At 41.3% G+C, this 144,179-nt stretch overlaps 3 protein-coding genes across 3 annotated transcripts; 1 reads left to right on the top strand and 2 right to left on the bottom strand.

Moving 5' to 3' along the window:
• Positions 1-233: 233 nt before the first annotated feature.
• Positions 234-874, bottom strand: LOC135711324 (uncharacterized). Its single transcript, XM_065234114.1, has 3 exons — positions 815-874; positions 600-755; positions 234-536 (listed from the first exon to the last, which is right to left on the bottom strand). The coding sequence occupies exons 2-3, from the start codon at positions 753-755 to the stop codon at positions 234-236; spliced, it is 459 nt and encodes a 152-aa protein (XP_065090186.1). The 5' UTR covers positions 815-874.
• A 13,714-nt stretch (positions 875-14,588) lies between these two features.
• Positions 14,589-15,236, top strand: LOC135711323 (uncharacterized). Its single transcript, XM_065234112.1, has 3 exons — positions 14,589-14,660; positions 14,723-14,878; positions 14,940-15,236. The coding sequence occupies exons 1-3, from the start codon at positions 14,589-14,591 to the stop codon at positions 15,234-15,236; spliced, it is 525 nt and encodes a 174-aa protein (XP_065090184.1).
• Positions 15,237-55,264: 40,028 nt separating this feature from the next.
• On the bottom strand, positions 55,265-89,090 carry rumpel. The gene is made up of 7 exons (XM_065234111.1): positions 88,579-89,090; positions 73,436-73,595; positions 73,312-73,377; positions 72,346-73,076; positions 72,107-72,281; positions 71,843-72,045; positions 55,265-55,621 (listed from the first exon to the last, which is right to left on the bottom strand). The coding sequence occupies exons 1-7, from the start codon at positions 88,794-88,796 to the stop codon at positions 55,387-55,389; spliced, it is 1,788 nt and encodes a 595-aa protein (XP_065090183.1). The 5' UTR covers positions 88,797-89,090; the 3' UTR covers positions 55,265-55,386.
• Positions 89,091-144,179: the final 55,089 nt, after the last annotated feature.

The following is a 144,179-nucleotide window of genomic DNA, read 5'->3' as shown; positions in this document are numbered from 1 at the left end:
TTTTATGCAAATCGGAGAAGGTCGAACTTTTTCGATTCGCCAATTGGTGTGTAGTTGCTCTATATCAAATGCTTTCATGCCAAAAGGTACAGCACCGCCATATTGCATGTTTCCACAGTCATTTCTTTGCCATCATGGAATGTCAACTACTCTCAAATAAGTTTTCAATCTTGTCAATTAAATTTCCATCCACAGCTTTTATTTCAACAATATCACTGATCGCACTCTTCCAACTACTTAACAGTCGCATACACCTTGTACGCCATAACCTGCCTTCCCTCGACGTTATCCATTCTGGCATTCAGCACGTACTGACCCTTTGGCAGTATTGGCGGCAGCATATCCTCGGTGAGCTCGAAGTTTTCGATTTGGTACTTTCCTTTCGGCAACGGGCAGGTCCCCTTCGGTGGCAAATTAGAACCCACTCGGATCTCATCGATGATGGCATTGTCCATGTTTAAAAATTCGCAAAAATTCTTCTTACCAGCCATCAGCGGTGGTCCATTCTTGTTGGCAGGTTCAAGTGCGAAGGATACCTTTCGATAGCGGAAGACACATTTTTCTTCTAACATTGTAAAGCGTGCTTAACCTGTCCATACCATATTCTCATTGCCCCAGTTTTGCTGAAGCTCAAAGTCCCCGATTATGATGTAGGAATTGCGTTTTTTACGGGTGACTCGCAGCGTGCCCAGAGTTATATAGTCCTCTGCTATGTTGGGATCCGGTTGGAACGAGTCGATAGATGTCTCGTACATCTGAAATTTGTCAAATGAGCGCTTTGAATAGATTCAAAATGTAAAGTAAATTGACTAACCGCCACTCCCAATGCTAGTGAAACTTTAAACACTAAAAGGACGTATTTCAAAGTGATCTTCATGTTTGGCCGTACCTGATTGAACTGAACTGAAGTGAAACAAGGCCCATGGCTATCTTCTATTATAGCGCTATAATTTACCACCGATCAAACTTGCATGACTCGTTACATGGTGCAATGAGGAAATTACAAGATGATCAATTTGATGCATGTTATTGCTGTGATCAGTGATGTCTGCTGGAAACCATGTTAATTGGCAATTAGTGGTCTCTAAACGGCCATAAAACACATACAAATATCTGCGTTCTTCCTTGGCTACCAGGCCTGTCAATGTGGTTACTCGTAACCAGCTCCAAAAACCGATTATTAATAATAATATTATTTATAATAATACTATTATGCACTACAGCATGAGCAATGATATGTCTTCATCGAGATTCAAACTGAGCGGCACCGGTGGTTTAGTGGTAAGCGTTATTGTCTCTCACTCCGAAGGGTCTGGATTGAATGCCAGTCGGTGCCGTCGGAATTTTATGAGGCATACAATCTCTTATCATGCTTTCCTTCGGAAGGGAAGTAAAGCCGTTGGTCCCCGGTTCATGAGTTGATGGGTCGGTAGGGTAGGGTCGAGGTGTGGGAGCTGCCTCCCTGGCTTCGGTAGCATTGGTACTCAGTACGGAAAACAAGATAGACGGAAAACTAATCAAGGAAATCAACAGTCAAACTTTATCACTACCACCAACATGAACATAACAAAGATCTAATCGAAAAAACCAGTTCTCAGACGTAATTTTCAACGGTTTCCAGTTGCTGAAATCTGTCTATTTAGAGTTAACCTTTTTTTTCCATAGATTCTCATGAAAATCAACATGTTGCTTACATGTTGCAAATATCCGGATCAATGAACACTCAGTACCAGTATTTGAGAGATATAACTCACAATGTTCATTTTCCAATCAGGCTCTCACTACAAATAGGACAGAGGCAATAACAAACATATTCCGACTCAACTCAGCGTGAGAACAGACAAATTCTGAGAATGTGTTCATCTAACCAGACTCTCTCTCTCTCTCTCTCTCTCTCTCTCTCTCTCTCTCTCTCTGAATTTTTCTCAATGAATTTTACAGATGTACAAAGTCTTCCGGTGGGCCATCTGGTGACCACGCGGTATCAATGACCAGCTAATATATTAAAACCACAATTTTACTTCATTCCATATAGCTGCAGTGAAAAATCAAGCCCTACTTTGATCAAATTTACGAAGCAATAAATTTTACGAATGTTCCATATCTTCCGGTAGGTGGCCACTTAAAACCAATGACTGTCTAATATATCGAAAATAAACCATTTTATTACATTTCATATACTATCAGAACAAATCAAGGCCTACTTTGATCAAATTTGCACAGCAATAAATTTTACAGATGTTCCAAACTCACTATTCACTCGACTGTCGACAGAAGCAGGCCAGTCTCGATGAGTGCCACGCGATCGTCTGTTTTCTCGGCAGCAACCATTGTGTGGTCCTCCTCATTGTTCTTCATCAGCAGTTCTTTCGGTCGATGCGTCGTTGACTTTGGAAAGCAACCGTTTTGTGATGAGTGTGTGATGGATGGAAGCACTCTGCCGACCGCTGGTGATACTACCATACAATGAAACCACTGAAAATTGCTCCCATTCTGATGCAGGAGGCTTAAGGATAGCGGAAGATAAAATGTTTATTTTGTTGTACCTTTTGACTATAGTTTTAAGATGAATAGTATAGTCAATAAGAATCATCGGCTCTGTAAAGTAAATTCGATTGAGCCTTATCAAATAAATTAATGATCAACCAAGATGTTCCGAACTTTCTGGGCGACCATCTGGTGAACATTCGGAGTCAATGATTAGCAAATGCATCAAAAACCACAATTTTACTACATTTCATATAGTTGCACAAATCAAGGTATACTTTGATCAAATTTACAGAACAATCACTCTAACAGATGTTTGGGATCTTCCGATGGACCATTTGGTGACCACTTGGATCCGATGACCAGCTCATGTATCAGCAAACACCATTTTACCACATCGCATTCAATTGCAGAGAAAAATCAAGACCTAGTTTAATCAAATTTACGCAGCAATCAATTTTACGGATGTTCCGGACCTTCCGGCGGCCCATCCGATGAACCCTTAGATCCAATTACCAACTAATACATTAATATTCACCATTTTACTACATTTCATATAGTTGAAGATTAAAATCGTGGCCTATTTTGATCAAATTTACGAAGCATCATCAAACATCAGGTGACCATTCGGGGCCAATGACCAGCTAATCGATCAAAAATCTCCATTTAATAACATTTCATATAGTTGCAGACATGATCAAATTTACAAAGCAATACATTTTACTGATGTTCGTGATCTTCCGGTAGACCATCTGGTGACCCTTCGGAGCTAATGACCAGCTAATTTATAAAAAAAAAAAAAAACTACAAGGGACCGCCCTATAGGGTTGTACGCAATGGTGACGTAGGACTACGTGATCTTATATAATAAATCTTATTTATTATCTGCAGCAGGAGCTTGTGTTTTGTGTACGAATGAGCGGGGTTCTCTCTGTTTATACTCTTTAATATGACGCGCTTGACATAAATGGCCCACAGCAACTAACGAAGAGCTACTGATTCCGATCAATAGCTTTGCGGCTTTTTCCTCCTTCTATGGTTGCTCATGTGGGCTGCAACTCGCTGCTTGCAGGCAGCCTTTCGATGTGTACTGGAGAACACCTTCACTCACCACACGGTGATTGAATAAACACCGTTTGGTGAGACCGGATGGAATTCAACTTTGAAATCTGTGTTAGGGAAATCGCTTTTCGCAGGCAATCGGTGATAATTTTATTTATCATAGCAACAGTTAAACATTCGTGCAATTTTCAATAATGACACTTTGAAAAATGAAAAAGTCTTAAATTTAACAGATGCGTAAAAATATTTTTGATCGATTGGTGATAAAATCATTGAAATTGGTCCAGGGGAGCTGGGTTATTAATGTTAAAAATCTTTCATAATTTTGTTACATGTTCCATTTCGGTATTCATAAAGTGTACCCCCATATAGAAAGCACAGACGTAGCCCTACGTAAAAAAAATAAAACACACAATTTTACTATATTCCATATAAATGCAGAGAAAAATCAAGACCTACTTTGATGAAATTTTCGATAAAATACATTTTATAGATGTTCCAGTTCTTTCGGTGAGTCATGTAGTGGCCATTTAGAAGCAATAACTAATATATCAGAAATCACAATTTTACTATACATTCCATAAGGTATCAGAACAAATCAAGGCCTACTTTGATCAAATTTACCCACCAATAAATTTTACGGATGTTTCGAAACATTCGGCGGGTCATCTGAGTACCACTTGGAACCAATGACCAGCTAATTTTTAAAAAAATCACTGTTGTGAATGCGATAAATTAGCAATAATTGAAGAACGTTCTCGAATCACCCAAGACGATGCAAAGAAGTAAAAGTTCAAAGTCAAATATAAACAGCTGTTCTGTTTATCATCCCTTCTGCTTAGTCAGGTTCAATGAATACGAGTGCATCGAAAATGACACAAAGTTCCAGATCAATGCCATGTAATAAGAGAACGCATAAGCGGTACGCTCTCGTTTGCACCATAGGATTTACCCAACGGATGCTCGCAGCATAAAACAAAGCAATAAAACTCAGAAATAGGGAAACTATACGCTTGCACCAGTTTAGCTTAGGTATAAGCACTGCGTAGGAGTCAAGTGCATCCTAGACGTATGCATACATACGAGATTATTCTGGAAGGATTGCGTTGGTCCCGAAATGCCTCACATGATCTTGAAGGAGAACGATGTATAAATTTAGATTAGGAATACTTTCTGTCTCTTTCGTTCTAATCAACATTACGTTAGGAAAATCTTAGCAGGAGACAAATCTTTCTAGGCTTAAACCCCTATATAAGGCAAATTTTGTACTTAATAAATCGAATGTTTCCGTTAGTCTTAAAACGTCGGTCAATCTGTTAAGATCCAAATTCCTTCCAGCCAGTACCTTCATCAGGTTTTCAACTAAGATTACTGATGAGACCAGAATCTCTAGTTTAGTGAGAAGTTCAGTCCTCAGTCTACAATCAAAGTCCAAACACCTGATGCTAAAGGCATTCATTTTCTATCAAAATCTGAACCACGCTATTGTAACAGTCTCTTAATTTAGTAGAGTAACTGTCTTAGCGTCTTGAACAGTTGTTTGATAGAATCGAGAAAAAAAGGCACTCGTTCCAGCAGTCCCGGCAGGGCAACGGCGTACCATCCAAACCGTTCGGCGTGGTAAGTAAACCTTCGCGTGATTAAACAAAGCTCGTGACAGCTTGTTTTAACTCCTCTGCCATCCGTGCCGAACAATCACAATTTTACTTCATTTCCTATAGTTGCAGAGAATAATCAAGGCATACTTTGATCAAAAGTTAAAATATTAAGGTTAAAATATTAACCAGCTCTACCCATAGATGCCTGTTGCTGTGGATTTCCAGCACCATCTTGTTCTAAACTACTGGTACCTTTTCTTCCTATTGATGGCCTCTCGAAAACCCGGAATAAAACCGGAACCACTAGACCAATCTGTCCCTATTTTCAATAGACCATAATTTCGAACATTTTTCTAATTACTGTGAAAATTTCAGCAAATGTCATAGTGAAAAAAAAAGAAAAAGTCATGCAAACATTCGCATGCCTGTGTTTAAGTCGGATTCACATCCAGCACGAAGAAAATCGACCCACCACAGCGCCGCCTAGAGCAGCGAATGTGAAAGTTGCTCGTTCCCCCACACGTTTTGTCGATTGTTCCAATACAAACTTCGAGCCCCTTGAGCGAGGGGCTCCCGTGAACCAAATTATTTCTAATATTCGCAGGGTATTTCTGACCCCCCAAACTACCATTCCAGGGGGTAGCGTTTGAAATTCCACGAATGACCTAATTTGAAACACTCTACTGTGTGCGCCTGTTTGATTCAACTGCTGAACGAGAAATTCGAGAAGCTTGTGTAGGAGTTGAAATGAGTATTTCTTTGACTAGTCCTGCATCTTTTGCCTTTCCTTCGCTTCGCAAGTTCATTTCTGTCGTCAGTGCAGTGGTGTCGGTCTAGATTTACGCAACTCACTTACCTTCATTCGCTTGAAGCGGTTAGAACTAGAGATGGGCGATCCGCTCCAGAGCTGTTCGCAAGGCCCGATTCACTAAAGTGAGCTGATGACCCGTGGATCATTTTTTTAGGAACCGCAGCTCATCAGCTCACTGATATCCCAAGTCTAAACCAGTCAACTGACTTGAACGCGAATTGAAGGTGTAAATCATGCCATTCAACTGACTTGATCAAACTCACTTGAATTGAAAAAAGTTGAACCAGGCTCAACTTTTCAAGCCAATTGAATTCAAGTGAGTTGATCATTTGACTTGCCTAGTCTAAACCTAGCTTTACAGTGGGACTTTTCAAAAATGGACTGAGATAGTATCAAGTTTAAAAGCAAACTTCCAAGCTGTATGGGAGAAAGAGAGACATATGTGCATGTATATAACACGATGTTCTTCTCATTATTCTCGGGTGAGTGGAAGATCCACACAAAAGTGAAATGCCGCTTATCAGCTCAGCTTCGCATCCGAATCGTCGACCAGAATGATTCACTGGAAGCTGTTTAGGATGACAGCTTTCGGACGCGTCCAGCTTTTCGGATCTTGTTTACCTCGATTCTTCGTGATTCAGCTCCGAATCTGAGCTGATGATCTGGACCTGGAGCTGAAACCGAATCGTACCGGTCATCACTAATTTGCTTTTGCGTGGATCTTCACCACTTCCCAGAGAATTGTGCGGGCAATTCTGCCGGAGAAATAATATCAGCAATAAAATCTGCATGCAGACTGGAATGCATAGCATGAGAAAGTGTTATATCGCGTGAAATGATGTCAATAATATGGTGTAGCTCTTTCGCATACATTTTTTGCTTTTACTGAATAGGGGAAATGGATGTAATTTCGGCCTAATTTTTTGTAATTTGGGCCCATACTTAAATTCAGCAATCGACTAAATTTTAAATAGTTACCAAAAATATCCATTAGTACCGTCCCAATGACGCGTTCATCTAGAAAAAAATTATCAATAGCAGATTTATAGCGATGGGACCAATCTTAGATCCATCTCAAGTTACAATTTCGGTTTTATAAGGGTTCTGTAGACCATGATTTAGACTTGTAGCAAGCTTTAAAACCTCCATAAAACTTGCAATGTTACTTGGGATAGGCCAAGACTAGAGCGATTTCCCCTAAAAATTATTGGACAATTTTGTATTTCGGTTGTTGTTCTGTTTTGGCGTTTTCATTTGAAAAGTAGAGCCATTCTGCAAGCTACGGATTTAATGATTTACTGTTACAATTTGTATGAAGTGTTTAGCTAAAATACCTCTATTGGTTTAGATTCACAAAAACCTTAAGGGGGTTAGATTTTGATAAAGTCTTTAGTGGGAATGACACTGATGAAGACTGCACATTGTAGACGAAATACGTATCTGTCATGGATACCAAAATTAATTGAGTGGAATTAAATGGAAGATAACCTTTTTTTTGCTGTTTTATTGAACCATTCCGCTAACAACCCAATTTCATGACTTTACTTCACTTATTTCTTTTCCGATGTTTCATTTTGGATTTTGAATTTGTGTCAAAATATCTATTATTTTAATGTTCAAAATAATCGGCTCCCCTAAGTGAGCTGGACGGATCAGATTCGCTCAGCTAGATGAGCTGTTTTGCCCACCGCTAGTATTGACCCTCTCGACCGACCATGGTGTGGAAAAACGAAATCACGAGCCGCTGGAATTTTCACTACGAATCGAATGAGATAAACGTAGTTTCATGGTGCAGACAAGTGCAGGCAATACTAACAGCATTTTTTCATGGGATCCGAACCTAATGTGAAGCCCAATGCAGTAAAGAAAGAAGTCAACCTTAGAAACGATTGGCAAACCGTCAACTCTCGCCGTTTTATATTATGTTGATTGTATCCTTCTTGTCAACACTTGTCCTAAAGTGCCGAATAGTGTGCCATGCTGTGTTTCGGCACATTGCTCAAAGTTGATTACCCCTTAACATTAGTACTGATTTCCAGAAAATGTCCGGTTGTGGTAACATTGTGGTACAGATTAAATATGACAATCGAGGGATTAGTCAATGAATGCTGATGCGGGTTTTTTTTTATGATCAAGTGAAATTTTCCAAATGGTTTCAGAATATTATGAAGTTAGAATACGAACGACACAAAAAAAATCAAAAAATTTGAGCTGATATTTTTTCCGGTAAATTTTAGATAAAGTTTTCGGAAATGCCCGCACATACCATAGATTCATTTTGTTGTGGTGAAATTATAAGGTAATTACCTAAGAAATTCATTGTGCGTTAGACAAATGAACAAAGTACAGAAACTAGTGGCATTACGAACAGTGGATCTGGTGAAATCCGCAATGCTACTGCAAATGTTGAGGAATATTCTTACAATGCGGATGGGGGTACTCCAGGAATTAGTGGAGCAAAGAGCAATGGAAATTCTGCGACTTCCACCTTATGCTAGGAATCCAACTCCAGTTTGAATAAAGATGTTCGTCTTGGACATCGTCCACAATCTGAATAAAGGCAGTTAGAAATGCTCTTGATGACAATATTAGGAACGTATCAATCACTGGAACAAGCATTAAGCTTATTCAAGAAAACCTTCATCACGCGGTGAAAGGCAGCTTCAGCTATTCTAAGCTGTGGAATATTTCGAATTTGGATAGATGTGCTTCGATTTTTGGGCGAAAGAACGACACTTTATTTCTGAGCTCCACTGAGTATACTCGATGATATTCAGATGTGATGCAATAGGATGTTTATTGGCAACTTAACTTCAAACTCTACTGCTATCGGGTTTTATTGATCTGCGGGAAGATGGTCAAAGTAGTAATGTGCGATAACGATCGGCTCATAGATCGGAAACTGCGATGGTCTGATAAGGGATGCATATGAGCAAAAGCGAGATGACTACTGATAAGAAATTTGAGCAGTCTTAACCTTCCATAAATTACGCTACGCGGTAACATGCCAGCCACCATGAAAATGCAATTTTAACTCATTCAATTATTTCTAATTTACTTCAGACCTGATAAGTAAGCTAAGCTTTTATCAATCTACCCTAATCTATTAACTACGAATTCAATTCAGCTTCTTTCCAATTCTAACTATTTAATTTTCCGTTTCTTCGACTTCTGACGTCACAGTAGAGAGTCTTCCTTTTCTATGTGATTATCTTCTTACTTCTTCTTCTCTAGAAATCATATATGTGGGGTTCTCCGAACCTGGTACATAGGACCACATACCATTGACTGTAATTCGCTGTATTTCCGAACACCTGTTAGCAACGAAAGTTTTCCAGCGCGATGGGTTAGCAGCTATTTGGTATAGAGTGATCTCCGAATCTGTCCAGAAGAAGTTTTTGGCCTTGAGTTTCAAACTGGAATCGACCTTTTCGAACAGGTGGCTCAATAAAAGAGCACCACATAGTTCAAGACGAGGGAGACTGATGATTCCACCCTTTTTCGATTTCCCCTTCGGCGCAATCTTGGATTTGGCGGTAAGCAGGTTAACATGGATGCTACCAGTGGACGATACTGCACGGAGATATACGCAAGCTCCATACGCTCTTTCCAACGCGTCAGAAAACCCATGAACCTCAAGACACGCAACTCCCGACGTTTCTATGACCCATCGAGGAAATTTCAGGTCTGGTAAATGACACAAACCGTCTCGAAGTTCTATCCACAAACGTTGACGAGATTCGGTAAGTGGCTCCTTCCATTCACAACCTTCTCGCCATAGATCTTGAAGGAACAATTTTGCTTGAACCAACACCGGTCCGACCAAACCTAGAGGATCAAACAAGCGGGCGATGTCCGAGAGCACAGTTTGCTTGGTAATCGGTGCATGTGTGTTGAATTTTGGAACATGAAACTGTAATACATCCGTTGAGGCGTCCCATTGAAGCCCTAGTGTCTTTATGGGAGCAGTAGCCGAATCGAGTTCGAAAAGTGTACGCTCATCTCTTAGATGAGGCGGGACGCTTGCTAAAATAGCAGAATTGTTCGAGGCCCACTTGCGAAGAAGTAGACCAGCGGAATTAGTAAGCTCGATTAGTTCCTCGCAGAGGTTTTGACCTTCCTCAACACTATCGGTGCCGGTGAGCATGTCATCCATGTAAAAGTCACGACCAAGAACTAAAGCTGCAGCTGGATGACTCTCTGATCCATCTTCAGAAAGTTGCTTGAGACATCTTGTCGCGAGGTACGGAGCCGAAGATGTCCCGTATGTCACCGTTGTGAGTTGGAAAGTTTGCAGTGGAAGCGACGGAGAATCCCTCCATCGGATGCGGAGCAGTGGTTGCTCGGACTCTCGTACAAGGAATTGCCGATACATTTTTTCAAAGTCGGCTATGATGACGAACTGCGGTATTCGAAATCTAAGAACAATGCTTAAAAGATCGTCCTGGACAACCGGACCAACCAACAGTGCCTCGTTGAGAGAATGACCACTATCAGTTGGGCAAGAGGCATCAAAAACCACACGCAATTTAGTGGTCATACTATCCGGTTTAACGATGCAATGGTGAGGCAAGCAGTAGGTGGAATCTGAACTAGGAAGTGAGTCATCTATTAGCTTCATATGGCCTAACTGTTCGTACTCATGTATGAACGCAGAGTATGCCTCCTTTAGCGCTGGACTAGCGTTGAGCCAGCGTTCCAAGGAGTAGAACCGACGATCGGCAATGTCCCTTGAATTCCCAAGTATCGAGATTACTGCAGGTTTAGTTGGAAGGGCGACGATAAAACGACCAGATGAATCCCTTTTCGTCGTTTGTTTGAAATATTCCTCGCACTCCGCTTCTTCGATGGAATACGTACTCTTGATGTGGCAAGACTCTACTTCCCAGAACCGAGCCAGCTGATCCTCGATTGATGGTTTATTCGAAACGTGTGCGACATTAGCGACTAGTGTAGAAGGTACCTGCGTCTGACTCTTCCCTGAAACTACCCAACCCAGGGCGGTCTTCTGCAAAATTGGTGCTCCGGTACTGGGTTTGATCTGACCGTTACGAAGAAGGTCGTAGAAGATGTCAACGGCGAAAATCAAATCGATGGGACCTGGTTTGTTGAAAGTTGGATCCGCCAATACAATATCGGATGGCCAACTGGATCTGGAGACGGCAACATGTTGATTCGGCAATTCTAGTGTCAGTTTCGGAAGTACGTGGAATTTCCAATTCTCCTCAAAATCAGCACGATGAGACTGGATGCGAATGATGGTGGTGTGTTTAGATGAGGTAGTCGAAAGACCAACACCGCTAATTGGAACGAATTCTTTGCTGCGACGTAGTTTCAATCTTTGTGCGAGATGCTCCGAAACAAAGTTGAGCTGTGATCCGGAATCCAGCAGTGCGCGAGCCCATATGAGGAAACCAGACGAAGTGAAGACCTTCACAAGAGCTGTCGACAACAATACAGTTGCAGGAATGCTGAGTTGAGCTTCGGCGAAGGGTATCGAAAAGTGGCTTGTTTGGGGGGTAGGGACCGCGGTGGCTTGGGTTTGATTTTCTACTGGTCGAGACTGGTTCTTCGGTGGAGCAGACGGTGTATGGTGGTTTTGAGTTGAGGATGATGATGAGGGTGAATCCGATGACGAAGAATTGGTGGAGGATTGGACCGATTGAGTATTTGGGGCGAAAGTTCTTTGGTGCAGCATCGTATGGTGTCTCTGTTGGCATACCCGGCAGTTTCCACTCGTACAAGCTTTGACGAGATGCGAAGGCGACAGACAGTTGATGCAAAGAGTGTTCCTTTTGGTGGCATCAAACCGCTGCGTAGGAGTCATTTTTCGAAAGACTTCGCATTGGTATGGTGAATGAGCAGAGTGCTTGCAAAAAGAGCAGGATTTCTGAGCTGTCACTCCAGAATGCACCACATTTTGCTTGGAAGTTAACGAGGTGGGACGCTGTGAGGAGGATCGAGACGCATCTGACGATCGAGATTTAGACGTATCGACTGATTGCAGCACGAGACTATGACTACGTAGAAATTCAACGAGTTCAGTGTATGTAGGCACCACCGTTGACCTTCTGTGCGTCTCCCAGTGACGCAGTGTGGCTGGATCTAGCCGAGAGCTGAGCATGAAGACCAATAACGTACTCCAATTCTCCGGCTGTTCTTCCGCTTTCTCTAGCATCCTCAAATTACGTTCGAAAGCATCGATCAGACGATTCAAAGCTTCATGACATTCCCTTTTTATTTTGATCGATGATAAAGCTTCGACATCTGACCTGAATCTATCGTAACTTCTATCACTTCGACCACACGCTTTGCATCCTTCGACAGAGATGATAGAAGGTAAGAAAATTTGTCTACATCACTGAGTTGGGGGTTTGAGTCGATAAGTGACCGAAATGAATCACGGAACGATGGCCATTCTCTAATAGTCCCATCGAAAATAGGGAGTTTGATCTCAGGTAGCTTTATCCGACTCTGAGGGATATTCACAGGGGCAGGTTGCCTCATTTCAATGTCATGATCGCGAATCTTGGACATAATGAAACCCTTAATTCTCAAATACGTGAGCTCAAATGCCGCACGAGCACTTCTATTTGCTTGTTCCACAGACTGTGACTGAACTTCCTTCCCTTCCTTTGCTTGCTCTAGTGCGTCTGATTCCAGCTTTTGCTTCATTGAAGATTGGAAATCTTCAGATACTTCTTACTGCAACCTAGTCTCCTTGTAATCCTCAAAAATCTCGTGTAAGCGTTCCTGCCAGCCTTCAAGCATATTCCTATCTCTATGCTCTTGATAGTTATCCACCAGATATGCCAAATTTTTCAACGAATCTTGACAGAAACTCTCACTCTTCGTTAACTTCTTTACATTAGGTGGCATAATGACTCTTGCTTGCACTAGAACAAACCAGGAAACTCGTGTGAAACACGTGTGCACCAACTCCCGAATTCGAACCAAGTAGATCATGCAAAAGTGATGAAAAATTTGATGATGCAGAAAACCTCAGCTAAGTTGAAGTTCCTGACGATCGGTCTTATGTAGCATGCAGATAGTACTACTTACAGTGATCGGTGGTGAACCCAAGCCACGCCAAGCGGTGATACCTACGCCAATCTGCGGCAGTGGTACCCAAGCCACGCTATCGTAATCCAACGACAATAGCACTCGAGAACAATACTTCCTTGTCGTCAATAGCACCTCCTAGTAAAGCGACGATTCTTCGTTGGCGGGTTATTACACAATCAGCAACTGTTAGCACCAACCACTTTCTCACAGCAGCCACATCGATTTATTCTTCTCACTTTAGCCACGCAATGTTAGTGTTCGATTAAGGGTTTCTTTTCTCGATCAGTTCACAGTTTTTGTCAAAAACCGGTAGAAATCACCGAACCGACGACAACGAAATCGCAAGCACAAATTCCAAAAGCGAAGATCCGGTTCGAAGGACCAAATTTTATGTAGAATATTTCGAATTTGGATAGATGTGCTTCGATTTTTGGGCGAAAGAACGACACTTTATTTCTGAGCTCCCTGAGTATACTCGATGATATTCAGATGTGATGCAATAGGATGTTTATTGGCAACTTAACTTCAAACTCTACTGCTATCGGGTTTTATTGATCTGCGGGAAGATGGTCAAAGTAGTAATGTGCGATAACGATCGGCTCATAGATCGGAAACTGCGATGGTCTGATAAGGGATGCATATGAGCAAAAGCGAGATGACTACTGATAAGAAATTCGAGCATTCTTAACCTTCCATAAATTACGCTACGCGGTAACACTAAGCAAAACATTCATCAAAGGAAAACTGGAATGTAGTCTTACTTCAAGAACCATGAACTTATGAAAGTAGGATCTTAGGAATGGCAACTAGACTGATGCAAATTTTGAAATCTTAGCTCCACAGTGCTCAAGCGGTTCCAAATTGGGTCCTGATTAGCCTCCCAAAACTTAAACTCATTTATTAAGAAACTGACTTGGCACAAACATTATGAAGTCGAATAGAGCACAAAAATCATGGCTACTTTGTACTTTGCCTCTCGTTAAGTTAGTACTACATCGACATTTCCTTCCCTATCCCTAGTAACGGTAAAGATGGGTGTGGCCGGGAATAGTGACAGTCATGCTGTTCTTATTATTGTTGAATTAAGATTTGAATCGATATTTACTCCCCAGCATTATTGCTGAAAGCAGTCTGGCTGGAAATTTCTAAAGAGATGTGAATGTCGGTAGTATCCAATCTATGAAATATACCGTAACAATGCTAACGCTATAATTCAAAAACGAAAAGACATAAGAATCCCCCGAATATTCCTGTATTTTGCATCTATCATTTACTCGAAAATTTGGTGGATTTTCTTAACAGACTTCACACTTTTCCCTACATTCATGTTGTTTCAAGAACGGTGGAAAAACATGCTCGCGCAACGAATTCAAAGATGGGATTGGATTTGTGTATTTTTTAGCTTTTGACATGAATTGCTGACAACTAATTACCCAACAGTTTGCTATGTGTATTTAATTAATGAGAAATTTCCGCCTTGTTCACAGGTACATAAGTACCCGTAAACACGCAACCATATGAACAAAACCCACAACCATCATGACCTTCCCTCCATTGCCGTAACCATGGACCGACAAAATACAGCCTGCTTTGTCGTGGCGATTCTCGCATTGTCCGCTCAAACCATCGACTCTGCGGTAATAAATTGACATTTGCCTTTGCTTCTCTTCTATCAAACCACCTTTGTACCAACTTCCAGCTATATGACATCTCCATCGATTCCTTCGAGCCGTACTCGGGAACTGATCCGAGCTTCATAGACTACGGAACATTGCGGGTGTCCAAGAAAAGCCGAAATCTCTTCGTCATAGATGGGCAATTCGAGTTCTTTGAAAACATGGACGATGATACCCGGGTAAGTCTGCAGAATAATGGTAACAGAACACAAGATTTCTGATCATTTCCAACGGCGGCAGTGCGTCTTTCAAATCAACCTGGGAGACAACTCCCAACCCGTGATGTCGGGAAACTCGGGTTTTTGCGAAGCAATGGATGTCGATGGGAAGGTGATGGAGACACTGCGGCAGCTGTCCAACCTGCCCGGCAAAGGCGATTGTCCATTTCCAAAGGGAAAGTACCACATCGATAAGTATGAACTGAATCAGAGCCAACTGCCACCGATGGTTCCCCCGGGCAAGTACACCCTCGAAGTACAAATGGTGCAGAATGATAAGATCAAAGGAGGCTATAAATTGCGAGTTACTATTAAGTAGGATGTATTGTGGGTGTTTTGAAAATTGACCATAGTAGTAGTAGCAATAATAAAGTATAAATGCTACGGTAATGATTGCCGTGCGAGGTTTCATTCATTTCCAAAATCGCTTTCATATTGATGCTCATTATACGACACCCGCATTCACAAACAAGTGCTAATATTAACAACATGATCGCTGGAAGAGTTTTGCTGCTCCACGTTTGCTCCATTTTCGTAATCCACGTGATGGTAAGGTTTCAAATATATTGAGTTTCAATCAAACTAATGTGAGCCATATTTTAAGGCTGACAAAATTATCCAACTGCAATCCTTTATAGTGGACCCGAAGTGTGAGAAAACCCTCATTCTGCTCAATAACCTACAAATTCGACGACCAAAGCCGAATCAAACGCAGCTACTGGGTAATATCACTTTGCAGCAAACCATTGGACCGCAGCTAATTCTATCGGCAGTTCTATGGCGCTTGGATCCGAGGGGACCGAAAGAAATGGCAGACCTTTACGAGGCTGTTTGTGACCATATTAGGACTCCGCATATTTGGACTGTTTCAGCCCGTCCAGCACTCCAGAAATGTCCAATTCCCAAAGGGAAGTATTCCATTACAGGATTCACCATATCCCCGTCATACATGCAGTACCTTGGACCGATGAATTACAGCATCGAAAGTGCAGTTATGCGCAATGGGCAGAAACTTTGCGGTGCCGCGTTGAATTTTGCGGTTGTGGAAAAATAAATGACCAGTGCAGTTGTTTCCTGGGATGTGTTAAATATACGAATAATGGTATGCCCAGACAGATAGTATCGTACATTGCTACAATTTAAATCAATATCACATAAAATAATAGCATACGTCGCGTTATGTTTAAGCTAAATCGTATAGCATGTGAATCCTTTTTCCATTGTACTGTACCACAAGTTTAACTTGTTATTAAAGATTAAATCGTTAGTTAAATATAGTTAAATCAACTCGTTTAAAAATATTTAAATATTTGCACCTACGTGGCCTCCACATCTTTTTCATTCTATTCGATTTGTTTAGTTGTATATGTGTTTGAATATCACAAAAACTACTTTTTTATTATTATTATAGTCACTTTAACACTCTTGGGTCATTCGTGACTTGTCCGGGGGTGAGATTTGAACTCGTGACTTTGGCGTGAAAAACTACTTTGATTATACGTGCATTCTTGGCAGTGCCTTGAAATTCATTACACCTTCATTCAAAGTGTTTTTATGTTACTTCATATGCGAGGTTTGCGATTTTCAGAGTTGGTTGGAAATGCTAACATGAAGCTTTTAGTGTGATAATTTATCAGCTAGATAATGATCTTTATGTAGAAGAGGGTAGGTGGATAGTTCCGTTAGAGTACGGCAGTATGAAAATTGAATAGAAGTTGAAAATGACCGAAGGGCCATTAATGCGACAGTTTTTTTTTAAAGCTAGACGCACATCTTTTGCCTAACCCGTACGATGTACGCGGAGACTTGAAGTATGTCTCCAAGTCTACAGGCAAAAGATGTGCGTCCGCCTTCTGCTCATAACTGACTGTGGCTGTGGAATAGTTCTAGTGACGTTTCATCACTACCTAAAGCCCCACGTTTGCGAGAGCATTTCCAGTCGATGGTGTGTTATAATGCAATTCTTCTTTCCTAACTATTGTGTTGCTCCTCTCGTCATGACCAACGTGGTCATCTCAGAGATAAAGTAGTAGGGTGGTTGTTGCGTGCTGTACCATCATCAGCATTGTTGACGGCTACTCCCGCCTTGAGTTGTTACATTCAAAGTGTTGTTATGTTACTTCATACGCGAAATTAGCGATTTTCAGAGTTGGTTGGTTTAGCCTGTAGACTTGGAGACAAGTCTCCGCGTACATCGTACTGGTTAGGCAAAAGATGTGCGTCTAGCTTTAAAAAAACTGTCGCATTAATGGCCCTTCGCTCATTTTCAACTTCAATTCAATTTTCATACTGTCGTACTCTAACGGAACTATCCACCTACCCTCTTCTAAAGATCATTCTCTAGCTAATAAATTATCACACTAAAACTTCATGTTAGCATTTCCAACCAACTCTGAACGTTATGATGTTATACAGTCATTTATATGTTGGGGTCATATGTGATCCCAAGTAACATTGTAAGTTTTATTGAGAATTTAAAGCATTCAACTAGTCTGAATCATGGTCTACAGAACCTTCATAAAACCAAAATTGTTAGTTGGGAATTGATGATACATCTGACTCATATTCATACACTTCTCTACATTCCACGTGACTCATAATTAGGGTGTCAAAAAATTGCACTATGTCTGGAAATCAGGAGGCTCAACCTCCAAATGATAGCTAAGGGTGTAACAAACAAACTTTTGTATGGCAGTAACTCTGGGAAATGTTGTTTAGAGCTACGAAACGATACTGTCCGTCCAGAATTCTGGAGCCAGCAGGTGACAAACAAAGTTCCGGTTGAGTTTCCGAAAAGCTTCTCAAGCAGTGTACCATTGATATGCAAGCAGCTTCGGTAGCCACAACTTGAATGCTTTTTCCGATTGAAAGTTGTTGGGTTTCATGCTTGAATCGAAAGTACCTGATGACGGCCAACTCCGACGGCAAACGGTTTCTGGGCAAATGCTTCCTCGCAATACCGGTGATGAGATCCGACTTGAGCTTGGTTTTTGGTGACATCCCAAGTAACATTGCAAGTTTTATCACGGTTTTAAAGCATGCTACAAGTCTAATTCATAGTCTGCAGAACCCTCATAAAACCCTTATTGTTAATTGTGATGATTTTCTTTTTTGGTTCTGCTTGCTACGGCAATCAAATGGAAGCTAATAAATTGTGTGATCCCTCTCCGCTCATATATCCTCCTATTGAATTCTAGAAACTTCGAAACAAATGTTATCAAGTGATTTGCAACAAAGTAGGTGATTTGTATTTATCGATTTCAATAATAGTTTGATTTGCTGGTGGACATACTGCAAGTTTTGAAATTCTGAACTTTTCTTTCCACAGTAAATCACAAATAACTTTTTAACGGTTAAAAATGTTCGGCAAAGTTTTTGCTTATAAAATTTCTGCTGGATTTGATTGATAATAGCGCTATGTTTGATATCCACTTTTGATGATTGAATGCAGTGATGTTCAACAAAAACATTATTTTAGAGAATTTGAAAAAAATGGTAACTAACAAATTGGACACAGAACATGCCGTAGCAATTTTTTCTCTTAAAGTTTTGACCCTTGGAAATCTGCGAAAAATATTAAAGGGTGAGATTTCACTGAAATTTAAAGAACTAAAAATATTTATTGGATAATAGCTATGAAAAATGGATTTTTTTCAAGAATTTCGTCGGGGCGAACTCTACAACATTTCCCAGAGTTGCCGCCAAACAAAAGATTGTTCGTAACACCCTTAGCTATCATTTGGAGGTTGAGCCCCCTGATTTCCAGACATAGTGCAATTTTGGGACACCCTACTCATTAGGGACCTTCAATAAATGATGTAGCATAATTTTGACAAATTTTTGACCCACCCATCTTCCGTTCGTAGCGTATTTTGCTCTATATCTAATACATCGCAGGTCAAAATTTCTGAGACCCCCCTCAAATCAAACGTCATTTATGAATATTCCCATCACTCATTTTCAAAATATTATAGGCACTGTTTAATCCAGCTGTTGAATCTCATCCACCTTTATTGAGAGAGGCAGGTCTTCGAAATAAAAAAATCTTCCATGAATGGCCCTGATGGAATTCCATCGGTTGTGAATAAAAACTGCATAGGAGTCCTGAGCGCACCATTAGCATTCATCTTGCACTTCTCGTTAAATTCAGGAATCTTTCCTGATGGCTGGAAGAATTCTTTCATTTTCCCTGTCTTAAGGCGGTAAGCAGTCAATAATCAACTATCGAGGTATTGCGGCTTTGTGATGATAGTTTTGGATTATTTTATGGATTGGATGGATTTATCCAGAAAAGGTCCACTGCATCAAATCTCATGCAATACACATAATTATAAAAGATGGTGAGCAGCCCATAATTTTTTGCACGAGCCCTGTTCCCACTTGTTTGGCTGCCAAATTCAATTTACCGGATTCATCTCCTTGGGAACCACTGTGTCGCCATTTTTGCTGTATGTACCATTGTTTGGTGGAATTTGAGTAGTGGCAACTTTACCAAGTCTGGTCAGAATAGACAATTCATGTTGATAACATTTCATTGATAAAGGGAGGGCTCTTCTCCCCACTCATTGGGGCATCTTCCTGTTTGGGGGCTTGTCTTTTTGACCAATTGGCAGATCAAGTTGCTGGAAGGAGATTCTTTATTGTTCCGTGGATGCGTATAAGCGACTTTGCCTACCGATCTACCCAATCCGTTTTTGGCCCTTCGTACAGCGACGAGGACAATCAGAGGTTGTTAAGCTTGATCAAGACAAACAGAGAAGAGAGCCCACTGCTATTGGACTTAGTTTCCGTGCTACAATGGGTGGTAAACCACTATCATGCATCGTATCGTAGCAGCGAGTAGTGCTCCACATAGTTCAAGGCGAGGAATGCTCTGTTGTTACGGGTGCTACCTTTGATCTCGCTGTTAGAAGGGCTTCCTTGACTGCTCCAGAAGGGTCTGCCGATCGAATGTAACAGCACGCGCCCTGAGAAGCATCAGAGTAGAAGTGGTACTGCACGTTTGATGGATTTGAGTGCTTGCATGAAGAGTTTGGCGGAGATTACGACCAGACAGTAGACCAAGTGGGTCGAAGAGGCGAACACCTAGTGAAAGAGCTATTCGCTTGGTGGGAGGAGAATCAGACGAGTCCGTGATCCGAAGCGGGTTCCCAAACCAAAAGACCTGATTCATTGGCCACGACTCATGTCAATTGAAGCATCGAGAGCTCGGTTTTCCGGTGCGAGGCTTCTTAGTTAGATGCCCATTTTCTATGTTGAATTCCACCTTTGGTTAGGAGTGCTTCTTCGATGCTGCTTGCCCCCAGGAAAAGTCATCCACGTAGAAGTGCTTACGCAATACCTCAGCAGTCTGCGGATAACTGTAATGCTCGTTGTCTGTCAGTCTGTCGAGTATGGAGAAAAGGTGCGCTTGCAGTGCCGTAGGTAACTGTTAGGAGCTCGTAGATACCCAATGGCAGACGATTCAAAGGAGCGGAGTGTTGCGATCGTCTACTAGAACTTGATACATCTGCTTGGCGTCATCGATGACAGATTCTGGAACGCATGATGATTGAACGGATGTCTTGCTAGACGGTTGGGCCTACCATGAGTGCATGGTCCTTCTGGAGTCATGCACGATGCATCGAAGACCACTCGCAACTTTGGTGTAGTGCTCTCTTCTCGAACTACAGTGTGGTGAGGCATGTGATAGCAAGGAGACGGAGGTGATTGATAGTCAAAGACTTGCTTCATGTGACCCACAGCAAGGTACTCGTCTATGAAGTCACGATATTGCTAGGCAAGGTCGGAAGAGAATCGCCAAGTTGAATACGCCTAGAAACTTTTTTTTTTCTAACTAGTTCGTTTATTTGGTAGGCTCAATCACGTTAGCTTTACGGAGCCGATAGTTCATTGTTTTTTTGTTTGTAACAAAATTCACTTAATTCTATGTCTAGTAGGAGTTGGGCCGAATACTCGCGGCTTACTCGAGGTTAGAGAAGCACATTGTCGAAGGAGAGGATCAAGGGAGGAGTTTGGGGTTAAGGTTTCGTTGTCTCATCAGAGCGTTTTTGCCAGTATGAACGGTAGTGCGATTCTAGTTTCGTCTGGAGTTCGACCGGCTATGGTGACCAGTGGGCGACGATGAGACTCATTGAGACGGGGTGACAAGACAAACAAAAACTATTAAAGAGAGACAAGCCTAGAAACTTTGAACAGATCCAAGAACACCTCAGCGCCGATGATAATGTCGATGGGGTTCGCATCGTAGAAAGCCGGGTCGGCTAACTGAACACCAGGAGGAATTTGTAACGAAGAAGCGTCGAAAGAAGCAGTCGGTAGATCTACGGTACCTTAGGTTGGACCAGGAATTCGATCGAGGTGGAGTAGACTATCTTGTACCGTGCATATGTCGATGATTGTCCGATCCCCGAAATTGGAACAAAGACTTTGTAGCACTTTGCCTTGTCAAGCTGCGATCAAGATTCGGTGATCAAGCAGCATTCCAGAGTCGAGAAGTTCCCTTGCGATGTATTCAGCCCCAGTGTCGTCAATCAATTTGACGACTGCTGTTCGTTCTTTCGTGCTTGTCAAAAGAAGTTCACAAATTTAGTTTTATCTTCAACAGCAGTAATGAAATGATTTTCAAAAAAAAAAACTCTGTAGAGCTTTCCAAGCTTACGATGAAGAGTTTACCAACGGAATTTTTATGAATATCGCATGATATTTTTTTAATTCCTTTAAAAAATATGAATGATTACAGATTACATAGCTTGCCGGCGCCGGTGGTGTAGTGGTAAGCGTGACTGCTTTCTAACACCCCAATGGGTCTGGGTTCAATCCCAGCCGAGGTCGGTGGGATTTTTCTGAGGCATAAAAATCTCTGGTCACGTCTTCCTTCGGAAGGGAAGTAAAGCCGTTGGTCCCGGCCCACGTGTGTTGAATGGGTGCGATATCCTACGCAGGTGTGGAAAGCTGCCTTCCTGCACATTCGATTGCCGTCAATGGATGGCAATCGATGTTCGTCGGTGATTGGCACTAGATTGCGGAACAGAGACCCACGTTAAATAGAGGAATGAAGAAGAAGGTTTGTATTAAGCGAACCCCCACCTATTGATATATTGAAGCGAAGCGCAATTATTGACAATAATATTGTTGATGTGAATACAGATATGTTGTCAATATTGATGTATTGACGTCAATATAGAATGTATTGACAATACAATTATTGTAAATAAAAGCAATCGTGTAGAGTCCACTTCAGGTAGGTACTCTTCTCTTTTGTTTCTTGTCCCATATCTTCCTCTCTCCTCCACTTGCTCCGTAAATTTAAGAGTTCATTGAGAAAGTGGCCGTGTATTAAAGAATGGATGAGTTGAGTTTGATAAGAGCAATTCCCTACGAATTCGCAAATCGGTTTATTTTGTATATTTTTATTTGGTTGAAAATTTGCAGAAACGTTACTTATGACCAACAATGCCATTTTACATCTTTATATCGCCAATTTGAATCCAGCCTTATTTTCTAAAAGGGCATATAGAAAAATATCAAGCTTATCTTCAGATTTTTTTCTGGAAAACTGTTTGCCCGATCGGTTTGGTTTCTTGGGCAATATTGCAGATAATGGATTGGACTATTTGAAAAAAGTATGCACTCTTAAAAATTACCCAATTTTTTTTAATTTCTAATAAATTCTTAAAAACAATTTTTCGCAAAAACGTGTTTTTTGTATTTTTTAATTTAATGATATGTTTTAGGGGACAACAAATGCCATCTATTGCACTAAGGTCAAGATGGAGAAATAATGGACAAAAACGTTCTGATTAAAAAAAATTAACTAAAATTTTTGGAGAAATATCCAAAACTTGGTCCAATTACTTTTTTGACTTTATATAATGAAAGAACAACAAATCATGAATTCCGTTTTTGAGAAAAATGGTTTTTAAGATTTTATTTGAAATTAAAAAAAAAGTTGGGTTATTTTTTTTTATAGAGTGCCTATTTTTTCAAATAGTCATATTCATTATCTGCAATAATGCCGAAGACACCAAATCAATCGGGCAAACAGTTTTCGAGTAAAAATTTTCTGAAGATATGCTTGATATTTTTCTATATGCTTTTTTTAAAAATAATGCTGGATTCAAAATGGCGATATGAAGATGCAAAATGACATTGTCGGTCATAAGGAACGATTCTGCAAATTTTCAACCAAATCAAAAAATACAAAAATAACCCGATTGGCGAATTCGTAGGGAATTGCTCATAATACAAACACATACACACAAGAGTATTAAAAAGTATTATCAGCCAGCATAATTTACTAAATGAATCTTACGTCTATACCCACGACACTAACAAACTCCTAAACTCCTGTAACACTTATGAGAGGTCGTAGAGTTCTCTGTATCTTTCTCAAGTAAGTGTTCAACTAACAATCTTTCCCATCCTCAGTTGTTTCAAGGACATAGCTAGGGCAGTTCTAGATTATTGGAGGTGGTAAAATTTCCAACTAACAGGGCGAGATCAATCGCGGTCTTGTTCTAACGGTGCATTGTGCAACTTGCTCAATGCGCGAAGTTATTAACGAAAGAGAAAGTCAGCGATGAGAATCGATGCATGTTACTAAGGACCCAATCCATTGTTCGACTTGAATAGTCAAACTCGTCGCATCCGCTCGCACTGTGAAAAATGTAATTAAATTCCAATGATATAGTGATTTCCGTCGCTTCAATCACACCCCACAATTGCTTATAAATTGTTGATCAACATATGACAGCCCCATTCAACGGCGAGCATTAAAACGACAACATGGTCGCTGGAAGATTTTTGCTGATTCAAGTTTTCTCGATGTTCGTCATCCACGTGGTGGTAGGTTTTAAAATATATTGTACTTTAATAAAACTGACACTTGCAATCTTTAAAGTCCGAGAACATCATCGAATTGCAATCCTTCACAGTGGATCCGGAATGTCAGAAAAGCTTTCTTCTATTCAGAAACCTACAAATTAGACGTCCTAAGCCAGACCAGACGCGGCTAGTGGGCATTATCACCTTGCAGCAAACCATTGGACCACAGGTGTTCCTATCTACTATCCTACGGCGCTTGGATCCTAGGGGAGCGGACGATATGGCAGCTATTTACGATCCATTGTGTAACTTTATTGTGACAAATAATCTTTGGAGTGCTTCAGCCCGTCCTGCACTCGACAAATGCCCAATTCCCAAAAAAAACTATTTGATTACGGGATTTACTATATCGTCGTCATATATAGTGTATTTGAAACCAATGAATTACAGCATCGAGAGTGAAGTTTTGCGCAATGGGCAGAAACTTTGCGGTGCCACGTTGAATTTTGCGATTAAGGAAAAATAAATATACCAAATAGACATTCACAAAACGTTTGTTTACTTACTTTTTTTTTTCGTTGATTTGTTTTCCACTCCCACACCCGGACCTTACCTATTGACCCATCAACTTATGGACCGGGGACCAACGGTTTTACTTCCCTTCCGTTATCAGAGATTTTATGCCTCAGAAAATCACTACGGTGCCGACTGGGATTGAACCTAGGCCTCTTGGGGTGAGAGACAGTTACGCTTTCCACTACACCACCGGTGCCACAGTTTACATACTTTCATTTATATGTTATGCATGCTTTCCGTATTGGCTTTAAACTTGAGACATTCCTTCATATACGAACAGTGGTCGCTGCTGTTAGTCAACTGTAAGTGAAGAAACGGATGTTGATGATTCCTCATCCGTCTGTTGCGAAGCTTGATCCTATTTTCACTCAGTAATACTCTGTACCGCACTATGGCACTAAACAACGAATAATTTTCGGAATCATTAGCTTGATGACCCACCATTTATCAAGTAGTTGTCATGGTAGTGATAAAATCGAGGATTTATGGCAAAATCGGACTCGTTAAATTGTCCCCTTGGTATTAGAAAATCTTCAGGTTTAGATCTAGATTTGAAGGGATTGACGGCTTTGAGAATACTTACAGATTTTTTTCGAACGATCCTCGAAGCCGGTTAACAAAGTATTCAACCGAGTATTTAATCGAGTAGGCAACGATTGGCTTAATGTCAACACTCAACAGTGATGCCGTTTTATATTATATTGTTTGTGTCCTACTAGTCAAAGTGTGCCCTATCGTGCCGAACAGTGTTTCGGCACAGTGTGCAGAGTTGATTATCCCTTGCAAATAGTATATCTTAATATTTTTTTCAAAGAAAAGCTCAATAAATAAATACAAATTTTGGAATATCTTTAACCGTGGATACTTGAAAAATTACTAAATTACTAAAACAAGAACTTTTGGTCAAATATTAAAACTTTTTACTCATATGTTTTTCTGTAATTCCTAAGCAATATTTTAGAAATTCTTTATCCTTATCTAAGCTATATTACATGAGTTTTATCTTAAAAATTAGTTATAAATATTGAAGATATACTTTTAAAGAAATATCAGTTTTAACCACTTTTTTGAGTTATTACTCAAAATTACAAAATAAAACTACTGTGCATATTTTTCCCAGAAAAACTTCACTTTTCTAAAAAAAATTTCAGACGTCATTTCGATCAAAAATGACATATTAGTGCTACAATTTATTGAATAATTTCTTAAACGCCATTTTGAAAAACACTACAAGATCCAAAATTTAATTTATCAAAAATGTGAATGATTGCTCATAACATATAATTATGCCATTCGAGTAATCGGGATCGCGCGAGTCGCTCTACATTGAATCGGATTTCTAGTGTTCAAACATAAACCAAAAAACGACGTTCAGTGCTCACGTTGAAGCTGTTGTCGAAGTGATCTCCAACCAAGTTAAATTAACGCTTCCACTGCAAGAATGGTCTTGCGGTTACGTCGCTGGAGTATCCAAAATACAAAATGGAGGAAAAAAATAGTGCGCATCAAGGTTGACCAGGGAATTTCTTTTCCTGAAGCGAGACGAATCTTTGATGATGAAAATAAAAGACACCTTTGTCAAAGTAGTTCAAAGCTCCTGAAACCAAGAGCTCAAAGTCAGTCAGCTCCGCAAGTCAACAAACCATCTCCGTCTCCAAACCAAACACCAGCACAGAGCTCAAACACCACATCCACTAAACCAGCCTCTCCAAAAAACCGCCGATCCCGAAAAGACAAGTCACTCATATCTCTACCCGACAACTGGAGAAATAACCAGAACACGAACCAGAATAACACAAACAAGTACTACATTCGAACTAGAAGTAAGAGCAGTAAACGGCACATGGACATATTGCCAACCGATACCGATAACAATCGAGGTAAACGATTCGTGACACGCCGATGGAACACGATTCAGGAAAATGTATAAACACCACGCCAAATTTCAACAATCGGTTTGAAGTTGGGGAATGTGAAGTACCCCTTTCACTTCCAGAAGAAGAAGCGAGTCTGATTAGTGAGATGGGTCCGGGACGCCTCTCCCCAACCCGTTGATCATCAAACTTTCAGCTCGGTTGACACTATGCTGAACATCATTGTTTTACCAATTTCAACATTTCAACATGATTCGCCAAGCGCGACGCTTTCCATGTCGACCCTGACCAGGGATGTTCCGGATCTATCCGACGAGCCTCTGGTGGCAGTCGATGTGGACCTTACATCTTCCCGGGCAAGTACCATTCTATTTTCGCCGCACTCTAGCCAAAACCATTCTACTTGTGGACCACATTTTTCAGAACCCCAAGAGTTGACCAACGAATATGAAACTCCTCCAAGTGACATAACATCGCCGTACATAATCGGCCATCATCCCCTAAAGAATCTCCATCCACTGCAATCTACGAGCGTCATGCTAGATCTCAGCAATAGTGGAGAAGGTGAAGCACCCCACTCACAGAAGATTCGGGACTTCTTTCGCCAACCTATGGATCGTCAAACCCGCAGCCCCGCCGACAGTTTACGAAACACTTATGTTCTACTACATTCGGCAGTATCAAACTCCGATGCATATGACCGCTTTCGAAAGCTCAACATCCGAACATCGTCCAGTAAAACAGCAACTATCATAACTCCTGAATCGCCTAGTGCGAGGCCTTCCATGTCGACCCCGACCAAGGATGTTCCGGATCTCTCCGAAGAGCCTCTGGCGGCAGTCGATATGGATGCTACATCATCCCGGCAAGTACCATCCTATCTTCGTTTCCCATCAGCCAAAATCATCTTGCTTGTCGATCACAATTTTCAGAAATCCAAAGGCCCAGCAATCATGAAGCTTCCCCAAGTGACAGGACAACTACCAACGAAAGTACAAATAGGATCGACACAAAAAAAAAAGATCATTATATCTACAATGGAACATCCGAGGCGTCTGGTGTAATCATGCTGAACTGTCCCATCTAACGCTTCACGAACAACCAATAGCTATAGGACTCCAGGAAATGATGACGAAACGCTCCAGTAAAATTCTAAAATACCGATACGATTGGATGCTCGCCGACCGCCACTACTGTCAAGGAGCAGGTGCTGCTGGTATGGGGATCATCAAAGCAGTTCCTCACCAGTTTTACCAAGTTAACTCAGACATCCCTTTATGTGCTGCTCGATAGAGTGAGCCGTACAGTGTCACCGTAGCTTCTATATACATACCACCACACACCGAAGACCGAAGCATAATCGACGCGCTCAACAACCTCGTTGCAGAATGTGCGCCTCCTTTCATTATCGGAGGAGATTTTAATGCAGCTCATAAGGCTTAGGGAAGTTCCAATTCATCCCGGCGAGGATGGCTACTACTGGAATGGATGGTTAATCATCAACTCGTCGTCCTAAACAATGGAGATCCAACTTTCATCAGCTCTGCTCACGGAAGTTCCTCTGCTATAGACCTCACTGTTGTCTCTCAATGTATTGCCTGTAAATTATACTGGTCTATCGAGAAAGACACCTATGGAAGTGATCACTTTCCTATCCATGTTCGTTATCAGGCAGATTCTACGCAGCTCCAATGCCGCAAACGATGGTTGTATAAGGACGCGGATTGGCCTATGTTCGAACGCAAGATTTTAGAAACCATACCTTCAGGTGAAGCAGTTCCCATTGAACACATCGGAGATATTATCGTGAGCGCGCCGCCAAAACTTCAATCCCGAAAACATCAGGAAATTGCAAGGAAAAGTCTGAAATTTGGTGGACGGAAGAAGTCAAAAGAATGGTGAAATCTCGTCTGCCCACTGGTGACCCACAGAAGGAAACCGCCCGGAAAGTTTTTCAATAAGCACTCACCGCAACAAGGAAGTCTATTTCACGAGCAAAAGAGGAATCCTGGAATAAATTCTGCGAGTCATTTAATCCTAGCACTCCTGCGGATATTCTTTGGAGCAATTTCCATCGACTGAATGGGAAAAGAAAAACCGGACTACGTGGTCTAACAATCGACGGAAAACATATCCAGGAACCTACGCAAATTGGCGAGCTGTCTGACTATTTCCATACGGCATCTATAAACAACAGTGAATCGTCTAACCCAAAGGAACACAAGAAGAATCATCTCTTAATCAAGATTTTACCATACAAGAGCTCCTTCGAGCTATCGATGTCGCCAAAGGACATGCCACTGGTAACGATAATGTTGGCTACCCTATGATCAAGCATCTTCCAATTGCTGGTAAGATAGCGATGCTCCGAAGCTGCAATGTAATTTGGGCGGAAGAAAGATTCCCAAGCAGTTGGAAAGAAGGAATCGTAGTTCCCATCCCAAAACCTGGAGGTGACCATCAGCGCGCCGAAGGATACCGCCCCATAACGTTGCTTAGCTGTATTGGCAAAATTTATGAACGTATGGTTAATCGTAGGCTTATGACGTTCCTAGAGGAAAACGATGTATTACATCCTAATCAACATGCCTTTAGAGCTGGTCGTGGTACTTCCCCTTATTTTGCCAATCTCAAAGAAATTTTAAACCAGTGTTCACTCGGCTGTCGACAAAAGCAGGCCACTCTCGATGTGTGCTACGCGATCGTCTGTTTTCTCGGCAGCAACCATTGTGTGGTCCTCCTCATTGTTCTTCATCAGCAGTTCTTTCGGTCGATGCGTCGTCGACTTTGGAAAGCAACCATTTCGTGATGAGTGTGTGAGTGCTGACCACGTTTTGCGTCCATTGCTGCAATGGACGCGCTCTGACCCTCGTTGGCGTACAACAATTTGCCATACAATGAAACTACTGGATGCGGCTCCAGTTCTGATGGAAGAAGCTTTTTGGATAGCGGAAGATAAAGTGTTTATTGTGTTGTACCTTTTGACTATAGTTTTAAGATGTATTGTATAGTGACCAAGAATCCTCGGCTCTGTAAAGTTAATTCGGTTGAGCCTTATCAAATAAATTAATAAACAAAAAAAAAAAAAAAAATTTTAACGGAAGCTGAACGATCAGGAGCTCATACTGAATTGGCTATGCTCGACATCAAGAAGGCATATGATCAAACCTGGTGACCCAATATTCGGAACCAAGTTGACAACTTAAATATTGGACATCGAATGCGAAATTGTATAGCTGACTTTCTTCGAGCCCGGAGTTTTCGTGTCAACTACGGCGGAATCACCTCAGCCGAACGAACTGTGGATAATGGGGTCCCCCAAGGCTCAGTCCTCACAGTGACTTTGTTTCTACTTGCGATTAACCCAGTTTTCAATGTTATCCCTCGGAATGTTCGTGCACTTGTCTATGCAGATGATATAATACTGATAGCAACATCAAACACCTCCCAAAAGTTCGCAGAGCACTAAAAAACGCCGTGGAAGCCGTTGATACATGGGCTAAAAGTGATAAATTTTCATTATCGGCCCCCAAATCGTGCATTCTTCACATCTGTCAGAAAACTAGACACAGATGGCGTAATGCACGTCTAGATATCAAAATCGAAGATGAAAGCATCCCTAAAGTTAACACCGCTCGGCTGTTAGGTATATGGATTAACCGCAGAGGTCAGTTCTCTGTTCACGCCGCAAAAACTATCGAGGTACTGAAGAATCGTATCCAACACATCAAAGCTATAGCACCAAAGGCGAACAGAATAACGTTAAGGAGGATCGCGGAAGCTACATGTATAACCAAATTGTTATACGGCATTGAATTATTTGGCCTGGAATTATGTAATCCCTTCCAGACCACCTTCAATCAATTGATAAGAATTACCAGTGGAGCAATTCAATCATCACCAATAATTAGCCTAGTTGTAGAAGCAGGGGAACTTCCTTTCAATCTGCTAATGACGGAAACACTCATCCGTAGGTACTGCCGTATCGAGGAGAAATCATCGTCTAATCACCTGCACCTTCGGGAAGCAGCAAATGAAGCTCTCCATAATGCAACTGGTATAGGACTTCCTAACATCGCTAAACTACACCGCATTGGAAATCGACCGTGGCACAACCAACCTACCAAAGTTGACTGGTCGATTAAGAAAATCTCCAAGAAAGGCCAGAATCCCGGAAAGGCTAGAGTTATATTCCGTAACCTGTTAACCACCAAATACAGCGAGCATTCCAAGTATTACACCGACGGGTCGAAGTGCGACAACCCGGTCGGTCTAGGAGTAATAGGCTACAATCTTACTGTAGAAGGTAGCTTACCACAACAGTGTAGTGTTTTTTCAGCAGAGGCTGCTGCACTAGCTATTGCTACCCACTGCGCCACAAAAGCCCCCACAGTTATCTTTTCTGACTCCGCAAGTTGCATCGCTGCATTGGAGCAAGGAAAATCGAAGCATCCATTTATTCAAGAAATTAAACATGAAGCATCCACCAAAAACGTAACATTCTGTTGGATCCCTGGGCATGCCAATATTCGTGGAAATGAAGACGCCGACCATGCAGCTGATCGGGGAAGAACCTCTCCACAAGTGCAAGATATGATCCCTGCCTCCGACTTTCTTCATTGGGTTAAACATCTTCTCCAAGATCGCTTCCAATTTATATGGGAATCTCATCGCCCAACATTTCTTAAAAAGAGCAAAACGTCGATCGATAAATGGATAGACAGAAAGAATCGTCTTGAGCGAGTATTAACCAGATTCAGGATTGGTCATACCAAACTTACCAAAGCACACTTATTTTATAAAAATGTATCCCGAAATTGTGAAATTTGTAATTCAGAACTATCGGTAGAACATATATTATTCAACTGTATAAAATACGACCATGTGCGGGAAGAAATAGGAATCAATAGCAGCCATCAATTGACTTTAGGAAACAACGAAGAAGAAGAAGTAAAAATCATTAAATTTTTGAAAAAATGTAAATTGTTTGATAAGATTTAAAATAAGGACCAATAATTTCAAAGAGGCGAATGAACCGTATCGTTTAAAACCTCTATAATAATAATAATAATAATAATAATAATAAAAAAAATATAATTATGCAAAGTATCATGCAAATGGGAGAAGGTCTAGCCTCAAGTTTTTTTTTTATCCTATCCAGCTCCAGGCCGGTCACCTAATATCAGGCTAAAATGGGTTTTACAATATCAATTTCAAGCTTATTGCATATCGCATATAAGCTTATTGCGTGCTCTCAACTTAGTGTCCTAGATGCACTTTCACAGTTATTAATTGAGAGCTTTCGATGCCTGTACCATTTTTACATTAGCATGATTGTGTGACAAGTACAATCCTGTATGCCCAGGGAAGTCGAGAAATTTTCCAACCCGAAAAATTCCTATACCAGACCGGGAATCGAACCCAGCTGCCTCCAACATGGTCTTGCTTTGTAGCTGCGCCTTTACCGACTGAGGTAAGGGAGGCCCCTCGTCTAACATTTGTTCGTTTGAAATGACAAACCAATGCTTACAGCAATCGTCGGTAGAAGCATAGAAAATAAAGCGACCCTATTATTTTCACATTAAATCACATGCTCATCGCGCTAGCTTTATAAACGAACGACGATGCCCGGATCATTAGGCACACATTTTAAAAGATTAAAAACAGCTCATTAGAAATCCATTCACACCTTATAAAACTTTGAGTCCAATTGAACAAATCGTGCAGTACAACTGACTCGAACACGATGTATACTTCAAAGCTTTGTCCACCGACGCTAGTCATTGTGTTGATCATGACCCTTTTCCGTCAGGTTGGTTTAAAATTCATTCACGTCATTGTTAACACAAACTAATACATTTTCCATAGAGCTCTTCACATTCGGTAACCATCGAGTCGTGGAATCAGGCAGGCGAATGTGACTCTTCCGTGGGAAGTTTAGGTTCATTGGCCTTGATTGGCAGCGAACTGCCTGACCAGCCGCCAACAATCGGTGGAACATTCAAAGTACTCAAGGAACTGAACCACTACTACTTTCTAACTGCCAACTACACGCACCTTGGCTTGAACGGTAAACAGCAAATGGCCCGTGTGCGCATGGGAATGATATGTTTCTGGTTTCCCAGTGATGAACAACTGAAAAGGCTACCCGGATTCTCCATCGAGCCCGAATTCGAGGGCTGTACCGTTCAGCCTGGTGATTACACCGTCAAAAACTTCCGCTTCGACGATAATACCTTCGAATTCTACGATGCCGGAAAGTACGAAGTTAACATGGAGCTTACCCATAAACATCAGCGGGTTTGTGGGGCTAAAATGGTGATTTCAGTGGATTAAAACATGGAAACCTATTCCCACTGTATGTGGTTCGATTTGGCGAATAATACACTTCAATCTTATTGTCTTTTTCCGAAAATTCCCCGGCGGTGTGTTTTTCAAGCCATCCGAGGTGACTAAACATCTAATAAAATAAGGAAACCCATGTAGCGAAAACAATACTTCAAAAAGATTGGTAACTCTTCCAATTTTTCATACGATCAGTATGAGTATACAACGTGTGATCTATTGTAGTTTATGTGTACGGTGGATATTATGGAGCTACAGGGAATTTGTTTGGCTTTAGTAGCGTAAAAGACTTCCATCCTGGGCGGCTGCTCGCTTTTGCCTTGACCTGGGTCCAGGTCAGATTCCTATCGAATTGCTTAATTTCCTTATTGAGGCTCCGCCGCCATGAGGCCCTGGGTCTGCCTCTGCTGCGATGTCCTGCCGGATTCCAATCCAGCGCTTGCTTGCAGATTTCGTTTCCGCCCCGTCGAAGTATGTGGCCGACCCACCTCCACTTTCGCTCTCGAATTTCTGTTGCTATCGGCTTCTGATGACATCGACGATGGAGCTAGGCATTCGAGATCCAGTTGTGAGGCCACCAGGCACGAATTATATACCGCAGGCATCAGTTGATGAAGACCTGCAGCTTTTGAGTGTTCTCCGCTGATGCACACCACGTCTCGCTGGCGTATAACAACACAGATTTCACGTTCGAGTTGAAAATTCGGATTTTGGTGCGTTGACTTATCTGGTTGGATCTCCATACGTTTCGTAAACTCGCAAAGGCAGCCCTAGCCTTCTTGATTCGTGCACCTATGTCGCTCTTGGTCCCGCCGTCCGACGCTATTTGGCTGCCAAGGTATTGGAAACTTTCGACCTTCTCCATTGCTTGCCCCGCTACCGTAAAGTTGGAAGGGTTGCCCGTGTTGATATCCAACGATTTGGTCTTGTTGACGTTGATCGTGAGACCCGCCGCAGAGGAGTGTTCGGCTAGGTCATTGAGCTTACTCTGCAAATCAGAGCGCTGTTTTGCTAGTAGAGCAACATCATCAGCCAAATCGAAGTCGTTGAGATGCTCCATGGTTATAGGCTGCCAAAGCAGCCCACGGTTCGGTACACGGTCAATTGCACCTACCATGATCTCGTCGATTACGATGAGAAACAGTAGCGGTGATAGTATACATCCTTGTCTCACACCAGCGACTACCCGGATAGGGTCGGACAAGGCTCCGTTGTGCAGAACTCTGCACGTGAAAGCCCCATACTGCGCTTCGATGAGGTTGACGATTTTATCCGGGACTCCCTTGCGTCTCAGGGCGCCCCACAGATTCTCGTGATTGAGACGGTCGAAAGCTTTTTCGTAGTCAATGAATACCAAATAAAGGGACTCTTGGAATTCATTGACCTGCTCCAGGATGATACGGAGCGTGACAATATGGTCCACACAAGATCTTCCGGCACGAAATCCTGTGTCGGCCGGAAAAGTCGCGGTGTCCCAGATATTACAGAATAGTTGATGCAACATTTGTGCGGATGGCATGGGGTCAGCTTTGAGCATCTCCGCTGATATGCGATCGACCCCTGGAGCCTTGTTGGATTTCATGCTTCGGATAGCTGCTTCAATCTCCAGCAGTGATGGGGCCTCGGAATTGACGCGAGTGATGCGCCGCACCCTAGGCGGATCATGCCGAGATGTTGATGGCTGGTTGGCCGTCGAAACTTGAAGAAGTTGTTCGAAGTGCTCAAACCAGCGTTTCGGCTTGCTCCACTCAGGCGTCGTGAGATATCGTAGAGGAGGCGTATATCGCCAGTGTTTGCGGCTTTCTCCCCTTCGTAGGCCTGGGAGTTCACCCACGCTCGCTTGTCCCGTCTACAAGAGCGCTTGACTTCCTTCTCTAGAGCCGAGTACCGTTGACGGGCTTCGTTCTTGGCCGCTCTGGTTCTCGCCCGCTCTATCGCGGCTTTTGCCTCTACGCTCCTCAATCTTCCGCCAGGTTTCATCTGTGATCCACTCTTTCCTCTGGGTGCGCAGCTCACCCAATTTAATCTCGCTTGTTTCTATAAGGGCATTCTTGATGGCCGTCCATTGTTCTTCTACGCTGCCACCTTCTGGAACGTAGAAATCATCGGTCACCCAAGTAGAAAAGGCAATAGCAGATGAACTTGGAGCCGATGGTAAAATGCAATCCTTGTGTATCCAGTGAGCTGGCGGAATCAACAAAAAGATTTCCACTACACAACTGGTAAAGCTAGGAATATCGGAACCCGGTGGTAAAAATAAATTTGATGCCTCGGAAGTCTACACCGTTGAGAACTTGGGGCTACCAGAGCAATCGTTGGATTTTGCAAGCATGCTAAAGCAGTACAAGCATTTTCGAAAGTTGCCAGTCAAGAGTTTCCAGAGGGGCGTTCCTGGTTTGCTGATTGGGTTAAACAACGCGTCCAAAGTTTGAGAAGGAGAGGAACAAGAGCCAATCGCTACAAAAACTCGTATCGGATGGGTAGCCTGCGGTAGTCTGCGAGGAGGAGCTCATCAATTCCAACACCGGCAGATGCACATGTGCGTGGAACCAGCGGAGCTCGATCTGCACGAATACGTACGTGAATTTTTCTCTGTGGAAATTCTAGGGGTTTCCGGGGCGCCTAATTTGGAAGGAAGTGAAGATCAACGAGCTCGTCGAATCCTCGAAGAAAAGACGGTAAGAACAACTAGCGGGAAGTACGAGGCTGGACTCCTGTGGAAACAAGACTCCATCGAATTTCCCAATAGCAGACCGATGGCTGAACGTCGTATGAAATGTCTCGAGAAGCGTCTTGAGAAGGATCCGCAACTATACGACAGCGGAAAAGCGGAAAAACAGGCAAAAGGTTAAATCCATGCGGTAACGGAAGAAGAAATTACAGAATTCTACCCACACCGCACTTGGTACCTTTCCCTTGAAGTGGTTCTGAACTCTAATAAACCAGGAAAGGTGTAGCTGTATGTTACGTTTAAGTTCCGTGAACGGGAAGTAGCATTCTCTGACGATATCCAAGAATTGTTCCTGCAGGTCGGAATCAGAAGAAAGGACCGAAGTGCATTATTGTTCGTCTTCGGCAACTCGCCATCTCAACCTATGACTACTATGGTATCTGATGTGGCGATCTTCGGAGCGACTTGTTCTCCAGCTCAATCGCAGTATGTCAAAAATCTGAATGCAGCAGAAAACGAGCAAGACCATCCAAGAGCGGCGGCAGCAATCAAGAATAGATACTACGTCGACGATTACTTGGACAGTGTTAACACGGAGGATGAAGCGATTGAGCTGGCTCTGGAAGTGGTGGAGGTCCATCGGAAGGCAGGTTTCCACATTCGTAACTGGGTGTCAAATAGACCCAAAGTACTAGAGGCTATAGGAGAATTTAACCCAGCTACTGTCAAGAATCTCACGATGAACAATCAGAGTGGCTTTGAGCGACTACTTGGGATATCTTGGCTGCCGAGGGAAGATGTGTTCTGCTTTTCGCTTAGCCTGCAAGGAGATCTTGAAGAACTAGTGGAAGGTGTGATTGCACCAACCAAACTGGCTTCAGGCCCTGTAAGAATTGAACAACGTGAGAATTCCTCGTTGCTACTTCTCGGGGTATGATGTTAACTGTTATGATTCAGTGGAATTGCACATATTCGTCGATGGCAGTGCACAAGCACACTCCACCGTGGCTAACTTCCGTGTTGAGGATCATGGACAGATACGATGTGAAAAACGATATAAGAAGGTCTCAATCCTAGTCAAGCGCACACATTTTTGGAGTGACTCTAGTACGATTATCTCGTGGATCAGATCGGACACTCGTCGGTATCGACCATATGTTGCCTTCCGAGTCAACGGAATTTTAAACCATTCAAGGGTTGAGGAATGGTGATGGCCGGGAACGAAAATCAATGTTGCAGATGAAGCTACAAAATGGTGAACTGTACGCCAGATAGTAGGTGAATACGAGGTCCTGCGTTTCTTTACGAAAAGAAGAGTGAGTGGCCGACCAGTGGATTCAAGGTACCGAAAGACACAACGGAAGAATTACGATCAGCATATATTTGCAGTCACTTTCTAACAGTTCCGATCATTGAGGTGGAAAGATTTTCCAAATTCGAGCGTCTGTTGCGGAGCGTAGCATACGTTTACCGCTTCCAAGAGAAAAGTTTGCGACGAGCTGGAAATACACAGTGCGAAGGTGCAGAAGAGTCAAGCAGTGAAGAATTGCAGAAAGCAGAGCGGAGTCTGAGGCGACTTGCACAATTGGGGTGCTATCTGGACGAGGTAGCTACTCTAAAACATAACAGTCAATTGAAGCGAGAACAGCAGAAGGCGTTGGATAGAAGCAGTTCTACAGTGAAGCTACCTCCTCTACTCGACGAGCACGGTGTTCTACGCGTGGATAGCTGTATTGCAGCAGCAGACTACGTCCCGTACGATACCAGATACCCTATCATTCTACCGTGGGGTCATCGGATTACCAACCTATTACTGGATTGGTATAACCGTGAATTTCGTCATGCTAACAATGAATCGATTGTCAATGAAGTGCGTCAGAGACATTATATTGCAAAACTCAGAACTCAAGTACGCTCTGCAGTACTTCGGTGCCAGTGGTGCCGCGTTACTTACCTTACCTTACCAATCAGGCTAAGGCCTTGTTGTCCTCTGCTGTTCGAAGAAGTCGTCTCCACTCTACTCGATCCATGGCCACAGTTCTCCAGCCTCGTAGTCTGCAAAGGGTCCACAGGTCACCTTCTCAACCCGGGAAACCGAGTGATTTGCAGTTCCATGTTCCGAGTTTCCCATCGTAGTCCTTATTTCGTCGCATAGGTCTGTGCCGATTGTTCCGATCCGTATTTCTTTCTTCAGTATTTGTTTTTTTTTCAGGGCGGCTTGTTGGGCCTGCCCCAACCCCCTGTCTCGCCGGGGAACCATCGTGCACAGCTCTGTTTAGAGTCCCACGCTGGCACTAGGATGGTGATCAGCCGTTTTGAGCCGCACCTCCATGATGAACAGACGCTCACGTTTGGTGAAGCATTTCCTCTATCACCGTACTATGGTTACCGCGCCAGTGTTCGCGTCGCACCTCTTCACTTTGCTATTGCCGGACTGGCAACATTGCCCAGGCTACGCCACCCAGCTGTGTCCATGTTTCAGCTGGTAGTCTTTCGTTATCATATGACTCGAGGAGGCGTGAAGTAGGAACTTGTGAGGACCAGGGCTATGATTCCGCTCCTTCCAGGTTGTCAACTCACCATTTTGTAGCCCCAGTGGTGCCGCGTGTATAAAGCGAAACCCGTAGCACCAAAGATGGGTCAACTGCCTCGGATCCGAATAACGCCGTTCCTACGACCGTTCACGTTTGTAGGAATCGATTATTTCGGCCCCTACTTCGTTAAGGTCGGACGTAGGGTAGCGGTCTTTACGTGCCTTACCGTGCGTGCATTACATCTGGAGATAGTCTTCAGTTTGACAGCTGATTCATGCAAGAAAGCCATTCGACGGTTTATCGCCCGAAGAGGAGCACCGCAAAAAGTGTATACGGACAACGGCATCAATTTTGTTGGTGCTAGCAGGGAGCTGGAAATTGAGTTACGAGAAATCAACATCGCGACGAGCAGCACCTTTACGGACACGAACACCAAATGGCGTTTCAACCCTCCCATGGATGGTTGTTGGGAACGGATGGTACGATCTGCGCTGGGATCATTGCCAACGTTACGCAAGCTCGACGATGAATTTTTCATGACGCTGTTAGACGAAGCAGAACACATGATCAATTCACGACCGTTAACGTTCGTGCCGCTGAGCAATGAAGAACAGGAGTCGTTGACTCCGAATCACTTTTTGATGCTTAGTTCGAGCGGAGTTCGACAGCCGGTCGTGGACGGACAAATTTACCACCGTTTGAAAGCTCTTTTAATGTAGTCTTGGATGCAATTGACTTCATCTGCACCTTCTTGCACCTAAGAAAGATACGCAAGTCCAAAATATGAGGAAAATAGAAGAAAGTTTATCAATAAATCATCCTATTAAAATGATGCAGGTATAGTATGTTCTAGAAAGGTGTGTATTTTAGTATACCAATCAACTTTGTTGAACATAGTGAAGACCTAAAATTAAAGAAAATATGTGTTTTGATGAAAAACGTGTTTTTGGGGGTCTGTCCTCAAACAACGCTCTCTATCTCGATTTGAGTGGAATTTACGACTGTTATGTGTTCAGTAAAGTTGTTGGTATCTATTTTTGCTATAACTTTGCTCAAGACGTCAACCATTTATCTCGACATTGTGAAAAAATAATTTTTCCATTTCACTTTTAGGGGGATTAATCACAAAACCCATGCCTTCAAAAGATGAAGCATGTTATACTTATCAACTTTGCTCAAGCCGTCATTACTCTAAATCTACTCTCCATGGTGCTATTAATTAAGAGCGTCAAAATGGACTTTTCAACTACTGTGCGACGTAGAGACATCTAGCGGCGTATTGAGGAGACCGGTTTGTAAACTTGCGGTTTTGGATGTAGGTGACGCCTGATGGTGACGCCGAAACGGATTCCGGGCGTCATGAGGGGGAGAATGTTGCCACTGGACAGTCCTCGAATCGACATGAGAGTTTGTGTGTGGAAGAGTCATCATTGCTGTAGTGAACGATAATGATAAAATTTAAACTAAATAGTATATTGAATTTGTTGCTGAGAAATATTTTGTGAAATACTTAATAAGAGACTAATTCTTTGAGAATGTTGCGAGAATTTATTATGCTGATCTCATACACACTTAGGAAAACCTAATTTTACACGAGACGGAATCCATCATTGACACATGTCATGTAAAATTAAGTGTTCCGAGACTGAAAAGTTTGTTACTCGACGATAAGTACGTTTGATTGAGCAGAATTTCACGTCTATTATGACTCAATTCTATGTCAAAATTGACGCTCGTATATGTCACCTAAATTTACATGATTTTTTCTAATAGCGAATTCGTTTTTTATTCAGTTCCAACCTGGATCGGGTATCAAGATTGGGTCTGCTTGTTTTCTAGCAAACGTCAGTTTGATCGTTTGTTTTTAAAACCTGGCACGGGTCGAGGTTCGCACTGACAAAAAGTTCGGGTTCGCACGGGTTGGAACTGGTTCCAACCCCGATAATAAACGAATTCGCTATAAGTGTGTAGCAAAGACGAGTAGTTTCAACGAAATCCGACTAATAAATTCTCGCAGCACACTTGTAGAATCCGGAGTAGTTCGGTTCTAAGCTGGCTAAAGAGCTGATGATGCCGAAAACAACAGTTTGTCGAGTGCTCAAAACCTACAAAGAAACTCTGAGTGTGGAAAAGAATCAGCGGACTGGAACCAAGAATCGTTAATGCCAACCCCGGTCTTCCGATCGGAGATGTGACCAGAAGGTACAACGCCAACTTTCAAACGGCGTGGAACATACCTACCAAGGAAGGATAGAAGTCGTACAAAGCGTACAAGGCTCTTGTACGACCGTGTTTTGACGAAACACAAGGGCTGTACTTTGATCGAGGACGAAACGTACGTCAAACTTGATTTTAAGCAGCTTCCCGGTCCACAGTTTTACATCGCGACTGTACGTGAGGATTTGCCGGGAAGATTCAAGTTCGTATTTGCCGACATGCTCGTGAAAAAGGCCATGATTTGGCAAGCGATTTGAATTTGTGACCTGAAAACGGAACCATTCGTCACATCCTCGACGATAACATCCCAAGTTTACATCGAAGTATGCCTGAAAAAGCGTGTATTGCCGTTCATCCGAAAGCATAGGGACAAAGCCCTCTTTTGGCCCGATTTGGCCAGCTTCCACTACTCCAAGGTGGTTCTGGAGTGGTATGCTGCAAACAAGATAGATTTTGTCCCCAAGCTAATGAGCGGAAAGTTTTAAATTTTGCATCAGCCTAATCGATATCTGATGGATTGATCATTCAAAACAATTGATATTGTTACCCTTCCATGCTTTACTTTAACAACGGCAATATGGTTGGATTCAACTTTCCAACGTCGCAATTTTTTTTTTTCAGTCACCAAGCAACACACATTCCTCCGTCTGTTTTCGTCGCCATCATGCCGGGAGATAATACGCAATGTCATCATCATGAAGACGTCGAGCGGAGAGTGAGGACTTACCTACTTGGATGTTCAAAGATGAAACAGATTGATCCCGGTTGATATCCCGGCCCCATATATAATAAACCGCAAACGGCGGCCGTGCGGTGTTGAGTCGAAAATCGCTATTGGGGAGCGCTGAAGAAAAAGAAAAACGAATTTTCCGCGATTATGCCAGGTTACTTTGATGTGATTGAAAAGTGACGGGCTCAACCGGTGTCAACAGGCAAAATACGAGGGAGCCAATTTTTTGTTCCGATTCCTTTGAGGCTTTAGTTGTCGGAGATTTCCTTTTCTTTTTATGGGACTTTGGGCTAAATCTGGGGTTGATCTGCGTTATTATTAACCGTTTAATTTTTTTCCCATTATACGTAAAAGGGAAACACGTTGGTTGTCAGGAAGCCAATTTTCGATTTTTATTTTTTTCGGGGGGCAAACTTTATATGACTCAGCCCAGTCGAACGCGAATATGATTCAGTCAGACAACCGCATTGTCTAATGTAGAAACGAAGAGATTGCATGTCGGAAAAGTGGAAAGTGGAAACCGAGAAAATAAGGTAACAATGTAGAGGATATGCACGGAAAAAAGAGGTCAATTTCCGTTTTCCGTCTATTGGAGAAAAAGTTTTGCACTCGCTTGCACCCCATTTGGACGGCCGCCGCCAATAAATATTATTTTTCCACGCGGCTCTATTCGTTTGCCGCAAACGTTGGTTTCGGGCTAATTTAATTAGCCGTTTCCTGGTTCCATGCAGAGTGGATGTCGGATATGGTTTTTTTTTAGCCGGGACAATTTTTCATTTCATACGGAACAGGGTATCATTACGGACTGAAGTAGATATGTGAACTTCATGACAGTTCGATTTAGTGGCTGCGGCAATTTTGGATGTCGTCAAAGTTTTATTGTAGAGGTAATTGGCAATCACTGGAAAACACAATGAGGCTTTGTTTGCTACCATTGCATGATTAGCTACCAGTCATGTGAAAACACATTCATATGAAATGTCTTCTTCGTTACGGTGAAAATTTTTCCGGGACAAGATTCAAAACCTCCGTCGTGGTTTCAGGGGGTGTGCGCAGAATACCGGAAGTGACCCATGTTAGTCGTTTCTTTGTTATTTGTCTTTATATGCGACTGTCGGTGATCTACAGTTATACACTCAAAAACTGCAATGGTAGGAAGCCAAGGTAATCAACGAAAACTAATCTCACACTGAGCAGACGAATAAGATAGCCCATTTTGACCCATTTTCTACAGAATTCGTTATTTAAAGCGAATCGATAATAGTTCGCGGAAATTAGTTCATTTTGGTCCCTTTTTCCGCAAAATTCGTTATTTAAGAGGATTGATAACAAAAGTTCTCTGTCAACTGAATCAACGACTCAGCTCGACCACCACTGATTAGGATGAAACTTGCAGCATGTCTTTGGTAAAGGAAATTATATTTTTTTTTCACAGGTCACCACCTTTCGATTCAAGAATTTAACCGACTGTACTCGATCACGAACGTTGTGATTATCATATACGTGCTTTCTCCACTGATCTCTCCATCAGCGTTGCCAGAATACCGATTTTTGAGGTTTTATATTATTAACTTCAATGAAATCGTTGAAATTTTAAAGGAGTTCCGACAAACTCAGACGATTTCCAAAAACTTTAACAATATTCCGAGGGGCTCATGCAAATTTAAGAAACGTAAGGGAACATTGAACATTAGCACATTGTGAGAACATTTTATGGGAAGTTCCGTGATTATTAATGGCAGTGTTGATTACTTTTAAAAATTAGAAAAATCGGAAAGATCAGAGAAGTTCAATGGTGATGTTACAATGGAAAGAAATAAAATAGTGATAGTGCTTAAGACATTTTGTAATCTTCAAGAAAGTCTAGAGGCCTTCAATGTTGATAAGAGATATTCCGATAGTCTCATTATAATCAGGGAAGTTCCAAGTATTTAAAATATGATCAGAGTACTCCAAAACAGCCCTATCAACTTAAGAAAAATTACAATTCCGAGGAAATATGGAATATTCTTAAGCATATTTCAGGAATGTTTCAAAAATTTCAGGGGCATTGCAGGGTCTTCAGGGATGTTTTATGAACATTTGGAAAATTTCTTCCGGAGCTATGTCCTTGTTTCTTTCGATTGTTCCGTAAACACTCTGGCTTCCGACTTGCTCCAGAATTGTTTTTTTTTCAATCTTCGTTAGGAAGTTTCTGCCAGCGTCTCCAGGAAGATTCTTTTGTCTTCTCCAGGATGTTCAATTAATCTTCTCCCAGAAATTTCTTTCGTCTAGTTCCTGAATTTTGTCCGGTTGTTTTTTTTTCTTCAATTGGAAGGTTTTTCCGAGCTTTTTCTGGCTTCCTCTGGAAATGTCTACTTCTGGAATTTATTTCCGATTTCCGATTTCTGTGTTGGAAGTTCCGCGGATGTTTTTCCAACTTCTCTCAGAACTTTCCTCAAATTTCATACAGGAAACTGAACTTTCTTCTTTCTTTGGATGTTGTTTTCAGTTTCCTCCAGAAGCTAATGCAAACCTTCTTCGAAGTTTACTTCTGGATTTTTCCGATTATAGTCCAAAACTTTATACTTTCGCTTTCGAAAACGGCAAAAATTTTAAATTAATTAAAAAAGTAAATACCGACAGATACCGATTTTTTAAACCTTTGATACCGATAAGCTTTAAAACATTCTGGCAACGCTGCTGTCCATGCTTTGGAATGGATAGGCTGAAAGTGAATAAGAAGCGCTAATAGTACGATAATTTAATTTCATATGCTTTTTTTTCTGTTGAACGGGAATTGGAGAGAATCTAGGCAAGTGTGTGTGCTGTTCTACAATGCTATATATAAAAGGCTTGCTGGTATTGTCGAAATCTTATAGCCTGCAGGATCAAATATTAAGCCGTGAGTCTACCATAAAAGACGTCATACTTGATTCACAACTCACCTTCAAGGACCATTGGGCTTAAGTTTCCGCTCAACTTGGTTTCATTTTTCGTTCTGCCAAAGACTTCAGGGACATTTTCTGTTTAAAAACACTACATTGTTCGCTAGTTCGCTCCACATTAGAGCACTGTTCCGTAGTAGGGCTCCTTTTTACGTATTGAGGCCATTCACTGAAGATTTGTACGTTTCGCTCTTCGTTGGTTACCCGCCCTGGAGTGATCCTTTTAACCTCCCTGTAATTTTATGCCCCTACAATTATTTAGATCTCCTTCGATCGGACATTAATTGCGACTCACTTCTGCAGCAGTTGAATGACAATATCAGACGAGTCAATTTACGTTCTTATTATTTTTTCAACATCCCGGCTTCTTGCACAACCTACGGTGCAAAGGGCAAGTCTGCTGTACTCAGAGCAAATAGTTTCGCAGCGAGTGAATTTGAGCAACTCATAATGATTCAAAACCGATCAAAGCAGTCTCGCTTTTTGACGAAGGACTACGTATTTGATTTCTATATAGGGTTACACTTTGTGGAAACCAAAAATGGAACATGTAACAAAATTATGATAGATTTTGAACGTTAATAACGCAGCTGCCCTTGGACCAATTTCAACAACTTTGTCACCAATCGATCAGAAATATTTCGACGCATCAAAAACAATGCTTTTGACTGTTGATTTTCAACAAGAACTATTGAAAAAGTGTTAAATTTCAAGCATTGTTCGAGAGCGTTGACATAGCTAACAAATCCACCAATTACGTGAATGCATATGCTGCTTTCCCAACACTGTCATCAGAGAGACGACTCAAGTAGACGAAACAAGTTCAAAATGTCGAAACAAAAAAAACATGAAATTTAACTATTTTCTAGAGATGCTAAAAAGTTCAGTTATTCGATTAACGATTAATCGTAAAGATTTTCCCGGCTATTTGATTAAATGTTTATCGAAATTTCAATTATTCTAGCGCGTAACCGACATCCCTTCTTAGCTGGGTGGACCCTGATATTATTAAAAAAGGTCCTAGATCCTTGCCGGTTTATTCATATTGTTCAGAATCACGAAATCAAAGCGTGGAATAAGTATTTTGAAATATAGTGGCCATATCCTCGGATAATCTGGATTGACCGATAAAGTGGCCACATTATAAAAATGATTTTAGAACCTTGAGATTTTTTTTCTATGCTTGTTAAGAATCATGAGATCAAAGGGAATTTAATAAAGAATTCAAATTTTGGGGTAAAGTGGCCATGTCCTCCGGAAAATCTGGATTGACGTGGAAGTTGTCATAGCATGTAAATAGTCCTGCAAAACTGTGATCTTTTTTTTTAACAATCTTGATCATATTCAAATAATTAAAACTATTTACATTTTAAAAAAATCCCTAAGATCCCACTTCTAGAAGGTGCTTTAAAAAACTTGGTACTTTAAATTGAAAACTCTAACTCTTCAAAAAAGTACAATAATTTGTAACTTTTTTGGATGGACATTAAAATTTCTAAAACCTTGGCTGCTGGTACATCGACTATTCAAGTTATGGTTTTGAGTTTGGTTGGTTGAATTTGTATGAATTTTTAACAGTTCTAATGAAACACTTCTTATGTGACGTTCTATCCTTAAACTAATTTTATTGAAGCACAATGCCCTGAATCAGCTGATTTATTTTTCATGTGTATTCAAAACATTGACCTTTGAAACATCGTGAGCAGATTTAAGTCAAATCTCAAGCTTTTCTAAGAAAAAAAAAATTAACTACAAATTTATAAAACTTCAGGTAATTAGGTTTATTATACTTCAAGAAATAACACTTTGAAAAAGGGCAGACAAATAAAAAGCGTTTTACTAAAATTGCGCAAACTTCCTACAAACTCAGCCAATCAAGCGCAAAACCATACTGATACATGTTGAAAAGTTGATGTACCAGCAATCAACATTTCAGAAATGTTGAAGCCGTCCTGAAAAGTTACAGCTCATAGCTCATTAAATTTTTTGAAGAGAATAAAAATCACGAGGTCTTATTATTTTCTCCGTTACTGTAGTTGTATTTGTTAATTATCGATATGTTTCTCAAGAGCTGGAATGGGGCACTTGATTTCAGAGTAATACTGGATTTAAATGCGGTATATCTTTTCTATGTATGGTGGATCACAATAATTTCTAAAAAAAAGATGTTTGAATCGTCTCATACTAATTTTTTTTTTAAAATGCCAAAATTATCTGTTCAAATAGTATTGGGACCTCCGATCACCTCTTAGACCACTACCGGGTGTTTTGGAATACCAGGGACCAATTTTCGATCGGACAGGTCATGGACATGCGACACATCAAATCACGATGTTTTCGTTTTTATGTCCAGTACTAGGTAGCAAGGTTTTAGGTAAATTTTTATAATTTGGCCTCTTTATCGGTCATTTCACATTATCCGAAGAACCAGAATATGGCCACTATACCCCAAAATATAATTTCCATATTAAATACGCTTTGATCTCTTGATTCTGAACAACATAGAAAAAAATCACAAGGTTCTAGGACATTTGTATGATGTGGCCACTTTATTGGTCGTTCCGGATCCTTCTTTAGGTCAGTAAAGTTTCCCTGTTGGCGTATATGGTGTCTTTACACTACATATACCTTGTAATATCAATTTCCAGTAATATACATTAAGTAAAATGTAAAATTATGTCGATAGATAGTGGAATTTCCTACTTAAGCAGGAACTCGGATTGATCCCGGCCCTCTATCTCGGTACGCGAAAGTCTTCGGCCAATGAGACCACCACCAATCGATTCAGCAGAATTTTTCTTTTGAGAATATTTTTAACATGTTGAATAAAACCGTTTGGCGGCCGAAATATTCAATTTAGTCGCGGTTTTGTAAATGTTTGCCCAGTGTGCAGAGGTTGAGGTGTAAAATCGAGATTTTCCTTTTCTGTATGCACCCTCTATTTTTTCTTGTGCTTATGCAGTAATCGGCTGTATTTTCCACTTTTTCGGATTTGTTACATTTTATTTTGCATCACAAAGGAATACATTTGGCTGTTATTTTTTTTTTGTCTTGGTTAGATTGTTTTGACAACTATCGATATGACTGATACTGATCTTATGTACACATATACAGGGTGTTTGGTTCCGGGTTTTAAATATTTTCAGGGTAGATAGGGCTCCTAAAGTTATGAAAAAATCCCCATGAAACATAGGGTCGGAAATGACTGCTAAGTGAGTTATTCAACATTTTGTTTTTTTGTATTGCCAACTTTGGTTAGTTATATTTTTTTAATCTTAATGTGGTTTTCTGATTTCAACATACCAAATGAAAGATTAAAGTCTTAGCTATCAATGTTTTCTAGAAAAGAACTCGATTAAAGTTAATTATCATACATTTAAATTGAAAAGTATGTTGAAAGTACCGAAAAAACTGGTGAAATTTCATACATTTTAGTGTTTTTAAGTTGAAAATTTTCATTTCTGTTTATTTAGTTGTTCTACAAAACATTCTCCATGCAGTTCCCTAGATTTGTGCCTTTGGTAGTAACCTTGTAGGCTTTATGGTTTCTTCGTAATTATTGATTTAAAACAGCCATAAAAACTTGTGACGTTTTCTTAAAATGCGCTATAGTCACCCTATTCGTTCGTATGTTCGGATGTTGCAGTGGACTACGCACATGAAAATTTGGTAGAATGTTATTGTAAATGTTTAGCTACATTCTTAACTTTTAATTACCGCACATCTCCTGCGCCGAAAGAAAACATAACTGCGGAGATGTTTCGCGGTATCGAATATTGCTCAGTCTCAGCAGAAAACACAACGAGAGACACCGAATCGGCGAATTCTGAGAGCGGAAGGGAGAGAAGTAGGTAGTGGTAATAAGTCGATGTCCTTTTTATTTCATAGCACTCGCAGCTCAGCTGCGGTGCTGTTTCGATGGAGGAGTGTGGTGCTCCGCTGCTTCTGTATACACACTTAGATTTTTTTACAGGAGTTAGTATTTTTACTGGATTTTTGGATTACTGACTCGGTTAAAATTCAAATGACTGTTATTCATAAAGATTGGATAGCATCGATTTTTTTTATTTTTCATCATTACACAGTGTTAACAGATGTTAGTCTGTAAATTTTGGTAATACATTTCTCAACTTTGAATTTTTCACAGATTTCTTAAATTTTACCGAAGAGTTCCGCAATTCTAAAACTTCTAAGTGCTATGAAATAAAAAGGACATCGACTTATTACCACTACCTACTTCTCTCCCTTCCGCTCTCAGAATTCGCCGATTCGGTGTCTCTCGTTGTGTTTTCTGCTGAGACTGAGCAATATTCGATACCGCGAAACATCTCCGCAGTTATGTTTTCTTTCGGCGCAGGAGATGTGCGGTAATCAAAAGTTAAGAATGTAGCTAAACATTTACAATAACATTCTACCAAATTTTCATGTGCGTAGTCCACTGCAACATCCGAACATACGAACGAATAGGGTGACTATAGCGCATTTTAAGAAAACGTCACAAGTTTTTATGGCTGTTTTAAATCAATAATTACGAAGAAACCATAAAGCCTACAAGGTTACTACCAAAGGCACAAATCTAGGGAACTGCATGGAGAATGTTTTGTAGAACAACTAAATAAACAGAAATGAAAATTTTCAACTTAAAAACACTAAAATGTATGAAATTTCACCAGTTTTTTCGGTACTTTCAACATACTTTTCAATTTAAATGTATGATAATTAACTTTAATCGAGTTCTTTTCTAGAAAACATTGATAGCTAAGACTTTAATCTTTCATTTGGTATGTTGAAATCAGAAAACCACATTAAGATTAAAAAAATATAGCTAATCAAATTTGGCATTACAAAAAAACATAAAATGTTGAATAACTCACTTAGCAGTCATTTCCGACCCTATGTTTCATGGGGATTTTTTCATAACTTTAGGAGCCCTATCTACCCTGAAAATATGTAAAACCCGGAACCAAACACCCTGTATACGATTTTCAACATTTTTAAAATAGAACGCGTTAAATAATAACGCTGCTCCAGGTCTATGCGAGCCTGCGAGAGCAGCTCCTGCAGTCGTCTGATCTGGCGCTGAGGCCGCTGGGTCGGGGTAAGGTACTCCTCACCCGTCTGTCCGGCATGGCTCGAGCAATGTACTACGTATTTCATCTTACGGCCACTGAACGTGGTGCCATTGCGGGCTACGTACGGATGGTCGTGTTCTATTTATGTAGCCTTGCCACGGCGAGGAGACGATTTTTGCAAATCCGTCCACAGTCGCATTCAGAACGGCCGTCCCGGTTGCGTTCAAATTTCCAATTTTCCTTGAAAGTGGGTGATTTTCCCTTTACTACCTATAGGGGGTCTCCAAGATTCCAGGTTCGTCTCCTGGCTGGATCGTCAGAAATCACCCACGACGCAGCTAATAAATGTTCAACTTACCCATGCAGTAGCTTGAATCCAAATGACCTTTCACCAACTGTCAGGAAATGTTTTTGAAAAGTCATGACCTACCTAGTTATTATCCATCTCATAAGGTGCACAACCAGAGCTTAAAAGCCATGCGATATCTACCGAAATCTTTTATCGAAGGCTGGTTACCATTATTGATACGACAGGAAGGCGTATGCGGCGAAAAAGTTCCAGATATCTAGAAAAGGATAAGAGGGAAGGAATTTTATTTGATCGTTAAAATGATCAGTTGGGCGGTATGCGGTTCCGAAACTAGTCGCGATCATAGAAGAACGAGACCGGAGACGCCATCAAGAATGGGTTGGGAAGAAGTCGTCGAGAGGAGATTAAGACCAGAATGGGTTTGCGGCAACACTCAATTTTTTCGCTTAAAGTAAAAAAAAAAAACTATAGGCTCACTACACCATAATAGCGCCGGACTCTTCCACCCGCTTGAGCCAGTCTGACGTACTCTCCACCATATACATCTTCGTCAGCAACTTGGGAGACAACATCTCGTAGCCTGTGACCCATCAGGAGCTGAGTTCGGATCACTATCCGGGGGTGGCCGATGTGGGCTCATCCGTCAACCGATTCCAAGCTTCCCGACGCAACTACCATCGTGTTAGTTGGGAGCAGTTCCAACACTGTGTCGACTCCACTGTCGGCTACTGTATCCATCCGGAGACGCCCGAAGACGTTGACCGCTGTCTGTGTTCCATCAAGGAGGCGATATCCCGGGCCAGGGAACAACACATGCCAGTATCCAGCCAGGTGAGCAATACTCTGAACCTTGACAGATCTTCCAAAGACCTATAAGACTTCGTAACACCATCCGAAGGCAGTACCAACGTTCTGTTCTGCCTGTCTTTAAGACCCACTGTCGCCTAACAAAAACCATCCAAGCCAGGATGGTGGACCTCAGAAATCAGGACTTTGCTAACAAGATCCGCTTTCTCCCAGATTGTGCAAAGCCCTTTTTGAAAACTAACCAAAATTCTTAAAAATAAGCCAAGACCCATTCCACCACCGACCCCACTGGATCGTCCCGGCGACCCAGTGGATCATCTGATAACTCCTGAAGAGAAGGCTGCCGCGATAAGTCAACACTTCGTCAGCTCTCATAATCTCGGACAAAACATCGTTAGCCCTCGCGAAGCTGAAAACGCCTATATCAAATCATCTAAAAACATGAAGGCCTCAGGTTTCGACAACATCCTGAATCTGGAACTCAAACACTTGAGTTCCAGATTCTACAACCATCTGGCACTGATTTTTAATCAGTGCCTCATACTTGGCTACTTCCCTTCGTGTTAGAAGTCAGCTAAAGTCATACCCATCCGGAAACCTGGGAAGGATCCGTCCCCTCCTTCAAGTTATCGACCAATCAGCCTTCTCTCAGGGTTATCAAAACTGTTCGAAAGAGCAGTCTACCACCGGCTCCTAACATCTGCCGAAGAAAACAACTTGTTACTCGAGAAACAGTTTGGTTTTCGGAAAGGTCGTTCGATTGTCCACCAGCTGACTCGAGTAACAAACGGTCTTCCAATCCTCTTAGTGAAGATAATTAACAACTATCTATCGAACAGGACGTCCCGAGTCTCTCTGAATGGCATCACATCGGATGCTTTCAACATCGGTGCTGGGGTTCCACAAGGAAGCACGCTTGGCCCAATTCTATTCAACCTGTTCACCTCCAATATGCCGACTCTCGCTGATGGTGGATCGTTGAATCTGTTCGCAAATGACACATCCATCGTCTACAAGGGTAGGTTCATCGGAACTCTGACTGCCAAACTTCAGAGAGGCCTGGACGTCCTGCCTGAATATTTCAACAGCTGGAAGATTCGTATCAACGCGGCAAAGACCCAGGTCATCATATTTCCACACCCTTAATCTCCCAGATTTGTTCCGTCGGTGAATAATAAGATCTGTCTGAACGGCACAGTGGTGGAATGGTCGAAAGAGGTAGTCTACCTCGGCTTAGCACTAGACAGCAAGCTGATTTTCAGAGAGCACGTTGACAAAACCAAACCCAAGTATAACATCTTGATAAGATCACAGTATCCACTCATCGACAGGAGGTCTACTCTATCCCTGCAAAATAAGCTTGCTGTTTACAAACAAATCATCCTTCCCGTAATAGAATACGGGATGCCAATCTGGGAGAGTTGCGCCAAATGCCATCACCGTAAACTCCAAAGGATCTAGAACAAGATCCGTAGGATGATCCTTAACAGTCCCCCGCGGACTAGAAATTCTGAGATCCACCTCCTGGCTGGAATTCAGACATTGGAAGAACGGAGAGTATTCATCCTGGAAAGGTTTAGAGACACCTGTCTGAGATCAAATCATCAGATCATACGTTATCTATCACCTTAGGTTAAGTTATACTCGTAGTTAGGTAGCTTTTCATTTTTTTTCAATTCAAACAAAACACACCCCCAAAAGGGTTTTCTGTAAACTAGTTGAAAAACGCAAATATTAAATTAGAATATCAAATTAAACAAAGATGAAGAGCCAGGTAGGCTAATCAATTAAAATGTTAAATCAATGTACTACCATAATCAACAGAAATAAACATACTACTAAAGTCTCAACTCATTTTCGCCTTGAACGGCGTAGCAGCAGTAGCAAGGTGGTGGAAGGTTAGTCCACTCTTCTATCCAACAAGCAAAAATGACTGGTCTCGGCAAAGGAGGAAAAGGTCTTGGTAAAGAAGGCGCAAAGCGTCATCGTAAGGGTATTACCAAGCCCGTCATCCGTCGTCTGGCTCGCCGTGGTGGTGTCAAACGTATCTCCGGTCTGATCAACGAGGTGTGCTGAAAGTGTTCCTGGAAAATGTGATCCGTGATGCTGTCAACTACTCTGAACACGCCAAGCGTAAGCGGCCATGGTTGTCGTCTCCGCTTTAAAGCGAGAGACGCAATCTGTACGGTTTCGGAGGTTAAATCATTACCAACTTTGGCAACAAAACGGCCCTTTTCAGGGCCACCAAGCTTATAACAGTAAAGATTTGGAATATAATTTGTCTGTGCCTGTTTGTCCATATTCCGAACCACATGCCCTCAACGACCACACAAAATGCTCTCCAGAGTTGTAATCTTGTTACCAAATTTGGAAGCAGGGGTGCAAGTGATTTTGATCGATTATCTTTATCAACTTTCCTTTTGAAAAAAAAAAACTAACAACAACCTTTGCCTTATATGATCTTTGCAAACTAATGATGCTAACTCTGCGAGAAAATTATAAATCTTTTTGTTAGGTCTGTTTACATTAACTAATAAAATTTTATTATCTCTTATAGAAATTTACACCGAAATGGCTGATCTACTCAAGTGTCTGACTGCACCCAATTTAATATTATTTAATATTAGATTCTTTTCTTACAAGAATTACCAATCCTCTGTTCTTATTCGTTTTTAAAGCAACTGTCAAAACAAAGATATTTGTTTCAATCCTTTCATCTGCCGCATTTACTTCTTGAAGCGCCACCAAGTCCACGTTGTGAACTTTTAGAATTTCATCTATCTTATCTCTTTTTTCTCTCTTCATACATCCTCTTATATTGAACGAAGCTAACCTAAAAAATTTACCTCTCAACCTCGATCCTGTATCGCTATCTTTTCTTCAACACTCTTCCTAAGAAGGGTAGATACGATTCCACAGCCGCAGACAGTAATGAGCAACAGCGGACGCACACCTTTTTGTCTGTAGATTTGAAGACATACTTCAAATCTTCGCGTACATCAAAAAGGTGTGCGTTTGACTTTGTACTGTCGCATTAATGGCCCTTCGCTCATTTTCAACTTCTATTCAATTTTCATACAGCCGTACTCTAACGGAACTATCCACCTACCCTCTTCTAAAGATCATTATTTAGCCAATAAATTATCACACTAATGCTTCATGTTTTATAAATTTATGTTTTGCTCTTTATAAATAATTAGACTTTTCAATTATAGTCGATAAATGCAAGAATGATAACTGAAAAAAATCGAATACTTCATCAACTCTCAATAGTGTGTACTGGAGAACACCACCACTCACCACGCGGTGATTGAATAAACACCGTTTGGTGAGACCGGATGGATGTCAACTTTGAAATCTGTGTTAGGGAAATCGCTTTGTACAGGCAATCGGTGATAATTTAATTATCAAAGCAACAGTTGCACATGCGTGCACTTTTCTTTAGTGACATTTTGAAAAATGATATTGTCTTAAATTTAACAGATGCGTAGAAATATATGTGATCGATTGGTGATACAATTATTGAAATTGGTCCAGGGGCACCTGAGTTATTAACGTTGAAAATCTTTCATAATTTTGCTACATGAAAATGGAACGGTTTTCACAAAGTGTACTCCCATATAGAAATCACAGACGTAGTCCTACGTCAAAATTCCCTGAGGGTCCCTGATTTTCCAGGTTTTTCACGCTAGTCAACACCCTGTCAATCGATCTTTTCCAAGTACCCCCCAATGAATGCTATTCGAGCCGAACCATCCGAATCGCTCTGGAAGCTTCCACTCACTCAACCATTCTATGATTCAACTTTAACATCTCCGACTGATCTTTCCCACCATTGAGCGCTGAACACTCTCAATTACATTCAACCGCGATTACACAGGAGAGGAGAAAAAGTTATGAAAGGAAAAAAAGTCTCACCAACCAATTGCTGCCACCCTCGAACAATCGGAAAACATCTTGTAAGTTTTCGGTTTTTGGTTTTTATTGTCAAAGTTTTCCCGTGGCCTTCCCCGTCTTTCCTTGCACGGGATGAGAAGCCAGACGCTGGCACTGGTTCAGTTTAGCTGCACATGCCACATTTTGGCCCACAATCATCGGAGCGAGGGAGGCAAGTCAGGTCGGCCAGTGGCAGCGGAGCAGAGCAGTAGGTAAAAGGCACTGTTTATTAGGGCTTCCTATGTGTTAATGAAGAAAATCCTACTTCTTCGGGGTATTGTTTTTGCTACATTGCGATTTACTCTCTTAAAGGTTTGAGGGAGGTAAGTACAACTGTTTTCCTAATGAAAAGACGTTTTTGCCTCCGCAGCCGATGGCGGCTAGTGGCAATGGCAAAAAGCTAATTTCTTACTCGTTCCGTCGTCGTCGTCGTCGTCGGCTTCGGTCGTCTAGAAGGATCTTTCGCTTCGTGCAGGGGTAAAAGGATAACAGCTTCTTGGGCTGAGATCAATTGGTTTGTCGTATTGAAAATTAATGGCTTATAACGAGACGGTGGTGGCAGGGTAAAAAGTTGGAAAAACCCTGTATCTAATGGCTTTTATGAGTTGTTGATTGAGAATTTGCAAACTTGTTGTTGGGTGAAATATTTGGAACTTTTTGCTGTCTTAGGATGAGTAAGATAAAGCATCTCTCAGAGTCACGAAGAGCAAAAAAAAAATATACGACCCAACATAAACCGTATCAACCGCTTGGGATCATAATTTATGCTCTTCGATGGAAGCAGATGAAAGAGTGAAAGAAACGACCGACGGACCGTGGTAAGAAAGTACACCAGCACAAAAAATCGCACCAGAGATGGCATAAATTAATTAATGAAATTAACAATAAATCATGAAAATTTAATTTAAAAAATCCACAAATTTTCCGTTGGTTTTACCATTTTTTTTATAACTCTCAGTATCAAAGGAGGCAATGTTTTTCCTTGCACCCTTTCAGATCATCTTGACTAGCGACCGAGTCCATTGGCGTGGAGCAGTAGGCGATGTTTCTTGCCATGGTGACGAGGGACCTTTCCCTCGTTCCACTTTCCCTGCGTTTCTTCTAAATCGTCATTTTTGTTTCCTTTCTGCTCCTCCCGATAACTCGTTGCGCCTCCTTTCAGACCCGAAAACTTGTGCGGTTAAAGGAAATATCAAATATTTACTTTTAATTCTGATTTCTTGCTCGGCTTGTTATCCCTCGCACTTCATCTTGGTGGGGGAGATTTATGTTTTTTTGTGGCTTCGTGGAAGTTTGACGATAGATTTCCTTTTCAGTCCAATGGCAACAGCGTCATCTGGGTTGATCGAGAAAAAAACGGATTACAATACTCCCACGAACCACGTGCCCGAGTGGGTAGCGTAGAACTTTTTCCATTGAATGTAACGTAGCACCAGAGGCTATTGAATCCCTTTTTATTCATTGGATGTCGTCAGAAAAAAAAAACTGGGAACACAAGTCTTTGAATTTCATAGGCTTTTTTTATTGCTTCTTGTTTCGCCATAGAGGCTCCGAAAACTAATTGTCTTGGTTGGTATAAGTTGCCTTTTTTTCCTGCTACAGTTGATGTTCCTACAGATGATCTCTTCGATGAAGACTTAGAATCTACAGATGACACGATTCGAAGAATTCTATCCGCGGTTGACTGTGGGCCACTTTCCGGCGGCGTCGACGGTCCAGGATGCGGGCTACGAAGGGTGAGAACAGCTTGGAGTCCATTTCGTCCGGATTGTTCGGGCCTATCAGGAACGAAACGATCACGGCGATGACGATGGTGATCAGGGCCCCCAACAGCGTGTACCACAGGTAGGAGATGTGGTACAGGGCGAACTCGGGCTCACTGCAAAAGGGGAAGGGGAATGGTTAACTGATTTGTGATTTGTGATGCTATGTTGATGATGACTCCATCTGTCAAGGTAGGAAAAGGTAAATCTTTGAAACTTCATCGTCTTGTGGAAAGCGGGCAGTGGTGGGTACTAGAAAGGGTCTAGTATAAGAGAGGAGCGGATTCAAAACAATCTGCCTGGGTGGTTTTTAGCAACGCTGCTAATGCAATCAAGATAGGCGCTGCTCAATTGGCTCTGGCTTTGACAGTCCGTTTGGCTCAAACCAGCCAGTTCGTTCCTCTCTTATACTAGACCCTCTCTAGTGGGCACATTTTCGATAAATCGTTAACCGTTAATTAAGGGTGTTAATTTTATGTTATCTGAATATTCACCCTCCCACCACCAATTAATAGGTATGTAGCAATATGATGGGATCCAAAGCTGAGTTGAATGATGCAGATTTTATTAGATCATGTTTTCAACGACGTCTTTATAGAATTGAACACTTTGATCCAGTTATGTTTAGCTGTTGATCGACAAAATCAGTGCCGAATAGATAGGTTAATCCCCATTAAGTCAAACTATTTGTCAGATCGCAGTAGGCTCAGCCCACGGACGGTTGGGTTTTCATGAGCTGTCACGAATTTATCTGTTTTTCCCGCGGAGTGATTTTTCAAGTTCAATGTGTGATAAGTATTTGCACGATTGATTGGTATTGTAGTGAATCTTATGGGCGTGTGTTTTAATTAAAAAAATATCGTAATTTGTGTTATATCGATTTGGGAAAGGACCCGGTGTCGAAGCGCTAGCTAGTGAAAGATCGAGGTAGAAAAGGAAATGTGGTCGTTGCCAAGTTGAAGGGTGACTTGAACAGAAGCAGGAAGAATTTTATCATCAAGGAAGTGAGCGGCTGGTATTTTTTTTGTCTTTATTAGCCGTTGGCTACACGGTAAAAAATTTGTCATATCTAATCCAAATGCCCTTGAATTTGACTTAGTCTGTCATTGATTTTCAGGTAATTTGCGTTTCGAGACAAAGTGATTTGTCGTTGAAAGACATGTACTGTATAACACCTTTAAATCAAAATGATTATCATTTGAATTGACACCACTGTTTTCACCCATTGAATTTGATTAGTTTTGCTTTTGGAAGCAAATGTCAAAAACGCACATGTCAAACATTACTCGCGAAGAAGGCAACTCAACATCAAATGAAGTCAAATGAGAGAAGCAATAATTTTTCATTTCAACCCGAACTAATTTTCATTCTAGAGCGTGAGTATTATGAAATTGATACTGTATTCAATACCCAACAAACAATTTTAGCTGCAGCTTAGCTTATACAGGCAAAAATTAGCTGCATAAGGCAAATTTTGGCTGTATAAGCTAATCTGCAGCTAAAATTGTTTGTTGGGTAATAGTGTATAATAGAACTTCTATTACAAAACATTGTCAAACTTATCAAATTGATTGCTCAATGTAAGTTCTACTACAATCCTTGTAATTTTTTTTTTTTTTATTTTCCTTTATTTAACGTCGGTCTCTGTTCCGCAATCTAGTGCCAATCACCGACGGACATCGATTGCCATCAATTAACGGCAACCGAATGTGCAGGAAGGCAGCTTCCACACCTGCGTAGGATATCGCACCCATTCAACAACACACATGGGCCGGGACCAACGGCTTTACTTCCCTTCCGAAGGAAGACGTGACCAGAGATTTTTATGCCTCAGAAAAATCCGACCGACCTCGGCTGGTATTGAACCCAGACCCATTGGGGTGTTAGAAAGCAGTCACGCTTACCACTACACCACCGGCGCCGGTTCACAATCCTTGTAATGTTGTTCAATATAACTTGGACACATGTGATCTAGGTAGTAATATGATATATGTTCTATGGTCATTTTCTGAATAACATATGACAAGGATGGCAGTATGAACAAGGCAATATATTAATTTAAACCCATTTTCAGCAAAAATGAAATCCAAGGATTCATTAGTTAAACTTAAAGCGATAGATTGTTAATATCAGTATGGTTGACATTTTGAGTTCAAAGCACAGCACATTAACAACGCTGTGCAATACAATCTAAAATTAAGTGATTTGTTGTTGATTTCATCGTGCTTCGATATGATCTCTTCCAAAGGATTTGCACATCGAATTGCAATGTTTGGCAAATAGTGCAAATTCAACAGCAAATCACTTTACATCAACATGATGTTTTTTACCGTGTAGTTCATCTCTCTAAGAGTGGCTTATAAGAAAAAAGATAGGAGATGAAAAAGTTTGTGATGATCGATCACATTCATGCAAGCCATCCGTTTTGGTGAGACCGTTTCATTTTATATAATTTCGGGAGTTCAAAAATTCAAAAGCTTAGTTGGTTGTACCGCTACCTGTGCACAGTGGCGGGCCTCCATACAAAGCTCGGACAAAACCTCATATGTTATCTGAAATGGCTAAAACTCACAGGTTAAGATGATTTTGGTATCCTGAATGTATTTCTGATATGAAACTTTTCATATATTTTGGTTTAATTATATTAGGGTGGTTCTAAATTATGAAAATCAGCCTATTTTGGGTTAAGTAAAAAGTAATCAATAATAAGCTATCACGATGTGTTAGTTGAATGAAGATTTTGATTAAAAGGGTTATTAGGGGGTTCTGAAATCATTATTGATATTGAAATTAACTTTACTTGTGTATTTTTTGCTCTTAGGGTGGTTCAAAAGCTATAAAATCATATAAATTATTAAAAAAGTTCGATTACCTACGTTTTTCATTCAATGGATCGATTCAGCTACACACACATGTTAGCTGACAAAACTGATTGGTATTCTTAGGGACCGTCCATGAACCACGTGACGTTTTTAAGGTGCGAACTCAGAGCTAAGTTAATGCTGAAGTTGATGTTATATAAGGATTAATTTCTTTTACGATTTACAATGGGATCAGATAGTCTCAAAATGTGAACTACGTAAAATGTGAACTGTCCCTAACCAATCTCATTTCAACGCTTTCATACATGCTCCTCTGAGTGTGGGCTATAATATACATTGATCTTTTTTTCTTACTTGTCGAAGAGATACCATACAGCGCGCTGCAGCGAACAAAAGAATGATGATACCTCAGCTCATTTTACTTGTCGAAAGTGAAACAAATGTCAATACACATTCGCAATACCGAACGGAGTTGCTGATAAACAATCATCAGTGATCGGTGACATATTGATAAAAAATAGAGTTCCAGCAAATACTTTCAAATTGTTAATCACTTTTTGTGTGGTTTAGTGGAAATGTGCTCTAAGAAAAACGGTATAGATAACACACAATTAAATTTCTAGTTATATTAGAAGTAATATTTGTTAATATTTTATAGAAGTTTACTTAAAAAGAAAAGACGTATTGGAGGGTGCTCTGAACTGTAGCGATGTGCGTGTAGAGCAGAAACGCAAAGCTGTCGACCAATATGTGTCGCTATATGTTGGATGTGCGGTAGAAGGTCGTGATGAGATCGTTTCCAATCTTTTTAAGGAGTTTCAACGAAGATGGCAGAGTGCGAATCGAAAAAAGGATCAGTTTTTGAAGACCAATGAGCAATGGTTTGTAGTTATTGTTTCATGTTTTTTACGGTTGATTATTTTTTGCTTTTATTTAATTTCTTAGGTAAGAAGAGTTCGTCGTTTTTGGTGAAGCAACATCATCTTCAACAATGCGGAATGTAGGTGGTCGTCCTTCAAAAGATTTTGAAGACGTTTGTGATCGAACCAAGCGGCGAAAAACAGAAGTGTTGCGTAAATCATTTACTCCGCAAGAACTGAAATTTGCTGCAGGAATGGCTTTGCAATCAGAAGGAAATGCGGAATTGGCTTCGTTACTAAAGAAAGGCACCTGCACGACAAGCATTCCGATTGAGTATGCTTTGGCTATATATTTCGACGCAAAACTTCCGAAAAGAAGATACAATATCATTCGCGCAACCGTTAAAATTTTTTATCCATCTTATGAAAAAATATCTTCTTCGAAAAATGAGTGCTTTCCATCACTTGAGCACTTTGAGATTACGGAGACTGTATGTAACATTCAATTACAAGCATTGCTGAACCACACTTGCTCTCGGTTGATTGTACTTGTTAAAGATAAATTTGAAAATCTAGTTCGTGAAGGTTTCAACGATTTCAGCCTTTTACTAAAATGAGGCTGTGATGGAAGTTCTGGTTTAACGAATACAAGCAAAAATTTATGGATCCTCATGCTCTGACGCTCACATTTTTTAACATCGGTGGTACCATTAAGAGTAATTACCGACCGGAAAGTAGTTTGGGATAACCCTCGATCGTCCTCTACGCGATACTGTCGCCCTGTTTTATTGAAATTTGCAGAAGAAACTGTCGAGTTAACAAAACAAGAATTTGAGCGCATGAATGACGAAATTTCTAATTTAGAACCATTCGAATTAGAAATTTCAGGCATTAAGGTGTTAGTCACATTTGATCTTATGTTAAGTATGATTGATGGAAAGACTGTTAACGCCATCACCAATACAAAATCTTCTCAGAGATGCTACCTTTGCTATGCTACGAGTTTCAATTTTAACGACATTGAAGAAATGTTCAACAGAGCTATCATCTCGGATAATCTGGAGTACGGTATGTGTAGCTTACATTGCTGGATCAGAACATTTGAGTGTCTGTTACATATAGCATACCGACTAAGCTTCCGAAAATGGATAAAAACTGTACATATGGAGGAGTACAACAATGCTAAAGCTCGAATTCAAAAAAAGTTTCTTCCAGCAACTTGGATTACACGTCGATAAGCCTCGTGCTAAATTTGGAAATAGCAACGATGGTAAGATGGCATTTTATAAGACTGACTTTCTTTGATTTGCACGCTAGGATTCTTCAATATTAATACCTTTTACCTGTTAATATTCTAATCGTATCGTTCTTATTATCTCCAGGTAACACCGCGAGACGTTTCTTCAAAAATGCTGAGATTTCATCTCAAATCACTGGAATTGATCTTGATCATATCATTCGATTGAGAACGATTTTGCAAGCCTACCTACCAGAATAAGGATTACACTAAATAGTCAGTATTCAGATGGTAATTTTATTTATGTTAAGATAAAATACAATCTTCAAACTATTTTGCTTCCTCCACAACCATGCGTCTCCATAGTGACTTGATAAAAAAAAATTCGCGCTTTGCGCAAACATGCGCAAAGAGTGGCCTATATATCCAAAAACTAGACAAAATTTTGCGTCAGATCCGGGATATGGCATCGTTTTCTGATGTTTCCTGTAAAAGTACTGGCTCTTCTTAATACTAAGTATTTCTCCAAAATTGCATATAAATCAATATTTTTGCACGCTGGAAAAACACCATAATTTTGCGAATGGATTTCAAACAAACCTTGAAATGTTTTGGTTATTTATGCCCAAAAACACCTACAATATTGTCAGATTATCCAAATTTTCCAATGTTTTACAACGAGCTCATGAAGAAAGCTACTAAAATAAAGAGAATAAAAATTGAAAAACTATCACACAAACCTCAACTTTGAAAAAATCCCCAAGACTCAATTTTTGACCAAATGACTTGAAAATTTGGGATTTTCTTAGTTGAAGTATCTTTATTGAGAGAAAAATATAAGAAAAATAAAATATTGAAGTCAATTTTTGAGGTTTTGTCCGACTTCCGGCTACTGTGCTGTGGTGCGCATTGACAATTCCCTTGCGTTTGACGTCTACACACTAGCGCCATCTTTTCAGCGTACTGCCCACCACAGTGTACTCAACGGATGGTGGTAATGTTTCAGCGATGATGTTTTACAGTGAGAAATATGCAATTTGTTATGTCTGTTGGTCTGTGGTTTAATGTTAACTATTCATTCTTATCTTCACCTTTACCCAAGCATTCCACTATAAATTCCAACGTTAACGTTAATTTCGTTGTGCTTATTACAAGGGGTGGTCACTCTGAGTGCCTCTCGTGTGCCGCAGCTGTACTGGCAGTGTTAAGAGCGCTGTCATTGGACTGAATTTGTTTGCTTGTGATAATGGCATGTTTGGCAACCAGGTTTATTTGACAGGTTAAATGTTTTGTTTTGAAGGAAAAATAAGCAGTGGAATCCGAACCAGGATGACGATCCAGAGGCATCCCAGCTGGAAAAGCTGGTACCGGACTGGCTCGATAGGAGGATCCCATCGAGAAGGCGATCGAGTTCCTCCGACCGCTGTGAAAAGCTGCTGTTGAAATATTAAAATCGTTGGAAGTCTTGCAGGGATTGAAATCGGCTGCGGGGATCAACGATGGCAACCTAGAGAATCGAAATAACACAAATTCATGGAATGAAGTGGCTAAATTGCTTAATCGGCGAATTTGAAGACGGTGACACTAAAGAATGCGACGAAAGCATTCGCTATTAAAGGCTGGCTTCTTCAGTAGTGTCACTGAGGAGTTCTCTGAAAAAATCGATTGCTGCTGGCGATTGTTTTGAAAGATGTTGTCTTTTATCACCACCTAGTTTGGGTTCAGAATCCCGCAGCCACATCAAAATAAAAGTCAATTAAAATTAACTTTGCTGATTTCAAAATGTTCAGTCCTAAAAACTACAGAGTACTTTTTCATATCTAGATAGATCTGGAATTAGGGGCTAACAGCATTTGTTAACAATGACTTCTCTCGATTATTTCTAGAAATTCAAGCCGCACCCACGCAAACCAACACAACCATCGGATAGAGGAAGACTTCACATTCCTGATGGTGATATTCATTTGCTTGGGCGAGCCTTGAGTTTCTAGAAATCATCGAGAGAAGTCATTGCTTACAAAAACTGTTACGCCCTTATTCCAGCTCTATCTAGATATCACAACCGGTGATTCTAAGAAAGTGCGATTGATTGATCAATGATTGGGATGCCTGTTGGGGTGTGATTGTGTGTACGATGCTGATGATTAGTAACTGCCCTGGTCTGGTTTGCACGGATTGAATTATTGATGCGTGACAGGAATTAGGATGTTTGCTGTTGCGAAATTTCGAGGGGATCCAGGGAATTGAGCCGCTCATAAGAAAAAAAGAGAGGAGATGAAAAAGTTTGATCACAGTCATGCAAACCATCCGTTTTGGTGAGACCGTTTTATTTGATATCATTTTGGGAGTTTATGATTTTATCTATATATATTGCTTTTATTTAATATTAAGAATAACGAGTTTGTTCTATCGCTCTGCAAATGATGATTGGATCTATACAGCTATAATGAGACCCACAATAACATATGCATAAAAAAACCATAATGCCTAAAACCAAGGGGTTGGTCACTCCACACAATGTGCCAAAATACAGATGGGCACACCAGACATTCATTGGCACCTATGGTAAGAGATTGTCATCATATTTAAAGTTACTGGCAACGCTGCACAACATCTGTGCCTGCTCTGTACATGTGTCAAAATGTTAATCATTGTTGTTGACACAATTCAATTTTGCCAAGTACACGGAAACAAATCCGATTCCATTTTCATGAATAAAAATCATGAAATGAAAAAACTTGCCATCCCATGAAATCGTAACAATTATTCATGATTTCGTCATGGAAATTCATGATTTCATAATGCAGTGGAATCAAGACCGCTACAAGCATTACACGTACTTAGCAAACCGTGTTCATAAACCGCACTACATAACGACTGTTCCATAAAGTATAAGCACACCTTATTTTAACGGTCACTTTGAATATAATGAAATATTTCAACATGTTTTGGCTGCGTCCTTTTTTTTTGCTCATTTCTGAATGACATAGCATCAAAAAAGGGCTCAGTTTTGTGTTTCCTGTCAAAATGCGTGATCTTACTATGGAACAACGAAAAAGTATCGTGCACAAATGGTGCACTGTGAGCGGACTCTCCTTGAGAAAATTGGCCAAGGAAGAGGGTGTAAGCGTCGGAGCGGTACGAACTGCGATTAAAAAATATAGAGAAGAGTGTACGTTTGAAGATGCGCCGAAGAGTGGCTGGAAATCCGGTCCTGTAAGTCCGGATATCGATAAAAAGATCAGGGATGCTTACAAACGAAAACCAGCGACTTCCGTTCGGGATGTTGCGAAAAAACTAGGGACCTCGTCGAGTAACGTCATGCGTGCCAAAGAAAGACTTGGGCTAAAAACATACCGGAAGCACAAAAAACCCAAAAGGAACCCAAAACAGGCCGCGTCCGTGAAACCACGGGCCCGAAAACTCTACGATTCGTTATTGTGTCGAAATTCTGGGTGTATAATAATGGACGACGAAACGTACGTGAAACTAGATTACAAAACGCTTCCCGGACCACAATTCTATACTGTAAGCGAAGGCAAAGACATCCCCGAAACGGAGAAGGCAATTTTTACCGGAAAATTCGGTAAGAAGGTTATAGTTTGGCAGGCAATATGCGAGTGTGGTAAAACATCTAGTCCGTACATCACAACGGAGACGATTAAAACTCAGAAATACGTTAAGGAATGTCTCCAGAAGCGATTGTTGCCGATGATCAGGCAGCACGAAGGTCAAGTAGTATTTTGGCCTGATTGGCGTCATGTCATTACGCAAAGGACACTTTAGAATGGTACAAAAGTCAAAATGTATGTTTCGTGCCGAAAGACATGAATCCGCCGAACTGCCCGGAGGCACGGCCAATCGAGACTGTTTGGACTTTAACCAAAGCAAAGCTTCGAAAATTAATAAAACCAGCGGACGACATCCAAAAATTCAAAAAAGGTTGGCCAAAAGTGGTCAAAATGGTGGGAAGTACCACTGTGCAGAAGCTAATGGGTCATGTTCGAGGAAAAGTTAGGAGTCTTGGCTATGATTTAATAAGTTGATTAAACGAGAGTAAAATATCATTCGAAATACAAATACAAATATGATTTGCCAAATAAAATTATTAAAACTTAAAAAAACATGATTTTTTTGTTATTTTGAAAGTGTGCTTATACTTTAAGTCTAAGTATGGGTTTAATGATCTCAAGGTTCTTGGTTCGAATCCAGTCTGATGTTTTATTTAATTCTTTTTGCATTTTTTGGTCAAAAGTTAAACCCATGAATTCAGCTCATGATTTCAACTCGGATGATTCATGATTTTGGAAATGTTTGCTGCGTTACGCAAAAGTTGCTCATGATATAATGAATATTATTCATGGTGTATTTTCATGGTGTAGTGTGTAGTGTTCATGAAATCATGAGTCATTTTTCTCGTTTCGGAGATTGGATTTTTTCCCGTGTACCACTGTAATCTGGGGGTGATACTGGAATACTTCCGTAATACTTCGAGATCGGAGAACCTCCACAAGACCTCAAGACGATCGAATTGTTCAAGGATAGGGTGCGGAGAGCTTTGGTGTTTCAGAACAGTATGATTGAAGTTGGGAAGCTGAAGCTGATTGAAAAGACGACCATGAAACGACTGCTACTGGTCATAATTCCGATTCGGAATGTGATTAGTGAGTTGGTTAGTGGGGAAGGAGGAAGTGAAGGGAACGTTGAAGACGGGAGATTCGCGACGGAGCTGAAATCACAGCTGAAGGAGGTTAGGCGGAATTGTAAGATGTTGATTGGTTAGTTGTTGGGCTTGTAGGTTCCTCAAAGTCGACATCGGTGAGTTGGTTGAAGGATAGGCTTAGCTCTCGAACACGACCCTAGAATCCCAGCGCTAGAAATAGAAAGTTATAGGCTTGGCGGAGAATAATTTCCGGTGAAGTGTAAAGTAACCGATGTTTTCCATGGTGCCCAGCAGTTCGGTAAGCATTTCATTATCGCAATGCTTGCAATAATCCTCGTAGAACTGATCTGAACGCAGCTTTTCGATCTCTATGAGGTACAAATTGATTATGGAATCCGAGCCGCACAGAAGGCGGAAAGGGATCGATGTCCATCTGGCCGTAGTAGTTTTATCAGTGGTCGTTTACCATCGTTGAATTCGTAACGCATCACCACTTCGTTGATCTTCCAACCGATATTCAGTTCCATGATTTGTTCCTCATCGTAACACTCGCACCTTGTTCGGAGGTAGAATCTTCACCGGTGTTTGCTTTCCTATCATCGACAGCTTTTACAGGTGTTCTTTGGCCGGCAATGCTTTTTGCCAGAGACATCGTATCGTACTTCTCTCCATTTGTCCGATCGTTGGACTGTCTGACCGTGTGGACATAACTAGATAGAGCTGGAATTAGGGCGTAACAGTTGTTGTAAACAATGACTTCTCTCATGCTTTTCTAGCAACTCAATGCACGCCTACACAAACCAACATATCCATCGGTTAGGGGAAATTTTCCCCTATTCGATGGTAATGTTGTTTTGCCTTTCAAGAAATCATCGAGAGAAGTCATTGTTTACATAAGCTGTTACGCCCTAATTCCAGCTCTATCTAGATATTATCAGGGGAGTCTGATTCCGGTTGAAACTCCCACTCGCTGGCGACGCATCTTTGACTGAGTCCATGGATTTCGGGAGAAACTTCATCATTGACACTGATCGATAAGGAGATGGCAGATCTGTTAGAGCTTGATGGTGAATTGCAGCCATTATGTTTGACCTGGACAGCGAAAGTTACTCGAAGAGAAGCAGATTCTCGTCAGGTGAACCTGCAGATTGCAGGTGAAGAAAGCAACAACAGATTTGCTTTGAAGAATGTACGCACCGTACGTATATTGGATCTTCCCGTACAAACCCTAAAATACGAAGAATTATCCCACCTGTACCCGTATTTGTAAGGACTGCCGGTGAAAAGTTATAAACAGGCCGTTCCAACAATCCTTATTGGGCTAGACAACCTAAAGCTTTCCGTACCTCTTAAGAAACGAGAAGGAAGGTGCAATGGACCAGTGGCAGCAAAAACCAGGTTAGGATGGACTGTTTCCGGTAGTATCGGAGAGTCGAAGGCAGATTCTTTCTCTCCAACTTTTCACATCTGCGAGAATTCGGAAGAAGATAGTTTACACGACCTTGTCAAAAGTTACTTCGCTACCGAAAACCTTGAAGTATCTGTGACGTGTGGACCTGAAGTAGAAGAAGATAGACGAGCGAAGGAGATTCTTGAACGGACGACGGTTAAGCGTGCCGATGGTCATTTCGAAGCTGGCTTGTTATGGCGGTAAATACGACGAAGTGGAGCTCCCATCCAGCTACGCCATGGCAGAACGTCGTTTGATCTGCCTCGAACGGAAGCTACGGGCCCATCCGAATCTGCAAGCGAGCTTGGAAAAACAGATTTCCGAATACCAGGCCAAAGGTTACGCTCATAAAGCAACACCTAAGGAGTTGGAAGAAAGTGATTCAAAACGCATTTGGTATCTACCACTAGGAGTGGTCACGAGTCCACGTAAGCCCGGCAAAGTGCGTATCATTTGGGATGCAGCCGCCAAAGTACACGGATTGTCCTTCAACGACGTGTTGTTAAAGGGACCGGATCTTCTGACGTCATTATTAGCGGTATTATGCCGTTTTCGACAGCGACAGGTGGCAGTCGCAGGTGACATCCGTGAGATGTTCCACCAAATGAAGATACGGAAGGAAGATCTACAATTTCTACGTTTCCTCTTCAGAAAGGATCCATCATTGAAACCTGAAGTGTTCGTGATGGACGTGGCGATCTTTGGGGCCACCTGTTCCCCCTGTTCGGCCAACTTCGTGAAGAATACTAACGCAATGGAGTGGAAGCATAAATTTCCCGAAGCAGCGGCTGCCATAGTAGAAAACCACTATGTGGATGACTATTTGGATAGCCGAGATACGGAGGAAGAAATGGGGAAACCGGCTTTGGAGGTACGGATGGTACAAGCAAAAGCCAGTTTTGAGCTGCGAAACTGGCGGTCTAATTCGGTGGATGTGCTGCGAATTCTGGGAGAAGATGCAACAGACCTGAGAAAAGACTTCACCGCCGACAAAGCCAGTAAGGTAGAACGGGTTCTAGGAATGGCTTGGCTACCGGGTGAAGAAGTATTTGTATATTCCGTAAAACTACAACAACTACCAAACGCTTAGGAACTTCAGAAGCCGACCTGACGAAGCGAGGTATCCTGCGATTCGTGATGAGCGTTTTTGATCCACTTGGATTAATATTCAACCTGCTCATTCATGGTAAGATGATTATCCAAGACCTCTGGAGATCTCAAGTCGGATGGGACGAAGCTATTCCAACAGAAATACAAAGGAACTGGGGAAGGTGGATCAATCAATTCACCAAGCTACACGAAGTTCAAATTCCACGGTGCTATTTCCCCGGATATGATCCGGATAGCTTCCGATCACTGCAGCTTCATGTGTTTGTGGATGCGAGTGAATCTGCTTTCGCTTACGTTGCATATTTTCGAATGATGGATCGAGGTCAGCCACGATGTGCTTTGATAGCATCAAAAGCCAAGGTGGCTCCATTGAAGCCACTCTCTATTCCTCGGTTAGAGCTCCAGGCAGCGGTCATCGGAAGTCGAATAGCAAAATCCGTTGCTGAGTACCATTCGCTTCCTACATATCGCAGATTTTTCTGGAGTGACTCCAAAACTGTTCTTTCGTGGATCAGATCAGATGCTCGGAAGTATCGCCAGTATGTAGCGGTTCGTGTTGGGGAAATTCTGGAAGAAACAACGATTGAAGAATGGCGATGGGTACACACAAAACAGAATGTGGCGGACGAAGCCACCAAATGGGGAAAAGGTCCCACTTTGCATCCGGACAGTCGCTGGTTCACCGGGCCGGTATTCCTCTACCAACACGAGGATGAGTGGCCAGAGCAGCAGGTTCAATCAATCGAAACCGAAAAATAACTACGTGCTATTCACGTGCATCGGGCGGAGGTAACTCCGACATGCATCGAGCCTGAAAGATTTTCAAAGTGGGAGCGCATGCTTCGAACAATTGCCTACGTGTATTCGTTTGTTGATCGGTACGTGGAAGTTAAGAAGCAAAGAGCTATGCAGATCAGACGCGAACTGAAGCAAGAGGATTTTATTCGCGCTGAGCGGGCACTGTGGCGGCTTGCACAAGCAGATGTATATGCCGAAGAGTTAGAAGTGGTGAAAAAATCAAAGAAATCTAAGGGTTGTCGAGTGCTACGGTTAGAAAACAGTAGTCCAATAAGGAAGTTATCACCGTTCCTTGACGAGTTCAGCGTGATACGCGTGGCAGGGCGCATAGAAGCTTCTCCTCTGGCTCCTTACGAAGCAAAGTTTCTTGTAATTCTGCCGAAAAATCATCGTGTAACCGAGCTCCTGGTAGACTGGTATCACAGAAAGTTCGGTCATCATAACGGTGAAACTGTAGTCAATGAAATTCGGCAGCGATTCGATATTTCAGCACTTCGAACAGTGTCGCGCACAGTGGCAAAGCATTGTCAGTGGTGCGTAGTCTACAAAGCCAGTCCAGAAGTGCCTAGGATGGCACCTCTTCCTCAAGCACGGGTGACGCCGTTCGTCCGGCCATTTTCGTTGGTTGGAATTGACTATTTCGGGCCATACATGATCAAGATTGGCTGAAGCCAGGTCAAACGCTGGGTAGCACTCTTTACGTGCCTGGTGATAAGGGCTGTGCATTTGGAAGTAACAGCGTCAATGTCAACCGAATCTGGCAAGCTAGCGTTGCGGCGATTCATTGCACACCGTGGAGCGCCGGCGGAAATTTACACAGACCATGGAACAAACTTCGTTGGTGCCAGCTGAGAGTTGGCTGGTCAAGTAGCTGCAATGAACCGTGAACTGTCGGAGACCTTCACTAATACCAACACACGATGGTTCTTCATCCCACCATCATCCCCACACATGGGTGGTGCATGGGAGAGGATGGTACGAGCAGTCAAAGTTGCTATGGAATCTATCAACCATTCCCGAGCACCATCGGAAGAAGTATTCCAGACGGTGCTGTGCGAAGCTGAATCAATGGTCAACTCTAGGCTGTTGACGTATATGCCGAAACGTCGGACCAAGAGGCATTGACTCCGAATCATTTCATCCTCCTCAGGTCAAATGGGGCCAAACAGACGGAGAAAGCGACAACTACAGAAGGTGAGGCACTGCGAAATGGATGGAATCTTTGTCGTTATCCTCTGGATCAATTCTGGTCAAGGTGGATCCGGGAATATCTCCCGGTACTAACAATGCGTACCAAATGGCACCAGGAAGTGAAGCCCATACAGGAGGGAGATGTTGTGTTCATCGTCGATGAAGCAATCCGGAATCGATGGACTAGAGTAAAGGTTGTAAAGGTCATGCCGGGGAAAGATGGTCGCATCCGGCAGGCAGATGTTCAGACTACTACAGGAGTTCTACGTCGTCCCGTGGCAAAGCTTGTTGTGCTCAACGTACTCCCAATAGGTAATCCTGCTGAACCAGAGCAGTATTACGGGGAGGGGAATGTTGCGGGCGACGTTACGACCGTTAGCGGCATGGAAGAATCTACCGTAGGGATGCTGAATCAGATTTGACTAATGATAACTACTGTGGTGTGATTGATGATAAGACAGAATGTCATGGAAAGTAGAAGAGTGAAAAAACTATGATTGTATGCAGGCAGTCAGCAGAATTATTCTATGCTATTTAAAAAGTTAAGATTAGTGTGAATTGAAACTAAAATTAAAGTGTTAGCCTATCCTAATAATAGTTGAAGTGCTGAATTTAACATTGCGTAAGTTAAAAAATTAATAAAATTAATATTTCCTACTAAATACTTAAGGTGACATAAACATTACAATTTTTAGGTTAGTCATTCATGCATTGTTTATATTGGATTAACACTAAAGCTTACTGCTACGCTACGATCTGTGAATAAATCTAAAACCTTATTGCCTAGCTTAATACTAAGATATTAAAACCAATTTATTCTAGATAAAGTGACTAAGAAAGAGTGCAGTTATCATAGGCTAAGTAGGCGTTGAATCTAAGAGTAAAGTCACTGAATTGTGAGTAAACATTCGATAAATATCATTAGAGCTAATCAGTTGAAACAAATTTATATTTAAGCTTTAAAGCATTTTCAAATAAACGGATTGCTAAAGGAACCGTGAAAAGAACTCTGCGCATAGTGCTGTGCCAACAAGAGTTTTGTACACCATGACTTATACTTGTAGCATATTTTAAAACTCCGATAAAATTTGCAATGATCCTTTTTCAGAAACTGAATTTCCAAGCACACTGGGAACTATTGGAACTTTCATTCCTGTACACATCGAAAATGCATATACTTCCCAAAGTGGACGATGGGTACAACTAAAACGAATAATATCAAATGCTCTACGAAATTTCTACCGTTCTCGTTGCCTTGTTTTAAAGCACATATTCACGCAAACGAGTAACATGTATCGACTTTACAATCAATTTCTTTACAAACGATACGTCATTCGGACACAGATCAGCCTTCGTAGGAACCCGAAACGATTTTGGTCTTTCGTTAATTCCAAAAGGAAAGAAAATTGATTGCCAGTGGAGGATCTTAAAGCCACGTTTGATCGTGTTAACAATGGGATATTACTAGCTAGACTGAAAAAAAAAATTGGCATGTCTCCTGCTTTTGTCACTCGGTTCAGATCGTACTTAACTAGTCGCACGCTGTGTATAAAAATTGGATCCGAACAATCTGAGACATTTTCCAACACCAACACCAAGGAAGCAATCTGGGGCCATTAATATTGATGAATAGCAATGATGCCTGGATCCCGAAAGTTTTACGCGGACGATGTCAAGATCTATATTATAATAGGAGTCAACTAGATTGTTTCGAGCTGCAGAGGATGGTAAACTGTTTTGAAATGTGGTGTTCTCGTAATTTCATTTTCAATGCAGTATCATTTCATTCCATCGAAAGATCAAACCGTTTGTTTTGACTACTCTATCGCAGAACAGCCTCTACATCGAGTAACTCAAATACGAGACTTGGGTTTTATGCTAGATAGCGCTCTTACACACTCTTTGAGTACACTATAGCGATGTAATCTCTAAAGCAAATAGGCAGCTTGGATTCATATTCAAAATTTCTGCTGAGTTCCGGGATCCACTCTGCCTACGATACCTATATTACTCACTGGTACGATCAATTTTGGAGTCAAGTGTGGTTGCCTGGTGTCCGTATCATGCCAGTTGGATTGTTAGGATAGAATCAGTGCAGTTCGATATGCACTTCGCACTCACCCATCCTTATCTTCGTCTTTAACCAAGCATTCCACTATACATACTAACGTCCATTTCGTTGTGCCAATTATTCATTCTAAATTACCTCACAATCTCCGGTTCCAAAGGTGCTGTCACATTGATCGCCAGCATGCTCATCGGTTCCGATGCGATAAAATGATAACTGCAGCCCTGTGTATCAGTCGGTTTGACCTCGAACTGTAACTCTCCGGATGCAATTGCCATTTGAGCCTTCAAACAAATCCAGGACATGACAACCAACCCAACGCTGCCCCCGATTATGGCACCCTGAAAAAAATTACACGTCGTAACTCTTAAATATTCGTGTAAACTGCATTGACATCCGTACCGTTCCGGTAGACCAAGGAATGAGTACTCCCAAAGTAAATATTCCCAGCAAAGGTCCATTGCTGACGCTTCCCAGACTCATCGAAAGTTGTAGCACCGAACCCAGCTTTTCCACAATCAACACCAACCCTACACAGATCACACCGAACACTCCCACCACTGAGCGCATGATTATCCTGCAAGGAAAAAAAAATAAACTCTTGAATGGGTTGATGATCATTTGGAAATTATTCTACATACGCCGATGTCCGTTCGCTAAGCGGTCGATCCAGGAAAGGCTTGAAGAAATCTTCCAACACTACCGCAGACAACGAATTTAGCCCGGTGGACAGTGAGCTTAGGGCCGCAGAGAAAACGCCCGCCACGAACAATCCCGGCAATCCGGGATAGTCTCCGAGTGTGTCCATAACCAACAAGGGCAACAGCTGATCCTTCGCTTTCGCCAGCTTTGTCGTCAATGGATCGCAATCATGGTACTTGGCGTAGATCAACAGCCCACTGTAGCCACACAATCCCAGCAGGAACAATGTTCCCACAATGAAAGTCCACAGAGCCCTCTTGGCATCCTTCAGCGTTGGAAGCGACAGGTACCGCTGGATCATATTCTGGCTGACTGCGTTCGTCTTCAACCAATAAATCACTCCGCCGATCACGCACGAGTAGATATTGTGTCTCGTGGTCAAGTCGAATCTAAGATCCGGGGCCTCAAAACGGCCACTCTCGCTAGCCCGGTCCATCACTACCGACAGTCCCCCGACGTCGTAGGTTCCTTTGACGATGATCAACATCATTGCTCCAAACATCATCACCGTTTGGATGACGTCGGTCCATACAACCGCCTTTAGTCCACCAACGCATGTATAGAAGATACATATGATGCAGACCAGTGGCGTTATGAGATGAACGTTCACGCCGGTCACTTGATTGAACGCCAACGCCGGGACGTAGATGACGATCGGTAGCCAGGCCATCTGGAAGAATGTAAGGTAATTGAACCTGTCACAGCAGACCAACTAATCAACAAATCTGAACGCTTAAGCAAGTAAGAACACACTTTGTGCTGGGATTTTTTTTTCCCGACACGCACGCAGATCGTGATGGCTTCAATTAGATTAGCGATGATTGCCGGAGACATTACATTCCATTTGCGGAATTGATATTGACCTTCCTTAAGCAGTACAAATGCGATGCGTGTCTTGAACTTACCGTTGCGAGGGTAAACAGGACGGACCCGAACAGGCGCATTCGTTTGTCGAAGCGAGTTTGGAGATACTGAAATTAATTAATGAGATTAGTTGATTGGATCGCTTTTCTGAGAATCGGGAAGTACCTGATACGTGGATGTCAGCTGGAGATTGTGAAATACAGGCAGATAGATGTGCATCATGATGAAGCCCATCGTGATGACACCGCCCATGACGTACATGTACTGTACACCGTAGACGTAGATTTCCGTGGGAGTTCCGAGGAGGGAAATACCGGAGATGAAACTGTTGAGAAAAGAGAATAGTCTGAATGAAGATTTTTACTCAAATGTTTAACGTCTTGATCGACGAAAAGACGCTATCTAGTTATCGATTAACAACTTTGGTCGTTACGGTAAGGTTAATTGTATGGGTTCAGAAATAACTCACCACCGGTCTCGGGCTCTATTCGATATGAAATTTACCCAGTAGTGATAGTAAATAATACATTCCGACTAGCAGAGAATAGCAAACCACTAGCAACTTTTACTTTAAAAAATATAATGTCAGAACATCTCAATTTGTTATTGGTTTTTTGAGAGTTTTTTGATCATTATATAGAAGTTTGCATCGTCAACTGGAGCTTACGTATTTTGAAACTTTTAAGTAACAGATGTTTGTTCGTCCAAATCATTATCCAAGGGATTATCAATTTTTTTTTGTAGCCAATTTATTTGTTCAGACATAGCTTAAGGATTCTAATAGTCTTTTATAATGACCGAGAACATTGTTATTTGATAAATTATTATCATGGAAATAATTATATCACCAACAAAGAAAGGAAAACGCGTGTTTTAAACCAACAATATTTTTTTTAAATCTTAATGAAACCGGTTAAAGTCCAAATAAGGTGGTCTGTATAAACAAACCTCTTCATAATAAATAGTATTTCTCTGTCGTGTCGGAGATAAAAACCATCAATCGCAACGATTTTAAATACATTAAAACTAAATCCAGAAGACGTTTCACGATAATATAAGAGAGAGTAATAACCTCATATTTTGTTTAAGACACAATTATTTGATTACAATCACATTTCACCAACAACTAACGTATAAATTGGGATTTTCGAAACTCAAGGCATTTGTTAACAGTTCTTATTTTTTTAGCAACACCAATTGTTAATTAATTTGAGAGCTGATTTGGTAATGAACGTATTTAAGTAAAATTGAAGTAAAATATAAGGTTCATATTTGTGAAATGCATGAGAATCATCTCAGACATCCTTTCGGATAAACTCCCCGATAGTGGGCTTGCACCAATTATGAACAACTATTTGAGCAACTTGTTGTCTGAGAAATATATGAGCTTTTCTCATGGAAACTCGACAACTTCACGAATTAGCTCCCCCAGGGCTCATGTTTAAGCCCCCTTCTTTATATTTTTTATGTAAAAGACATTGATGGTTGTCTTGATGAAAATTGCTCGCTAAGACAGCTTGCAGATGATGGCGTTGTTTCCGTCACCAGGCCAAGGGCACCGGACATGCAAGGACCATAGCAAGATACCTTAGAATATTTGTCTACTTGGGCTATGAAGCCGGGTATCGAATTCTCTCCGGAGAAAAATTGAGAGGAAGCATCATCCTGCACAGTTACAGCTTCAGTTAATGGATAAAACAATCACTCAAAGAATTTCTTTTAAGTATTCAGGTGTCTGGTTCGATTTCAAATGCACATGGGGAAAACATATTGCGTATCTGAAACAAAAATGCCAACAAAGGATTCATTTTCTTCGTACAATTATCGGAACATGCTGGGGAGCCCACCCGGAAGACCATCCTTTCGGTTCTAGAGTACGGCAGCTTCTGCTTCCAATCCGCAGCAAAAACACACATCCTGAAGCTGCAACGGATTCAATACCGTTGCCTTCGTATTGCGCTAGGCTGTTTGCATTCGACTCATACGATGAGCCTCGAAGTACTCGCTGGTGTTCTCCCACTGACAGATCATTTCGCTGAGCTGTCTTTCCGGTTTCTCATCCGTTGTGAAGTAATGAATCCTTTGGTAATAGAACACTTTGAGAAGCTGCTCGACCGAAATCCTCAAACAAGATTCATGAGTTTGTACTATGAGTACATGACGCTGGAGGTTGGCCCTTCTTCATTAATCTCCAATCGTGATTGCGATCAATTTCGTAGCACCTAATATAAACTGCAAAAACCATGCTTCGTTTACGTTGCGGAGCTCGCAGCCATATTTTACGCAGTAGAGCGAATTGCCTCACTTCCTTCTGACCATTATTTCATTTTTACGGATAGTCTTAGCTCATTGGAGGCGATTCGTTCAATGAGGACGATTAAGCACTCCTCGTATTTTCTGCCTGAGTGTTTTATCCAACTGCTCCTACCCTAGCAACACACTGGTCACTTAACAGTTGTGGTTACTTGAATGCACCCTATTTCAATCACAATCAAGTAACAGCAACCTATTTTGATGGATATGTGTTGCTTGGGTAAACTATCACCTTAGCTTGGGTCCCATCTCATTGCTCAATTCAGGAAAATAAGAAAGCGGAATCGTTGGCTAAGGTAGGCGCTATGGAAGGCGATATTTTTGATCGACAAATCGCCTTTGTTTAATTTCGGATTAGTACAGCACGACTCGTTTTTATGCAATGTGCATGAGTCAGCTTTTTAGCTGTAATATATTTAATTAGGATTATTGTTAAATAAGGGTTTGTTAAATGTTGTGTTTATGTATTCACTTACATTTCTTGTCCTTATTAGTGTGTTTAACAATTTTAAACTAGAATAATTATAAATTTTAAGAAAAATTTGTTCTGCGTCTTGTTTGTTCTTTGTTCTAGCTTTTAATATTGGGTTAACTTGTCGTGTGTAGGTATTTAGGAACTATTCAATTCGTTGACAATTCAATGCGTATTTACTGGAATTCTTATATATAGCTCATCCTGCTGCGTGTAAGACCGGGTAACCCTGTCGCACCGGGGTGCTGGTTTCTCGTCTATCCGAACATTCCCCGACCCCTATTGCTCGATGTTTACTTCAGCGGTACCACCAACTTCCAGAACTGCCAACTTTGCCACTGACTGAACCAGCACTCCTGTACTGGCTGTCAATACCTCTGCATTCCGTACCCGGCCGTCAGGTCCCGGAAAAACACGTAGCACTCGTCCTCTCAGCCAACCATTCCGGATCCGGTCTTCCACCACAACCACCAGATCACCAGCTTGAACGGGTCTTCCATCCATGAACCATTTCGTACGCTTAGTGATCGTAGAAAGATACTCCTTGATCCATCAACCCCAGAACCTGTCCAGTACTTGTTTGCACAGGTCTCCCCCCATGTGTGGCGTCAAGGGTGGATTGAAACGCCACTGTGTATCCGTGTTCGTGAACGTACCCGCATAGTTACTGTTGATGTGCTGAAGTTTCCTCTTCATGTCGCGCCTAGCTCCCACGAAGTCTGTTCCCCGGTCACTGAATATCTCTCGTGGGGCCCCTCTCCGTGCGATTAACCGCCTAATCGCCATCTTGCATGATTCCGTCGTCAGGTTGTGCATCACCTCCAGATGCACGTATGGTCAAGCAGGTGAATAGTGCAACCCAACGCTTAACCTAGTAGGCCACGCCGACATAGGTGAATGGCCGAACGTGCGACACCGTCCTAGCTTGAGGCAGGGGAGCCATTCATGGAATCTCCGGAGTCGCCTTGTATATGTTGCCCCACTGGCACTGCTTTCTGGCTAGCTTGAAGGCAACCCTCATCTCAGACACGTGAAACCTTTGGCGCATCTCGTTCACCGTTGTTTCAGCATTGCAGTGTTTGTACTGCCGATGGTACCAATCGACGAGGAGTTTAGTTCCGCCGTGTTTTTTGGGCAGAATTACGGGAAGCTTGAAGTCAAACGATACCTGCTGAGCATTTGCAACTCTGCCATCCCTTTGCATGACATCCTGTTCGTCCAGGAAGGAAGAAAGTTTGGAAATTTTGCTAGTTTTCTCGATCTTCATTTGTTCTCCAGCGGGAAGTCCTCGATTTCTCTTGAGGATAACGCTGAATCAGCTTGAAAATGGTGACTCCGCCTTGAGTATTTCGTCCCGATCCAGGAACTCTGTTTTACCTGGTGCTAGCTTCTTGATTCTGCAGCGAGAACCTTTCAAACTCTGTCGACGACATTCTGATGGAGGTGTACCGGACGAAGTTCTTCCACTGTTTCCACCTCCTTCGTTGTTTGCTGGGGCCACAGATCCGGGTGTTGATAGAGGAACGATGGCGCATGGAACCAGCGACTGTCGGAGGCGGACCTTTGCCTCGTCGGCAACGTTCAAACGGGTTGGCACCCAACGCCACTCGTCGACCTGCGTTAAATCGTGGATTTCCGTCAGCCTGAAAGCAACGAATTGTCGATACTTTCTAGGATCAGATTGCAACCAGGAAAGAAAGGTGCGAGAATCCCTCCAGAACACTTTTCGGTTGGTTGGAATTGTATGGTTCTCAATTACGGACTTCGACAACCTTGCATCAAGAACGGCTGCTGACAGTTCTAGTCTCGGAATAGACAGGAGTTTCAAAGGCGCAACCTTCGTTTTCGCCGACACTAGGGAGCAACGAACTCTGGATCCTTCGACGATTCGAAATTACGCAACAACCGCAAATGCTTTTTCAGATGCGTTAACAAAAATATGCAGCTCCATGGAACGGTAATCTTCAGGAGTGCAGTCAGGAAAGTAGCAGCGGGGAATTTCGACGTGATCCAACTGCTTCAACAACTTGATCCATCTCTTCCATTGTTCAAGCAGTGCGTCAGGTATACGCTTATCCCAGCTAAGTCCTGACCGCCAGATGTGTTGCACGAGCACCTTTCCATGGACGACGAAGACATCTACTAGCCCAATGGGATCGGAGATGCTCATTACGACCCGCAAATCTTCTCTCAGCGTCGGAACCGTGTCATCCAGTAAAAGAGCTTGTATTTCATCCCTAAACACACCTTGGAAGACGAAGACATCCTGTTCTGGCTTCCAGATCATGCCAAGAACGTGTTCGTAGGTAGCCGACCTGTCGACGAGAAGTTTTTTTTCGCGACACCGCTTGCTGTTCCCCGACCCGTATTAGGACCTCACACGAGTTTGACAGCCAATTTCTAATGTTGAAACCTGCCTTGGAGTGTACCAGCTTCACCTGCTCTGCCAGCTCAACAGATTCCTGCTCTGTGTGTACGATACACAGGACATCATCCACATAATGATGATTCGTGATCGCTTCCGCCGCTCGTGGAAACTGTTCGGAAAATTCCTCAGCATTCCGATTTTTAATAAACCGTGCTGCAAAAGGCGAACATGTGGACCCAAACGTGGCTACGTCCATCACGAACACATCGAAAGGCTTAGATGGTTCGTCCCGGCACAAGAACAACTGAGCAGATCGGTTTTCTAGTCGGATGAGAAACTGGTGAAACATCTCGCAGATATCTGCGCTGACGGCCACCGAGAACTGGCGAAATGAACGCAAAACTGCTGGTATGAGAAAATCCAGGCCAGCGAGAAGAGCAGAATTGAAGATTGTCCCTGGACTTTAGGTGCCGCATCCCATACTAATCGTACTTTGTTTGGCTTTCTCGGATTCATAACGATGTTCAACGGCAGGAACCAGGTCCGTTTGAGATCTAAACTGGCTTACTCCTCTTTGCTCACCTTATGAATGTACCCTTTGGCTTGGTACTCGATGATCTGGGTCTTCACATTTTGATATAAGTCGGGCTTCGATGCTAGACGACGTTCGAGACAGCGGAATCTCTTTTCCACCATGGGTCTGCTGTTCGGGAACTCTACGTTATCGTGTTTCCACAGCAAGCTTGTTTGGAACCTTTCTGACGATGTCCCTACAGTCAGCCGAGAATTTTCCTGGCACGTCGATCATCGTCGCTCTCCATAGTTGAAGACACAGCTCCCACACTTTCCTTCGCAAAAAAATTCTTCACTAGATCATGCAGCTCTTGATCGGATGAACGAACGGAAATATGGAAGAGCTAATGGATTGATCGTTCATCTCCAGCGGATGTGCTCCCGTAGACCACCCAACCTAGCCTGGTTTTTTGCAGCCATTGGGCTTCCTCTGACTTCTTCTCTGCTTTTCAGACTCTTGACGGTGTGTACTTCCTTCAAATCGTGCCGCGTAGCGTTAGCTGCACTCGATATCTGCAACTTTATCAGCTGTGACACGTCCTCCACGCGTTCGATGCCACTTATCCACTGCAGGCAGAGTGGGTGTACACTACCGATCATAAGTTTAAGGACACCCCTAAAAAACCATGCAAATATGTTTTGTTCAATGATCTCTCATTTTACGTTCAATTTTCGATCACCAAAGGTTATTTGAATGATATGAATGGTATAGCATAAGTGTTCTACTACTACTTTTATTTCAAAATTTGGCCAACCCAATTCTGAGAAAATCAATCACGATTCTTCAGAGTAAATTTTGAAAAATATTTGTAACTTTGGGTGAGCTTTTAGCACACAAAATTCGAAAATTATATTGTACAATTTGCCTACGAGGAAAGTTCCATTCAATACCTTTCAAATGATCTAAAGAGAACGAAAATTTGACGTAACATAACAGAGATATGAACATAACAAATTTGTCATGTTTTTTTGGGGGTGTCCTTGAACTTATGATCGGGAGTGTACCTCACCGGTCACTCCGAGTTCTTCGGCTACCTTCGATTCCACCAACGTCCTGGAAGAACCATCGTCGAGAAAGGCATACGTTTGGACGGTTTTGCCATTCCCATGCAGCAATACGGGAATAATCCGGAACAAAGCCGTTTGCTTGAACTGACAATGAACGGCTACTGTGATTGTGGTCTTCGGAGGGTCAGTCGATCGGGGTAATTGTGGATTTCCGGGGTGTAGAAGCTTGTGATGACGCTCCTCACAACTGCTCTCTCCACAGTTGCTGGCTTTACACGGTAATTTTGCATGAGAACCCAGGCAGCGACGACACAGGATTCGCTCCTGAACGAGTTTCCAGCGATCACCGAGGGTCATCTTGCGGAACGCATGACAATCCTTTATTTTGTGGCCGTCTTTCTGGCTTAGGCTTGTTCCACCTACGTTCGGTAGTAGGGACATTCTCTACTTTGTTCTCCTCTGCAGCATGCGTGTTAACGTACATCTTCTCCTTCGTCTTAGGTTTCTCCTGCTTGCTACGATGCTCATTAGGGTGTTTCATTTTGAAAAAAGTGATGAATTTTTGATAGGCTACCCTCCAGTTCGATTCATAGCCCCAAAATATGAACCTGTGCAAAAAATGGTAAAGATTGATGAAGGTTTAGAGGTCGCGCCAATGATTTGGATTTTGTATGGAGATTTTGGTGAATTAGTATGGGAAATTATTGATTTTCGTTTACATTGCTCTAACTTTGGTTGTAGTTGTCCAAACGTTGAAAAAAAAAAATATGTGGTTGTCATGACAATGATCAACAAGCCTGTTGTTGTTGCGATGAAATTGGCGTTGTTGCCTTGTACATATTCATCTGTCAATTTACCCTATTTTGCCATTTTTTCACATTTTTATAATTCTTGATACGCTGCAAAACTGAGCGTAGCAACCGTAGGCTTTTTGTTTATTGCCATAGCAATAACATACTAAATTTTTTCGACATTTGGACAAGTAGAAGCAAAGTTATAGCGATATAAGCGATTTTTTAAATTCTTCCATAGTAATTCCCATACAAATTTCAAATCATTGGCGCGACCTCTAAACCTTCATCAATCTTTACCAATTTTTGCACAGGTTCATATTTTGGGGCTATGAATCGAACTGGAGGGTGGCCCATCAGAAATTCATCACTTTTTTCAGAATGAAGCACCCTAATGCTCATCCGCTTCGTTCTGGAAATTCACCTCACTAGCGGCCGTCACGATCTGGTCCATGTAGCTCCCAAATGAGATGAGGTTGACGTTGGTATGTTGACGTTTGGAGAGATACCAGTTCAGTTTGAGTGTGGCTGGAAGCTGGCTCACCAACTCCTGAAGCAGTAAACCGAAACTGATCAGGCTCCCCAGATTTTCCGGCTTAGGGTTTTGTGTAGCCCGCACCTTGGTGAGCAACGAGTTGATGATTTGCTCTGGATGGCCATACAGTGTTTTCAAAGTGTCGATGATCAATGGTACAGATGACGGATCGATAGCTTCGAACCGCTTCCAACGCGTTTCCCTTAAGACATCGCTGCAGTCGCATGAGGTTTTCGCCATCAAAATAATCACACATGTCGGTCGAATTTTGAAGACAGCTCAGGAACAACGGCCACTTGACAGGGTCTCCGGAGAATACAGGCAGATCTCTGGGCACGACGTGTCTGGCGGCGAGTTGTTGTGAGTTGGCAGCTGAGGTGGAGGCAGACGTAGGGATAATCGGCGACATGATTGGAGACACATGGGATGACACTGTATGCACGGAGGGGGGAGTAGAGTGAGCTTGGGGAGGGCTCATAAACACCGGAGCGAATGGCGGTAGTAGGGGGAGTAAACATGGTCCGGTGGCCGGAGGGGGTATTTTATTTATTTGTTCAACTGCCCGTGCCGATCGTGATTGGGCCAATCGTAGTATTAGGAATGAAGTACGTTTGACTTACCGGAGCGGTTGCGTTCTACCGCGGCCTATTCGTCGATGTCGTAGCGGATTCAACGATACCACCCACCGTAGATGACACTGTCTTCTGGCATTGCTGAACTCTATTCGGGTTTCGATCCGCATTCTGGTGTGGGCGTGTTGTCTTAGCTGCCAACTGCTTCTGAAGACTGTCCATATGCTAATGAAGATTGCTTATCTGCTCCATCAAGGCTTCTGGGGTGCGTGTCGGCGAGATCAAACAATTCAACGTAGCCGGCAACACACGATCATCCGTTGAAATTATTGGGAAACCACCGGCTGCTTCACCATAGTCGGTCGTGTTGTTTTGCGCTAGCATTTCTGTTAGCCGATAACGTGTTGGAACAAACGATGCGATATCGGTATGATGTACTTCCGGCGCAACTGAATCCGTTGGATTTGCGATGATCGACAAAGACTGCATGTCGAGCGTACTCGACTCATTCCTGGCTGTAACACTGCTAGTAACTGGAACTACTAGAACTTCCTTGGTAATGGTACCGGTCCGGGACTGAGTACCCGCGGGGATCGTTTTTGGTCCGGCGGTGCTGCTCGTGGTCGGGACTAACTGGCTCTGTACCCAATTGTGAGTTCTCTGTGAACTGCCACGGGATGATCGTCGTGTTCTACCGCTACTACCGCTGCTTTGTTCATCATCAAGCTGGGCTTGCAGGATCTCGTACTTTTTGGCGATGAATGCTTTTTCCAGACGCTTCTCCTCTTCGAGCCGCTGAAGCTCGAGAGAGGCACGTACAGCTCGCGAACTTGCTTTTGATGATCGCTTGGAGACGTTTCCTCCGATGTGACACCGGGAGCCTTCCCGGAGAGCGGCATTTCCGTTAGAAATCTAAATCTCGTTAGAAATCTAAAAAGTTTGTTGAGAGAGAAACTGGATTTCGAACTGGTACAGCACACGACTCGTTTTTATGCAATATGCATGAGTCAGCTTTTTAGCTGTAATATATTTAATTAGGATTATTGTTAAATAAGGGTTTGTTAAATGTTTGTGTTTATGTGTTCACTTACATTTCTAGTCCTTATTAGTGTGTTTGTTCTCTGTCAAAAAATTTTAAACTAGAATAATTAAAAATTTTAAGGAAAATTTGTTCTGCGTCTTGTTTGTTCTTTGTTCTAGCTTTTAATGGTGAGTTAACTTGTCGTGTGTAGGTATTTAGGAACTATTCAATTCGTTGATAATTCAATGCGTTTACATTGGAATTCTTATATATAATTCATCCTGATGCGTGTAGACAGGGTAACCCTGTCTGTCACACAGGGGTGCTGGTTTCTCGTCGTTCGGAACACTCGCACTTCTATCGAATTGGGCTCTCAGGCAGCAATTTATGTGCGGGTGGCAGTGGTTATCACGATATCGAGCATGTTGTTTGGTCATGTACCCTACACCGCGTTACCAGATCTGAGCTATCCACATCCCTCAGGGCCCGAAGAAAACAACCCACGATACCCGTTAGAGATGCCTTGGCTAGCCGAGATCTCGACTATTTGAATTTAATTCATGTGTTTTTAAAACGAATAGATCTGAGGATTTAGTAGTTAGTGTCATCTAGTGTTCTCCCAAGTTGTTAGCTGTCCATCGGTGTACCCCCATGTTTGTCTTTTTCATCAGTATCTCTCTTAGTTCGAGATCAAGAGCACATTGCTCTTAAAACCTTGCGTTCTCAATCCCTATCCTGCCATCCATTTGTTACAATTTCTTACTCCTAACCTCGAGACAGCCGCGAGTAATCGACCCCGGCTTTACTAACGTTAGTTTCAAGTAATATTGTGATCTAAACAATAAATATCGGCTCCGCAAAGCTGCAGCAAATGAGCCTAGAATTTATTCGTTAAAATATTGCAGTTTGGAAAAGGGTGTGAATATTAGAAGTGTTTTACTACACTTGCTCAAATTTCAGATAGACTCACTCAATCAAGCACAAAACGATTGAATTAATCGTGAACCAACAGTAAAATATTCAGGAAATTTGATGCACATAAAGATTGAAATCGAAAAAATCCAGAAACATCAAAAACACTTCCATTAAGACATTTCAAAATTTCGCTGCATCAAGCTAAGAATGTAAAGAATCTCAAAATGCTTTGGTTTTCAAGAAAGTTCATTTGTTTACATCGTGGCTTCACCGGAGCAAGCACGTCGCGATTCAATCGAAATCGATGAAACGTACTGCCTGGCAGTTTTCGATTAAATTCCTGGGCAGGAATTTTATACTTTGATTGACCGAAAGAGTGCCCCGGAAGAATCAATAAAACCAAAAAGAAGTCGAAATTCCCTTAAAAATTCCTAGCCTGGTAAGCAATCTGCAGTTGTGGGCTGAAAAGCGAAACTTCCGTGACTTCTGGGACCATGAACTAGTCAATTTACCAGGAGCAGTGCCTACGGAAGAGGTGGATTGCCGATTCTGACCGGACTTGAAAAACTGCCACTACTGAAATTCCACCCAACAGTGGTACTGCGAAAATGGCGTCACTAAGGAGATGAATCCGGTAAATACTCTGGAAAATTTCACTGGGCGTAAATCACAGTAGGCATTGGTAGTCAGGATAAGTTCATTTGTTTACATCATTCGATTCGATCCTGCATGCTCGAAACGAAAATCCCAGACTATCCGCTCCTGGCAGTTTTCGCTCAAATTCCTGGACAGGGATTTTATACCTCGGTTGACCGGAAGAGTGTCCCGGAAGAATGTAAAATCAAAAAGGAGTCGAAACTCCCCAAAAATTTCCTTGTCTGGCAAGCAATCTGCAGTCGTGGGCTGAAAAGCGAAACTTTCGTTACTTCTGGGACCATGAACTAGTCAATTTATCAGGAGCAGTGCCTACGGAAGAGGTGGATTGCCGATTCTGACCGGACTTGGAAAACTGCCACTTCTCAAATTTCACCTAACAGTGGTACTACGAAAATGGCGTCACAGTGGTTCCTAAGGAGATGAATCCGGTAAATACTCTGGAAAATTTCACTAGGCGTATACAATCACAGTAGGCATTGGTTGTCAGGATAAGTTCATTTGTTTACATCATTCGATTCGATCCTGATCGCTCGACACGAAAATCCCAAACTATCCGCTCCTGGCAGTTTTCGCTCAAATTCCTGGGTAGGGATTTTATACCTCGGTAAACCGGAAGAGTGCCCCGGAAGAATGTAAAATCAAAAAGGAGTCGAAACTCCCCAAAAATTTCCTTGTCTGGCAAGCAATCTGCAGTCGTGGGCTGAAAAGCGAAACTTTCGTTACTTCTGGGACCATGAACCAGCACATTTTCCAGGAGGAGTGCCTACGGAAGAGACTACTGTCTTTTCTGGAGCAGCATGACATGGATTTCCTATTCCGCCTGGACTTGGCAAGCTGCCACTACTCAAATTCCACCAAATAGTGGTACAACGAAAATGGCGTAACGGTGTGTTCGCAAAGAGATTTATCTTGCAAATACTCCGGAACTAAAGCCAATTGAGGAATACTGATCAATTGTGAAGCACATACTGAAGAAAAGGGTGGAACGGTAGAACTGCAATTGGCCTGAAAGATTTCAAGCGGAAATGGAATTTGGCAGCCAAACAAATGGGAACAGGGCTCGTAGTCTTAAAATAATTATAATATTTACTAATGCGTAGCTGTTACATTGAACTGAGAAAAGTAAATAATGAGTCCAAGTTTTCTTGTCTAGAAACATTGTCCAGAGTATTATACATCTTATCTTATCTTCTTATCTAAAACCAACACAGCCAGTTCTTGAAAGCATCCTGGAATATGCTGGATATACCTCCTTAATTTTTCTTGTCAATTTGATATATGTTTCACATCGAAGATGCGTCACACATATCAAAACGGCCAGGCCTACTGTGCAGCATTTAAGGGGCAAGATGATTCAGAAAATATCTGGCCTGTTTAAATCGAAGATTTAAACACGATGCTTCAGAATCCAATGAATGGAAGAAACGTGTCCATCTCGTACCGTACGTTCCGATTTTGGTAATTATATGATTGGTTGATCGTTGGAAGCATCAAAGGAAGAAAGGTTAAGTGATGCTCCATTTTCTTCTGATGGTTGGGACATGAGCACTAACTCTTGTCCTAGCTTTTTATGGCTTATGGCTATGGCGCCATTACTCGCTTTCTGAAAAGAGAAGAGGGAAAGGAGTAGGACAAGGACAAAGGGAAAAGGATTATTGGATATATTGATTTGAAATATACAATATAGAAATGCATAACGGCGGTGGCCACTACGCGAGTCTTGTCACTATTATCAAGTCATAAAAAGTAACAAGGACTAAAATGTGATCATTTGATATCTGGAAAATCATGATTTTGTAGATTGAAGTTGTCATAACTAGGGTTCGGTGGTAGATCTTATACCAGTAACCTACCACAAAAAGGTGATCCCAGTAACGTTGGGGGATAAAAGATTAATACATAAAAAAATAGATAAAAAATTTACAAAATGGAACGAACTCACCAAGTTTAGCCAATTGAATCAAAAGGTAGCTTGACATATGTTAATGTAGAAGCTAGACGAAGCTTGACGAAGATCAACTTTAACTAGTCCGGTTTATGTATTTGAGCAGAATGTCTTCCCTCGATTTGAGATAAAAAATGTTCAGATGAATGTAGTCGATTTTTGTTGCACACTTAGAAATAACTAATTTTACACGTGACAGAATCCATCTTTGACATAAAAATGAGACGTAAACAAGCATGTCATGTAATATTACGTACCCCAAGACTGAAAACTTCGTTGCTTGATGAAAAGTACGTTTGTTTGAGCTACATTTCGCGTCTGTTATGACTCAAAATTATGTTAAAATTGAGGCTCGTATATGTCGCTCTCAGAGCACCTAAATTTACATTAATTTGTCTAAAATATGTACATTGGCAAGCCTTATCGTGGCCAATTGTCAGGTTCAGCGCTGCGACTCAACGCTGAGACAAATGATGGGACGAATGATGGGACGAATGATGGGACGAATGATGGGACGAATGATGGGACGAATGATGGGACGAATGATGGGACGAATGATGGGACGAATGATGGGACGAATGATGGGACGAATGATGGGACGAATGATGGGACGAATGATGGGACGAATGATGGAACGAATGATGGGACGAATGATGGGACGAATGATGGGACGAATGATGGGACGAATGATGGGACGAATGATGGGACGAATGATGGGACGAATGATGGGACGAATGATGGGACGAATGATGGGACGCCTCATGGAGGTTCTACTTGTCTTCGGAACAGCTTCTCAGCGGGAAATAACAGGGAGGTAGAACTAGATACAATGAGATGCAGCTCTCGCAGGTCTTCTTATGTCTTAATGAACTCGCTGACAATCTAGAAATCGTCTCCTGGGCCTGGGCTTTTGAACAGATCAGCAACCGATTATAGATTAAAAAAACTCCACGAAAAAAAACGAACGCCGCGTTCGATTACACGCACAGCCTACTCCTTCTCAAACCGTGGGCACATGATCAACCTCAAACATGGATTCACGGAAACAAAGTACAAATTGACAAAAAACGATTAAAAAAAAAACGACCTCACCAAGTCTGCAACAAGCCGCTGTGTCACTTTTCAGCGTAGCAATCCCAATTGTAGATGATCCACTTCTTGACAGGAACCAACATATACCATTCCTGTTCCAACATATACCATCCCGAGTATTATACATTTTCTTTTACAGTTCATAGACAATCATTGAAGAGGAAGTCTTCATAATATCTGATAATTGCACCAATTTATATTAGGAACCAGGTGTCCCCTGGATTTAATTTATTTTTAAGATTTTGTTGACGTTTTTTTTTTCATTCTTGTTCTTCTCTTCTTTTGCTCTTTCACACCCCTACAGGGACGTTTATACCAGCCCTCACCTTAGTGCTCTTTGAGTACACTTCCACAGTTATTAATTGAGAGCTTACTAAGCCTGTATCATATTGTTGCATTAGTATTATTGTGTGGCAAGTACAAGCTTAGATGATTCATCTCGAAAAATTCCTTGCCCGGATCGGGAATTGAACCCAGTCGGTAAAATTTGAAGACATGCTGTGGTTTGTTCTGTCAAAACCATTGATGCACCGAATATTCGACCGCCATAGTATTCGAAGTGAACCTTTGCGGTCTCAAAATTTCGTTCAAACACCTTGTCGACCACTTGTTAGTTCAGACATCAGTTTTATTGATCCATGATATTAAAAAAGTCCAGTTGTAGTGTGATTCCAAGAATCTTTGTCTGAAGTCAACTAACATCACTCTCATTGCATACCTATCTGCTAGTTGGTTTTCCCCCAAAACACCCACCATGGCCACCGCAATGTACGATAAATATTTACATTTAATGCATTTAAGCGGTCACGTCCAGTAGGCAAAACATCAACATCTACGTTCCGGCACGTGAGCAAATGCTTGCATTTGTCGCGCACCTGATTGCATCATGACTAATTTACTACTGACGGTTTGCGGCTAATAGCCAAGAATCCAATTTTCACACAAACACAAAAAATCACTGGAACTAATAGCGGAAACAGGCGATTTCATTGTACCCTTGAATGGTTATTGATCTTCGGATGATAATTTGTAATTTGTATTCTTACCTAGCAATCAACGAAAGAGACACCGGTATGACGCTCATCTGGCGCCCTCCGACCAGGTAGTCCGCCTCCACATCACCTTTCTTGGACTTCTTCTTTAGGAACCCAAAGTACACCCCTATCATGGCACAGATCATCAACATCAGCACAAACACCACATAGTCATACAGGCCGAACTTTTGCAAAGACACCTTCACTTCGTCGACACTGATGCCTTCCATGTTTCTTTTTCTGGCTTCAACAACAACTATTTCTCAACACACAAAATCACACAACCCTCTGCTCAGAATGGTCAGATCAACGTTTCGTCGCACTTGATTGTCATCCCAAGGGACGACCACTGCAAAAAGACTGATCAACTCTCCTCCCAAAATAAATCAATACCTTCGATGATTGTACTTTCCCCACAGAAAAAAAAATAATCCACCCGCCGAGAGGCAGAATGATCCCTTTTATTCGTGCCCACGTGCGATCCACAGTCGCCAAGATCCAGTGCTCAACTGACCGGCTTACTAAAAGATAACATTGCATTAAAATAATGCAAAATTACGTCTTGTTAGCGTTGAAGAGCAGCAGTTCTATTCTGAATGCGGTGGTTGTGCACCGAGAGATTGTGACTGGCAAGAGTCACCTTGGTAAATAAGTCGCTCTCGCCAAGCGTCGTTAATTCTAGCGAAGTGCGGACCGATCGCTCCAAGTCGTCGTTTCAGAGGTAAGTAGGTAGGTAGGTCTACGAAATGGTAGTTTATCCAATTTCGGATAAATCACCGCAGGAAGTGGAAAATTGTGATCGAGGTTGTTTGAATGTTTTGGAGTTAATCGTAACGAGGATCGTTGTGAGTCAATTGGTGCTTATTTTAGAACTTTTACAATCTGACCTGCGAGTGGCAGAGAGAGAGAGAGAGAGAGAGAGAGAGAGAGAGAGAGAGAGAGAGAGAGAGAGAGAGAGAGAGAGAGGAGGAGGGATTGACGATAAAAGTAGAAATGGCACTTGGGTGAACTGACCGATGTTTACTTAGAATGACATGGAGCTTGCTTGGTGGAGTCATGAGTGATTATGCGCGGGGCGTTGACAGGGACGTAGTGAGGGGATGGCGAAAATGGTCCCCACCTAGGGTAGAGGGGCGAAATCTTCTCCGCGACAGGAATTTTATTGGAATTTAATCAATTGGCGTTATTCCAGAGAACTCCTAGGGAATTTGCGAAAATATTCTCAAAGGTTTCCGTTGAGAATTTGATAGATATTTTGAAAAGTATTCAATGGGCACGAGACGGTTTCTTTGAAATTCCAAGAGTTAAAGTACATGTTAGTTAGGAGATGACTTCCATGTGGATTTAAAGGAGCCCAGGATGATTTCAAAAGAAATTCTGTACAGGATTTAACAAGAAATCTTAAGACAATTTAAATAATTTTTCCTAGGGATTTCTAACCACAAGACCAAGAAAAAATTCACAAGGGCTCTAGAGAACTCCTGACATTATTCCCAATAGGGTTTTGATGATGAGAACATCAACTTTTGGAGTACATACCAAAGGGAGTTTAATTGGAGTCTTCAGAATTTTTTTTCCAAATGGATGAGACCCGTTCAACAGCAACAATTTTGATCGAAATTTAATCACTGGGTGCCAAAGTGCAAATGAAATTCTTCCATTAACCCTCCGTTACTCGCGCTGTTGTAACCTTTGTACAACACACATAAGTTTTCTATTGCCATTTTGTTGCTGAGTTACCAATCAATCTGAAACCGACGAGTATTCCTCAAAAAACTTGTTTTGATCTAAAAAAACCTAAACTTTGACTACAGAAAATGTAAATGAAAACCGCGAAAACTGTGACCATACTACGTGGGATTTGACTTAATTGATTACAACATGGAATATATTGAGATCCTGACCAGATAGAAAGTTACTGTCTCTGACAAAGTTGTTCAGGAGATCACAGCCTTGTCGCTGGCGGACAGTAGTTCAGAATTTGCTCACTACGCGACGCTAGTATACTCGTGAAATTCTCATATAAAATATCTCGAGTTCCCAACCAGATAGAAAGATACTGTCTTCGGCATAGTTGTTCAGGAGGTCAAGGCTTTTTCGCAGGTGGACATTAGTTCAGAGTTTTCTCACTTTGCGGCACTACTATAGATGTGAAACTCTTGCATATAAAATATCTCTAGATCCTGACCAGATAGAAAGTAAATGTATTCGGTAAAGTTTTTCAAGAAGTCAAGATCTTTTTGTTGGGGGACAATAGTTCAGAATTTTCTCACTATGCGGTGCTAGTATATACGTACCTTTCTCGCATATTCAATAGCTCGAGATCTTGATCAGCTAGAAAGTTGATGTCTTCGGCAAAGTTGTTTAGGAGGTCAACACTTTTTGGCTGGTAAACAGTGGTTAATAATTTTCTCACCACGTGGCGTTAGTATACATGTACGCTTCTCGCATATGCTATATCTCGAGATCCTGATCAGATAGAAAGTTACTGTCTACGACAAAGTTGTTCAGGAGGTCAAGGTCTTTTGGCTGGTGGACAGTAGTTCAGAATTTTCTCACTTCATGGTGCTAGTATGCATGTGACATTCTCGCATATAAAATATCTCACGTTGACCAGATAGAAAATTACTGTCGCCGGCAAAGTTGTTCAGGATATCACAAAATTTTTGCTCGTGGACAGTTGTTCAAAATTTTCTCACTACGTAGTGCAAGTGAAATGTGAAATTCTCGCCTGTGATATATCTCGAGATCCTGACCAGATAGAAAGTTACTATCTTGAACAAAGTTGTTCAGGAGGATAAAGCCTAGAGATAATGAGAAAATTCTAAACTATTGTTCACCAACCCAAAAACCTTGACCTACTGAACAACTTTGTTGCAGACAGTAACTTTCGATCTGATTAGGATCTCGAGATATAGCATATGCGAGAAGTGTACATCTATACTAACGACACGTGGTGAGAAAATTCTTAACAACTGTTTACCAGCCAAAAAGGTTTTGACCTCCTGAACAACTTTGTCAAAGACTGTATTTTTCTGTCTGGTCAGGATCTCGAGATATATCACATGTGATAATTTCACATTTATTTTTGCGCTACGTAGTGAGAAAATTCTGAAGTACTCTCCACCAGAAAAGATTATGACCTCTAGAACAACTTTGCCGAAGACAGTAACTTTCTATCTGGTCAGGATCTCGAGATTTTCCATGTTGTAACCAATTAAGTCAAATCCCACGTAGTACGGACACCGTTTATGCGGTTTCCATTCACATTTTCTCTATTATCCGCATTTTCAGGAGTTAACTGTGATGAAAGTTAAGCTTGTTTAGTTAAAAACATGTTTTTTAATGAATACCCGTTGGTTTCATATCGATTGGTAGCTCGGCTGCAAAATGGCAATGGAAAACTCACACTGTTGTACAAAGTACAACGCGCGAGTACTCGTGTTACTAAAGTTGGCGCGATTAACGGAGGGTTATTAACTCAGGATCGATACCAGATACAAGTTTTCTGTCAACATTGCTGAAGAAAAGTACGAGACCTGTTCAGTAGTGAACAGATTAGACTAAAATTGACTCGCAAGGTGGTGCCAGAGTACAAATAAAGTTCGTCCTGTGATATCGCCGGACCAAGACTGAAGAATTTTGACATCATCAAAGTAGTTCAAATGGACGAGTCCCGTCCAGTAGTTCACAGTTTAGTTGTGCATTGACTCACTAGGTGGCACCAGGGTATAAATAAAGTTCTTCTCGTGATAACTCAGGATCTAGACCAGATAGAAGACTCCTTTCTTCAGTAAAGCTGTTGAAATAGACGAAACCTGTTCGTTAGCAAATAGTTTAGTTGGGAATTTCCTCACAAGGTAGCGTCAGAGAATAAATAAAGTTCTTCATGCGATAACTGGGGGGGAAAATAAAAAAATACTGCTGATATTGAGTTGCCGCTGTTTAACACGCAGCTATTTAGAAAGGTTGCCGAATAAAAAGATGTTGCCCACAATAGTCGCTCTCACTAGAAAAGATTGGAGCTTTGTAAAAGCGTTTCAAAACAGTTTTTGACAATAATTTCGACTGAAATTGTAAGAGCAGCTGGCAGCAAAAGATTGTAAACAAACCAATGCTGCAGATGTGTGCATTCCTTAGAGAAAAAGACTTCAGAAATATGGTCGCTGCTTAGGTTTCCGAGAATACGTGAATTCCCCTACCTAAATACACCATTTACTAGACTATCAGACCATATTCACTCATATGATTTCAAAAAATAGTTAAACTATCCATTTATGGAAGTTCTGAGTAGCTTATTTATAATGTTGAGCCAAAAAGCACAAACCACAGAATAGGGCTGCCAGTTCTTGAAGTTTATTTTGTCAAGATATCAAAGGTTCTGGTCATTTCTGAATGTAGACTATTGACCTGAGAGTGTCCAGCCATTAGGCCAAATGGTCATTAGCCCAGAATTGAATAAATTTTTACGAGCTTCCTTACATAGTTATGTCTTAAGCGCTCAGATTTTAAACACTTAGATATTTGTTCAGACTATTTAGACTTTTCAAGAGATCTCGGACTGTGATTTTGGTTTTTTTTTGCAGAATAGAAGAAATTTCTTAAATTTGAATGATTCAAGTTTGGCAAGCAAATAAAATGCAATTTTTTGAAGTATTTTTCCTCATTCAAAAATAAGCAATTTTTTTCGAGTTTTACTCGTTTTGTAATTTTCGGCATTACGAATAAAATATACCATCACATGCATTTTACTTATTTCAAATGCTTCTTCACTTCTTGACTTGTAGAATTTTGATGTAGGCCAATGCACTTTTGAAGAATAGAATTTGGAAATTTGGTAAGAAATGAAAATGCAATGTTCCTTCTTATAACAATGATCAGTTCTTTCGAGTGTTACTATTTTCTTGATTTTTGGATCCAAATATGCAATCACATTCATGTTGTGGTATTGATATTCTTGATGACCCTGCAGGGTTCTTTTTTGGTTACTGAGCAAACAATCATCTCTTCCACAACAGAATAAATCGCCCTCGCAGAGTTTTGATAGTATAAAGCACCGTAAGTTTAAATGAAGAAAAAAAAAATGTTGGAACTATTCCATACCTCTAGGAAAGCATGAACCTAAAAATTCACTAGCACTAAATAAAATGAATATATTCTTTCAATAGTCGATCGAAAAAATAAAAAAAAAAAAACATATGAACAACATCTGCTTTGAATTCATCTACCTACATCGTATATTCAGCTTAACCTAATACCCAATTCCCCATATCCGTAGCACTTATGAGAGAGTCGATGGTCTCTCGTTAAGTAAGTACTACATCAACATTTCGTTTCCTATATTTAGTAACGGTAAAGATGGTAATATCAACAGTCATGCTTGTGGTATCCTTGTTCAAATAGGAATCAATGTTTACTCCCCAGCAGTATTCTTGAAAGCAGTCTGACTGAGAATTTTCAAAAGAGATATGAGTCAACGCTAACGCTAACGCTAATGCAAAACTGGATTTGTTTCTTATTATGAGGTAAAGTAAAATTTGGTTGGAGAAAAGAGTACTTAAAAGACATAATATTTGAGTTTTAGAAAAGACGAGGTAATCGGAAATCTACATGAAATCCTTCACAACATCAGTTGTTGTCGTCATCGGTGAGGTCGGTTCCGGGATCGAAACCTAGTAGCACCAAGTTGAACGGTAACTTGATCGTAATTGTTTTGAGAGACAAGGTGCTCGGTGGCCTAGTGGTGACCGATTCTGCTTACTGAGCAGAAGACCGTGGGTTCAAACCAAAACGAATCCTGCTGCAATCCAAACCCTTTTTTCCGACATCCCAGTGATTTCTCGTGAAAAAGGTGTTCTCGGCCTTCATTCAAGTGAGTATTACGTCAACATATTCCTACCCATTCCCATCTTGACCAGCATTCGGACGTGGCTGGCACTGGTATTGCCTAGTTTTAGATCACCAGTATTTACACATTGAGGATGATTGCTAGTCCCAAGCAACGTCTATTGGTTCTCTGTGTAAGCATATTTTACGCCTATTCGAAAACCAGTAGTCAATAGCTTATTTTCCAAGACAATGTAATTTAGCGTATTTCGTCTCCAATGTGCAGACTTCTTCAGTGTATTGTACAAATACTCGAGTATTAGGACAGTCCAGTATTAGCACAAGACACTGAAGAAGTCAGCACATTGTAGACGAAATACGCATATGTGTTAAGGGTAAGCAAATAAGGTAGCGGAATTAAATGGAAATTACCAATCCTTCACTCTTTCTTCATACAGGTATTCCACTAAGATGAGATCTTCGAACTTTCATGGGCAGACAAGCAAATCATGGTGTGTTATTTGATATGCCTAGTTCTGTATATCTTGCATGACATCTTACCGAGAACTCGATAATTACAAATGAATAGCTGTACTGTATTTGCAGGAAAAGCTTTTAACGTTTCAATTTCAAGATAACCTAAGAGACATTTCTTGATAAATTTGAGAATTAGGCCGAACGGCAACGATTTTGGCCCTTATTACGAGTGTCACTTCACGGTGAAAACGAAGTGAAGTGACCACTTGTCACTCACGGTGAAGTGATTGCCGTGTGAATCAAATGGGAATCACTTCACCGTGAGGGATGAGTTGTGAAGTGACATAGGTAAAAAGGGCCTTTAAATGTAGATTTTTCACGAACTAAAGGCTCATCCAGCATTTGGTAAAGCAAGTTTTTCCTAGATACATCTCAATCATGAGTTGTACAGTTTTTAATATATTAGAAATATAGATTTTGTCCGACGTTTCGATGACGACAAGCATCATCCTAAGGGGACACAAATAGTTTTGTTCTTCGTTCAACGTCCTGACCAACCAAATTTAGATTCATGAATCTAAATTAAAATTCTATCGAATGCTAAGCGAACCGATAAACCACTATGTATCTTAACTGACTCCGCCAGTGTTCTCGCAGCATTGAAATCACCGGTAACACGTCACGCTTGGATCCAAGGGATTCAAATGTCAGCCACATCGAATACCATCTTCCTCTGGATCCCTGTGGGATCAGGGAAAACATCGAAGCGGGCGACCTCGCTACCAATGGCCTTAGAGGTCGCGTAGTTACAACGAGCGTCCCCGGTCTGAACGCCATAAAGTGGACTAAATCGATTCTTCGCGAAGCTTGGGCTAGTGAGTGGGCTTCCAGAACAGAGCCACTTATCCGAATGCTTAAAGGGGAAACAACAATATGGACAGATGTTCCAACCTGGCAGGACCAACATGTCTTGTCCCGTTTGCGTTCCGACCACACACGCGTCACACAGAGCACTAACCTTCCGGATACAATGTGACACTTGTGGAGTCACAATGACGGTCGAGCCCATAGTGATCAACTGTACCTGATTTCAGGCATCCATATTTAAAATACGTTAAACACTACCGACAGCTACTCATCCGATCACGTCATACCATGAGCAAGGACACGAACCCACGTACATTGTTTTGGTTTGCGTCTCACCTCATTTGAATCGCTCGTTTGACAATTCGAATTGTTGCTGTAATGCTCCTGCGGCATGTCGGTTCGTCGGTGATCCAGGACCAATATGGGATGCCATCTAGTATCCGGGATGGCCTGGGAAACGATCCTTCTACACAGAAAAAATTCTGAACTTTAACTATCGCATAAAATCTCCCCTCGTTGAATTTTGAGCTATAGTTGGCATAAACAACGAAATCGTATACAAACTTGCATACAATATTGCTAATTTATGCGATATTGCGCTTAATTTTACACAAAATGTCGTGTAGATTTACGTCAAATCTAGCGTTAACTTTATGTGCGCTATATATCGCAGAAATTTACATGAATTTTTCAAACGGTGTACATAAGCCACACTTCTATGTTTCATTAAAGACGCTGGATTTTATCCAGGCTTGATGGAGCCTCGCTCGCGAGTTTGAAATGAGCCGAGCGTAGCATTTTTCTGAGAAGTAAAATGCCCACTGCCAAATTACGATAGTGGAAAGCGGATTTATTAATAAAGTCTGGAACGCTCAAAAATTGGTCAACTTCAAATTGGTGTATTTCTGTTAAAAATGCATAAACAACCTGGAATGCTGCATTTGGAAGTTGAGTGTATACACAATGGTTGCTATGATGAGTTTTTACCGTTTGCTATCCAATTTTCAAAATGACGTCCAAGCAAGAAGAGCAGCGTGTCAAAATTTTGCTCGCGCAGCAAGAGAAATTGCTGGATGTGGCCAAATTGACCGTGTCAAACGTTTTAAAAGTGTTCGGGGAGCGTCTGTCGACCGCCAGGAAGCCTGGAAGCGGCGGAAATCGTAATCCGGACGTGGCACACAGCAAAAAAATAATTTTGATATCACATCAAAGTGGATGCACTACAATCACGTCGAAAATTTCATGTAATTTTTATGACCACATAAATAAACAAATGCAGTAAAAGCAGCGTAATTTCAGTTCATGCATTGTATTAATGATAATTTTGTCCTTTTTAGCAAGTAATATTACACCATATTTTCGACATGATTGTAGTGCATCCACTTTGACGTGATATCAAAATTATTTTTTTGCTGTGCAGCGACGACGAAGAAGGTGGCAGTGAAATATAAGCGGAATCCTAACCTCTCCATCCGGGACGTCGCTGGCAAGCTCAATGTCTCCCATACTACTGTGCAGCGGGCCAAGAAACGAGCCGGGTTGTCGAAGCTTAAGAAGGTGAAGGTGGCGAACCGAGATTACAAACAAAACACGTCGGCAAAGCAGCGGTCCCGAAAGCTGTATCGAATCTGCTCACAAAGTTCGACTGTGTCGTCATGGACGACGAAACTTATGTGAAGGCGGATTTCAAGCAAATTCCGAGACAGGAGTTTTATACCGCATCAGGAAAAGGGAATGTGGCTGAAATTTTCAAAACCCTCAAACTATCTAAGTTCCCGAAAAAATATCTCGTCTGGCAGGTCATATGCACGTGTGGTCTAACAAGTGGCATTTTCATTACTACGGGAACCATCAATCAAGAGATCTACATCCAAGAGTGCCTGGAAAAGCGGCTGCTGCCATTCCAAAAGCAACATAATAGACCTGTGCTGTTCTGGCTGGAATTGGTGAGCTGCCACTATGGGAAAAAGGCAATCGAGTGGTACGATGCGAACAACCTGGTTGTGGTACGCAAATACCACAACCCTCCCAACAGAACTCCACCCTATCTAACGGTATTGGGCCTTGGTCAAACGGAATCAAGGAAAACGAGCAGCAGTTTAAATCTAACTGGCGTTCGGCGGTGAATAAGGTCGATGAGACCACTGCGCAAAATTTAATGGAAGGAGTTAAGCGGAAGGCACGGCAGTTCGGATTTGGCGAACCAAAAGAATAAACGAACATTTTTTTCCTTTAAATATATGAATTGAACTACCAAAAGAAAAATAAGAAGAGTTTTGTGATATGAATTTTTACTGAAAGAAATGATTTTTTGTCGACCATTTTTTGCGCGTTCCAGTCTTTATATTGAGGAACCTTGCCAGCCTTTAGGACAATCCAATACTCTGTGTACAAAACTCTGTATTATAGGGGACCCTCTCTGGAAACCCCACCTCAACTCTGATCTGTCAGGACTCCCTTAGTAAACCCTATCAAACTTAAAAGAGACTAACCTGCCAAAGGCTGAAAATAAAATGTAAATGCCAAACTTAAAAATATTCTAGCCATAATTGGACACAACTGCAAAATAAATAGGGCACTACTTTTAATGAAATTGGTTACCCTTTATGACAGCTTAAACTTAAATGAATCAATTTTCATTGCAATTGATCTCACTTCCCATTTTAAAAGAAACGACAGTTGAACAAATATGTTTGCTATTTTTAATTAAATAAGTCACCATTTTTAAAGGAATTTTTGCACAAGTTCTAACGGAAATTAAAAAAAAAAAACAATAGCTACAATTAGCTGCAATAAGCTACAAAAGCCAATTTTTGCCTGTATAAACTGTTCGGGCATGCTTAGAACGTCATGGTTCAGCCATTTATTGTTTGATTTTAAAACTTACTGTTGCAATTTCCAGATTCTGCTGAAGATTTTCATTGAAATTATACTAAAAATAGAGATGTCTCCTTTTTTTAAAAGCGAAAAACGTCACTCCATCTTATTTTTTTTTTGGCAGCGTTTGTTGGATTCCTAAGTGACCCAGAATTAAAGTTTTGATTAACGAGTACCAAAGTTAAGAATTTTCCGAAAGTGAGTAGTTGGATTGACTGCGGCCACTTTCTTTATCCCTTACAGTACATATGAGATTTCTACGCAGGAAGAAGGGGAGTCTAAAACCCCCCAAAAACTATCCACGTAGTATACGAGCAGCCATACATTTCTTCTTTATTTGTCTTTATTTCGTCCTGGGATTATTCGCCGGCTCTCAACTTAGTGTTGTTTGAACACTTCCACAGTTGTTAATTGAGAGCTGTCTAGGTCGGTACCATTTTAGTTAGTGTTATTATTTGGCAAGTAGGGGAACTCCCTTAGCTCAGTCGGCTACAAAGCAAGACCATGCTGAAGGTGGCTGGGTTCGTTTCCCGGTCCGGTCTAGGAGTTTTTCTGGATGGAAAATTTCTCGACTTTCCTGGTCATAATAGAGTATGATTGTACTTGCCACACAATTATACTAATGCAGAAATGGTACAGGCATCGAAAGCCCTCAACTTAGTGTTCTTCTTAATACCTGTGGAAGAACACTAAGTTGAGAGCACGCCATGTACTAATATGCGATAGTCAATAAGCTGTGAAAAAGAAGAAGATGAAGTAGTCGGGGAGCTGGGTGTAAAGTGGTGGGGTTAAAATAACTGGTAGTATAATCACGTCAAAAATATTTATATTCAGTTCCAAACCTACAGCCGAAGAGAATTTTAAGCTGTTTGAAACTTCCTGGTCTGATCAGGACCTATTAAATATGATGAAATATAAATACCAACAAATGCACCCGCTCTATTCTAACTTTGGTAAAAATTTCCGGCTGCAGTGCAAACGATTTTTCGAGCTGAAATATATAAATTCAATAAAGTCGATTTATTCGTTCCGTTAATTTGTTGTATTTCAAAGGAATTGTCAAAGGTTGAAAGTATTTTTTAATAATTATTCGTTTTAAATAAGCACTTGAAAACAATTGATGCTTTGGAGATAAAATGAACAGTGTGAACTATGTTCGTTTTACTCCCAGCACCGGTTCAAATTGCACCTACTGTAAGTTCATTTTGTCCCCTTGACATGTTCCTTTTACCCGCATGCATTTGTAAACTGTCAGTCTTTGAATGGAAGCGAATGATCGAAGTAGGCCGCGTTGCGAAAATGATGTGTTTTTGTTTTACTACGTCGTTTTCTTTCTAGTGAGAATCTTATAAATTTACAATTTTATGTTTAAAAAGTGTTAATTTGAAAGTACAGAAGTGATGTGTTGAAAAGTGTATTAAAGGGTGATACGGTCAAAATTTGGTCAAGGGAAAACGCGTGTAAATCGGTGAAATCGTTTATTTAAAAAATCAAATTAAATTTCTTTTTCAAGTTCAATTAGTATAAAATTCAGGAAAAATATTCAGTTAGGCTTCCGCTTTTCCAAATCCGAATTGCCGGGCCTTACGCTTGACCCCTGCCATCAGATTTTGTACAGCCACCTTGTCCACCTTCTAAGCCAGTTTGCCTTGAACTGCTGCTCGCCCTTAGCAGTTTTTTTGGTCTTCTTTAGGTTCCGCTTGACAATAGCCCAGTATTTCTCAATTGGGCGGAGCTCTGGCGTGTTGGGAGGGTTCTTGTCCTTGGGAACCACCTGCACGTTGTTGGCGGCGTACCACTCCATGGCCTTTTTACCGTAATGGCAAGATGCCAAATCCGGCCAAAACAGTACGGAACAACCGTGTTTCTTCAGGAAAGGCAGCAGACGTTTATTCAAACACTCTTTCACGTAAATTTCTTGGTTGACAGTCCCAGAAGCTATGAAAATGCTGATTTTCAAGCCACAGGTACAGATGGCTTGCCAAACCAGATATTTCTTTGCGAACTTTGACAGTTTCATGTGCTTGAAAACATCTGCTACCTTTCCCCTTCCTTTTGCCGTATAAAACTCTTGTCCCGGAAGCTGCTTGTAGTCGGCTTTGACGTAGGTTTCGTCGTCCATTACCACGCAGTCAAACTTCGTCAGCATCGTCGTGTACAGCCTCCGGGATCGCGCTTTGGCCGTCGTATTTTGTTTATCATCGCGATTTGGAGTCACTACCTTCTTGTAAGTCGATAGTCCGGCTCGTTTTTTGGCTCGATGCACGGTTGTAGACGATACACCCAGCTTATTTGCGGCATCTCGGAGAGAGAGGTTAGGGTTTCGCTTGAAACTACCGACAACTCTCTTTGTCGTCTCAGCGGCTTCCGGTTTTCGATTTCCCCCCGATCCAGACTTCCTGGCTGTCGACAAACGTTGCCCAAACACTTTAATTACATTTGTAACGCTTGATTTGGCAACTTTTAGCGATTTTGCCAACTTTGCGTGCGAGTAGCTCAGATTTTCGCGATGCGCGAGCAAAATTTTGTGACGCTGCTCTTCTTGCTTGGACGGCATTTTGACAACTGAAGAGTGAATTCCAAAATCAAAATAGGAGCAACATTCTACACACACACACACCTTCAAAATGAGGGGTGTTCAGGTTTTTTAAATGCAAAATTGAAAGAAATACGTCAAGTTGATATTGACCAAATTTTGACCGTATAACCCTTTAAGTGAAAATTTTCAAATTCCTATCCATCGCATGTGGGGCCGACTGTTCAAACCTATGCGTAGCTACGCTCAGCTAAGTTTATTTACCTTTTCGTTCCTCTGTCCTCGATAGGAAATATCCATCTAATTCAAGACGATTATTTCAAAACTAACTAAATACGTGTCAATCAAGTATTTCACTACTCTTTGATTGAAAGTTTCAGTACATTATCAATGGTGTATATTTGCATCGCTAATGTATTGGAGCGGGGCGTTCTTGAAATGGCTGTTGTACCTGCGGTAGAGCTGTAACCTTCTAACTCCCGGGTTCAAGCTTCTTTGCATTCATAAAAAAATGATTGCAGGCAGATTTTAACAATGTGGAGACAGTGGGAGTTAGCCCAAGGGCGAATCTTCATTCTAATCTATGATTTCACATACTATTAATAACCTCTTACACATCAGAATGAATTGTGCATATGTTTAGGATCAACAAACATTGTCAGGCGCAAAGGACCAACAGGATCGAGCTGATAACGTTTCTTAATTCCAAAATCTGAAGACTGTTTCGAATAATATGTTTAGGTAATGGGCAGCAACAACGGACAGATAAACTACTTACAGCTTCTATTTATGAAGTGCTTGATATAACGATTGCCAGCAACGCCGGCTAGACGAATCCTATGGCTTACCCTCCCTACTAACAAAAATCCCCCCTTCCCCCTCGACACTTATGAGGGGTCGTAGAGTTCTCTGCATTTCTCTTAAGTAAGTGTCGGACTAACATTCCTCCCCTTTCCCCACCAGATGCAAGGACGTGGCCAGGATAGGTCTGGTCTGTTGGAGGGAGACACATCCTTTATCTAAGAGGTAGTAATTAATCACAAATTACTATCTAACAGCAACGGATGAAGGTGGGCCTCCTTCTTAACAACAGTTTGGAGCTCGTACCACCTACGATATTGTGCAACCTGGTTTAAGTTATGCTATGCTATGTTCAGAGTTTGAATGGAAGCTTTGCTTTATGCGATACGTTTATAAAAGAGAAAACGGTGAACTTGTTTAGGGTGCTCATTTTACCCCCGGTTCCCGTAGAATCATACCCTTTGTCCCGAGAATTAAACAAATGTTTCATCCTGAAAAATTACTTGACCGAACGTTTATAGCTGCACCGTTACTGACTAAGGGAGCCTTACAGTTGATTTGTTTAATGCAAGCCACGGTGATTATTGATATGTTGAACTAAATCATCATGTTCAACCATGAAATGCTTTTCCAGTATTGATAATTAAATTTAATCATGGATATTTTCGGAAAATTGTAGAATATTTTGGAAAATGTGCACCTTTAAAATCTACAAATTTCAATTGTAACAACATAAACATTAATTACCCGATTTTTTCAGCCCCTCCATGCATCAGACTAAAATCTTTTAATTAGTTCACTAGAGCGTATTTCCAGTCATTCATTCTTTGGTGCTATAAAACCACTGAAAAAGTGCATGGTCTTTGTCAAGCACTTTACTGATTGACTCCTATCTGTGCTTTTGTATTCTGTAATGTTCGTTTCGATAAGAAGAATTTATCATAAAAAAATTAAAAAAATCCACCAATATGGAGGATTAAGCTAAATTCCAGTGCTCATCTAAACCAAAATTAAACATCACACCAAAACCCGACCAAATTTCAAACCTGCAACACCCTTGCATCCACAAGTGTCACTAGTTATCCTTCGTCCATAAACAACCGAAAAAACAATCCGCACAATTAGCCTCCCACTCGCGATTTGCATACTCCCAAATCCCCACCCGGAGAAACTTCCCCACCTATGCACGGAGACCGTTCGAATCAGGCGTGGTTTAATCATCATCATCAGCACCACCGTCATCGATTGAGGGCCAGAACGGGACAGGCGTAGTGACACGCAGATTGACCTCTTGGAAATCAGTTGAGAGCGCGGGAGAACTCCGGTAGCACACTCTCATTCTCCCCCATTGCAGTGAGGGAAGTGGAGCCACCTTTGGCAACCCTATCGTTCCTGGCAACGTGGTTCTCGCGACTTTAATTACACCCCGCGCGTCGCTGGCAGGTTGGCAGGTCGGAGGGGTTGGGTTGTTGTGTGTCGTCACCTTTCGGGAGAGTTGCATTGCCACTGCCTGGCCGACTGCAGTCGCGCGCAGTGAGCGGTGAGAGAAGCTGGGTGTCTGGGATCGATAATTAATGAGAGTGAGTAGCAGACCGTCGAACGGAGGGAGGTGAGAGCTTTCACGAATTTTCCGCGTTCGTTGAGTTAAACGAAAGGATGAGCGAGCGGCGTGAGAAAAGCGACCGTGGGAGCATTTTGTATTTTTTTTCACCTTTGCTCAAAAATGCGGAAGGCACCCATACGGAGGGTGGCCTAGTTCTGCCGATACACGTGGAAAAGGATACGCGATTAGGATGTTGGCCGTTCCAAAGTGGGGTCACTGCTGAAGCGTGTAACATATGGCACAGTTTGTGAGGGGGTAGTGATTGTGATATTAGCATAATTTAGTAGGTTAGGGATTGACTTTGTGTTGGTTTCGGATGGTGGATGTTAGGAAGTAAGAATTTGTAGACTGTGTATGAAGTTTACAATATTTTGGGTTCAATATTTTTCTACTGGATCGTTGATTTGACCGTTTAATGTAATGTTGTATAATGCGTAAATAATGATTTGACTGCATAGTTAGTCTATTTGTACAACCTACTCAAATGGGTAACCTAATTGATTTAGAGACTCTTAAAATGTCCATATGTGTGTTACAGCGATTCCACAGAAAAAAGTTATAGTGAGTCTCAGAATATCGTGAATATTGGTATAGTCCTTCCTTACCAAAAAATATTAGACTCGTTATAATTGCTTATCTTTTGACAGATACGCATATTTCGTCTTCTACTTGCAGACTTCATCAGTGTCAAGTACTCAACACCACTTGAGTACTTGGCACTGATGAAGTCTGCAAGTAGTTGACGAAATACGCGCATCTGTCAAAAGATAAGCAATTAAAACGAATTGAAAAGGAAATAAACCAACACACTCAAAGCTCTCCATAAAGGGATTCCATTAAGAGGTTCGACAAATTTAAAGATTTATAACACTCATATTTTTTTTAATCCCGCCATTGGCGGTGACTATTTCCGTGCTAGGGTATTCCGAAAAAAAATTCTTCTTTTTTTTCAAAAACGCTTTCATTTGAGAATTATCCGGTTGACCCCTCAAATGAAAGCGTTTTTAATGCAGTTTTAAGGAAGAGTATAAAACACACATATTCGATTTTGTTCGAAAAAAAATACATGCAACAATACAACACATACAACACTTCAAGTGTCTTCAACCACTTCTTTTTTTTCCTTGGTTTGTTTTCCGTCGATCTTGTTTTCCGTGCTGAGCACCAATACTACCGACGCCAGGAAGGCAGCTCCCACACCTAGACCCTACCTATCGACCCATCAACTCATGAACCGGGGACCAACGGCTTTACTTCCCATCCGAAGGAAGGCGTGATCAGAGATGTTATGCCTCAAAACATCCCGGCGGCGCCGACTGGGATTGAACCCAGGCCTGCTGGGATGAGAAGTAATCACGCTTACCACTACACCACCGGCGCCGCTTAACCATTTCGTATGTTGATATATAATTTAATTTTTCATAACATATCTAAAAATTAGCGATGTTGGAGGAGTCGTTTCGCAGATATTTTTTTTTAAATAAAAAATCAAGGTAGTTCACAATGCGTCTCCATCGAGTCACAGCTGCTGTGACTAACAAAATCTGTGGGTAACTTACAAGCTGGGTGAAACATTCAGTTCAACCTGGAGGCTGTCCATAAACCACGTAGACTAATTTCTAGATATTACAGATCCTAGCTTCCCCCTCGTATACTTTTATATTTTTTTTATTAAATTGCTTTTGACGTGTTTCAAGTAGTTTGCCTGTTGCTTAGATATAAAGTTATGCGGCAATAAATTGAATATTTTTTCCTAAAAAAAATATCAATATATTCCTATGTGCCCATGTCATCTAAGCCCATAATGCATTTCTCTACTTGATACCATTCTTTGAATTGTAATGGCCATTCTACATGGCCGTTACTAAAAATAGTCTTTAGCTCTGTGGCCGAAATTTGCGTTCCTGAACAATATTCGCAACATTTCAGGATCAGTAATTGTTCACACAATACATCAATGACACTTACTGTTGAGATCCAACGCGTGGTCTTTACTATGTTTTCACCGGAGGTTTTTGATATTTAGCTTCTGCTTGACCCAGAATTCTGGAATTCACAATTTTATACTGAAGCCACCTTCAATCTAGAGGTGTATCTACAAATCAACCTTATTAATATTTCGAACTGGTCACCACTTTTGAAGTTTACACCACTTAACTTTTTACTTTAATTATGAACTATTGCGGATCGGCAGTGTGGACTGTTTTCTAGTCAAACTTTTAGAGAGTGGCTCATGTAGAGGGGAGTATGCTTTGACTCCAAGAGAAGCATACTCCCCTCTACATGAGCCACTCTCTAAAAGTTTGACACCTACACGTCATCGCTGGCGGAAGGAATATCGGGCCGATTGTGTGAGCTGCCGACATCTTGAAGTAGCTAAATCAGCACCCAAAGCTATCCATGTGCTGTTGATCGGACTGGGCGATCCCCTGGGTTTATCCGTCGCCTCGTGGCTGCGTGCCACTAAGAATAATCTCAGAGTGCGTGGTCATCGGAAAGGAAAGTTCGGCCTCGCGAGCACTACCCGTTACCACGTGGTTGCCACAAACCACGAGTAGTCTGTCTAGGGAAAGTTAGCCACTGCTAGAGCGAATCGCCCAGACTCACGTCCCGGGTAAAACTCAACAACCACTCCTGATCAGATCCTAGCTCTCCCAGTATACATCTCCGTCGCCCTAAGGAAGCCGGGAGTCCCCTTCCTGGTGTTAGAGAACGCTGTCTTGGCGTCTAAGTCGCCCTTTCGCACTCACCGCCTGGTCATCGAAGTCGGTAATCAGCCGGCTCGCATCCTCATGCGACGACCCGTCGGCAGTTTCGATAAACAGACCGGTCACAACGTCCGGAGACACACGTGGTGATAGTCGAGCACCCGTGATCGACGAGCGACGACGGCGTCCACCACCAACCCACTCCGTGGCTGGTGAAAGGTAATCCAACGATCGACGGAAGCTGTAAGTACCTGAACCATTTCTTTAGTACCCACACGAACACATACCACCTCCAGTAGGGAAGACAGTTTATATTAGTATGGGGAAGAAAAGGGAGAAGGGATTTAATCTCAGATTGACTCACGTTTAGGGACCAGATAAATGTAATGACGTCACAGTTAGGAGAAAGTAAGGTGAGGGAAATGTTTTAATAGTTACATTACAGATATCAATAATAAAAACATAGACTTTGGAGATAAACATATTGCATGAATGGGAGTGCAAAAAAAAACTTTATTTTTTTTTTTGTTTCAATAAACACTATGCTTTTAGTAACAAATTAGTGAATAAAAATTGAGCTTACTACGCGAATTAAACCGAATTTTGTGAAAATATATGAAAAAGGATATTGGGAAGTTAGTTGAATGTTTAGCCTACCGTTGGAGGTGGATTCTGCTGTAGGGTTGGAAAAACAGCTAGCAGGGCAAACCGATCTGAGTTCTGACAGACGACTCTCGTCGTCTGGCGCATAAGTCAGAATTTTGGAGGCCCTACCAGGGTACCCCTTACATTACATTGGAGTATGCTTTAACTCCATGAGAAGCCCCGTAACGTGGGTGGATCACCTTTTCGTGGTACGTTACGGGATGTAAGATCTACCACCGATTTCTAGTCCTGACTACTCCAAACTAGGGGAACAGGATTTTTCAGTAATCCAAGGAACACATCTTAGTCCTTGTTACTTTTTATGCCTTGTTGATAGTGACAAGACTCGGCTTTGTCTACCGAGGATGATCTTGAAACAAGGAAAAAAATGAGTTAGTTGTCTTCTTCTATGTGATTCCTAATCTTCTATTCGTTGTTCCCTAGTTTGAAGTGGTTAAGACTAGGGTTCTGATGCATGGTCATTATCGGTGTCATACCTTAATTTTGTTGCTAAGGAATCCAATTTTGACTGACAAAGGGGCGCGCCTTGGGAGGGTGTTTCAACACTCCGAAGGGTATAAATAGCGGAATCTTTCAATTAGCGTCGGATCCTTGCGATAAATGCAAGAGTGGCAACTGTAAAAAAATCGAATACTTCATCATTTCTCAATAGTGATGGAGTGATACGACATGCACTAAACTAAGGACACGGGATATACTACAATAGATCAAATTACTGGTCGCAGTAGTGTTAGGTCCCGAACAGAGGAAAAAAAACAAAAGCTGGGTGTGCCCTGCTTTGCTCGGGATTCAATATTAGTTTGAGTTTATGCGCCAATTAAAAAAAGCCTGATATATTGTACGTAGTCCCCCCTCCCCCTCTTATCTAAGGGGCTACCCCCTATGACCTCCACATGCCAAATTTGGTTCCATTGTTTAACCGCAAAAGCAGGCAGTAATTAAACTAATACTCTACATGAATACTAAAAAAAGAGATTGTTTTTAAATAATATAAACTATTGCGCATAAAATGATTAACTTTTTTTTATTAAATTAATTCACACAAAAATTTACATGTAAAATTAAATAATAATAATAAAATTTACCAAAATAAAATTAAATTTATTATAAAAATTATAAAAAAAATACTACGAAAATTTTAAAATTCGATGTTATTGTAATAAAAACTTCTATTCAAATATTTAAAATTTAGTTGTACTTTCCTGCAAGTGATAAGTAATTAGAAGTTCATATATTAATTTCATTTTTTTATAATTAATCAAGCTAAAATTACAAATTTTCATTATTTTTTAAAAATTAGATAGGAGAAATGGCTCCTATGTTGACCTATGGATCTAAGATTGGGCCCATCAATAAACGTATGCTATTAATCAATTTTATCTAGATAAACGCGTTATTGGGACGGTACAATGAATATTTTTGGTCGCTATTGAAAATTTAGTCGATTGATGAATTTATGTATGGGTCCAAATAAGGGGCACTTAGGCTAACATTACATATATCCATTTCTCCTTTTTAAAAAATTTAAATTTATATACGAATAAATGTGTACTAGTTAAAAATTTACAGCTGTTTATGTGAGTGCCATTTTCCAGATTAATGAATTTAAGAGATTCACAGGTAGTTTCTTTATTTTTTGGAAAGTACTTCGAGTACTTCGAGGATGTACAGAACTCTTCAGATCATTCCCATTAACTTCAGAAAAATTGCAGGAACTTTCAAGGAGTTAATATGCGATATATCAGTATCGAAAGGTAAACACATCAGTATCGAAAGGTAAACACAATCAGTCGTTTTTTGTTTGTCCTGTACTAATTTGTGTTTTTTTCACGTTTTCACCGCTGTTTTAACAACTTGACCCACCTCGTCATACGCATCGGCAACCGCTGCATCGGTGAATCTTGGAGTTTTATCGCTTGAGCTGAAATTCGGTACATTATTAGTGATTTTTCGTTTGGCTTCGATTGGACCACTTCAGCGATATGGAGGTAAACAATATCTGTTTCTCATGCGCCAATGAACTGCAGGATGCCGAAGCTATTGTCTGCAATGGCTTTTGTAAGTCTTCGTTTCATTTGAAGTGTGTCAAGCAGACTTCTGCTATCCGTGACATGATCAACAATTCCTCGCAATTGTTTTGGATGTGCAAAGGATGCACTAAAATGATGTCTATCGCTAATTTTCGGCAAACCATATTGTCCACCAACACAGCAATGCAACTTGTCAATGAGGAGCATAACAAAGTGTTGCAAGAGCTTAGGAGTGAAATTGAGCTGAACACAGCAAAGATAAACTCCATCCTACAGCACAACTCAACGTCGGATGCAGAAAAAACGAGTTCTGGCTCAGAGTCCACACGAAAGCAAGAAAAGGCAGACAATTCTGGCAGAGCCGCTCCCCCTGTGAACCATGTCGAAGGAACGAAAGAGATGGATGCTGATGTTGCTGTTCCGCTAGCCGTCTCACAACGAGACACAAAATTCGTTTTGTATTTGTCCGGTTTTGCCCCCCAAGCAACAGTGAATGAAATTGCGGACCTTGTGAAGAAGAACCTTAACACTGATGAGACTATTGACGTTGCGAAGCTGGTTCCAAAAGGTAAAAATCTTTGTGAACTCACCTTTGTCTCGTTCAAAGTCGGCATTGGTCTGCACCTGAAGGATCTGGCTCTTCAAAGTTCGTCGTGGCAGAAGGGAATAGTCTTTCGCGAATTTGACTCCAACCAATCATCAACACGAAAAAACTTTCGTCCATAAATCACATTGCCCAGTGATCCATCGCACTGACGTCACTCCTTCAAACAAACGAGTATCCGATCAATCCCAAACTCACGAATCGACCACAGCTGACAGCCACGCACCCGACTCTCGCACTATACGTTCACTGACTATTTACTATCAGAACGTTAGAGGGCTACGAACCAAAACAAACGACCTATTTGTTGCCCTCGCTTCGTGTGACTATGACGTCATTGTTTTTACTGAGACTTGGCTGAAGGATGATATTCTCGACTCGGAGCCTACAGACTGCTACAAACTCTATCGTTGTGATCGTAATTCTGCCACTAGCCAATTTCGTCGAGGTGGTGGTGTATTGATAGGTGTCAAAACCGGGCTGATGAGCACATCTGTTACTTTCTCGGAAGACGCTATACTGGAACAAACAGCTGTTTGCATTGAGTTGAAGGACGAAAAGATTTTTCTCTGTACAGTATACCTGCCTCCTAATTCTGACCCTGCGCTTTACGAAACACACTCCACTTGTGTTCAGCAACTGACATCGCTTGCTAGAGCATGTGATAAGATGATTGTGTTGGGTGATTACAATCTGCCAGGCTTATGCTGGCAATATGACGAGGACATGAACTGCTTCTTGCCGATAAATGCGTCCACGGAGTCTGAATTAGCATTGGTTGAATCTATGTTGCCTACAGGACTGCAGCAGCAGAACCATTTCGTTAATGACAACGATAGGCTACTCGACTTGGTTTTTACCAACAGTTCAGCTTGTGCAGATATGTTTGAACCACCCTTACCGCTATTGCAAGTGGACAGACATCACAAACCGATCGTTTTAAAACTGGTTGTTGAGAACAATTTTGTCGAAGAGGAGTCTGAATGCTTTGATTTTCATCGCTTTGACTTCACTGTGTTGAATGGGAAAATTCAACAAGTTGACTGGGAACAATTATTAAGAACAGATTCAGTGGACGAAGCAGCTGTTCGTTTTTACGGTGAGCTTTTTGGAATCATCCGAACTTGTGTACCGATGAGAAAACGCAGACGGAAACTTCACAAAAACCAGCCATGGTGGAACGCGGACCTTCGGCACCTTCGGAATCGTCTTCGTAAATCTAGAAAACGATACTTTAAACGCAGAAGTGAGTCACGAAAAACTGAAATGCGTGATACAGAGGCTCAATACAACTCTTTAAACGCAAGATGTTTTCGCGACTACATTCATCGCATCGAGGACAACGTGAAAGCGGACCCGAAATCATTCTGGAATTACGTTAACGACCGAAAATCGATGAAAGGGATTCTTCAGAACATGCGCTACCAAGGAATGACTGCCACTACGCAGCAGGAATCAGCGAATATGTTCTCGTCTTACTTTCAAAGTGTGTCAAGTAATAACTCACCACCTTTGTCTGTAACGTACCTGGACAGTATTCCGCAGTATGATGTAAACGTGCCACGGATGAATTTTTCACCAAACGATGTACTGCTCAAGTTGCAATCAATCGACGGTTCAAAAGGCGCTGGGCCTGACCAATTGCCTCCATTTGTCGTTAAACATTGTGCGAATTCTCTAGCGTTACCTGCAAGCTTTTTGTTCAACCGTTCACTTAACGAGAAGTGCTTTCCTACGATTTGGAAATCTGCTTCAATCACACCAATTCATAAATCTGGTTCGCTCAACGATGTAGAGAATTATCGTGGGATCTCCATTCTCAGCTGTCTGCCGAAGATCTTCGAAAGCTTGGTGCATGATGTGCTGTACCAGTCTACCAAATGTATTATCTCTACTGAACAACACGGTTTCATGAAAAAGCGCTCGACCACAACGAACCTGCTAAGCTATGTATCGACTCTTGTGAATAGGATGGAAAAACGACAGCAAGTCGACGCTGTATACGTGGACTTTGCCAAAGCTTTTGATAAGGTGCCACACATCCTTGCAGTTGAAAAGTTCAAAAGGATAGGACTTCCTGAGTGGCTGACACAATGGATTCTGTCTTATCTCACAGGGCGCAGTTCTTCGGTGAAAGTCGGTGAGTCCTACTCTGTTCCATTCCAGGTTCATTCCGGAGTGCCTCAAGGCAGTATCTTGGGACCTTTGCTGTTTGTTTTGTTCATTAACGACCTCTGCATGAAGATAAAATCTCCAAAATCCTTGTATGCTGACGACCTCAAGTTTTACCGAGTAATCACGTCGCTGGTAGACTGCTGTGCGCTTCAAACGGATATCGACGGACTTCTGGAATGGTGCAGTTTGAATGGAATGGAAGCCAATATCAAGAAATGTTGCGTGATTACATTCAGTCGTTCACGTACACCGATTGCTTTCGAGTACAGAATGGAAACTTGTTGCTTGAAACGTACGAGCACCGTTAAGGATTTGGGGATTCTCGTTGACAGCAAACTAAGGTTTGTCGAACACATCGCTTCAGTAACAGCCAAAGCGTATTCTCTGCTGGGATTTTTGAAGCGTAACACGAAATTCTTTGAAGATGTGTACAGTCTAAAGACGCTGTATTGCTCACTTGTACGCAGTGTTTTAGAATATGGGGTGCAAGTCTGGGCCCCGTACCATGCAGTTCACATCAATCGGATTGAACGAATTCAAAAGAACTTTGTTCGATATGCTCTTCGAGGCCTTCACTGGAGAGATAGAACGAACCTGCCATCATATGAAAGCCGTTGCATGTTGATTGATCTACCAACACTATCAAGCAGACGAGTATTCCTTCAACGCATGCTCATCTTTGATGTCCTGACAGACCATATCGACTGTGCAGACATACTTGAGAAACTCCGCTTTAACACACCGTTTCGGGTGACGCGGCAACCGGAGTTCTTCCGCCGATCGAATCACCGTACTGACTATGGAATGAACAACCCTCTGGATGTCTGCTGTAATCGTTTCAACGAGGTTTCCAATATGTTTGATTTTGGTATGACTAAAACTGTGTTTAAGCTTAGAATTAGTAGATAAGTTATTTTTGTCTGTACGATGTTTTTATATATCGAAGATTAAATACATAAATACATAACGAGAATTTCGTGAACGTTCCGGAAAAATCAGAAACGCCGAAAAATTCATAAAAGTTTAGAAAACCATAGGAAAGGAAATTTATGTTTAGGACATTTTCATAAACATGAAGAAGATCATTGATCATTAATTCAAGAAAAAATTCGAAAATTTAGGATAGGTTCAAACATTTCAAGAAATCTAGAAAACTTCAGAAATATGTTGAGAACCTCACAGAAGTTTAGCTTCAAAAAAGTTAATTAGTTCTAAGGATAGTTATATTAGAAAAAGGGATAAGAAAATTGATCCGTAGTCTTATATGCTGCCTTGTTGCAGATCATGTCAAACGCTCGTTGTGTTAAATTTCGACATAAAATCACTGACGGAGCAACAGACACTATTGACCGACAGCATTAAAGCAACCGGTGGAAACTAACGATTTTAAATTGGCTCACTACTTGACTAGCCTATTGTTTCCAAGCAAATCGATTAACATACCCCATTCTAGTCGAAATTCTAGTACTACACTATGTTTGTTTTGATTTGCTATGAAAGTTTGACAGATAAAATGAGGGGCTCGTGCATTCTCATATGTTTCGAGGGGTTCATCGATTAGATTGGGACCGAAGATAGTACCAGAGCTGAGCCAAAAAGTTGAGCAGGTTTCTTCTGGACCTTGTGGTCTTAGATTTACCTATATGATTAAAGGATGACTAAAATTAAATTGGTACACCCCTCACGCAGCGCTAGCACGCCTGTAGTATTGTGAATCGAAAATCTTTGACAGTGGTTTGTTTACACTTCTATGGAAAACAACTGGTACAAGTTTGATCAAAGTAGTCGATCGCGTTCAGAAATAACGTCAAATGGAACTCGAAAAAAGAAAAAAATATTGTGCACAAACACCTGGAAAATCCGAATTCCAAAAACAACAGTTTGTCGAGTGCTCAAAACCTACAAGGAAACCCTGAGTGTGGAAAGAAATCAGCGCACCTACGAAAAAAACTTGAACCAGAGATCTTCAGCTGCGCAGCAAGGTGTCGAGGTGCGTTACAGCCAACGCCGGTCTTTCGATCCGAGATGTGGCCAGAAGGTGCAACGCCAACTTTCAAACGGTGCAAAACAAAACGTACAAAGCCAGTAAACATCCGAACCGACACATGAAGCAGAATTCCGCGGCCAAAAAGCGTGCAAGGCTCTTGTACGACCGTGTTTTAACGAAACACAAGGGCTGCACTTTGATCGATGACGAAACATACGTCAAACTCAATTTTAAGCAGCTTCCCGGTCCAAAGTTTTACACCACGACTGGACGTGGGGATTTGCCGGGAATATTCAAGTTCGTGTTTGCCTACAAGTTCGCGAAGAAGGCCATGATTTGGCAAGCAATTTGCAGTTGTGGCCTGAAAACGAAACCATTCGTCACATCCTCGACGATGACATCCCAAGATTACATCGAAGCATGCCTTAAAAAGCGTGTATTGCCGTTCATCCGCAAGCATAGGGGCTAAGTTTGGAATTTTGACCAATCGAAAAACACTGGGCAATTTCAAAGCAGTGACTTCGATGAAGCAGCGGAGCATTCAAGTTCATCCAGCAAATGCGGGCAAAATAGAAGAAATGCGCTGATTCCATGTCCGTTTGTACTGTGCCGGCGCTGATGGGTTCCATCTAGAGGAAGGCTCGAGATTTCGTTCGAACTCGAGAAATGTAACCATCTTATGCTGTAGCTTTCAAGTTTTAATAAAAGTACTGTAAAGCAACTATTAACAGAGTTTTTAAACTTGTTGAGTCACGAATTACAGGTGTTTTTGTGCTTACCAATTTGCTTTATGTCAGCCTTTAACAGTTATACCCAGGTTAATAAGAAATTAAATTAATAAATAAATAAACAAACAAAAATCAGGGCAGTGCCAAGTATAAATTCCGAGTAGATCAAGAAAATAGCAAACATTAAGAAAATGATGCGAGAACTTCTGATAGATCATTAATGTTTTAGAAACTTTCTAGAACTTATCAAAAAAATCGGCGATTAGGGAAAAAATGAGGGAACTTCAGCGACAGGGATGCACAATGATTTTGAGGAAGTTACATGAGCATCAGGATAGTTTTGAAAACTTCGAAAGAACTTTGAATTTGGATTAAACTTTGAGATAAGAGTTTTAGGGAAGCCCAAAAAACTACAAGGAAGTCCAGAGAAATTCACGAAAGTTTAGAGATTTTTGAGGAAATTACGTGATCTTCAGAGTAGTTCCAAAAACTTGGAAATTCTGTGATCTTCAGGACTATTCTATAAACAGTTGGAAAATTGCATGCACTCTTTGGCCTTCGCCTTCCTTTCAATATTTGAATGTAGCAAATGACAGTCTCGTTTCAAGTTACCCTGTCTACTATATTCTCGTTTCAATTAAAGACCTATATTGCCCAATTCTGCGAAGAGTTTCGTTATTATCGCTTCCTAATTCTTATTTGTGAACAAAGACAGTGAAACAAGCATGGTGGGACAGATCAGTGATTATGGGTTTGGCTAATCAAGTCGAGTTTTTCGGTCAACTATAATTGGAGAAAATATATTGCGTCTCTGATATCGATTGCTAACAAATCGGACTGATGGCATTTTTTGAATGGTGCTCTTTCCTGTTAGAATTTTCAAGATTTATTGCGAGCAAAGTACCTCAGTATCATTTAGGACACTCCTATGTCACAATTATGGGCACTCTTGAAAGTAGGTAACAAGCTCTAAATTTAGAGGTTCCCAGGTATTTAGTTTTTGGCTTTAGTGCTTAATAAGTTTATAAAATTAATGGCAGCTTATTCTGTTAACTCACTTGCTTTACACACATTAATTAGGACATTGAAAATAATCTATTTATTTATTCGTCGTCAATCAAATGCATACCAATTTAAGTTACAAAAACATTTAATATCTATTTAAATTTTTGATTCCTGACTAATCTCGAAAAGACAAGTTTTTTAAGAGCATTTTTGTTCATCAATTGTTTCATAATGTTCATTATAACAATACATCAAAGGCGCGTTCCTGGCAGTTTGTTCGTTGGTTGTTAATTTAAAACATATTTCTGATTCTTAAGGAACGAGAGGGGAGTATAAAAATTTAGATTTTCTAAAATCTCTGTGGCATTAACTCTTTGTGCTACAACATCGTTTATAAAAGCTATCATTGCAAACTGCCTTCGCTTTTCAAGTGCATCCAAATTGATCAACATACATCGAGACTCATAATATTGTAAGGGTAAACTCGTCCAGCCTAAATTTCTTAGAGCAAATAATAGAAACTGTTTTTGAACTGATTCAATGCAGTTTATATGAGCATCTTGATATGGAGCCTAGACTATTCTACAGTACTCAAAGAGGGGCCTAACATATGCAACGTTTAATGTTTTTAGTGTGTATGGATCATTGAAATGAAAGCTAAACCTTTTAATAAACCCGAGTATGTTGTTTGCCTTGTGGATAATGTTATTATAATGTTCAACAAAGCTTAATTTAGAATCTAGAATAACACCTAAATCTCTAAATTTATTGCATCTTTCAACTCTGTTTTGACCTAACGTTTGCATTAAAAAAATGGACTTTTTTCGGATGGTGATAAAAAAAGCTAAGACAGATAATGTCTTTTGATAAATTTCCCACACACTACCAAAAAATCTTGTAAATTTTGGTGCGCTAAAACCGACACATGCAAGCGACCCAAATGACACAATAATCAGTAAAATAAAAGAAACGAGAAAATAAATTCAATCAACCGTACCTTTCGTCGAGTAGCGTATGTTTCGGTTTGGGAACACTTAATTTTACATGACATGTTTGTTCACGTTCCATAATTTACGTCAAAGATGGATTACGTTTCATGTTATTTTTAAGTGTGCATAGAAGGTAAGCTTATTTGCAAAAAAATTCTACGCCCTTGCGAGCGGCCTTCCAGCAGTTAACCGGAACATTCGCCATGGCGGACGAAAACATGAGTGTAGGCATGTTTTTGAGTTATTTCTTCGTTTCATTTATCAATTCCTCCTCAATTCTCGATGGGACGCAGCAGGGGGACGTTAGACGGGTTTGCCGACTTGGGTACCAAATCGATATTCAGCCGCTCCATCTCCTCCAACGATCGCTTCGAGTAGTGGGCCGACGCCAGATCCGGCCAGAACACCGCGTCTTCGCCCTTATGGTATTTCTTGATGAACGACGCAACTTCCGGCAGGCATTTCGTTCTATAAATTTCCACGAGCGAAAGAAGAGCGGCTTTGACATCCCCTTCTCGCTGATTGTCAGCCACAGCAGCACCTTCTTGGGGAACTTGGTGTGTGAAATGAACTTCACCTCGGAGCTCACTTCCTTCGTGGGGGAAGTAAAATACGAAGTGCCCTGCCAGTCGTTGTCATCCAGGGTGAGATAGGTCTCGTCGTCCATCACCAACGCCGCGTCGCGATTCGACGGGAAAAACGAGTTGACCATCTTATTCAGCCGCTGCCGCTGCGTCATTGCCTGCAGCTCCGAAACCAGTTATCGTGACTTCCGCTTCCTGACATGTATTTTCATGTTCGCCAGGTACTTTTGCACTGTTTGGCCGTTTGCACCGACCTCCCGGCCAAACGCACGCAGCGATCAACAACATCCTTTGGAGCTTCTTGTCGCTCAGGGTCGTCGGCCGTCTGGAGCCGTGCTTTCTTTCGATGCTCTGATTGTTGTCTAATAGTGCCAAGATGTTGTAGATGCCGGAACGGGCGTATCCGGCGTCCACAAAGTGCCGCACGATGTCCGTTTTCGATGCGGCGGGGTGCCGTTCTTTGAACGCGCACACTTCTGAACGGAGTTGCTTCACTGTTCTTGCTATCACTGTTAGAGTTCGACTGATAGAGCTGTCAAATTCTGTCTGCTGACTCATGGGTTACTATGATTGATGCTGCATGGGTTGTTTCGTCAGTACGCATGAAAAATCGACAATTTTTGTCCATTTTTTTTTTAAATGCAAACGTTACTGTTACATGTTCTTGCCTAATAATTTGCTTTCTTGCAAATGAAATGGAATTATATTTCTTCACATTAAGCTTTAATAAACTGTTTGTGCACCAAGTGTAAAAGCTATCAATTTCTTGATGAAATACTACAAGATCGGATGCTTTACGAATTTCCAGGAAAAGTTCCATGTCGTCTGCATATATTGAGACATTTAGGATATTCAATATATGCATCATCAACAAATAGAATAAACAATAATGGTCCAACATGGGAACCTTGTGGCACACCAGATGTGACATTAACTACTGAAGATAAATCTCCTTCAAATCTAACTCTTTGTGTCCTACCAGTCTAGTTTGACTGAATCCATTTTAATAACTGTTGACTAAAACCTAACTTAAATAATTTGAATAGCAAAAGAGGAATATCAACTCTATCAAACGCTTTACTGAAGTCAATATATAGTGCTTTATCCATTGCGAAATCAATCTGGGAGAGATTTCTTTTAAATTACCATATCCATCTTTGCTTGTTTGCGTATATGCGTGTTGTGAATGGCTTCTAAGTCTCGACAAAATCAAAATTCTGCTATTTTATTCTTTTTCCAAAGTTTTGGTCCGTTTGGGACCTTCTTCAAGGACTCTAAAATTGTTTATTAACTTTTTAGTTGTTTGAAAATGTGTTTTAATAATTTTGTTATTTTTACCAATAATTAGAGTCTAGTTTGGAACCTAGAAATGTTCCGAGGTCAGAGTTTCTGTTTTCATAATTTTAATATGGTAAACATTTGGCATTTCTTTCCTTATACGCAATTCGACATGAATTGCATCCAACCGCCACATTCTGGCAACACTGGTACCACTTTCACTTTCTTTGTTCCGCTTTAATCCACCGACACATATTCGCGGGGTCACTGAAACTCACCACCGTTGTAGCATTGTGTGTTGGTGTATATGAGCTGCGGTGACGAGAGGTGACATTTCACCAAATTAATTCCGGCTGCTTCAATTTGGCTCAACTCCGTCCGCTTGACCACTGTGGCCCCATGCATTGGACGGCTGATGAATGACCAACGGCTTCCATTCCCTTCTCCTTTGCCAGAGCGCGGAAAAACGGAGTGACTCATATCATTTCATGCTTTCGATGATAGGCTAGACAAACACACGGCACCACATGCCACGGCACGGACTTCATATTCACCATTCTACCACAGCACCACCCACAACCAACCCCGCTGGAAGCCGATTCGCGTATTCACAATGAAGTCTGTATGTGGGTAGGTATGTACGTGTCCGTACATGGGCGTAACGACGCGGATAAAAACTAGTTCCAAGGACAAAAGTCATGTCACGCTTCGTGTAGAGTGCTCCAGAGGCAAGCCAAAATGGTTAGATTTTTCGAAATCGATACGCTTTCGTGTGTTCCCTATATATGGCTCCGTCCATCTACGTAGGTACTCAACAGACGCTGGAGGATCATAAATAAAAATCATGACGTTTGCACCGCTTTGATGACAATATGACGCCCAACGCAACAACGGTGACGATGACTGGCCAAAGCACGTTGCTGGGTTAATTATTGTTGAGAATAAAAACTGGGTGAAGCCTTCGGGGCAATTTCTGCGTTTCATTAACAGGGAAATGAGGGTTGGTTGGGGTTAAATTGATAGCAAAGGATAGGAAAAACAATGACTGGAAAAAAGGTGGAAAAATTCCACGCTTCATGCTTTCGGCTGGCATTGTTTACCATTATATTTTTTCTCCTACTAACTGAAACTATTGAATGGATATTCCGGTTCGTTAATTGCTTATATTAGACAGGTTTAACATTGTGGTCGAACAAATTCAAAATTTAACATCAATTCAAGTGGAAAACTAAATAATAACTTAGAGAATGCATTGTTCCGTAAAATGGGTCACTGGATCTACAGTAGTTCTTTTTTTAAGTTGGTCACAAATTACTAAAAAATTAAATTTCAATACGACGCCACTGCCAATCGAATCCATACCTCCTTCCAATCCACCATGCATCCATAATTGGCATCCACGATCCACCCAAACACACAAATCAATTAACAGCCCAAACAGCCACAAGGTGTTTTGGCTACACGTTTTTTTGTTGGCATAATAGATTTCCTCTTCTGCACATTTGGCAATCTGATCTCGCCCATCTTGGGAACGGACGTGTCACCGTGTTACACGTTGTGCTTTGTACGTGAATTCGATAGCGTTCGCACTCACATGTCCAGGGAATGCAGGCTTCAGAGGTGGGTGGAAATTGCAATACAGGCCCTGGAGGGATGAAACCGAACCGAACCGAACTGAACTGAACGGAACGGACCGGTGTCGTTGATGATGGTCTGGCGGTGATGCTTAGATATAGGACGTATCGGTAACAGTTACATCCTGTTTGTGTATCTTCCCAGGAGAGCTCCCCGGTGGGGTGTGAGCTGACAACGTTGTAATTGATTTTAATAGCAATTCTATCAGTATCAGAACAGGCGGGGGTGGTGTTCAGTGTTTGGTCACGACGACGCGTGTTTGCGGCTGAATGGGAAAGTGATTTTGGGTTCGGTATCGTCCTGTCGTCGATGGTTCTGGCGTCGTCGTCCACCTGCATAAGATGAGAAGCGATTTTGGTCGATGAATGGACGGTTAGGTGCCGGAGTCGGAGTGCCTTTAAGCGATGACGGCGACGTGTTGGTTCAAAGTGTGATGGTGTGGTGTTCTGCGTTGACATGTTTCGATTTGATTATTGGCGAACTGCTTGCGTATGGACTAGCGTTGGATTATGTTGATGAATTTGCTATGTTGTAGTTTTGTCAGTTATTCTTATCAACCAAATCAAAGTTTTCCATACTGTCTTTAAAAGTAAGTATTACTCATTGCAAACGTCAAGATTTTATTGCTAGAAATCTTCCATTAATTTTTCCACAATTTCTATGACATCTCGTAAGATAATGTTTTGAAATGGATCGCTGGAAATAATCGATGTTTGTTTTGAGAATCCTTTGAGAAGAGGTTAATAATAAAATAATCTTTCAATCCAAGGTCCAGAGGGAAGAATGTCATATACGATTCAACTCAGCTTGACGATATCGGAGAATGTCTGTATTTGTAACGAAATAGAGAACGGTCTATTGGGCGGCAACCCCGGCGTTGCCCAAGTAACATTGCAAGTTTTATAGTGGTTTTATAGCATGCTACAAGTCTAAATCATGGTCTACAGAACCTTCATAAAACCAAAATTGTTACTTGGGAGTGGTTAGCATCCGTACCGCTCACGCCAAAGTCACGAGTTCAAATCTCACCCCGCACAAGTCACGAATGACCCAAGAGCGTGAAAGTAACTACCCAAGTAACCAAAAGTTCTGATAAAAGGCTATTTGTGGCTTAAGCAGCTTGGTTGAAGGTGGTCTATAGAGTTCTAAGCAGCCTCATTTTTAAGTCGTTATAAGAACTTGAAAGTTCCGGTACCATAATCGAAGAGCATTCTAAGCAGCTTCTGGCGGAACCTGAACGGAACTTTTAGAAATAAATAAAAATAAGGTTTTGTTCTCTACACCAATTTTGCATATAGTTCGCGCTTTAATGAAAGTTAATTTCTAAAGTCAGGTCTTTATGAAAGTTAATTTCTAAAGGCAGGTATGAAGTGTATTGATTTATCAAGCATTAGTAGTAGTATTGGAGCTGTTTGAAGAATTAAACCCAGTACTTCTGCGTGAAAGCCCCAGCACATCATCTGAGATAAATTAAAGTGAGCTGTTGTCCCGCCTACTGTTGGAGTTTTCAGTGCCAGCTGACTGACTTGAATACGAAACACAACCCAACAAACATTCGCCAATTGAAGAAACGACATCTTGACGGTTTTATTCAACTGCATGCTTAATAATACTTCTACAATTTTTAATAATAACTTCTGTTCAGGCTTTGTTCACACAAATCTGGAGAAATTATTCAACCACAACAGCTTTTATTTGACTTCCATGAGTTGTAACACAGTTTATTCCGATCAAATGTTTTATTATTCAGCGTTTATTGGTCATCTTTGCTTCCTTAAACAGCGATAATGTATACGCTTGATTATCATGTGAAGTAACGTTTAAATTATACACTATTATACATTTATTAAACGATTATTCAACTGCAGGAAAATTTACCCGAAAATAAAGTACGGTAGAGACCGACAGAGATGTATTTTCTTTAGTGATTGTTTTCATTATTGCTGACGAAGCACGCACCACACCACACATATACTAGAATATTTTACTACTACACATACACAACATGTCCCAACACTCCCGATCGTCCCAAGACCAATTCTACCTCTTAACCGCTCCAGTTTCCAAGGAAAGGGTGCTGGGCTATTTCTTAGTTTGTTAGTTAGCTAGTTATCTTTATTAAGAAGACTTTCAGCCGAACGCTGGTTCGTTTCCGGCCCGGTTATTTATTAAACTAAATCAATGAATTCGTTGTCGTGTGTGATGTGATCGATGATTACGATTTAGAACACATATAGAAAAAGGTTTGAGCTAGGGATTTGACTCGCGATCTTCTTCTTGGAAAGCGGAAACGGTAGCCACTACTCTACTGATTTCGTCTTGTTGTTAGACTGATTCAGTCATGTGGAATAATGAATCTAATGCATCGTTTATAAAGCATTTACAAAGCATGCAATTAAAACATGGACGCATAGTGGTATAATAGCTATTTTGTTAACTGTATTCACCTTTATACAGCAATATTGTAAATCAATGCAATGAAATCTAATAATGAAGCTAGCAAACAATCATAACATTCACATTCAATACAGCATTTTATTAAATCAATTAAAACAGTCTAATTAAAGCGTCAAAGTATGTGCAAATAACACTTACTCAGCTTGTTATTAGATCAAACTTCTGGTTCTGAATGGGGGAGACAGCCAACGTTTAATAAGTAAATTAATCATATCAGAGCTAACAGCGGAATAAAGGTGTATCTATCGATCTCAATGAGCTTTTTTCGACATCCTGTTTTGTTCGGCATAGTACACTGTTATACAGCATTTATTCAATATGTATGCTTAGTTGTGACTTTGAATTGTTTGTTGGGAACACCTTGATGGATTTTAAATTAGCTTGTGCCGCAGTGGTTAGCGTTCGTAGATCACATACTGAATACACGGATATGAATCCAAAACATTGCTCTTTATTTTTTATGTTTGGATGCAATATTGATGCACTGCATAAATATAAGAATTACGATATATTTGAGAAACTGATCATTTCATATTTACATTCATTAATTTTTGTCTCTAAAAAAAGACTTGTGCAGATTGCTTCATGTGTGCTACGATGGACCTTTTCTAGATACTTTCAAGTTGCTAAGAAGTTCCGCTGGGAACTTGTTCGGAACTTTGTTGTGGCCATTGTAGAGTTCAGTAATATTATGTTATATGCAGAAGTACGCACAGAGGTATGTATATCACAAGTGGGAGGGATGGAGTTAGTTGCGATATGACTATCACTAAAGGTGCACGGCAGTAGCTGGTTGAAGCAGAACAAAACAAGAGGCATCGGACGATTCTACAGCCATGTTTTCAGCCATGCCTGAAGTTCCTATGAAGTGCTTAGGGATGCTACCTCGTGTGCTTTCTATAGCGTCTAAAGTAGCCAAAAAGTTGTGTTGGAGCTTTATATGCACTTTATGGAATTTGAAAGTGGGTTTTATCGTTGAATGTGGAACTTTTGGTTGCTTGAGAAGAAAGTGCTGTCGGAACTTTATTTGAACTTTGAGGAACTTCAAAGTTCTGTCGGAACATTAATTGAACTTGATGGAACTTGAAATTTCTATCAGATCTTTTTTTCGAAATTTATGGAACTTGAAGATTCTGTCGGAACTTTATTTGAACTTTATCGAACTTGGAAGTGGTCTGTTTATGGAACTTGGAAGTGATCTCGGATTTGAATTAACGGATTTAAAAACGATTTTCAATCAAGTACATACTATTTCTATATTTAAAGAAAAAAAAAATGGAAACGAATTATTCGTCACGGTTTCTTAGAAATACTTAACCATTTCCCTTATTTGACCCATCAAGTGGCGCACAACGGTCCCACTCACTGTTTTGGCGATTTTAACCCACCAATTTTTCATCTGAGCTGCCGTTTTGATAGTTTCATCAGTTTACAGTTTACCTTCAGTTTCCTCTTCATAATTGCCCAGTACTTTTGAATCGGCCTGAACTGGGGACAATCGGGTGGATTGATGGTTTTCAGAACAAACTAGACTCCGTTGTCATTGTAAGATTGTTGTAGCTTCCGGCTGTAGTGACAACCCGCAAGATCCGGTCAAAGTGTCACCGAACCACCATGTGACTGGATAAATGGCAGAGTTCGCTTCTGGAGACATTCGGTTTTGTAAACCTCCGAGTTCATCATTTTCTCAGTGACGAAAACCTTTGCCTTCTGGCCGCAGCTGAAAATGCTCTGCCAGATCATACATTTGCGTGCGAATTTATCCGTAAAAACACATTTGAATTTACCAGGAACACCTCGTCGAGCCTTTGCCTGGAAGCTGTTCGAAGTCGGCCTTAACATAGGTTTCATCATACATAAGTATGCACCCACCGGGCTTGGTCAGTAGGTTGTCATACAGCTTTCGAGCACGGGTTCTAGCTACGGTATTCTGCTTGAGTGATCGATTTGGTTGCCTACTGGCCCGGTATGCTGGTAAGCCTTCGCGGTAGCGAATTCACTGCACTGTACTACGGGTGGCATCATACTTTTTACTCAAATCGCGATCGGACATACCTGGGTTGCTTCTGATGGACCTCACGACCTTTCCATCGAGCTGACGGTTTTCAGTTACACTCTGACGTATACTTTGAGGCTTCCCTACGCCCCGTCAAATACTTGGCTAACTGCCAATTGACGTTGACTCGGCCAACACTGCGCTCGGCGGTCGTGAGCAGTCAGCAAAGAGCATCGTCCTCTTTCGTCTGTACGCCGTTGATCAGGTAAGTTGTACTCAGTGCAAAGCTCCGTGATCCTCCGGCCATTTGCCGGGCAATTAATGCAGGGCAATCACCCGGATCTAACAATGGGGACATTTGGTGAAACCTTACAATGGTGATCCTGCCAGGAGAGCTGCGTGATCGCAACTATAAGGCGGACTGAAACCCACATCAATTGTCCGGAATGACGAGGCACGAAATGAGGAAATGAATCCAGGAACCGCCAAATATCCCCATTATTAGGTCCGGGCGATTGCCCTGCATTAATTGCCCGGCAAACGGCCGGAAGATCACGGAGCTTTACACTGAGTACAACTTACCTAATCAACGGCGTACAGACGAGAGAGGACGATGCTTTTTACTGACTGCTTACGACTGCCAAGCGCAGTGTTGGCAAACGCTCTACTTATTTTGGCCGCGGCAACGTCAATTGAGGGGGTTAGAAGAAAAGGGGTGCAAGTGATTTTGATCGATTATCTACATCGATTTCCGACCATCGCTGTACGGACACGTTTCGCCAATTGAGTGTGGCCTGATCTCAAGCCACGCATTGTATGGGACGTGAACCGACAGGTGAAAGCGGGAAATCCCCCAGATACAGTGCATCCCATCATTCAGGAGTTGCTGGTAATCCGGTTTCACCGTGATACGGCTATCTATGCCGACGGTTCTAGGTGTGAAGACAGAGTAGGAACAGGAGTATTCAGCGGCAGCGTGCAAAGAGCAATACAACTTCCGTCACGATGTAGCGTTTTTTCGGTGGAAGCCTATGCGATCAAATCGGCTGTCAACGAGGTGAGTACAATAATTGACGTGATCATTTTGTCCGATTCGGCTAGCTGTCTTTCAGCAAAAGAGAGTGGCAAATCGCAGCATCCCTGGATCCAAGAAATTGAATGTCTGCTTCGAAACCGTCCGATTAACTTGTGTTGGGTTCCGGCCACGCCGGCATCCGTGGTAACGAAGAAGCGGACCGACTCGCCGGAGAAGCACGAAATAATCCGCCAATCAATATCGGTATTCCTGGAAAAGATGCTATTAAGGCAAGCCGTCCGTCAACAGTGGGAGGCACGATGGGCGCAACTTACAGAAGTCAAGCTGAAGGAGATGAAACGTGACACGAAAAAGTGGATCGATCAGATAAGTTCTGCCGACCAGCGAGTACTCACTCGTTTACGCATCGGCCATACCAGGCTGACGCACGAATTTCTATTAAATAAATCATTGCCACATGCGAATGCTGTGGAACGGTTATGGATGTCCGGCACGTAATTCTCCACTGCTGGACATTTGAAGCAGTCAGAACGAAACATGGGATCGCTCCAACTAGTCTTCACACGGCACTCTGCAACGATCATGACAGTGAAAAGCGGTTACTAAAGCCTGCATGAAGCTAATATCTATCAAACATTGTGAAAACAAGGAAAAGAGAAAAGCGGATTCAGAAAACGTTAAGCACAACATAAGAAAACAGAGGATGATGGAGAAGAAACATACAAAGGGGGAGCAGAAGAAGACATGAATGGTGAACAAGATGAAGAAAGCGGGACACAAGATCAAGCGAAGAACGAAGGAAAATCAAGAAGACGAAGGAGAAGAGTTGCCGCTGCCTAAGGGCAAAAATGGAAGCTGATGAAGATGACAGAAGATGATGCGAAGAAAGCAGAAGAAGATGGAGAAGAAGATGGTTATGCAAAGGATGCAGTATGTAGAGCGCGAAGCAAAACGTATCAAAAGAAGGTGTATCAAAAGAAGATTGAAGTGGATGGAAATCCAAGAAGCAGGAAATGAAAAGATGACGAAGGGAATTAGCAGCAGGCGGAGAGGAAGAAAATTGAATATATTATGATGGTGAAGAAATGAATGAAATAGAGAAGAAAACAAAAAAGCAAAGAATTGAATCTGAAGTAATGAATATGTAGTGGAACGATGCAAGGAAAAGAAGATACAGCAGTAGCAGAAGCGATGAAATCTGGACCGGAGCAGTAAAGAGGCTAAGTGTGAACTTAACAAATAACACTAACACCACATCATAAAACACACTGTACACTATTTTTTTAAAGATACAAATGCATCAGCAGATGTAAAGTGTCAGTAATAAAAAAAACAACAACAACCATTTATGTACATGCATATGCTGCTTCCCAAACACAGTCATCTAGACGAAACAAGTCGAAGTGACATTCGCCTCCGATCTTCGGGCGTGTGCGAATAGGGAGGATGAAATTGCGTAACATTTTGTACACTCATCACCATATTCAGAACCACACGCCCCCAACGACCACACAAAATGCTCTCCAGAGTTGTAATCTTGTTACCAAACTTGGAAGTAAGTGCACTCTACGAAGCACCCGTGTCCAACAGCAGCCGGGCCGAGACTCTCCCAATTGCCCATTCGTCGTAGCACCTTCACAACCAACAAGCCGTGCCTTACTTCTCACTGATATATTTTTCATTTTCACTCATCTAGTTACATAACCAACAAAGCAACTACTCCTGTGTGGAAGTAGAACCATCGTGACGATCAGCAAAAGAAACCAGCAAAACGCTAGCAACCAAGCTTCTAATCCTTAAGTAACCCGGCCGAGACTCTTCCGAGTGCCCATTCATCGTAGCAAAGTTAAAGCTTCCCTCGCTGCGGCCTTCCAACCTGTCGCAGACACCAGTTCAAGCCCTTTACAGCAGCAGACGGGCCGAGACTCTTGCAAGTGCCCAATCATTGAACCAAAGAATATGGGATTGTCCGGTTCGATTTGGTGATCCAGCTGCCTACACGTCATCATCATCTTCCAAAGGCTTTAAGCCTGTACTACCATCGGCTCTTGTCCATCGGCTTTCTGAACATGTCCCAACTAAATTTCATATCAAATGGTTCTTTTCAGGGCAATCATAGTCATACTAATGAGTATAAACAGAGAGAACCCCGCTCAAAATCATATTAACAATTAACAAGTAATATTTATTAAATAAGACCACGTAGTCCTACGTCACCATTGCGTACAACCCCACAGGGCTGTATCTTGTAGTTTGTTTACGCAGTACTCAGGTTTAATCTCTTTCTTTACATAGTAATTCCAAATAACAAAGTATTTTTTAACGAATCAAATTCTAAATTGCGAGTTTTTTGCGATTCTGGAAAACTGAGAAATACGCCACAATATGGATATTTGGGACATGTAAGGACCGAAAATCTACATCTACCCCGTTTTGGAATCCTACGACTTGATGTCTTCCTTTAAATAACAACTTGAGTGCGGTACAATCGATAGAACTGTTCCCTAGTAGCACGCTTGTCACAAATCAATCGTAGAAACTTATATACGACTTATTTCAGTCATAAACAAGTTGCTGTAACTTATTGTGATGAAAGTGTGCTACTCGGGTTTCAAGCACATCGTCGGTACATGAGCGAGTCGGTAATTATCTATTTTTACCAGTGCTGGCGTGAGAGGGGGGGGGGCATACCCTCCACCATCCCTCTCCAACGGGGGAGTTTGGTAAAGAGAGGATCAACCCGATTCGTACCTTCCTCAAAGTGGTCCTTGCTCGCTTTCTACTCTCTATATACAATTTTCACACTGCTGTACTCTAACGGAACTATCAACTGTATACTTTCATCTCCTAATCTATCGTATAAAAATTGCCACTTTAGTCTGTTATTTGTTATCAGAATCGTCAACTATGTAAATCAAATCGTTAACATCACGCAGAAGTAATACAAACAAGTAGCTAAAATATTTCTAACGAGGTAAACCATATAAATCGTGTTTTTACACACACTGTTTCGGTTTTCGAACCCCCGGTTTGGTTCCTAAATGGTGGTTGTGACAGAGGAGGGAGGGAGGTGGGTTAATTTTGGGAAAATATTGTGTGACATAATGAAAGAACACTCACAAAGTCATAACCAATTGTGTTATTTTCAAATCATGAACAGATCATAAAATATATTATAAATATCACCAGTTCATTTTAATGATTCGGCCAAAATGCAATTTACATGGATTATGTAATTGCATATAAATGACCGCTGTTTTTTAGCTTTCCAGAACGTTAAGTTCAACTCAACTCCATAGCTTCGATGAGTTTGTGAAAGTCTATTCTTCGCTTATCTAAAATGTCAAACATTACCGGCCACGTAATATTGTATTTTTCACACGACGAAAATGGCATCCATGCTAAGAAGTAGTTTGGAATCTTTTATGACTTACTATTACAATTATCTGATATTTTTGCACATTTCTGTTGACTAGACAATCCATTACAAAATCATATGGAGATCTTGACGACTGCATTCGAAATGGAACGGTTCCAATTCCATCGGCAGTCTCACCCGGCAGCCGATCCATCATAAATAAGTAATTTTGACAGATTGAACGGAAACACATGTTTAACCCCAGAGCCATCGCCCAAACCCAACGACGATAGATCATCCCCTCGGGGAAATTGACTCAAACGACACCCTCGTCCAAACAACCCTTTTGCCGAACAAACAGATGCACCGACCGGCATTATTAGAATGCACTCAAATTGCATTCAGACCGTGCTTATTCATCCAATTAAGTCCTAATACGAGGGTGTTGAATGGCTTTCACAGCCACCAAGTGTGCCATCATCCGACGGTTGGACCGATTTTGACCACCGGAGAAGAAAGGGTGCATCCTTCTTGTGAGCTGTCGAATGCAACTGAATGCAGTACACATTGGTCATCATATCGAATCTGTCTGCCGCTACCGACTGCTACCGACAAATGACCAACAGCTTCTGGTAACCGCTGCAAATTGGATCGGTTTGCATATTATTGGTGCCTTGAGGAGGAGGGGTTGAGTGGGTGCGATTGCAATTTTCCCTATTTTCGCAGCTTGTTCTACATGACGGCCGATGACGACGTCGAGGATGATGCCGGTCCTGCTCTTACACTGGACCAAGGGTAGATCATAATCATAATCGGTTGATTTCATTTCACTTTTTAGGCTAACAATGGGGCAGAGTTGTAACTGAGATCGAATGTGAACGGTGGCGTTGCTAGGTAAGGATGTGCCCCTTTTGAGAATCGAAAATTTTGCTTATTACAAGTGTGCTTCCTCTCGACAGCTCCCTCGGTATGCGCCCAGTTGGTAATAGTTGGTGATGACTATCGATTTCGGCCGGACGAACCCCTTTCTCTGCGATTTCAATTGAACATCGTTCGAAAGCCGACAAAGTTGTTGAACATGGGTACTAAATGACAGGGAACAAAAGATTCGAAATGGATATTGGCGAGTGAGTCTGCTTATTTTGCTGGGTTCGTCGAGATGACCGTTTTCCATGCGGGCTCTGCCGACGGAAAAAGGGTTCGCTCGGTTATTGATGAGGGGCGATAAAGAGAACATCGAGAATGAAGGCGATTGTGTCTCTCATGTGTGTTTCGTATATGGACCATGAATGAATCTGTGCCTTGTCATTCGGGGATGCTTTTGTTGTCGGACCGAATTTAATCAAGTGGGTGATTTTTCTCTGTAATGACCATTTTGTAAACAATCGAAATTGGGCGATTGATTGAATTTGATTGCGATCTAGACTCAGAGGGGTTTTCCGTTGCTTTGGGATTTCTTGTGTCTTGTGTCCCTGGGAAATGGACAACAAAGATTCACATCCAATATATTTCGGATTATTAATATCAAAGCGGAAAAATGGTAATCCTCTCAATAAAGTACTTTGCCTTGGTCGCCTTCGCAGAAACAGAAGTTCATTCTCATTCAAGCAGCTTCCCATTCTACGATTTCAGCTTGTGAGTTGGGGAAAAGTATCCAAACATATGGCGATTGTCACGTGGAAGCGGCCAAGATTTGCGAGATCGACTGCCTGAGCAATATAAGAAGGCAACAAGGAAATACGCGTACGTCCGTCTTATTAACTCTCACCGAAACTAAAATATTTATGGCATTCGTACAGACACGACCGCAAACAGAGAAAGGAAATCTCTGCCTTCAGAAAGAGATTTATAAATATTCTTAAGTAGATCTGCTGCTTTTTCCTTCCAAGCAACCTAAGCGAGGGTGGAAGCTTTTCTTCCTATCGACGACGACGACGACGACGCGTACAAAAGGATGATTACCGAAAGACGTCCATCGTTCGAGTCGAGCGTATGCATTCCATCTGAGGTTGATTTGGTCCTGTGCGTATTTTTCGTAGAAGTAAAGATCAAAGACAACGACGGATGCTATCATACGATAATCCGAGGTGATTTATTGCGGATCATAAATATTACTCATTAATACGATAATAATAAAGTCGGTGGAGCCCGGAATGGACGCGCCAGTCGGAGTCGGAGTTTGGTCGAGATTGAGTCCATTAGGATCTCATTTTGCTTTCTTTTCTGGCTGTAGTGAGAAGGAGATAGATGGAGGTGGACGATGATGAAAGGAGCTAATGAGTGATTCCTATCTTTCCGTTCGCTTCGATGATGGTTTATGAATAATAAAAAAACACCGGGTGGATTAGTTTGCGGAATTGTGGATGTGATGGGTCCGGGGAGATTTACGGGATTTCTGATGGGAGTCATTTTTGATTGATTGGATCGTGTGAACAGTGATTAGTAGTATTCGAGCAGTTTATTAGCTGCTTTTTTGTTAACCTTAGATCGCGTGATGGTAAATTGCGAATCGTTTGGCGCTTATAAAAACTGTAAGCAGCACTTCTTTTTTGAGGGTTAATATAAAAGCAAACAAAATAAATACTTTCTATTGACTAATTCAGAACTTTCCTGTGCTTGTTTGAAGTTATTGAAATTACTCTCATGGTCATGGAACTTCCTTTTAAATATCTAATCTTCCCTGAACATCTTTGGACTTGCCTTAATTTTCGTTACTGTATAATGAAGTTCCCTAAGCTTTCATGAACATCTCGGAACTTCTCTTACGTTTCAAAATTTTTAGTAATACCTACGGAACCTTCCCTGTAAATCCCACAATATTCTTGAAACATTTTGAACTGCCTGAAATTCTCAGAATTTTCCATAATTCTTCGCTTCTTGAAAGATCCTACAATTGATTAATGGAACTGCTTTGAAGTTCCCAGATCTTCCTTGAAGTATTCAGAATATGAAGATGATGAGGATGGTCCCACCTCTTACCCCTACAAAGGTTTGAGCTGGACGATGTATCTTTAAGATAATTAAATATGACAACCAGGTTTGCACACAAAATCGAACTGGTTACTGTTACAGATATAATTTCCCTCTAGAGTTTACAGCGATATAAATGTGGAAAAGCTCAGGCGTCCACCTCTTAGTTCGAATTTTTGTCCACCTAAAATATTCATAAGTATTACAAGCAATCAAGAGATAATGAACAATCAACAAAGCATCCTATTACACTAGTAACCCCGCAATCTGATGCTATCATAATTTTCAGCAATGTCAGGAACGCTCACGAACATCCGACATTTGCCAGAAAGCTTACTACTAACTCAAGGTATAGAAAGAAGCTTTAAAATTCGATTTTTTTTAAATAACATTTTAAATTCAGTCCTCTATATCCGTTATACGCGCACGAGGCTCAAACCGAGGCTCTACTACGAATCAAATATTAAAAATCCATCATCACCATCGTGGCGAACAAAAATAGTTTTTGCAGCGCTACAATAATTATTAAAAAAGTCGTTATGACAGCTATTCATACAAAATAATCCGACTCTTCGTCTTCGGCTTCGTCAAGATACATAATTTAAAAAAATCACTGGATAACTGTTCAAAAGACAGTTTTGACGAGTGAAATGCAGTGTCTTTTAAATTCTGTAAGTGTTGCTGAACGTTTGATATGTCTAGACATCGAATTGGAAACATTTATTCCCCTAATATAATGAATTTCGGTAAGCACAAGTCAAGAAATGTGGTGTTCTTATTTCAACCGCGTTTCTAGTATTATATCTATGCAAGTCACATCCTCTTTCAATTCGATCACGCAAATATCGCGGCAGCAAACCGTCAACTACTTTAAAAATGAACACCATAGTCTAATATATAGTTCTTTGCTTCACTGACAACCATTGTAAGGCGTCTAGCATCAAAGATGAGGAAGTGAATCTACTACATCTCAAAATCAAACGTATTATTCTACTCTGCAAGCGCTGTAATCTCGATATTTGTGTTGAAAAGTTTAGATGAGGAGAGATGATTGATTTGTATAGCTGTATTTTACTGGCAATACTTAAATCATTTTGACGTAGGACTACGTCTGTGATTTCTATATGGGGGGTACACTTTGTGAAAACCAAAAATGAAACATGTAACAACATTATGAAAGATTTTGAACGTTAATAACTCAGCTGCCCCTGGACCAATCTTAATAATTTTATCACCAATTGATCAGAAATATTTCTACGCATCTGATGATTTTAAGACATTGTCATTTTTCAAAATGTCACTATTGAAAATTAAACAAATGTGGAACTGTTGCTATCAAAATTAAAAACATTACCGATTGCCTGCGAAAACCGATTTCCCTAACACAGAGTTCAAAGTTGAATTGGATCCGGTCTCACCAAACGGTGTTTATTCAATTACCGCGTGATGGGTGGTGGTGATCTCCAGTACACAACGAAAGCCTGCCTGCAAACAGCCCACATGAGCATCCATGGAAGGAGGAAGAAGCCGCACCGCTATTGATCGGAATCAGTAGCTCTTCGTAAGTTGCTGTGGGCCATCTATGCCAAGCGCGTCATACTAAAGAGTATGAACAGAGAAAACCCCACCTAATTCCTATTCCTACACAAAACACAAGCAGTAACAAATAAGATTTATTTTATAAGTTTACGTAGTCCTACGTCACCATTGCGTACAACCCATATGGCTGTTCCTTGTAGTTTTTCAGTCGACATAGAATTCCATACTTCTTGGCAAATTTCTTGATGACATTGTCAATGTGAGAGTTGAACTTTAGTTTGTCATCAATAATCACGTCAAGATATTTAATATCCCGAACGCAATCAATAGTCTAATCATCAATTACACATTTTTTTAAAGCTTTATTAAAGAGATTTTTAGCCTTAGACTAGTTCGTCTCTAATCAATTACAGCAGAGGCTTTCTCATTTAATCGATTCCAAGAAATTACCATAAATTTAGTTTTACTTGTATTCAATTTCAACCGCTTAAACTTCAACCATCTACTTAGAGAACGCAAATCTTCATTCAAGTGTAAAACGGCATGATCTAAATCCTTAGCTGCAATGAATAACACAGTATCATCTGCAAAAAGATTAATGTCGCAAAATCGTAAAACACGTCTTATGTCATTAATATACATAATAAATAACAGGAGCCCAAATACACTTCCTTGGGGCACTCCAAGGTTATTCTCCGGAATATCCCTGAAAACAATGAGGCAGTTTCAGTTCGGTATTTAGGTATAGTTAGAATTGATTTGGGTTTCTAGAATTAAATTACACTTAAATTGAAGTTCTTAAGTTAACTTATCTTAGGGACATTATTTACAATCTACCTTACGGATCACGAATGTAATCTAACAGCTGATTTACAATTACCTATCGATAGATTCTATAGATAACAGACAGGCAAATATTCAATCGCGATCACTCATTTCGCTCCCGATCGTATATATTTGTATGATATTTGTTATGCATACCTCATTGCAAATTTTTCATGAAGATTGACCGTGTCGTTTCGTGTTGCCAAGATTGCAGAAAGTTATTTAAATTGTTATGAAGATTTATGTTTTGGATCAACAAGTTAATATATGCAGCCGAAACCAGTTCTTATTTGATGGCAAAAATCCCACTAAATTTAAAACACAAAATGCAATGTTAACTAATAAATTTTTAAATATTAAAACCAGACAACAACTTTACAGCAACCAATATCCGGGATCAACATGAATACATTTGACACTCCGTTGATTTCGGCATCACTGGTAATCATATTGGTGCGTTCCCTTTTATTCACTGGCTGCTACGGTTGCTACTGCCTAACCGACCAATCAGCAACTGGCTCCAGTTTGACAGCAAATTTGCTCCAAACCACCACCCGATTGTCGGATCCCGTCCCAGTCCGTAAAGACAGTCTCTTTTTAGTATCAAGTAGGCTTTGACAAACTTGTTGATATTTGAAAATTAAAGCGGCACTTTTCTGCCAGATGCGTATAAATCTGTGCAGCCGCTCATGCACATTTGAAAAAAAGTGATACTATACTGTGGTATTTTCTAGATGGCAACACTGTCGATACAAATCTGGTTTAATATTATCTGAGCATTTGATTGTATAAAATGAAAGAAGGATTAGACCCTCATCTAACTTGCAGGTTTCATCGTTTCTATCAACTTTCAGCATTGTCCAACGTTTCATATTGAAGGGTTGTACAGTAATGGAACTTTTTAAAAACATTAAATCTTTAAAAATCCATATCTCCCAAACGAAATAAGTCGTTTTTAGTGGTTTGGTGATTCTTATGTAAAAATGTCTGCCAAACATTTTGGTGCTATCAAAATTAGAAAAAAAGTGAGGGCATTTCGAGAAATTTGCATTTTAAGTTTTAAATTGCAAAAATCGACAAGTTGACAACACTGCAAAAAATTATTAGTACGCCATTTGATTGTACGTTAAAAATCCTTCAAAATGAGTACCCCAATCCTGTCTGTATCATAATTTGGTCCAGAGATATGTTCAAAAGAAAAATGGTGTTTCTTGAAGATCGGAAAAAAGTGGAGGCAGTCTCCAGAACCGGGGGGTAAGTCGATGGGTACAAAACGTTGGATTTTTGGTTGTTGGCCTAAAATAAGTCGTTCCACCAAGTTTGGTTCAAATCGGAGAGGGTCGATGCAACTGACTCGGTCACTTGAGATGGAATGACCCATATCTTATACATGCAAACAACCGATCCGAATGCAAGCTTAGATGATTATGTAACGTGAAACGGAAAACGGTCTGCGATCCGAAAGGTCCTCCTGTTCGTTGAGGTCAGTGTCCACCGTGTATGGTTTTCTACCAAGTGCCATTTTTCGTCGTCTGATAGGGCGATAGTTGGAAGACGTTGCAACGAAGTCTCGATTCCGGAGAGACTGTTCGATCTGGTGTTCGATTGGATCAAGTTTTGCTCGGCCCGTTCCTTAGTGAAAATGAGGGTGAGCTACGGTCACAGTGTATGGTGAAGGAAGACACCAGTTCCGCGTGTGTGGAGGTCAAACATCCCGGTTCAATTTCCCAACCAAGATTTGTTGCTGGTGCATTCCCGGTTGTGTTCACGTGTTCTGGGCTCAGAGTCCGTTGAGTAGCCCAGGTGTACCGCCTGAACACTGCCTAAAAATCTCAAAACTTCTTTGTAGCTCTCCGAACTTTACTGGAGACTTCTTATCTAATCAAATCTAATCTAATCTAATCTTATACAAACGCAGTACGAGAAAGCATCCTAGAAAATGATTAGGTTACATAAGGTCTAATCATTTTTCTTGTCTAATTGATGTTTACAGCATATCTGAGATATGATATAAACATCAATACGGCCACTGCGTTGTATTTGCTGCAAAGATGATTCTTGGAAATGAATGGGAACATTTCTTGAATCTACAGGGGTGGAAGGATGCGTGAACATACCGTACCAAACGCTCCGAGTTACTATGTTTAGTTGTGTGTAATGTGTAAATATTTGTACAATATTGAAGAATCATAAAATAATGCAATAATACCGAACTTTCTCCTATGTTGGTAATGATTCTTTTGCGCTTGAAAGTTTCGTTGGATGCTTCCGCTCCTTGTTTATCATTGGATGTGGGTAGAAAACTCCATTCAGCATTTAATTAATTTAACACATATTGAATTTAGATTGATTAGATAAAAGCAGATGAAACGAACGGTTTCACGAAGTCAGTCCAAGCGAATCTGTAGATAGCTGCCGTGCTATTTATGGATAGGTATGGTAATCAGTTTAAAATAGTCCCGTCGTTAGCAGAACTTGTTTGAAGTATCTCGAATGGAGTGATCTTTTGGGTTGGGTATCAGGTTCAGCACTGTGAATTACAATTCTTCGACGCGAATACTACGAATGATGGGATGTCGTGGTTCCGATGAAGTTTCATCTTCATTTTCGAAACCGTGTGTCAGTGGAAAACGCAGTGACGTACAGCTAGTATGTCTTCGGAGATGGGATGCAGCTTCTTCTACATAGATGGTCTGATCCCTGTTGAAAAGGACAATCGTATTCTTGGCCATCGTCGGAAATTTTGACCGCAACCGAATATACATTTAAAAAAACTTCGTGGAAAAAACGAACGTTAAGTTCATTCACACGCACTGAACACAGCATATTCTACCCCACGCAGCATTATTGGAAACTTTTACGGGAACTTAAATTCAACGGCCCAAATGGGAAATTCTAATCGAAAATTCAATAAGGAAGCAAAAACGTGACAGCGAAATCGAAAATCAACCCCTCTGAACTTTACTGGAGACTTCGGAACTAAACTGAAGGCTTTTGATAAGCTCGGACTATCTGTTAAGTTAAGTCCTACTATTTCCTTGAAGTTAATTGAACTACCCTTCACTGACGTCCTATTTTTTTCCTTGGTTTGTTTTCCGTCGATCTTGTTTTCTGTGCTGAGCACCAATGTTACCGATGCCAGGGAGGCAACTCATCAACTCATAATTGGGACCAACGGCGTTATCAGAGATGTTATGCCTCAGAACATCCCGGCGTTGCCGACTGGGATTGAACCCAGGCCTACTGAGGTGAGAGGTAATCACGCTACTCTAAAATTTTAGTAATTCTTTGGAGATCCAAATGGAACTGTCCTGAATATCTTTAATCCTCGCTGAAAACCTCTGGCATTCTGTAAAATTCCTGTATATGTTTTAAGTTTTCGAAACTTATCAGGAGTTCTTCTAAATGCATTAATATTCCTGAAACTTCTTTAAGCTTATTGAAGTTGTCCTGAAATTAATGGAGCTGTCCTGAATTCATCAAAAGTGACCCTTCCTGATCTTTAACCTAAACTCTAGACTCCTAGGCTTTTCTCAAATATATATAACAATATGATCTACTCTTTCACTTAACTTGTAACAAGGTTACAAGTATTCAAAAAATAAGTTATAATACAGCCCTACACAAGCCCATTAAAATACTTTTTTCACACGAGCGAATCGCGTTCCAAGTCTCTGGATTCAAACCGACAAAGAACGTCAAACGAGGAATTCATATGACGATTGGTACACTCAAAGATAAATTAAATCAAAAAAGCTTAAAAAGTATGCAGATTCCCGCTTCACCTTATTGAGTCCGAGCCATGATTACTTCGGCAGTAGTCATGCATGATTAAATTCGAAATGATCTTTCCAGTATTAAATTTTATTCTTTTTCAATACTGATATATAATCAAAATACTGAAATAGAATCAAAAATGATTAAAATTTATTCAAAAAAAGATAATCTTCAATCTAATCAACCATGGTTAAACTGGGATTAATATCAGATGCTTATTTTTACAAAAGAGAGTATTAATTTTTAATCATTCGATATGATTAAACTGAGTTTAATGTCAAATTGATTAAATGTCAAGCAAAATGGGAATAGTTTAATTTACCAGTGTAGGTACACACTTAGATTTTTTTGCCGAGATGGGCAACACCGAGTAGCTCGGCATGTTATTTTGCTGGATTTCAGTGAAAACTTGCCGAGATTCAGCTAAATTTATATTTGTTAGCTGAGATCATGGCAAAATTCCCGTTTGTTAGTTCAATCTTGGCAAGTTTTTCACTGATATCCAGTAAAATAAAATGCGGAGGTGCTCGGTGGTGCCCATCCCGGCAAAAAAATTTTAGTGTGTAGAGTTTATGCCACCGGAAAATCTCGTCCGAATGTGTGCATGGGAACCGAACTTCAACAAGGTAGACTTCGGGTTCGTTCACGAGTCGGATTTGGATACTTATTGGGTCAAACTGCGTGAAGGGCTAGATCGGGCTACAGCAGAGATTTGTAGGAAACGGTGTTAGAAAAAGTTAACGAGTTTTGTAATTCTGCTCGAAATTTTACGGTAATGTTATACGTTGATCACCAATAAAAATATTTAATGAAAGCCAATTTTCTAGGGGCCACTCTAACCTACTCGTTTAAAATAATCATAAGTCATGACCATAAAAGATAAAAATTTGATGCCATCAGCAAAGTTGGTTAAAATTTATTGTTCTACATTTTTTGAAAACACTGCATAAGTCTATATCAAGCAATAAAAAAATGTTTAATTTTTAATTCACCAATTTTAAGGACCACCCTAATTTCAAATCGGCTTAAAAATACTTAGAAACTTTCCCCAAGACACCGTACACCTAAAAGTGACGGTTTGGGTGCTAATATTTTTGTCTTCATAAATACGGCTTTGGGATTGTGCATTGGTCCCCAGGGTCAATTTTCTGGTCATAACTCCAAATTAATTCTGATAAAAAAGCGGACCTCTAAGCTCAGTTTCTAGAACTGAAATTTTTTATGGATGTTCAGGATCTTCCTGGTGAACCATCTCGTGGTCCCAAAGGTCCATTTTCCGTCTAAGCGTTTATATTCCGGTCAAAACTCCAAATTCATTCAGATAAAACGTTTATAAGTGGTTTCGCAAAGTTCACGGAGCTCTAGGATCAGTCTCATGAATTGACAACTTTTTCTGGTGTTTTGGATCTTTCGGTGGACTATCCTGCTGTCCCCACAGTACAAATTCCAGTCAAAACTCCGAATTAATTGCAAGTCCATGAACGGTTTCGAAAAAAAAACATGAAGCTCTAGGATCAGTTGCATTGCATTGACCACTTTTACGGATGTTCCGGATCTTCTATTCACATTCAGGTCACAACTCTGAATTCATTCTGATAAGACGTATATGAGTGTTTTTGGAAAATCTACGGAGCTCTAGGATCAGTCTCATGAATTGACAACTTTTACGGATGTTCCGGATCTTCCGGTGGACCATCTTGTAGTCCCCAGATTCCATATTCCAGTCAAAACTCCGAATTAATTGTGATAAGACGTTTACGAGCAGTTTCATAAATTAACCTGTTTTTCAGGATGTTCCGGATCTTCCGGTGCACCATCCCGTGGTCCCCAGAGTACATTTGCCGAACCCAACTTCGAATTTATTGTGATAAGACGTCTATGAGTGGTTTCAAAAAATCTGCGGAGCTACAGGATCAGTCTCATGAATTGATCACTTTTACGGATGTTCCGGATGTTCCGAATCTTCCGGTGGATCATTCTGTAGTCCTCAGGGCTCATATTCTGGTCAACACTCAGAATTAATTCTAATAAGGCGTTTATGAGTGGTTTCGAAAAAAAACCGCGGTGCTCTAAGATCAGTCTCATGAATTGACCACTTTTACAGATATTCCCCACAGGACCAGATTTGTGTCCTACCTAAAGCTGAATCGGCCAACTTTCTGCTTAACAACTTCTCAAAAGACATCAGGAAGTTTTCTCTTCAAATTTCCGTATAATCAGTGTTTGGTCCAAATCAGCTCTAGTCTCATATGCTACGTGTATTCGTTAAAGGCGGATTAACCGTACTATAGGAATCCAGTGGCATCAGTACTATAGGAATCCGGCAAGAACAAATCCGTACTATTGGAATCTTGACTGTATTAAGGCTTTTCCCTGTTGGTGGGTCCCCCTTTTTGGAGTTCACAACCGCTTTGCCGCCATTAAGAGTTTGATTGAACTCGCCCTGATGTCTCCAAGCCGGGACGGGTCCATTTGAGCCCATCGCTTCTTCGCGGTAGATTCGTCTACCTAGCGCTTAAGTGAAGGTAGTAACTAGTTCCTCTTCCCAAAACACCCGACCCGTTACAAGCTGGTGAACCAAATTTTAAGCAATGAGAGCGCCTCTGTTGCCAAAAAAGCTACCAATGTATTTGGTTATCTTCATGAGGCGTGAACCAAAGGAAAATGTGTGTACTACAAGTGAAAGAGGCCTATGTGAAAAAAATGGTAGCATCTTTTCGTCGTGGAACTTGACGAGATCCGGGTCGTTTGCAGCCATTTCTGATCCAAGTGAGTGCAGAGGTGATGCAGTTTGAATACAAAATGTTTGAAACCACCCCATTGGGCATCGATTATGGCTGGATTTGGTAAGTTTGTTCCAGTTGGGAGACATGCGTTAAAATTTGTTATCACTGATCATGATTTTCTCACTTCGAGTGTAGTTCGGTTGTTGCGATAAGATGCGTACGTTGAGTTTGGAATTTCGGAAAGGGCATATGTGTGATTCAGTTTAAAATACACAGTTTACTGATTTTGGAGACGCCACTTCATTCGAATAGCTTTTTGTTAAGTCGGTCGTAGATTGTGGTAATTATATATTAATTTATTCTATAAGGCTCAATCGAATTAACTTTACAGAACCGAGGATTCTTGTTCACTACACAAAACATCTTAAAAATATAGTCAAAAGAAACAACACAATAAACACTTTATCTTCCGCTATCCAATAAGCCTCCTCCATCAGAATGGGAGCCGCTTCCAGTGGTATCATTGAATTGCAGTACAGCCAATGGGGGTCAGAGCGCTTCCATTGCAGCAATGGACGCAAAACGTGGTCATCACACACTCATCACGAAACAGTTGCTTTCCAAAGTCAACGACGCATCGACCGAAAGAACTGCTGATGAAGAACAATGAGGAGGACCACACAATGGTTGCTGCCGAGTAAACAGACGATCACGTGACACGCATCGAAAGTGGCCTGTTTCTGTCGACAGCCGAGTGAACACTGAGATTGTGGTAATGTAACGGGCACGGTGGCTATAGAGGAAAAGTTTTTGCTTATTGAGCAGAAGATCATAGATTAGAACCCAAGCCCCGTTACATTACGTAGTCGATCTATCCCAGGGCCCTATTGTAGAAAATCGTGAATGACTCGGCGGAAAGATTCGGAAAAGTAATACATTTGTTTATACAAAAGTGCTGTACGCTTGATCTGGTTTGGAAGACATTGTTAACTGCTTTCGGGGATGTCATTTCATTTTAATAGCTTCTTGTAACCGATAATGAAAGATCGTCGGTCGTAGCTTGTTGTGATGTAAGGGGCACGGTGGCCTTAGAGCGACCGTTTTTGCTTACTGAGCAGAAGATCGTGGGTTCGATCCCAAGCCTCTTTACATTACTTAGTTGATAGGGTCGCATCATTTGCTTCTTCTTCTTCGCATTTCAAGCTTATTGCATATCGCATATTAGCTTATTGCATGCTCTCAACTTAGTGTTCTACATGCACTTCCACAGTTATTAATTGAGAGCTTTCGATGCCTGTACCATTTTTGCATTGGTATAATTGTGTGGCAAGTACAATCATACTCTATGCCCAGGGAGTCGAGAAATTTTCCAACCCGAAAAATTCCTAGACCGGACCGGGAATCGAACCCAGCCACCTTCAGCATGGTCTTGCTTTGTAGCTGCGCCCTTACTGGCTGAGCTAAGGGAGGTCCCCATTTGCTTACCAAGCTTTATAAGATCGCATCACTTTCCAATGTGTCAACCGTGGAAATGCTGAGGTATCTCGGTCTCTAGTAACAACGGGTGTCAAAATAATAACCCTTTCCCTTCCTGATGGCCGTAAGGACGTGGCCGGCAACGTTATTGACCTCAAAAATAAGGTCACCGGACATGCACACTGAGGACGAGTTGCTAATACAAAGCCCCATTCATATGGTTCTTTGTGCAAATTTAGCTAAATATGGTCAATCATGGAGTAGAATGCTCATGCTCTCAGAACAAGTTGTTAAAAATTTCAAATGACCGTCAAACGTTTAAAGCAATAAAATTCACAAATCCAGAAATTTGGAATAAATTGACTAATTATTGGATTTTTCACAGATTTTTAAACTTTTACCGAACTTAAGTTAAAAAATTACCGATCGGTGGAGGCCTGGTGTGTAAGTTTAGAGATTTCAAAGGAAGTTCCATAAGAAAGTATTGAAAACTTCTGGAAAACTCGAGAACTTTTGGAATTAGGAGCTCTTTAGAACAGGTCCAATTACTTTAAGTAAGTACCGGAAACCGGAAAGTAAGAAAACTCCTGATTTACGAGGAAGTTTAAAGATCTTGAAGAATCGGTAATCATCATTTCGATTCAGGGGTTGGAATCTTCTTCACGCCGAATCTCCACATCACGGGACATCTTTGAATCTTCTGAAGATGGTCAGTTCCGAAGACCGAAACGTTGGACATTAAATATTGTTGATCCATCGTTAAACTGAAAAGCAAATACAGTCAACTCTCCATATCTCGATGTTCTATGTTTTGATATGTGACCACCTTTTTTTCTATACGTCGATGGTTATCCCGGTCTTGTCAAACGCAACCTATTTGTCTTCTATATCTCGATCACTCCATATCTCGATGGTCCCTTCAATATCAAGATATGGAGAGTTGACTGTACACAATAAATTTAGTATTTTAAAGCAGAATACGTCTTATGGGAAGGTGCAGGTGGTTTATCAAAAATCTAAAATAACGACCGTCACGAAAAGGAGGTCGAATACGGATTTCCGGATAAACCGACGCGATTGGTCAAGGCGACGATGGATCGAGTGATGTGCGTTGTTCGAGTATCAGGGACACTGTCGAGTCCCTTTGAATCTCGAAGGGGGTTACGGCAAGGTGATGGACTTTCCTGTCTGCTATTCAATATCGCGTTAGAAGGTGTGATCAGAAGAGCAGGGATAGACATGAGTGGCACGATCTTCAGGAACTTCATCCAGCTTCTTGGCTTTGCCGATGACATTAACATTATGGCACGGAACTTTGAGACGATGGCGGCAACGTACATCAGACTGAAGGCTGAAGCACCCCGAGCTCAGATTGACGGTGACGAAATCGTGGTGGTCGATGAGTTCGTGTATTTGGGCTCACTGGTGACCGCCGAAAATGATACCAGCAGAGAAATTCAAAGACGCATTATAGCAGGGAATCGGGCCTACTTTGGACTCCGGAGGACGCTCCGGTCGAATAAAATTCGCCGCCGCACGAAGTTGACTGTCTACAAGACGCTGATTAGACCGGTGGTCTTCTACGGCCACGAGGCCTGGACTATGCTCGTGGAGGACCAACTCGCCCTTGGTGTTTTCGAACGGAAGGTGTTGCGTACAATCTACGGTGGAGTGCAGATGGATGACGGAACGTGGAGGAGGTGAATGAATCACGAATTGCACCAGCTGCTGGGAGAACAATCCATCGTCCACAATGCAAAAATTGGGCGACTACGGTGGGCTGGGCACGTCGTAAGAATGGCGCACGACGACCCAGTGAAAATGGTTCTAGAAAGCGACCCAACAGGAACAAGAAGAAGAGGCGCGCAGCGGGCAAGGTGGATCGACCAAGTAGAAGGTGACCTGCGGACCCTTCGCATACTACGAGGCTGGCGAAGTGTGGCCATGGATCGAGTAGAGTGGAGACGACTTCTTTGGACAGCAGAGGACAACAAGACCTTAGCCTAATTGGTAGGGTAAGTAACGAAAAGGTGTTAGGTTTTTAACGCTTATAACTTTATCATTTATGGATTAAATT

The sequence above is a fragment of the Ochlerotatus camptorhynchus genome, unplaced genomic scaffold, assembly GCF_037179485.1.
Source record: "Ochlerotatus camptorhynchus isolate MF236.1 unplaced genomic scaffold, CSIRO-AGI_Acam_v1.1 ptg000432l, whole genome shotgun sequence".
Taxonomy (NCBI): Eukaryota; Metazoa; Arthropoda; class Insecta; order Diptera; family Culicidae; genus Ochlerotatus; species Ochlerotatus camptorhynchus.
Note: the sequence above shows the minus strand (reverse complement) of the source record. Positions and strands in the feature narration are given on the sequence as shown.

Bases quoted from the DNA above. Each gene is read 5' to 3' on its own strand.
- rumpel (XM_065234111.1), bottom strand. From the start codon at position 88,796: ATGGAAGGCATCAGTGTCGACGAAGTGAAGGTGTCTTTGCAAAAGTTC. The intron at 73,378-73,435 runs GTACTTCCCGAT...AATTAATTTCAG, and splicing joins AGCTGACATCCACGTATCAG to TATCTCCAAACTCGCTTCGA. The intron at 55,622-71,842 runs GTAATTTAGAAT...CCCCTTTTGCAG, and splicing joins TTGGAACCGGAGATTGTGAG to TGAGCCCGAGTTCGCCCTGT.
- LOC135711323 (XM_065234112.1), top strand. From the start codon at position 14,589: ATGGACCGACAAAATACAGCCTGCTTTGTCGTGGCGATTCTCGCATTG. The intron at 14,661-14,722 runs GTAATAAATTGA...ACCAACTTCCAG, and splicing joins CTCAAACCATCGACTCTGCG to CTATATGACATCTCCATCGA. The intron at 14,879-14,939 runs GTAAGTCTGCAG...CAACGGCGGCAG, and splicing joins ACATGGACGATGATACCCGG to TGCGTCTTTCAAATCAACCT.
- LOC135711324 (XM_065234114.1), bottom strand. From the start codon at position 755: ATGTACGAGACATCTATCGACTCGTTCCAACCGGATCCCAACATAGCA. The intron at 537-599 runs GTATGGACAGGT...CGCTATCGAAAG, and splicing joins ACTGGGGCAATGAGAATATG to GTATCCTTCGCACTTGAACC.